Genomic DNA, 121,896 nt, shown 5'->3' with positions numbered 1-121,896 from the left:
CAGTGCCCTCTGCTGTTCACTGATAAACACCTGCAGGGCACTATAAACACAAAACCCAGAGTCATTTATATTAATCGTTAATACAAAATGCATTAAAATGTAACAATAACAGGGGATATGGTAGTAATATTACTTCCTGACATGAAGAGAAAGCTTTAGGGTAGATGGCCTGCAATAAATCTTAGCACAACAGTAGGGAATCTAATAGAAGTCAGCAAACTCTCTCATCATTTGGTTATAATTCAACAACTTTCTAGGCTTTTGTAAAAAAAATAACAATGATCCAAGCATTGGTGAAACAAGGGCACATGTCATGATTTTGAATAAATAACTTTAATGAGAGAAAATGAAAAGTATTAACAAATACAAATGCATAAAATCAACTAGAATTAAGAACAGTACACATTTGAAAACTGTTAAACAGTACATGTATTCCCATATGTAACATTTAATGGTTACTACAGCCAATAGTAAACCAGTAGGCTTTACAGATCACATACATTTTTATCTAAAAAAAGAAAACAAAGAAATATGTGTAAAAATGACCATACTAAAGTGCCTGATACATGAAAACACAGACCAACTATAAAGTGCGTGATTATAAAATGCAGAGAAGAAAATACTGGGGGTTAATTTAAAACAGATCTCCCTTTCATGACCTTTCTTAGTTATTTAGACGTTAGATCTATATATGCTGATGTTATTGACATATATATATAACTATGCTTGGATTCCACAGTGATGGTACTACATAACTACACTCTTTAAAAACACAAGGCAGTGGCACCTATATATATATTGCACCTGTTCAAAGCCATTGTTAATTTTCCTATCCAATAAAGATCATGTTTTTTTGTGAACTGTGACCTCTAGTGACAAAATGACAAAACTAACAAGATACACCTTAACAAATCAAAGCAGCAATAAAGCCACAGGAATCCGTCACCACAATCTAGGTGTAATTTCCCCTAAATTTATGCAGTGCATACAGTGATCGAAACCACTCAGTGAACAATCAAAGCATTTTTCAGACTTTTATTTTGAAATGTTAAATATTAACTTTTATTTTGAAATGTTAAATATTATTTTAATCTTATTAGCAATAGAAAACCACTGCCCTGCAGAGGTTATATTTATAATCTCCTATTCAGCATAAATCTGCATCTCAGGTCTGAGCTCTGTCTGATGAAACCCTGCATGGCCCACAGCAGTAGAGTAAAGTCTGTTATTATTATGAAGTGGCATGCAACCATAGTTCGGGAAAGCGCCAGATCCGGCTCGACTGGTCTTGGGGACCTTTGCGTGTACCGATACGTAACTTTCCGAGTAGTCGGAGCGAGATGGCACGTGCATGCTACGAGTCCTTGTCCGACTTTGGGAAGAAAATGACTGTCTGTGATCTCGCTCCAGACTGATTCTGGTTTGAGCAGGCGTATGGCGAGTTTTTACGCTTTGAGATCTCTTAGACTTTTGAGAATCCTTGGTCATGTACCGGTAGTCTTCTTTCAAAGAGTTTCTGAGGGTGTTATACACCAGTCTGTCCTGGTTTGGGTGTGTCAGTTTATAGCTTTCACTGGAACCGGTCTGTTTAAAATCCGGGCAGCTGTATTCCTTATGAAGGGTAAGGTTGCGGGGCAGTGCTGAGGAGTAGTTGTGCATGGACCGACTCTGCTTCATTATATAAGCCGATCTGGCTCCTTGCCCGCCACCGTAGCGGTCTGACTGATAAGGTGTAGGCATATCGGGATCAGAAAGGGTGTGCTCTGGGGAGTAATGAGACACCATGGTAACCCTGTATTTCCCATCAGCCCCTTCGGTGGAGATCAGCATCTCTTTTCCAGAGTTTGATCTGCTCCTAGTGTGCATTGTCTCCTGGCACTGCCGGCTGCTTCTTCCAACATGGGACTGAGGCAAAACTGGACCGAACGACCTCTCTTTGGCTGAGCTTTCCCGTCTAATGGACTGGCTAAAATGACGATCAGATAAACCAGAATTAAATGCCTCGTATAGAGGAGGATTCTTCGTTCTTGGCTGGAGATCTCTGGTCATAAAGTCAGACTCATTGTTCAGTGGCAGGTTGTGTTGAGGCTTGCGGTAGTTTTCAGTGCCGCCCATAACCTTTAATGGACGAGAAGGCAGTTTGCTTAAAGTGTAAGAGAGAGTATATCCTTGACTGTTTTCTCGGTGTTGATCCACTTTATTGTATCGAGCTTCCGAATAAGGGCTGTACCTGTAACGAACTTTCCCATCTTCGAAGTAAGGTCGGATGTCTGATGGTGGTGGCTTTGGGTAAGGTTTATACTGGCTGCCTTGACGCTGAAGGAAGTAAAACTTGTCCTCCGGGGGAGCGTGCATGGAGCGCACCCGGCGTATAGTCGGATATACGGAGGCTCCATCTAGTGGGGGATACCTTGGCCCTCCATGTTTATAGGGACCAACTGAAGAGTATTCTTCCCTTTGACCTTTATATTTAATAGACTGGTGCAGGGATCGTGGAGCGAGCGTATTGCAGTAGTTTCTTGAGAGAACTCTGGGATGGGGATGCCCATCTTCGGGCTGATAATAAGGCGTGCTTTGTCTTATTGAGCTTGACCAGTGTTGGGAGTGAGCAGACCTTGTGTCTTTTGGTTGGTACTGATAGACTAACTTGGATGGAGGAGAATCTGAAGCGTGCGGAAGAACTTCGTGCACCGAAGCAGGCACGACCGTTTCCGCCAAAATGGCTCGGAAGTTGGCGGCATTAGCCGCCTGTTTGTTGTGTAGCGCTTCAATGGCTGACTGACTGTCCAAAGACATTTGCTCGGAGAATCTCTCCGAAGGCTGCAAACGTTCATACACTTCTATCTTATCATCCTGGCTTGGACCACCTCCATCCGTACCAACTCCAACATGGCGGATGTTCTCTCTCATAGCTGTGTGGTCTTCTGGTACCAACTGTGTATCTGTATCTCTACGAGGAGAGAAACCTTGAGGGGGCCCATGCGTGCAAGCATCGCAGCCATCAGAGAAGCTGAGGCCGCTCTCGCTGCCGTGGCAGGCGCAGGTGCTACGCAGGCTGCCCGCATCGGTGTGGCTCTCGGTAGACATGGTGCTGGAAGGATCCGGGAAAGTCCTAGCTACATACTGTCCCTCTCTATCAGAAGATGCCTGAAGGGGATGTTGAGGAGGAAACTGAAGCGTGAACAGCGTGTTGTGATGGTGAACTGGAGAAACGGGTGTAGGGGGTTCAGAGCTACCACGTTTGCTTAGTCGAGTGGCCTGCTGGGCGGACTCGTGTAGCTCCAGAGCTAGCATACGAGCAGCGTTCTTTACCGCAGGCTGGGGTGTTATGAGAGAGACGGACCTCACCAAGCCGGGTGTGCATTCGAATGTCACTGTACCTAGATGGAAAAACACAAAGGAAGACGAAGGTAAAATACATGAACACAAATTGAAGGCAGAAGGGACATGAATAATTTGATTATTTTAAGGAACACAAAGCAGCTACTGACCTGACTCTGCTCTTCTGTGCTCCTTGACATTTGCCGATTTACTTTCTGCTTTGCAGAAGCTGGCAGATCGCTGATGTCCTCCGTCACTTTTTGAGGACACGCTAGGCTTTTTCGTAAGAGACGTCATGTCGGATGGACAGGACTTGGTTACAGTTTTAGCCACTGAACTCCTAGTGGTTCCTTCCTGGCCAGTCTTAGAGGTTCTCACCTCTGGGGCAGCTAGCACTTTAGAGGAGTTGTGATTTGTATCCTCCAAGCGCACTGGGATGAGATCAGGTGGCAGGGACGGACTGGTGACTTTCTCAAAAAGCTTGCTTTCAACAACGCTGCCTCCCGCCTTCTTGCGACTGCCTTTTTTCTTTCCATCAGATACGGTGGGATCAGTCGGTTGCATGCTGCACTTAAAGGCCAGTGGGTCTACATCTGAAGAAGCTATGCCTATAAACTCCAAATCCGCCGCAGGGTGGGGAGGAGATATGAGGGCAGGCATGCAAGAGGAAGAGGCATCAGTGTCCTTCTTGAGGTCTTTGAGGCTGAACCGCGAGTCCCCAGTCGCTCGGCTGTCCAGCAGCTCCTCATTAAATGAGATGGATAAAGCGTCACTGGTGGAAAGGGGTCGGCGTGGACGATACACATTCGATCCACCTGAGAGAGGACGACAGAGTTTAGGACCTTAATGGATACACAGCGTTAACTGGCTGTCACAGATAAAGGTGTGATTTCTCAGGACAACTAGGTTCTGTGATACCTATCAGGAGGGAAAGTCACTACAGGTGGTATTTACACAAAAAATGCACACCTGTAAAAAAAATAACAGCACTTGGTAATTGAAAAAGTGAAGTGTTGAAGATTTTACCCTCAAAGTTATGCGAAGAGGAAAGAGATTCTTCACTTTTAGCAGATCGTAGCGTTCCTGTGTCTCCTCTACCACCTGTGAAAGTGAACCACAGGTCAATGACTGTATATATATATATAGGCTACTGTATGATGCATAAAACTGCCGTCTTGGTAGGCAATTCAGTACATTACAATGTATACCTTGGATAAAAGCGTCTGCCAAAATGCAATAATGTATAACCCATGCATTGTATTCAAATCAATTATTTACATTTGAATAACTTTATTACATATGTCCAGAAATGGATTGCTTTAAAGAATAAATATTGAGTGAATAAACAGGAGGGTGAAAGCTGCACCTGGCAGAGGCGTGGTCTTCATTTCATTGGGCTCACTAGGATGTCTTTGTAGTTTGGGTTTGGAAGGAGCAGAGGACTTTCCCATATTAAAGAAAGAAAGCCAGTTTCCAACCGGAGACTTTTTGGACTTGGTTGAACCCTTCTTCCTAAATTTACCCAAAACAAATACCAGTTACCACTCCACAACTGCACTGCATAATTTTGGGTCAAATGCCACAATGCTAAAATCAGCACAAACCTCTCAGACGGAAAGTCTATGACCGTGTGAAACTTGCCCTGGAGGGCGGCAGGGCCCTCTCCCACATCAATATACTTGCTGTCAGGAGACACAGGAGAGTTGAGTTGGGCTTGGGTCCGAGCTTGGGCTTCCTCCAGTGAAAGCAGCTTGGTGGAAGGAGAGCTCACCAGCAGAGTCTTGGGCCGAGCTAAAGTAGCGTGGCCTGGCAATTAAATGAAAGTTATGTGATTTGTTAAGATCCTCATTAGTGGGGTTTCATCTAAAAATCGATTCTGGTAGGAGGAGAAGAAATACAGAGGTTAATTTCTCACCTGTGCTCTGGCGGATCAAAGTGCTGAGTTTGGGACTGAAGAGGGCATCTACGTGATTAAGGATGAACTCCACAACGACAGACTGAACGCGCACTTCCATGAAGGCGGAGGTTCCGCTGAAACACGCAGACTCGATCTGTTTAGATCTGAAGCAGTTGAGGAAGAGATAATCAATGAATAAATTATTTTGGACAGGATAAATAAACTTAAAGATATATCTGTCTGGAAGCAGAGACTTGAAACCCACCTGAGGAGATTTGGAGCCCAGACGATAGCAAGGTTTTTGTAGTGCATGTTGGTTACCTTGCTGTAAGTTCCCATACAGGATAAATGTCTCATGAGAAACTCAAGAGTCCTGCAAGCAAAAAAACACACACAAAAAACACGAAGACCAGAGACGGCCATTGATTATTACAGTAAAAATGAAACAGGCAGATGTGTGTCATATTTATTCAGCACTTCAATGCATAAAAATGATAATGCACTCCCAAGGTGGTAATGCGGCACAACACGAAGCGGAGTTACATCGCGTGTGTGCATTATTTTAAAATAGGACCGGAGTCAATTATTCCACTTACAACACGATTACCACAAACATTGCTCTGGTGCAATGTGACAAGTTGGGTGTGCGGTTATCGAAAAATAATGCATACCACTGGAACATTTCTCAACCAATCAGAATACAGCATTCAACAGACCCATGGTATAAATAAAATTAACCCTTTAAGAAATGTATTTAAATAGACATAAGTTACAAACGTAATTTTAATGTAATTTAGCTACTCATAAGCATAACCTAGATGCATACAATGTATGTAAAAAAATATTAACTTTTATTGTGGACACAATATAAACACATTAATTTTATTAAGATTAATAACATTAATCAGATGACAAATTTCATCCAATAACTTTTACTGAGAAGCAGGTAAGTGAGCATGAACTATAAATTATCATTTGCATTCATTGCCAAAGCAACACAAAATATAACCAGAATTGAAATTTAGCATAATTTGCTTCAGTTTAAAATGCTATAAAGGACTGGTTTGCCAGACAGGGCTTATAGTCCCAGACTAAAATGCATGTTTGAGATGGCTAAATTTAAAAACATCTTAACATATATCAGTGCCATTGTTCTGTCTCAAAAGGCACATCATATATTTTTGTAAGGTATGTTTGTAAAATATCTTAGATTAATCTAAACCCTGTCTGTAAAACGGCCCTGTTATCATTTTAAAAACCTTTATAAGCCACCTGGTCATTATATATATCATATAAAAAGATCAAACTTAATTTTGCTCAGTTCTGAATGAAATATAAATTTCTTCTCATACTGGCAATAATAATCATTTCAACTGCACTTCTGTTTTTGACCAGTAGAGGATGCTGTGCAGCATTCTATCTGCTGTTATATAGATCTCACCGATGCTAACCTGTAGTGTGGTGGAGGCAGCTGCTGTATGACATCATGCACTTTGATCAGCCTCTCCTCGTCAGTGGCTGCTGAAACAGCGTCCTGTGACAAAGATGGCAAAACATCACGTCTCTGTTATAACACTATTGAGTCACAGTACACTGGTGTGTCAATGTTTGCTGTCACCTACAGAGAATTTCTCATAGAGCTGGTAGGTAAGCAGTGGGTTGGGCAGCTCCCGAAAGTAGAGCTTACACAGCGATCCCACCGAATGAATGTCCTGGACATAAGTGTCCTTGGTGAGATCAGGAACATCCTCTGAATCAAACTCATGACTGCAGAGATGGGGTAGATACATGTGATTGTAATTATATTAGAATTAGGGTGCTTAAAGGTTTCATAGATTTGTAATAGGATAATGTCCAGTAGGTTAATTCTATTCATCCTATCCTCACCGCAGTTTCTGAATGTTGGAAGAAATCCCAGACAAGCGGTAAATCCCATCCACTACTCCATGTCTCTCAATGAACTCAGTGCAGCTTCTTATGACCTGTGGGACTGATGAACCAACAAATATTAAATCTGCTATTTTAATATGAACTTGTCATTGCTTATTTGCATATTTATAAGTTTCTAGAGCTTTGTTTAACATAAATATTCTTTCTCATGTTGTTTCAATCAAATGTTGAAATGCATAATTGATGAAATAAAACATTTTCTTTTTTTGCTCTCACCATCATGGCCTGAGTTAAGCAAGTGTTCTCCGAGGTCACATCCGAACACTCTCTCCTTCAGGATACCTCGCTGTTTCAGCTTCTGCTTGGTGGGACGCGATTTCATGAATGTGCGCAGGAATGTGATCAGCTTGCCGTGTTTCTTGGACACTGGAAGATTAAAACAATATTTTCAAAACACAAAAACAGCACTTTAAAATAAGCTTAGGTTGATGTAACGCAACAATGAATAACAAAGAGCATAGACAATAGGCTGTACCTGGCTTGGCCAATGAGTTGGTCACGTTTGATGGGATTTTCTCACTTATTAATTCCACACATTCAGAAGGGAAAAATCCCACCTGTGAAAAAGACAGAAGAGAAAGGCTAAAATTAAATACAATTTTAATAAAGGCAAAATGATTACAATTACTTACTTTAAACAGTTTCTTAAGATGCAATCTCTTAAGGATACGGCAATGAATATGTTTGTAAACTGCCTCGGTATATAAAATTTACAATCTTGCTGCAGGGGGATATAAATATATTATTTATAGACTCGCGTATCAGGAGAAACCACTTTACGGCACATTTATCACCACTAAGATTTCCCTCTTATCGGCAGTGTAGAAACACACAGACTTCGTGAGTTCATGTTTTGACTCACATATGACAAACATATCTCAAATGTACACTAAACCTAATTGTAAGGTGATGACAGTTTTATAACAAATATGGGCTTTTATTAAATGACAGGTGCAGTTGCATGTGCGGTCATTGAACAACAGGAAAATAAGGCGTCTTTAAAATTTAAATTAATTTAATTTAATTTATGAAGATAGTATACCATTTTCATTTTACCACACTATATTAAAAGCAAAATCCCTTTAAGGAAGTTACACCACTAGCCGGCCATGTCTCCCAGCAGTAATTTCAGACATGCAGATCTACCCAGCAAGCAATTTTGGCCAACAGACTTCTAACCATAGCCCAAGAATATACGATGCGTTTTGAACATGTAAAAGAAATTAAAGCAAACACCGTAGACACCTGTGGACTTTGCTTACATGATGACACTTTATGTTATTTTGGCAAAAACAGCATGTAACCAAATTCAAGGTTATTTAGGGTAGAAGTGGGTTACTTATAGCAGTGGTTCTCAAACTGGGGGCCGTAGCCCCCTGGAGGCCCTGAGATGGTGCCAGGGGGCCCAGTTTAATGAGATTTAAAAAAAACATTAATTTATCATAAATTCTGTGTAATTAAACTTAATGCTACTAATCAACAGCACTACATTGTATAATCTAATATGTTTTGTTTAATTCAAATTTTAAGCTTTGGAATATTTTATGTCATACAATTTCTTTGGGGGGGCCATGAAGGGATGCACCGTACACAAGGGGGGCCGCACGCCAAAAAAGTTTGAGAACCACTGACTTATAGGACTATATTGGGTCTATAGTTTTTTTTCTTTTTACTTTCTCGGTTTTTGCTTGCTGGGTAAAGTCCTATCTACTTGAATGGGGAAAGACAGTTATCTCTAAAATCATGTGTTAAAGGTGGGGAGCATGATTTTTAAAAAAACACTTTGGAAAAGGAAGTCGGGCTGACTACCAAAACACACTTGTAGCCAATCAGCAGTAAGGAGCAAGTTTACTAAAAAAAAAAAGGTAAATTTTTTTATCTGTACTTCTATAACAATATTATGAAGTGACGAGAACACTTTTGTGCGTAAAGAAAACAACGAAAAATTTAATTCAATAATTTATTCTTCTCCTTGGTCCTTCAGTGCGTTTTCATGAGCAGCCTATGGCGCATGTTGCTGACGTGACCTGCTGATGTCGTTGACAAAGTTTTAACACTTTTTATTTAAGCCATTATGCAAACATTGTAAACAACACTTAAACAGCCCGAATAAATGCACAAATTACTTCCCATGGTATTCTGTGTCTGTATGATGGCAACTATGTAACCAGGTGATGTCAGCAGCATGCGCCGTAGTCTGCACGTGAACACGCACTGAAGGACCAAGGAAGAAAACAAATTGTTGAATAAAATAATATGTTTTGTTTTCTTTGCGCACCAAAGTGTTGTCGTTGCTTTATAATATTATTATTAAACTACTGATGAAACATGGACCTTTTTGCAGATGTCATTCATTCTTTTCTGGACTTGATTGAGAATTTTTTTTACATTTTGGGGGTGAACTAACCCTTTAACTGATTGTTTCTTTTTAACTGAAAGGCGGGACTTCCAATGCCAGAGTGTGCATATTGAGCGTTGCATCGTCCCCCATTCATAGCAATAATCAATAATCTTGTTACACCTTTGATTAAACCCACCTGAAAACCATGTTTTCCCCTCCACCACCCTGTGTCATCTTTAGGAGGCATATCGATCACTGATACTATATCTCCAACCTTTCAAAAAGAGTGCTACAGTCACTACTAATCCCAAAACTGACAACAATAAATCTAGATTTAATATAGAAAAGCAACCGAATATTTAACATCACCTCAAAAGAGAGTTCATCTGGTGCTTGGGCAGTGTAGCGTTTTATTACGTGGGCCGCAGCTACAGCAGGAACATTAATAGATGATTCATCATGAACCAGCAGGTGGTTCCCTTTATTATCAATCTGGGAGAGCGAAGACAGACGCGTCAAAACATGAGACCACGTATGCATACGTGCAATTGTTAACCCTTAATTTTTAGTTGTTAAATCATATTTCTTGTAATATGACTGAGTGTAATGTGGCTCCCTTCATTAAGTGTGAATAAAGTAAGGTGTGATGATGGAAAAGAGCAACAGCCCGTGAGATAAAGCATGTTGGGACGAGTTAAGTCAGACATCTTTAATCCTTAATGACTAATATCATATAGTAAAGTAAATGTGAGTGGATGTATTATTTACAAAACGTTTTGTGTTGTGTTTTAAGAGGCATTTGGAACAAATTGTTGTTGTTAAACACAGTCAATTAATTATTGAAACATTTATAACAGGCAGGACTTTGGCAGGTATATACAAGATGTTTTAAGATAGAGTGCAAGTATGCCATGTTGGCTTTTCTTGTCATAATAAATATAAACATACTGTACACACAAACAAACACACACCTCCATCCATGTGAGTACTGGCCCACAGTTAATCTTATTATCAGCGATAGCTGAGAATCTGGAAATGTATGCGGTGAGCATCTGGAAAAGCGTCTGTGGATGAAGATAAAAAGTATGAAGAGAATACAGGCTATGTTTTATTGATTTACTAAGTAATCCGTGTTTCCATTTTCAATTCACGAAATATTTGAAATTTAATTTTATCCCCTTAATTCCTTTATTCCTAACGAAAAAGAAGAATGAGATTTAATTTCTGTAACACAACTCTAAAGCTTTAAAACCTAGTGAGCTGCCTCGCTGTCTATTCCCTACATCAGGTTTTCCTAAATTGGGAAACCCCTGGTGGTTCGTGGGAGAATTGCAAGGGGTTCGTGAGCTGATGAAAAATGAATTACAATTAAATCCTAAAATGTAAATAAATCATTTTAAAATAAAAAAATCTAAATAAAGATTGCTGAACAGTACAATATATTATAAAACTGAGAAATCATGCAAGGACAGATACGTTTTATGTAAGGGATAATGTAGGCAGATGGTTGTTATAGCAGAAATAAGCTCTGTCATATAACAAAGAAGGGGCTTATTTTTGAGAAAACAACCGCCTGGATATACATTATCCCGCATATTTTACAGCTTTTTTAAAGATAAGAAACATTAAGTATTAATTTGAAATATTTTATTTGCTCATTTTTAACGAATGTAGACCTTCTGCAAAGAAAACCCATTTATTTACTTAATTTAGTGGGGTACTTCAAGGGGGTTAGGCTGATGAAAAAGTCTGAACCCCTCTGCCGTACACAGACAGCATCCTAACGGAGATGAAACCTCATAAATGACAATTTTGGAGTTAATATGATGCAAATATTGGCTAATGTTCTTCCCACTTCTGTCCATATACTGTACAGTAGCTCAATGTATTCAGAAATTGCGTTAGTGTGGTACTGTATATACATACAGTAGTATACAGTATTTCTGATGCTATCAGAGCCATGTCTTCATTTAAAACAGAGCATGTTTTCATTGACTCCACACCATGCACATACTACAGAACATATAATGTAGCACCTACCTCGGCTTTGTCTTTCAGTACGTCTACGCGGGGCAGTTCAGGAAGCTGTGAGAAATTTCTGTCATAGATACAGAGATGGAGGTGCTTGTCAAGGACACGAAACTCTTCATATGAACGCTTCACTATCCACTTACGACCCTGAGACACGTGAACAGTAACAAGAGGGAATAAAGGAACCACAACATTTCAGTATGAAGCAACGAGAAAGAGAATAGAAACAAAACAACGGAAATACAGATACTGATTCATAAACACTTACAAAGATTTAAAAAGACCGAGTTCCTACTAAAATGATTATTAAAGGGATAGTTCACCCAAACTCTGTTATCATTTACTCAAATTTTCCTGATGTTGTTCCAAACCTATATAAATTTAGATAGCAGCACTGACTTTCAAAAAATACTATGGAAAACTATGGAAGTCAATGGTGCCCCAAAACTGTTTGGTTACAAAACATTGCACACACTTTCATTCTCTGTGTTCAGCAAAAAAGGGTGAGAAAATTATGACAGAAATTTTAATCGCAGTAACATCATGACTACTTTCCCTCTCGCTCAAACTTCTGAAGTCAGGAGTTACGGTGCATTCACACGGTCCGTCAGCGTTAACGCTTAACGGAAGGCTTGTCTGAAGCGTGGCCAACAGCCAATCACTGTGGCCGCAACACAAGCTCCGGTCTTCCCTAAACGTAATTGGCTGGCTGTGCCTAGGTTATTTGCATAAGGCGATATGATTGGCTGACGCACGCGTTGCCGCTTGAAAAGTTGAGAAATGTTCAACTTCTGCCGTGAGCAACGGCACTGACGCGGCGCCGAAGGATCCACAATTCAGTTCGCCAACGCTTGACGTCACCCATTAAAAGTGAATGGGAAGCGTCAACGCTTACGCCCCGTGTGAATGCGCCGTTATGATGTTATTACGCCTGAGGTCAAAGTACTGCAAACTAAGTGCTCTTCCGCCATACAACATAGTTCTCTTTTTTTATCTATTTAAAAAATCGCCACGTTTTATTTTGTGCCACCATACTTACTTGATTAACTACTCATGTAACAGTCTTTAAATAGGGAAAACATGGAAGTGTTTGGTGGCTTCTTAATTTATCCCTGTTTGGATCCAAAGGAATGAATGGGGCTAGGCTAAATGCTAACACATTCACAATGCGCTGTACAAAGATTAAGTGCACGCATTGAAAAAAGATAGGTTTGTATTAATTCATCTAAAATGAGGTAAGAACATAGTAAAATGTTGAAAAACTGTGGTGTTTTCCTTTAAGTAAACATGTGGTAGTGCCCTACTTCATTTTAACAGTGTACCTATATACAAATGCTTTAAATAATTTCTATTCTTGACTTGTTTGGTACATGTCACACCATTCATCATCATGTATGAACAACATGTAGCAGTCCTTCACACTTAGAGCCCTGTGGATTTATCTACCGTACTGTACAGTATATATACAGTACAGTACCATAAAGCAGCAGCACTATCTCTTCTTGACATTTCTATAATTGTTTATATACACCATTTTAACAGCCAGACCAAGGGTAGTCCAGTCTTCAGTTGTTTACTTAAGGAGGCTGGATTCAGTAATAGCTTGTATCTCTACTTAACAGATGGCAATCGATTAGTCAAAAAAAGATGATTTTCTATATAGCAGGTTTCTTCCAAATCTTTCCAGCGCTCACATGTGGCAACACAAAAACAGACTATAGATACATTTGTTAAGGTTTCTTTGACAGTAAGTGAGATGCATAATACCATCCCAAAACAAAACACAGACAGTTTGTTCAACACAGTAAAGAACAAAATAACACGGTTTCTCTTTTCAGCTGTGTTTTTTTTTCTTAAAATCCTGCCTTTCCAAAGCCTTGATACATAAAACAGATAAATTGCAATGCGGTTGGCCTTCCTGTTTGATCTGAACCTCTTAAAAGTTATTTTTATAACTTCTCTTTTTTTCCAAGCATGGCAGCAGGATTAGCTTTAGCTCTGTTGCCATAACAATTCACTGATCCAGGGATATATTTTTTCCTTTGTCGTGGACAGACAGAGCTACAGACGTGTTGCACTTTCACTCAATTGTCTGTGTTTGACTCACCTGGCAACAGATTTGAACCAGATACACCACCTCCTTTGAGTCGAAACCACTTTGTGTGAGGTCCTTCTGATCTTCAGCTAAAGACAACTGTGGGAAAAGAAAAAATAATCATTAAAATCCTTCAACAGTGAAAGGCTGGTTATTGCTGAAGTGGGTTAAGGTTTGTGTTCCTGTAAGGCTCAATTAATAGAGCATTGCATTAGCAATGTAAAGGTCATGGCTTCAATTCCCAGGGAACACACGTACTGATACAAATGTACTTTGGATAAAAGTGTCTGCCAAATACATGAATGTAAAGGTCTGTCTATAGTGATGTTCACTATAAACCGCATAAAGAAACAATAGGTGTGTTCCCATTTAGATAGCTCAATACTTTATGCATCTGTGTGTGTATAATCAAGCCAGTTCGGCATATACAAAATTAAACATATATACACACACAAAGAGTATTTTTTTTATTAGTTACTGCCAAAATCTGTTTTGTATCAGGTCAGTATTAAAAAGTTAATTCTTAATTTTACGCAAAATCCGATATCCGCCGTGTTATTCTGTCATCTTTTCTCCCTTTTTTCCAAACTGTGACAAACGCCAGTCCTCCTTCTCTGCAGAATGCAATAAATCCACTCAACCAATCACAGCGCACCATTCCACGCATTGTTAACAACAATGGCAGCGTGTTGAATACACACAGAATCCTAGTTTTCCTCATCTACTTTGTACTTCGTGATCAACAAACAAACAAAAACAAAATAGTAATTTTGATGGCAATGATAAACCTGTGGTGGTTTTCTGTGGCGGGGAAGAAACGTAAGCCATCAAAATCGAATAGTTTACGTGAAAGGCACTCGAGCAAGGAAAAATGCCGGCTGTTGCTTGTTCTCACAGGACAGCATCAAGCTTCTGTCATGCTAACACATTGACCCCATCAGATCTTATGGAAAAACTTTTTACTCGAAATCAATGAAAATCGAGCAGGAGCAGATCTGATCGCTGTCAAAAAAGGTCAGCGACGACGTACCAAGGATAACAGCAGCAATGACAGTGTTCTTAATATGACCAAGTAATTTTTTTTAATCAGTGTATATGACTAATCCACTAAATGAATATAAATAACATGGCAAATATGAATTCACATTTATATATTGATTCAATTCAATGTACTGCATTTTGCGGAAAAAAAATCTGTTTTTATAATAAATCTTCAAAAATCAAATTATTTTTATTTTTAAATTATCAGAAGATGCTATGTGAAATTTTGTAACAGGAAATAGTGGTATTCATCTTATCACTTTCTTGGTATACAAAACACGTTTTTACCCAAATTAGTCAAAATGGATTTATTGCATTTTGGAACCAAAGTCTTAAAGGAATATTCAACTTTCTTAAAAAAAAAATCCAGATAATTTACTCACCACCGTGTCATCCAAAATGTTGATGTCTTTCTTTGTTCAGTCGAGAAGAAATTATGTTTTTTTGAGGATTTTAATGGACTTTAATAGAGCCCAACATTTAATACTTAACTCAACACTTAACAGTTTTTTTCAACAGAGTTTCAAAGGACTCTAAATGATCCCAAACGAGGCATAAGGGTCTTATCTAGCAAAACGATTGTCATTTTTGATAAGAAAAATAAAAAATATGCACTTTTAAACCACAACTTCTCGTCTATCTCCGGTCCTGAAAAGCGGCAGTGTTGCCTAACGTAAATGCGTAGTGACGTAGAGAGGTCACGTGTTACATATATGAAACGCACATTTGCGGACGATTGTAAACAATAAACTTACACAAAGACATTAATTAGTATCATTCAACATACAACAATGTAGGAACGGTCCTCTTTCAACACACTTGTAAACACTGGGGCGTAGTTTCGCGTTTGTCCTCTGTGACCTCTTGACGTCATGACGTTTTGCGTGGGGTCACGCTGGCGCATCACGACCAAATCTAGACGAGAAGTTGTGGTTTAAAAAAGTGCATATGTTTTATTTTTATTGTCAAAAATGACAATCGTTTTGAGATAAGACCCTTATGCCTCGTTTGGGATCGTTTAGAGTCCTTTGAAACTCTGTTGAAAAAAACTGTTAAGTGTTGAGTTAAGTGTTAAGTGTTGGGCTCTATTAAAGTCCATTAAAATGAGAAAAATCCTGCAATGTTTTCCTCAAAAAACATAATTTCTTCTGGACTGAACAAAGAAAGACATCAACATTTTGGATGACATGGTGGTGAGTAAATTATCTGGATTTTTCTTTTAAGAAAATTGACTATTCCTTTAATAAATATATATGAAATAATAAATTCTTTTGTAAACCCCACACAGATAAAGTCTTAATAGTTGCTGTAATTGCATCTTAGTAATGCATTCAATAGACACAAACTCAACTTCTTCCCTTTAATTAATAGAAAATGCTGATCCAACACCAAGTCCCTTTCAAAGTGCATTAATCAAATGAAAGCATTGATTATTTATAAATAAAACTAATCTGACTTTCCAGAGGTTTAATGACCTACTTACAATAACCACTGCAGTTTAGTACGGTAATACACCAAATGCAGAATAAACAACAGATCCATGACCATCATTCACCCCAAAATCAACCAGAACTCCACTAAAATGATGTACAGATTTTCCTCTTGCTGAAACATCTGGTTAAATTAGATATAATTGTTGACCACTGATAATAGTTTATAGTACAACCTTACATTTTAAGTTGTATTAACATTCAAACACAATGCAATGCTAATGACTAACATGTAACAATGACATTACACAGCATATATCGCAAAAACTAATTGTGTAAGGTAAGCAATTAAAGGTACACTTTAGGTTAATAAAACCGTTCCGACATTGCCCCCATTTCTAAAAGGTACTGCATGCATACTCACTAAAAAGCTGTGTTCCTTCTCTTATCAACATGGCCAGGCCCATTCTGACAGACACAACCCGAGGGTTCCCTACAGTCCTCCACCTGAGCCTTTCCTTTTTCAGCCCTCTCTGCAGCCGTTCTGCATGTCTGCAGCACGCAGACGCAATACAGCCGTCGCACACGCCCCCCGCAGACCAGCAGCCCAGCTCATCAAAAACATACGGCCAGATTTACAGCCGAATGAAGATGCACTGCAGCGAAACATCGCATCTCTGATTCCTGTCTGAAACGTGGACGTTTTGCAGCCTCCATCTCTTGCCGTAAAGGGATGTGCATGCTGCTGTGTCTAATTACAACAGAGGAAAAGGACAAATATAGAAATGCTCCCCCCATCCCTCCTAGCCCCTCCCTGCTGAGCCCGTGCAGATGGAAGCTGCATTCGCAGACGCTGGGAAGTGCTGATCTCAGAACAGTGCTGGCAAAGGTAACTGGAGGGGCAGCACTAAATCAAAATCTTCTGGTAAATACACAGTAAGGGCTTAAAGGATTTTAAAGCAATTCCTGTATTCTTATATTTTTAATACCTTATGCGAGATACAATCGGAGTAAAAAAATCTATGCAGTGACATTTACAGTAAATGCCACTGTGTATTAAAGACTGCATTTTTTTATGTGTTTACATGTCTCTTACTGAAAAGGACATTGGGGTTGGATGCATTGCAGGGTTTGCACTTTTAACTATGCAAATCATTTTGTAACACCATTTTCTTCATGTGGTGATTGATTTTATCCAATAAGCTTGACTTGATTGTGAAGGGTGTGGTTTCTACACAACAGGCAGCTTATGGAGAGTAGGGGGCTTTATGCTAAGAGGGCTTAAAAGAAAAGTTGATGTAGGGTTTTTTTCCCTTTACCTTTCTAAAAAAATTCCACACCACAATGTGGTTAAAATGATCCCCGACTTTTTTAAGATGTCAAATAAATCTTTGGTGTCCCCAGAGTACATATGTAAAGTTTTAGCTCAAAATATCATATAGATAATATATTATATATCAAGTTAAAATTGTCACTTGTAGACGAAGAACCATACACACGCAGCTATGACACGCAGCTCCAGGAAATGTCTTAAGGATATATTTATATTGCTGTTTTTCAAACCTTTTCAGGTATTTTCATGATAATAAAGAATATGTATAACGATTATGTTTGACTAGTGTTGCTTTTTTAAATGCATTTTATAAACGACTCAAATTTCAGATCGATAAGGACTTACTGATCAAAAGCCGTAGTACATAAAATAGCTGTGAATAATATCAGCTGTGCGATTCAAAATAGTTATCGGCCACTTATTATTAGTGCATATCGGCATTTATTGGTGCACCCCTAGTCACTTTTTAGGTGTGTGCAAAAATGTGCCGTTTTGGGTGTCATTTACCATGCAAATGAGCTGATCTCTGCACTAAATGGCAGTGCTGTGGTTGGATAGTGCAGATTAACTGGCGGTATTATCCCCTTTTGACATCACAAGGGGAGCCAAATTTCAATGACATATTTTTTCACATGCTTGCAGAGAATGATTTACCAAAACTAAGTTACTGGGTTGCTCTTATTACATTTTCTATATTGATAAAAGCACTGGGGACCCACTTAAACATGAAAAAGTCAGATTTTCATGGTACAAACCCTTTAAAGAAAATAATGTATGTCTTTGTAATCTTTAGAGTAACATATTTCAATAGTGTTCAATATCAGCAGGAAGACAAATTCAGAAAGTTTTGCTTCAGGACATTTAGACATTTCCGAGGTAACTATCATGTTCAAATCGACAAATACACAACCATGCAAACCACCATTTGTTACTTGCTGCTATACTGGTGTAGCAGGAATTTGTGATCTGCCTGTGAAAACCCAGCTAAAATAATTTAATTAGTAATTTTCTGTTTTCTACACAAAATCATGCTACATAATATAAAGATAATTCTTTGAAAATGAGGACTGTCAAACGATTAATCTAATACAAAATAAAAGTTTGTGTTTGCATAATTTATGTGTGTGTGTTGCATGTAATTATAATGTATATATAAAATACACGCCTACATGTATAAATTAAATAAAAAACAAAAACTATTTATTTTAATCATTTGACAGCCCAAGATAACCTTGATATCTTTCATATTGACTGAGTAAGGTCATGTCAAACATGAAAATCAATGTGAATTCAATGACTGAGATCAAACCAAATCTCATTATTAGATTATGAGACTTTAGTTTGGATTTCAGAGATATGGTCACATTTCTGAGAGCACATTCTCATTCTAGAGGATGTATGACAATTAAATCTTACAATAATAATAAATAAAAAACACACACGCTAATTTCTTCAGAGTTATTTGCAAATGTGTAATTGTGATAAAACTGGGTAAAAATCAGACACCAGTGGTAACACCAGAACTAAACCGATTTATGTCATGCAAATTTGAGGAATAAAATTCAATTTCTGTAATAAACAGCATAAGACTTTTAGACAACAGCAGCAATAATCCACGAGGAAATTCCTTAAGTTATATAAAAGCTAACCCAGTGTCCATCTGACCTTTATTCCTCTCTGCCCTTGCAGGATGAAGTCAAGAGTCTTTCTACAGCGCCATAAATTACATGAGCTTTCTCAGAAATTCAATCATGTGTCCCGCAATTAACATTGGCAACAAAGAGGAACACCAGTCTTGCTGTTGTTACGTTTTTTTAAGATTTATAATTTTTAAGATTTATCAGGCAAACACATAATAAATCATATACGTTAATCCAGCGATTGACCATTTCATAACCACTGGATCTTGATCAGGGATCTCAAAAAACACATTACACGTATAGCCTATAAGACCCTTTTCTTGATTTTGCTAGAATTTTCAGTAATCCTAATGCATAAACAAAATATTGTCCACCTAGTGCACCATTTACTGAACCAGCTAAAACCTTAAGGTGCATCCTAATGAAACGATGGTGACTGAGGTCTGAATCTCTACATGCTGTCTAAGGATTTATAGTTGAGAAGACAGCAAGGTAATCAATGCCCCAAACAGTTGCTCAGATGGAGATGGAGGTGAGCAAATTAAGTGTCTGGTCTTAGATCAGTAAATGTTTACTTGTGCACCACAATACTGGCCCACTTATTCATCTCTGGCAGGGTGGTGGATATCAAAAGCTTTTCTGTAAACTTAAGATGAGGAATGTGGAATATTTATCTCTGGGAATGAGACTGCATAAAGATGCTACAGAATGGACTGTACCAAAATCTTACACAATGAGATGATTGGTACTAAAGGAGACATTTCACAAGACATTTTTAAGATGTCAAATAAATCTTTGGTGTCCCCAGAGTGTGCATGTGAGGTTCTAGCTCAAAATATCATATAGATAATTCATATAGCATGCTAAAATTGCCACTTTGTAGGTTAAAGCAAAAATGTTCTGTTTTGGGTGTCCTTTTAAATGCAAATGAGCTGATCTCTGTACTAAAAGGCAGTGCTGTGGTTGGATAGTGCAGAGTAAGGGGTGGTATTATTCCCTTCTGACATCACAAGGAGAGCCAAATTTTAATGACCTACTTTTTTACATGCTTGCAGAGAATGGTTTACCAAAACTACGTTTCTGGATTGTTCTTTATCATGTTTTCTAGGTTAAAAGAAGCACTGGGGACCCAAATATAGCACTTAAACATGGAAAAAATCAGATTTTTGTGATATGTCCCCTTTAAGATGTTTAAATGTCAACACATGGGGTTAAAAAATATCACACCTTAAGAGTGTGGATTAACTGTACAGGCTGGAGGTTTAGATAGTGAATTATTACTAGATAAAGTTAATAACTTGGGTAATAAAAGTTCATACTACAGCTGACTGAATAATTTGACAGAGAAACTGGGAAACTAAATCCTGTCATATACTGACAACTGAGTTTCTGTGTAGTCAAGTTTGAGAAAATGACCTGAGGGCAAAACTTACAGTTTTACAACATTTAACTGGTATGAATGTGTTCAATTTTACAAATAAATAGACAACTACACTATTTTTGCTTAAAGGGACACTCAAGCCAAATATCAAAATTACCCCATGATTTACTCACCCTCAAGCAATCTGAGATACGTCCATCATCTTTTAAATAAACACATTTGGAGTTATTTTAGTAAATGTTCTTGCTCTTCCAAGCTTATAATGGTAGAAAACAGAGATCAGGGAACAACTTCTAACTTTCAACCCCAAAAAAGTGCATTCATCCTTCACAAAAGTAATCCACACGGCTCCAATGGGTTAACAGAGGTCTAATTGGGTAATCGATGTGATTTTATAAGAAAAAATCCAGATGTAAAACTTACAGGTCACGTTCTTTCTGATCCCATTTTTTTAACCCTAGTTAGTGTGTAATGTTGTTATAATAGCATAAATAATACCTCTAAAATGATAAAGCTCAAAGTTCACTGCTAGGCGATATATTTTCTTAAACAGAATTCGCCTTTCAAAGCCTACAGCGACTACAGCCCTCTACTTCCTGCTTTAATGGCGTCAGTAAAACAGTTTTTTGACTAAACTCCACCCACAGGAATACGTCAGTCGCCAGCTAAGCTAACGGCAATCTAAGCTGCTGTCAAATCACAACACACTAAACAAACTACACAATCAGTTTTAGTGAACAATGTTATATTGTGCACTGTAAACACAATCAAAGCTTCAAAAACACAAAAAGAACGGGACCTTTAATAAACTATAATAACTAGCTTCCCGTTACGATGCGCAATCTTGAATCACGCGATTCACGAGAGTCACTGTGCAATGTACCTCTGGCAACCAACGCTTACTACGCTAAAACTCTCTGGTGAATCACGTGAATTATTATATTCACTATTATATAAGAGTAAAAATGACATTTTACTTACAATGAGACAAAAATACAGATATCCTGTGTAGTTTCTATAATCGAGCTCATATATTCACGTCTTCTACATACATCTAAGTCTCTGAGCTGCATTACATGGCCAAACTACACACAAAGTACCTCTTGAGTAACAGTATTTGCATTACAATGGGATCAGATGACATAAGTGCACATCACACAGACAAAAGGCCTTTCTGTTTGTCCATAGCTTTGAATTGCTGCTATTTAATAAGTCTTTATTAATACACTATTGTTTAGCTGGAATGTGCACATGAACTTTAAGAGCAACAAAAGAGAGCCAATAAAAAGGGCACTCCTTCAGAAACATTCAACTTCATGTGGTATTGTCATGTTTGGGATGGGAGACTAGCTGGTTGTCTGTAAGACAAAATGTGAATTTCTCTGTGTGACACTGAACAGGACACGTCTGCAAGGTCTCATCCAGGAAATTATGTGACCTTGAAAAACAGAGGATTATGGAAGCAGAGCACATAGCTGTACGACACACTTCCTGTTTCTTGGCTATGACATCACACTCCACTCGTGATACGCTGAAACCAACACACCTCTGCTATAGGGGGATCTGAGCCATTTAACAAGAATCAATATCTGCTGCTCTCTACTGGAACATTGACAGTATAGCACAAACCTACCTGAAAATAAAAAAGCTGACGTTGTTTAAATACAAATGTATACGTTTAAGTCAAATAAAATATACAATGGTCTATGTTCTATGCTCTCTTCCCAATAAATACATACCATTTTCTTTATTTATCATGGTTATTCAGCAACCCAAGATGTTTTTCATAGATGTTGTAGGATACCAATTAACCCGACAAGGCCTAATTGCTCTTCATTTAAAACCACAGCCCTACTGCTAGCCAGACCAACACCCCAGCCAATAACCAAATGAACACATTCCTTCAAAACGTGACTAATCCAGGCCTTCAAGCAGGTCTGAGTTTACCGCAAAAAACCTCACCTGCACAGAGCCAAAGTCAACATTCTCATAGTGAAAGTGAGCACATTCTGCCAGCCGTGGGAAATGGCCTTTGGTGAGGGCGAGTCTGTAAAATACAAAAAAACTTCTTAGTATTCTCCTCCATGTGATGATTTAAAAGACTCTGCAGAAAGCATCTCTGACATGTTTCCACTTACTTTTTCACGTTCTTGACCTTCATGCTGGCTGTGCTGGCACATGAGCGCAGAGAAGATTCTGCAGGCAGATCAGGCACCATCGACGCCCCTCGTGCCTGCAGATACACACACAAATGAATGCACAGCACTGTAAACATATAAAGCTATGGATTCTCAGAAAGATGGCACACAGACTCGCACCATAACAGCAATGGCGTCTTCCCAGCCTGCAGTCTCAGCTGGCTGAAAGCTCCTATCTTCCTCCCCCTCATCGTCTTCTGGGTGGGGCCTTAAAGAAGAGATGATAAGAAAGGGGTTATGTTGAAATAAGCTTATGAGGTAGCATACTGTACATACCTCTGCATCACTTCATTCGGCACAAAACAATATCAGTAAAATGAAAAAAAAAACTGAAGAAACATTCTCTTAAAGGGACGGTCACCCAAAAATGAAAAATTTGTAAATATTTTTTTTTAGCTTTTTGAAATGTTACATTTTATAAGTGGACCACAAATTGAGATACCCCCTATATACTGTTTTATTCCAATAAATAAAAATGCTATAGTGACAAAGCGTTGAGGGTATATTCACTCTCATGCCATCCCAGATGACTTCCTTTCTTCAGTTGAACACAGACAAATTATTTTATTTTAAAATGCAGTTATCATCTTATGTGGGAGCCTACATGTAAGAATAATGTAAAGTAATCCAAATAACTCCAATAAGTAATTATGAAAAGTTCAGATGCAAAGCCGCTAAAAGCAACCTCTGTCAAAAATGGGAAAATGACTGAATGGTCTAAATCTGTTGCATGGAAGACGGATAGACCCTTTTACTGTTTGTACGCAATGATGACGTGGCAGCGTATGAGCGCGCATATTGGCAACGGAATATGGCAAGAATCAGCAGTGAAGCAACACAGACAGAGAAAGTTATTTTAAAAAGTTGACTATCAACTTTTTCAACACAGCTACCAGATCCGTGTACTATAGTGGAGTGGATAGAAGACTAGGGATGCACCGCTAGGATTTTTTTGGGCTGATACCGATACCGATTTAAACAGACAACTTCTGGCCGATACCGATATTAAACACTTGTATACAATCCTATACAGTTGGTCTAGCTAGTTTATTTCTGAATCAAATAATTTTTACTGAACATGGATTTGATCTAATTAACATTCAACTGACCAACATAATAAGAGAGGTACAAATTAAGCTAAAACAAATATAAGACGACAGCATGACAACCTTCAAAGGTGGTTTTTGCTATACAGCATTTATTTTATTAACAACATTAACTCATTTTTTTTTACATATAATGGATTTCTTTATGCAGTTAATTAATAAACAATCGGTATCGGCCTTTCTGGTGCTATTGCCGATATGCCGATGGTTTCAAATTCATCAAAAAACGGCCGATAAATATCGGCGGCCGATACATCTGTGCATCACTATAGAAGACATTAGCAGATGGTAAAAATTAAAGTGGCCAGAAACATATATATGTATAATATTATATAAGTGCAACCAAAACGCAACAACCAGACATTTTGATGCTGGGAAACCGTTTAAATAAACTTTCCGTTAGAACCATTGGGGAATAACACCACTTCTGTTGCCGAAATGCGCGCACAGGCTATTTGATCACTTGAGCTGTAAAAGGGTCTATGTAAAACGATGCGGACCACATTCAAACTTGCGTCCCTTGTGAGTATTTAGACTTGATTACGACCCGAATGTGGCAGCCACATGCATTGCAGTGCCCTCTAATGTGTGGTTCAGTTTGTTCATTTTAACATTCTGACTTTGCATTTGCAATGTTTAACTGATTTTGCAACGGTTTACCCTGTCTCGTCCAAAGAAGTAGATTTCTTTTAGAAGAGGTTTTTGCCAGAAAGTTGGCATGCACTTAGAGGCTTTTGAAGTGAACGATGGTCAAATTTGTCCAAGAGACTCAATAATAATCTGTATTAGCCAGTTTGTAGTCAACATTGTATACATTATAGTACAAATTTTACACAGCAACGTTAGCTGAATGTTGTTTTATATACGCTTTAGCTATGAAATATGAACTAAGGTAATCTACTTGTTGTTTATTTTGCCTGTAATCAGAAATAAACTACTCTAAAAGGTAGGGGTGTCACGATTCTCAAAATCCTCGATTCGATTACATTTTCAATTCTAAGGCCACGATTCGATTCGATTCTCAATTTTTAGTCTTTTTTTTAAAGACGAAAATGCTATGCCGTTAATATTTATTATTATTATTATTATTATAGTTTCACATTAACATGCACATTGGATGCTTTTCGTCGCATGGGGGTTTGTGGGCTTCACTTTATACGTGAGAGAGCTTGTAGAGAGAGGATTCCTTCTTGCACACACATGAACTTAATGCGTGCGTCTTGGACTCCTAGCATCTGAAATAAATACGACGCGTCATAAGCAGCTGCGCTTCTCTCCGTCTCAAGTGCACGCGCTCTCGCATCTGTCCGAAGTCCAAACATAAACTAAATAGTAAACCTTACGTATTTGTTCAGTTTTATGCGTTTCATGCGAGCTGAGGCAAACCATCCCTTTTGTTTGAAATATAATCCGCTGCATCTTGGCGCCTCACTCTCGCGCACGTGCAGAAAGCTGCGCTCTGTCTGAGGGCAGATCACTAGGTAGTAATCCTGTTTATGATATGCATTCCAAGGAGTTGTAGTAGCAATACATCCCTCATGTTTAAAATATTAATATATGAGAGCTTTTTTTCCCGCTTGGCAAGCTGACCGGACGTGACATGGGGGCGTGGCAAAATCGACGATCCCATTTTTTAATTCGAAGTTCGAGGTTGTGACTTAATTTCGATCGATTTAAACTCGAAATCGTGACCCCCTTACTAAAAGGGCTTTGTTGTTATCGATTCTTAGCGGAGTTTACCAGAAGTTACGTGTGTTCCACGAAAGCCGTTTGTTTGTGTTGTTACTGCTGAAACTATCTATAAATGGGACAACAACACGCGTTTGTTTATTATGCACATGGATGCGCAACAGCACACAGCATGCCCATGGGAGCAAATTAATTTGCTATTTAAACAACGTGATGCTGGACATGAAAATGATAATGGCATCGGGCTAAAACTAGCAAAAACACTTGCATCTCCCTGCATTGTGCCACGTGTATGATAGGGCCCTATATCTAATTGTTTCTTGTGTCTAGTTGTCATATTTGTGACCCTGGACCACAAAATCAGCAAATTTTTTAAAATTAAATGCAAAAGTTGAATAAATAAGCTTTCCATTGATGTATTTGTAATCTGAGGGTGCAAAAAACATCAAAATATTGAGAAAACCGCCTTTAAAGTTGTCCAAGAGAAGTCCTTAGCAACACATATTATTAATAATATATATATATATTAAATATTTTCTATATATTTACCATTGGAAATTTAGAAAATACCTTCATGGGACATACATGATCAATATCCTAATGATATTTGGCATAAAACAATCAAAAATTTTGACCAATACAATGTATTGTTGGCTATTGCTACAAATATACCTGTGCGACTAATGACTGATTTTGTGGACCAGGGTCACATTTGAGATCCTCACAACACACAATAAGATTTGACTGATAAAGAACAACATACGGGCAATAAACAAACCAAACTGAGAGGTGTCATTCATTACACTGAACTCATGACCTGTAGGTGAGGCAATAACCAAACAGCCCCATTACAGCCTGACCAAGGCCAGGTTATGTCAATATTACTACACTCAAGTACAGCTTAACAAAGCACATGCTAGTCCAAATGCATTTTCAATGTGTTACACATTAAAATCTGAGTTTCCACAATGAATTTAGACTGTGTATTGAATATCCTTGCAATAAACCAAACATGACTTTACAAAAGTCATAAATTACACACAAAAAGTTTCACTTACTTCTCAAAGAAAAACATCTCTATATTTAAGCTTCTGTTAGAAACTCAACCCATTTCAGATAACCTCCAGAGCATTACCCGGTTTACACTGCAGCTGAGATCATACCCAAGAGGGTCGAAACAAGGGGACATTATAGACCATGTGATCAGCACTGCTAAAAAGCCTATTGTCTGTTTTGTGGCGAACAAGGATATCACTTGAATCATTTAGTCAGTCAAAAGCAAAACCACCCGAGATAACAAAGATGAGGGAGAAAGGGTAACTTGAAATGTAAGGCACTCCAGGGGTGAGGAAAGGTGAGCTGGAACAGCTTAAAGGATCGGGAAGCCTCACAGAATAGGAATGAAAGCTGGAATGAAAGGCAGGATACATTCACCAGACAAAAGACAGAGTAAGCGATTATCTTTTCCCAGATTAAACCAACATAAGATATAATGATAATGCCAGACTTCTGTCCCTTAAAGCAGAGGGTAAAAGTTTACTGCCATTTTCAAAGTAGACCAAAATAGTACATTAACAAGCAAGATAGGGAATTCCACATACTAAACAGTGTCTAATTCCTTAGGGCGGTAAAACCCATCACCCTTCATTGATGAATGTACTCCCCTTGTAATTATCTCTGTAGGGCACCAGTTGCGCAAGAATCACCCCTATAATCTGCTCCTCGGGGGACAAATTCACATTTGCTGTATACAGACAGCGCTGTTGAAATATGCTGTCTCAGAAATAAAATAAGGTGACCGGTCACATGATGCACAGAACGCTTGTGTGTGCAGAACCCACCACGGTTCACATGCACTGCAGCAATGATTCTGCAGAGATTCAGCCAACTGTAGTGCAAATGCCTCATCTAACCTTGCACAGTATACTGCATAACAAATGCTAATCTCACACTGCAGCCGGCGTCGAAGGAAACCGAGAGGTGTGGCAGAAGACTCAAAGCATGCAGGCTTTACTCACCCTTCACAGGGATTATGATCGCATGCGTCTCTCAGCGATGCTGGAGCTCTGTTGTACGTTGCTGCTACAGTCCCGCTGCATGCCTCCATGATACTGAATCACTGCAACAGCTGCCCGTCTGGAAGGGGAGGGAGGAGAGTGGGCTTCACTTTAAGATAAAACCTTGGCGAAGGGGTAAAGGCCTGTTAACCCACTCTCAGCTGTGGTGGTATGCATATGGGTGTCACAGTCATGGTTGACATTTATCAACAGGTCACCCAAAAAATAATTTTTTTGGCATTGTTTTACCCACCCTGACGTCACTCCAAAGTGCTATGACTTTATTTAAGTCATATTTAAAGGAGCAGTTTGTAAGAAATTTATATCAATTAATCGTAAAATGGCCCTGATATGTCACTAGACATTAAGAAATCATTTTCATTTCAAATGCTTATATCACTCACAACAGTGGTCTGGCCAGGATATTGTCATTTAAAAAGTGGAGTTGCAGCCCTCAACTGATGTTTATGTTGTCATTTTGTGTATTGGCCACTAGTTGGGTGATTGCAGTACCAGTTTTAGCCACAAGTTTTGTTATTGCAATACCAGTTTTGGCCACAATCCTACATACTGTTCCTTTAAATAGTAATAATGGAGGCACATTTCCATAAAATGGGGACTAATGTATTTACATTTTTGCATTTGCCAGATGCTTTTATCTAGCAAGGTATAGTTTTTTATCGGTATGTGTGATCAGTAAAATAATTATTCAAACCATTTATGTTAAAAAATCACCTGATTTCTGGGGCTTGAAAATAGCCTGGCTCCGCCCTCCTACGTGCTTCCGCTTAATTTTCATTTCGCTTCAGCAGTACGTCTGGGACTGCTCTGTAGAGTTTCGTTTTCTCCTGCAAAAAACTGCAGGACCAATCAGCGAACAGATGGGGGTGGCTAAGAACGATGACGTTGAGGTCGTGCGTCAGTTCGAGTTGTAGTTCAGTAATGGCAGCGGAGAAAGACGTGAGAAAAGCTATTCAGTCCGTTGTTGCAAAACTGCCGAATATACAGAAGTTAAAGCCGGAGCAAGAACCAGGTTTGCTAAGTTTTGTTTGTCTGATTATTCTGACTTGTTGCTTCCGTCCGGTTTCGGTGCATGATATACGACACGACCACACGTTAGCGATTGGCTTTGGCAGATCCTGAGTGACTCTGGGCAGATCCAAAAGTTTTAAACTTCAACAATGGACCCTCCTTAACGGAAGTAACGCTTTGCAATGGAGCGTGGCCAGACTCTCTGTACAAATGAAATGAATGTACGAGAGTCTGGTTGGACCAGGCTTGCTTGATCTCCATGTATTTAAAATGAAATTAAAATTAAAATTAACTTTTTCAGTGTGCGCTAAAAAAGACTAGTTTGTATGACACCCCCCTACACTTCAGCATCTCATCATTTTCTGCCCAATCAAATGCTCCTTAGATGCTGAAGCGTGTGTTTTTCACATCGTCCTCGCAAGTTTGCATTATTCGCCTCTTTGCATAAACTTTTCATGTAAACTACTTGCATATATCATTGAATTTGCATTTGGTGTGTATGCCCCATAGGTTTTGTAAAAGTGCGACTGTGCCATGCTGAAATGTTATTGGTTAGTTTAAAAAAGGGGGCGTGTCTTCTTCATAGTTCCTAATGTCACCAAATCAAATAATGCTGCACATTCCAAGGCACTTCAGTGGGCCTTTAACTGTATGGAAAAGAGCAACATTATACATGATTCAAAATTTATATATTTTTGTGTTTCACAGAATAATAGGTTTTATGGGTTTGGAGTGACATAAGTCTGTATTAAATTTAAGATAAAATCAGTTTACTAGATGCTGAATGTGAGCCTTAATCAGTTTGGAGATAAAAAGTCATTTGATTTGCCTTTATGTTGTTTGTATTTTGTTTAAATAACCCCAAAGATGCATGGCTGTGGTGAAAACAGGTCTTATGTAATGAGACCTAAACAAGCAATAACTGGCATACCCCAATCCATCAATAATTCAAGTGTAAAGTATAAACAAAGGAGCTCTGTAACGTTGAGCCACACCTTACAGACACAGCATAACCACTTGAAAGCAAGAAACCTCGTGACAAACATTAAAATTGGAAAAGAGGTTTCTTTAATACAAAGCATTTACAGTATTCGGTCTAATAGAGGTGAACAAAGTTTGCCCCAAAACATGATATTTCTGTCTCATACTGTCAAAAGTTTTTTTTCACAGAGAAGTTTGATGTTGACTTAGCCGAATGAAGCTACCCCAACAGGAAAGGCAGCTCCAAATATGCATGTAGACACCCGGGAGGAGTAGCTATACACCGATATCAGTAATCAATCCCAAATCATGTACAAATAAAACCTATATGACCATGGGTGTAAAGGTGCAGGAAGACTGTACCACATGTTTGAAACCCCACTAAAAAAATCTTTGACTCAAGTTTATTTAAATAAGCAAATTTGAGAAATAATTCACTTATAACTTTCAATATATTTGATCTCATATAATATAATCTGTAGTAAATTTTGTTAAAATGACGAATTTATTGAAATGCATAACAATTGTTTTAGCTAATGCTCTCTGACTTTTGGACATGATTATTTTTAAATAGGTGAACATTATTTAATAAATTTGTATGGATGCCGAATATATGTTGGGAAATGTATTCATTATTCTGAGTAATATTGTATGTGTGGGATTGTCGATTAAGCAGGTGTAGATGTACACCTAACATGACATATTGCTTTGATGACGTGATAAAGTTTGTTTGTTGTCATGTGCAACAACATGTAAGATCACAGCTTCCGGTTAGTAGTAGGCTCATTAACAAAGTTATTTATTAATGAATCTCTGCGTCTTTTATGAAATACAAATGTTTTATGGCGTTTATCTGCAACTGATGGAACCCTGGAAGGCAGTGTTTACTGTACGTAATCTATTTATAATAGCGGCATAGATAAGACCAAGTTTGTTTATATTTATTTAAGGAGGGGAAGTGATCATTTTAAACCAGCATGATTCTTTGAATCCATTTCATCCAACCCGTCAATATTTAACTTACTTAAATCTCCAGCAAATGAAGGAAATTACAGTAACCACTCACCTCTCTGCGATTATTTCAGCGTTACTCCCCACGTAAATCGAAATCCTTAAAGTTGTGTATGATCTAGAACCCATCAGTCAGCGTAGATGTGAAAAGGTAGGTCAAAAGAGTCTTGTCAAGAAAAAAAACGACATTTTGTGAAGAGTAAATGTGGAAACTCTGAACACGAACATGAATGAATGAACTCGTTAGTACTCTAGGCAAGACACGGAAAAAGTTCTCCTCACGCGTCGTCGTCAGTCACCTGTGTGCTTGGGGGCGTGGCCAGGACCAAGAAGGATTTTAACCGTCTCAACTTGGTCTCATCTTCTTCACCATTATCAAGGTAACTGTTAATTGTCAAATTATGTGTCCATTGTGGGTGTTGTCTGTCAGGACTTTGAACTCGTGTGGCTTATCGCCTCAACGTTAAGTCAATTACTTAAAAAAAGGGTGCGGGAGAGGGAGTTGTGCTGTTTTAAGACTTTACAACAGGATGGACATTTATTTTTCTCGATGACAGTCGTATAAGTCATGGTGGTAAAATATTTAACACCTTCCCTTTGAGGCTTTTCGGTTAATGTGTTGTGAAAAAACAGAAGTTAATGTCCTTTGTCACGTCTGTGTTAACACTACGCAACAGCGGTCTCTAGTGGTCAATTCGAGAATTTAGTCAAAAGATCACTCGCACAAAGTAAACACTCTTATTTTTTTATTATATCAAAATACAAAAAGTTTAACGGGGTTATTAAATGGACCAAAGCGTTGAAAATGTCAACCTAATAGCTTGCCAAAACGAGCAGATCTGGGCATCAGGTGATGTAAACAATGTAAATTGAATGGCTCCACTATACAGAACTACATATGGGCAGCACTTACACTTCATATGAGGAGTTCACATGCAAAACCCATCTCTCTTTCTTATGTTTAAGTTCTGTAATTTCACTTTAATGGCAATGAAAAGATTATGTCATACTTGAAATGCCTTATTTTCACAAACGTCACTTTAGTAATTTCTTAATTTGTATTTAAGTAATTTGACTGTCTCACACAGCAAAACCCTCTAAGTGCATGCAAACATTTCTAACAAAAATCCACATCTTTCCACAAATCCTACTGTAGGCCTAATTGGTGCAAAATTAGTAAAACATTAACAGTGCATTCAGTTAAAAATCAAATTTTTAGTCAGCATTTAGTGGCTTTTGCATCTGATGTCCTCATATGTATGATTTCTAGGTCTGGTATGTTCAGGTACAATTCATTTGTCAGGATAGCATATTTCTTTTTGATTGGGGTTTTATTTTACTTTGACTTGATGTAAAGAAAACTTAAATAATACAAAAATAATGAAAATAAAAATACAACTGGATTTTCCTTTAGACTTTAAAATGCCAGTTCTTAATGCAGGTTTGTCCCTTCAAATATCAAGATGCTGAATCAAGGTGTCCAACTTGTTATTGTGGAGGTCAATGTCACACTTCAGATGTTGGTTGTAGAGATAGGAAACATCATTAACATTTACTCCTAGCAGCATGAAGACACACCAGGCACCATATCTAAACATCTGAGCAGACACTGAATGTCCGTAAGGAGAGAGATAGAGGCAAACTGCACCGTGTTTCATAATCAGTTTTGTCTATTATAACAATTTCTTGGAGATTCTTTAGCAGTGGCAGATGAATCAAACAATACATCATAGTATTTTACATAAGGCTTTGGTACAGCACCATACTGTTGAAGAATAATACCTGAAACAAATCAGATTACTTAACAAAAATGCCTCCGATCAAGTCATTCAATCAAAAAAATGTGTCTCTTACACATTGCATTTAAGATGTCAAGATGAAAAACATGTTTGCCCAGAACACATCTTAAAATAACATAATCTGTAAACAATGTACAACACAATTTAAAAGCACAACAATGCAGTTTCCTATAAGCTCTAAGTATGAGGTTTAATGTTAAAACAGTCGTAAATTAGTGCATAATGCAGTATTACATTCTAAGTTTTCAGTGCTGGTTAATATGAACAGCAAAGAATAAAGAACACAAACTTCATCTAAACCAAGACAAACCGGTCCGAATGAGCCCAAACTCTCTTGTGTAAGGTTAGTTCTGTTCGATTGACAAAATAAAAGTAAAAAATGTTTCACAAAGCACCATACTGTAAGTACAGTAGTAAGCACAATAACTGAATACAGGCAATCAAAGAGATGATAAAATTCCTGCAAATGTCCCCATTTAGGGCCCATTCACACATGATGCGTTCTTGTGAGCGAGACACACAAGTTTAGCGCATGTTAACCTAGACAAACTATTAAAAACAGCGCAGATGTACACAAGAACGCATGCCGTGTGAAAGCCCCCCCTTGTCCATCACAAGCAAAAACGGGGCATGTCTACCTGTACAGTATCGTGTATATATATTTGTTGAATATATATATATATATATATATATATATATATATATATATATATATTTGTTGAATATATATATATATATATATATATATATATATATATATATATATATATATATATATATATATATATATATATATATATTATATTCAACAAATGAAATAATTCTCCATTCGGAGACCAGGGGAGCTGGATAAAATACAACAGCATCAGTCACCATCCGCAGATATACGGCAACACTTCACCTGCATCTTACTTATCAGATTGACAGATGTATGCAAGGATGCATCTCTCCAATTGTGTCAAAAAAAAAACCCACTATAAAACAAAAACTTGTGTCATAAGGTCCTTTCCATGCTAAATGAAAAATGTAATAATTAAAAATGAATTCATACCGTTGGGTACACTTTATAGATTATACATCGTCATCAAATTCATCTTTCTGTATGAATCTTTGCTTTTATTCATGATGACAGCGAACGATCATTTAATAACATATTTGAATGTCAAAGCTGAATATTACAGTACATAACCCCTTTCCCATTTCCATAGTGAGCGCACAGGACCGTTCCTGTGAGGGAGGTTTTATTGCTTGCAGTCCTACTCAACAAAGGAAACCACAACAGAGCTAGTTTAGTTAGTTAAAGACAGAGGAGTGTGCGTGAGTTTGTGTTAACCTCTGAACCACAGCACCACGAGTTCAAAAAGACATAGCACCAAGTCATAATGCGTACAATGTGCCTACATCTTTGCACGTTATTTCTAGATAATGTAAACATTATGTGGCTTTCGTAGGACTTATTCAGCAACGAGTTCTTCACAAAACGCATAGCAAAGTCTAGATTCAATACTGCTTTCCTGACAGCTAAAGGCAGGTACTGTAATCAAGAATATCTAAAAATAGCCACGGTCCTCTCCTCTAGGAGACTACAGCTTTAAAGCAGCCTTTCGAATTGGTACACACCTTATGGGGGTAAAAAGACTATAGCTGTTACATACATAGAAATAAGCCAGAGTTTAGTCTAATGATTAAACCGAGAATAGATCAAATAAGCATCATTTGAGTATTCTTTTTTAAAATGTTGTATGTAGTATTTAGTAAAATGGATACATAAAATGAAAGGAGGAAAGTATAAAGAGCCCTTTGGGCACTCAAGTCAAATCCTCTAAACTCAATGTGACCTTTTCGAAAATGGCTTTGTTGTAAATCTCGTTGCACTGAAATGAATCACCGTTATGTGTACCTCGCCTGATTCAAGTACTGTATGACATTTCATCCATTTCCAACACTGTACGTCATTATTAAACATAAACATTTGGAGAAGATTCATTTTGGAGTTATATGCACGGGTGCTTAAGGAGCTAAAATAGAGAGAAACATCACGTTAAAAATATTCAGATAATCTGATTTTCTAGGAGCAAACCTTACATTCACCATCGGTTAAACTTAATGCGGACGCTCAGTTAGCTTTTACTGTATAGGTAGCAGATCAGCAGCTGTTAGTGAAGTCTGGAGTCAATAAACATCCTTCCGAAAATACTAAACTCACCGTTAGTAATAACACAAACTTTGCTATGTCAGATGAGCTGTGATGGATGACAAATACTAAAGATTACAATACAATCTACTTGCAAATTGCTTTAAAAAGAACACAGTCGAGGTTCACTTGTGTAAGTAGAAAGTAACACCGATTATTTTCCCACCGATTAAAGTAAGGATTAATTCACTTTGCTATGTTAGACTGATATTTGTATTAGTCTGCACGATATCTACTGTACTTCCTTTTGTTTATGTCTAAAGCAACATGTCAAATTATTTATCCTCAAGGAAGTTACTGAAAGATTAATAATGCATTTCACCACTTCTAACTATACATTTGTGCAAGACAAGGACCAAATAATTCTACTTCGGTATAAATATTACATTTGTTATTGTTATCTTAACATTTGAAAAACGCATACTCATGATTTTTTTCTTTTAACGGGGCAAATATCATATTACCTCCAACCAATTTAGCTATCCTATTTTTTTGTTTTTTTTTGTTAAAAAGTGCCTTAAAGCTGTCCAAAATATAATAAATACGTAAATCATTTTGAAACAATAAATCAGTGTTTTCTCATCTACCTGCCTTTACTTAAAATTCAAAATCGGTTCGGCTGACATAAAAATATCAAACTTTATCATCTAGTTTCCCAGCCAGCTAGCTATTATCTATATATTCTGTGCTTTATATTTCATTTTAACTTTTCAAAGGAAAACATATTTTGAACTTTCTTAGCTTATATTAAACCCTCACGTTCTGGAATACTGTTAAAGCTCTGCCAAAAAAAGACGAATGTTAGCCTGCACAAAATATGGTAGAAGTGCTGAAATATGTGCCAGATTATTTAGCTATTTATTTTCTTTTTTTTTTGAGGTATATTTTGTAGAAGGAAGAAAAGAAACCCTGTATTAACTATCACGTCTTGAGAGATACATTTGTACAGAGTACTACACTCTTTATCCTTCACAATATACACAAATTTGACATTTAATACCGTTTAACGTAATCCGAAGTGGAGTTTTCCTAACATGTAATGGAATTCTGTTTATTTTTTTGTTTATTTTTTAATGAACCAAAAAGCTTTTCCTGTCCTTTTCTATGTTTTCTAAAAGAGCACCCCTGTAGCGTTTATCCTTTGTGTAAATTTACAGAAAATACAGATATGTGTAGGATATTGTGCCAAACGGAGAAGATAATAAATCGTATCTAGTTTAGACTGATTACAAAACAGTACTGAGAGCATGTCCATTGTACATTTGATCTAAATGGACAAGAAGATGAGCCACCCCAAGGCTTTCTCAAAGTAGAGAGCCATAGTTTGAAGGGACTGGGTCCATACTGGCCAGAAGTGATTTCCTGTCTTCTCTGTTGTGAAGCCAACGCAGCAGAGGGGACATATGGTGACATGGGGACTTTCTAAGTGGACGTTTCCACTTTTTCTTTGAGGGAGAGCTGAGATGTTCTCGTTGCTCGGAGGCCTGAGATGCATGCGGCTGCTGGGTCTGAGAGGAGGACACATCTAAAGACAGCAAAGCAAATGAGACACAGGGACAGTCTGCCATACTTAAATTTCAAAGAAAATGTGTGGTTCAAAGTGTTTGTTCAACCCCCATGAGTCTTTTGCTATAGTGATGCTAGCCTCAACAGATACCATTAACTAGATCACCAGTGGAGTCAATACAAAACAGCAAGATGTGGTATATCAATTAAGATGCGTTTTGGTTGATCAGATTACAAGTTGACAACAGAGACATGCATATTTACACCTGTCCACTTTCTACCACTTCTGTCCTCATTACTTTGAAAGGGTGGTCTAGGGCTGGACGATATGGCCAAAATTTCTAACGCTGATATACTTCTAAATATCGGTCGGTACTGTTTAAATTTGCTATGAATGTAAAAAAAAACTTGGGATAACCTGCAAAGAATGTCACTGCATGGTGACAATGATATAATCTGACATGAGAAACTAGGGATGTGACGAGATCTCGTGCGACGAGATCTCGCGAGATTAAATGTGTATCGCGAGATTAAGTGTGTCTCGCGAGATTTCTTGTGTAGGTTAAATTCTGGCCGTTTCTCAAAAAAAAGGCTGCATCCTTCGGAGGTCGCATTTTTAAACTGCATTTACTTCATAAAGACTGTCTTTTTAGAGACTAACAATTATAAAGTTTACTAATAATTTAGTTAATCGCAAATTGTTGTAATATGCTCACGACTTGCGAATGTAATGCTCAGTTAATGATCTGAAATAAACCTTAATGACGTATGCAGCCTGCATATGCGACCTCCGGAGGAGGCAGTTGCAGGCGCCTTATTTAAATGATATTCTATGGGCATGGAGCGTTTGCGCGCTGTTTATGCGCGCTGAGCGCCTTGCGGTTTTTGCCGGCGGCCGCAGCACGCGCCTTTGAAGGAACGCTGAGAGCGGAGAAGCGCCCGACGTCATTCGCGTCTTTCCATTGTCCACTCGAATGAGGGGAGATGCGGGCCTTACGTTGTGATGAGGGAAGTTTACAGTTGCTTTGAAGAACCGGACTCCACTCGCTCACTCTCTCCTGCGTGTTTGTGCACCTCTCACCCTCAAACAAGGTCAGATCAAGCATCCTCTTTTTAAAGTTTCTGCTAATATGACAGTCAACAGCAAAAGAGCGCACGCTTCAATATTTGATTGACAAGACAGCTGACTAGGTGGTTGCCTAGCAATATTAAAAGCCGCGTCGACACGCACTGCTCTTTTTTAAAAGGCAGTGCGTCGCGCCTTGCGTTTCCAAGCGTTTAAAGCGTGGTTGGTATAATTAGCCTCTTACAGTGCATGCATTATATTCTGTCTTTTACTGCATTTGCTTTTTTGTTTGGGTTTCCAATAATGTTCGTTTGGGAGCTCGTATGAAGTCTGAGACGTGTTGTGTTTTTCTGTAGATCAGTGTCAGATGTGAAGTCTCAGCAGATTAAACCATCACAGAGTTTACATGATTTAATGTCTGCATGTTCATTTCTATTGTAAAGAAATGGACGTATATTAAATATTCAAATGGATTTAAACATTGTTTGGCTAAAAAATAAGCGTTTTTTTTCCGTCTAAAGTGAAAGTGAAAGTGAAGATAGCATCCGAGACGAGTCTACTATCGCCCCCTGCAGGCATTTGTTATAATATATACATAATGCTATTTATTTATAGACCACAAATGTAATGTGTTTGTTAATGTAATGTTGTTTAATGTAACTTGGTTTTAATACTTTATTTGAACCAATTATTATTGCATCTTCGTTATTATGTAATTTTAAAGGCTACTGCTCACTTGGGTCTATTTTTATTACCCAAAAATAACAAATTACTTCATTATGAGTTAGTAAAATAATTGTTAGGGGCAGTCCTTGATTAGTTAAAACATTTAAAAATAACATGATTTCAGTTTCTTATTCATTTATTTTATCATCGAGGGTTTCTTAAAAAGTGTAAAAATATCGTCTCGTCTCGTTCTCGTGAACCCAATCTCGTGTCTCGTCTCGTCTCGTGGATTAAGTGTCTCGTCACACCCCTATGAGAAACAGATGAGCCGACCTGGAGAGTCCGCTCATGCTACAACCTTGACCCATGTTAAAGGGACACTCCACTTTTTTAAAAAATATGCTAATATTCCAGATCCCCTAGAGTTAAACATTTGATTTTTACCATTTTGGAATCCATTCAGCTGATCTCCGGGTTTGGCCCTAGCACTTTTGGCATAGCTTAGCATAATCCGTTGAATCTGATTAGACCATTTGTAACTTTCAATAACGGGGGACTATTTTCTGGCACTGCGTAATATCATTGCGACTCCTGCAGCCATGTTATGGCACGTTTTGCCACTCAACCGGGCGAGCTCTCGCGTGGTCACGTGGGAAAGTGGCGTCAATGCATAGCCTCTATAGTTCCTAGCCATATCTGCCCAGAAAATCCCAACTTTTAATTTTCCGACGGCCTTAGTACACGATGTAACTACAGAAGAGTCAATAATAATAAAAAAAAACACTTTTTGGTTATTTATGGGCATATTATGATGCTAATGGTCTAATCAGAATCAATGGATTATGCTAAGCTATGCTAAAAGTGGTAGCGCCAGACTAGGGTGGCCATTCGTGCCAGTTCCGCCGGACACATCCCGAATTTGTTTTCGGGTTCGTTCCCCGGAAGTCGCGTTAGTCGACCGCATAAGTCATCAAGGTTTAATATTTCGGGTTTAATTTCAGAAAAGCAACCGTTACATTTCAAGGTAAGAATGAAACTACAATGATTGTATGTCTAAAAAATAAAGAAATATTAATTTTCTAATGTATTTTTAACTGAAATGTGAGAACCTCGATGACGTATGCGGTCGAGCAACGACCGAAAACATGTTCGGGACGTGTCCGGCGGAACTGGCACGAATGGCCACCCTACGCCAGACCTGGAGATCTGCTGAATGTATTCCAAAACGGTAAAAATCTAATGTTTAACTCTAGGGGAGCTGGAAATTAGCATATTTTCAAAAAAAAGTGGAGTGTCTCTTTAAACGATTTTAGACATGACATGTAAAGGGCCACAGGATGCTGTATTATATATCGAAATATCAGACATATTTTTATAATTCATATCACCGTTATTAAAAAAAATATATATACACGAAATATATTGATATTGAATTATTGTCCAGCCCTAGGGTAATCAATGGACACGTTGTTAAAACATGAGTAGGAGAAATGACGGGTTTAAGTTAACGCACACTAATATAATGTCAGAGTACCGCTGCTTCTGTGGTTAGTAAACATGCTGCACAAAGTTTTGGACATGCTTATGTAAGGAGTTTCTCAAATATTTCAGATCAATGGATAAAATAAGCTCGCACAACTTTTATACGGTCACAAAATGTAACTCAAATGAAAAAGGCGTGTGTGGTCACGCTAAAAGTTAGGTCTAATGTAAAAACATTGTGCTCGTTTCATCACACATTAGGTCAGTAGGCGGAGAGTAGGCGGTCTTTTGTGTCTTCTTAAATACATTTGACCAAATGAGCGTCTACTTCACAAAAGCAATCCAGTCGAATGCGTTTTCAACTACCTTGGATTTTTTACACCGCATTTACACTTGTATTTAGTGTAAACCACTTGTAAACTGAACAACCAAAACAGGGGCTGTTTCCCACAGTAACATTATTAAACCATGTTGTCTAATTTGAACATGACAGGATTGCCAACACGTCTTTTTCTTAATATACCAGTGAAACGGACCTGTTCTTTTCTTGAATCTGGAGTTGTTGTTTTTGTTGGCTGTTGATTTCTTGGCTTTATTAATACAATAATAAATCAGTGCTTCAAAGCTCTCAGACCCTGCAGGGACTCTCACGGCACCTAGATGCTCCCTGTGAGAGACAAACATAATGACGCATTACTACAAACGGCCACTAGGGTGTGCTGACCTCCAACGGCCTGTTCAAACTGCCCAGATGCCAAGTACATAATAAATACCTTGGTGACAAAAGTTCAATTCATCAACATTTGCTGCGCAATTTAGCAATGAATCATGAATCAACTTTTGACGAGTTGCAAGAAAATTGACCAAGTAGTTGAGTATGTAATTGGTTGTTTGCCTTTTTTTTATTGGCAATCAGCAGGTAAATGACTCGTTCACTGAGAAATGAAAACTCGGTCATCGTTTACTCACCCTTGCTGTTCGAAACCTATTTGACTTCTGTGGACCACAAAGGAGATGTTAGGCAGGAGATTCAGGCCGCTCGTTGTATATCTTGACAGTGAATGTTGACCAATCATGTGAACCTTTATTGTCCTTTCTGGAGATTGACAGCTCTGATCTGTATCCACTCTCAAACAGCAGCTTGAACATCCTGCCTAACATTTGTTTTCCACTGAAGAAAGTCATACAGGTTTTGCAGAAATGTTTATGTTTGGGTGAACTAAACCTTTAAGATAAATATCAAATCATATTGATTGCTTAAATTACAAACTCTTCTTTGATTAGATACAGCATGGGTATTCTGCAAGGTAAAAGCACACCGTATTAGTTCAGTTAGTTTGGTAAGGAGAATGCGACATGAACCTAAATTAGCATGATAAAACCTTTTACCTCATGTTGCACACTGCAGCCATGCTGTCAGCACTGTCCAATCAAATTACAACTAGCCCAAATCTCCTGTTCCCCAGCTAATCGCACTGGGTTCACGTTCGTATTAAATTGACAACAGGATCAAGTTTCCTGTAAAGTGTTGTCTTTTATCGTATATGCCATTCCTTTAGCATGGCAGAGATCATGACACTCAAACGTCCATATTGAAGAGTCAGCCCACAACTCATGGGTTCACAAGGCACAGAAACACAAAGCGTTTATAGACAGTCTTCCCTGCTGCTGAGGCTGTGGAAAGAGAAAGTGAAAGTGATTAATAGAGGGGGGAGACATGACCGAGCACTACAGTCCGTCACATCAAACACACTCTGGTTACCATGAATACACTGTACAGTGGCTTCACCATGCTGACAGGAGAAGAGATGGCAGGGAGGGAAGAATGGCCGGTAAAGAACAGTCACGTAAAAGAAGGAAGGAACCAAACCACTAGGACGACAAGTGTGACAAGAAATTTTAGTTTGAGAACTGCTGTTACTGATCTGGCATCGAGGAAGAGTATTAAGAGAAGGCATGCATGATATTTTTGTACATGAAAACAATATTTTAAAGGGGAATATCCTTTTGGAAGGGCAAAATTGCTAAATTTTCTAGAAAAATTCTTAAATGTGTACTTTTATTGCAGAAATGATTTGAAAAGCATTTCTTTCTAAAAAGCAGCCAAAGTATGCCAACAAGTAAGCTATTATGATATTTGTTTAAATCTGTCATTCCCCTTTAAATAAGAATGATTTAAGACCCGGCCTGCAAACCCCTCCCCTTTCAGACATGGATTCGACCCTTACCTATTGTGGTGTAGAGGACCTGGTCACAACAATGCTGCCCAGATAGCTGAGATCAATCAAAAACAAAGAGAGTAAGACTACCAGAGCCTCCAGAGAATAAAACGCCGTCTCTACTCTAGATGAGGATGAGCGTTGCAAGAGATGAGTGCACACTCATCCCTGGCAACAAAGGCCGCCTAAGAAGGCCACCGTGATGGTCAAAGCCCTGAGTTAGAGGAAGTGAGAGAGATGGAAGAAATGAGCTGGAAAGGGTGAGTGATGTGGTCAGCCCACAAAAGTGGAAAAAGAAGTAGGAGCCATGGGATCATCATGGATGCACTAGAAAATCCTTAACCATTAGAGACGTTATACTACCATCAATTCCTACATAAGATTACACTGCTTAAAGGTTAGAAGAATGGTTTTTAAAAGTATGGCAATTTATCCTGTGAACCCTGAAGAGTTATACTGGAGGACATGGACAATTGTGCATATGTAAATAGTCTAAGATGTACATGTAAAAAAAGTTTAATCAAAAACGCAAAAGCATGAAAGCATTGCTTTTGCGGCACAATGATGAATAACAATCTCCTTTGTCATTTTGGAGCCTCCAATGGTATGGTTCACCTACCCTGGAGAGGGTTCTGAGGGGAGCATCTCCTCATCTGTCCTTCTCTGAGATGGCATCTGGCCGAAAGCATCACTGCTCTCCGTGGGGGGTGAAGGGGACTGGGAGGGGTAGCTGGCCGCTGCTGTGGCAAAGGCCATGTGGGCGCGATAGCTGAGGCTGGGCCGTTGGCCACTCTGGCCTTGGGTGGGTGAAGTGGCGGGGGAAGAGGAAAGAGACCTCCGGGAGAAGGAGACACTGACGGGATGACGGGCACTCTCGGGCATCTCTTGAGAGCGGGAAGACCGCAGGATGGGACGGGGAGGAGGGCGTACGAGGATGTCCGGAGAGCCGGCGTGTGAGCTGGGAGGGGTCTGAGTGAGAGGGGAGAGCCGCGACGGCTGCAGGACCACCTGTTGCAGGCCGAGTTCCATCCTTCGTGCCGCCCTGGGGCTGAGCCAAGGCTGGGCCTCGGACCTCCAGCCGTCGGAGCTCTCACTGTGCAGTGTGCTTGGGCTTCCCATGCGGGCCGTGGCGCCTGAGTAAGGCAACACTGGTACGCCCATACCGTGGGCAGTGTGTCTCAACTGCCCCAGAGTCTGGGCCTGTTGCATAGTTACATGCTTGACTGAAGGGCCCTGAGGCGGGAACCTGCCAGAAGATCTGCTTAGGTGGGCTCTAGGGGCCTCCAGCTGGAGGAAAGCAGAGCTTGAAGGGAGCTGAGAAGTGGTGCTAAGAGTGCGACTATGGGAGGGGTATGGTGGGGGCTCAGGGAGGTCCCGGTGGAGATATGAGGAATGACGTGGTGGAAGTGTGAGACGGGGACCCTCCTGACCTAGAAAGGGAAAGTCAGGAGGCTGCCAGGTCTCGGTTGAGCGAGAGGAGGGAGGGCTATGCACCAGTGGGAGGGCGTGGCCAGAAGCACCGTACTGATGAATCCTCAGCTCCTCCCTCTCCTCTGGGATGGTGGGATGACGGAACTGCCCCTCGGGGGGGTATGAAGGTGACGAGGACATGGCAGAGCTACGTGGGCTAACATCAGGCATGTAAAACGGAGGGTGAAGCTCCACCTCAGCACCACTACCTAGATAGCCGTAGAAGGGCCCTGGAGGGAAGACCCTGTGAAAATGGGAGACCCGGCTCTGCCCTGTGGCCTGAAGCCCACTACCCTCCGAGATGCTCATACCTTCCATAGGCCTCTGGAACCGAGGACTGTAGGCTGGGGGCTGCATGTAGGACTCCTGGCTGGAGGACACAGGGGATATCTGGGGCCTGAGGGTGGCCATGACTGGGGGTAGGGGACCTGGGTCATCGTTCTCCTCGTCTGACTGGCGGAACTCAGGATACAAGTCTGATTCCTCCACAAAGGGAAAACCCTCAATACGCCGGGGCTTGAGGGACGTGTCAGTGTCATTGGGGTCCATGATGAATCGGCCATCGGGTCCGCGACTTATCAGCTCGATGGGTGTGGTGACCTCGGCCTCATGTTTGGATACACTGTACTTCTTACTGGTTATTGCTCTCTTGGTTTTCTTATAGAGTGAAAGCTCCTTCTCTTTCCTGGGGCTTGGCAACTTCTTCACATAAAGGCCAGGGCCGCCTACGCTGGCCAGAGATGGGGGACGGGAAGAGGTGATGCTCTCAGGACTGATCTTCCCAGAGGACAGCCTATCAATCAAAAAAGACATGAGGCTTAGGGAAAAATCATGGGGAATGCAGGATCTGACAATTTACACTATCAAAACAAGAACAAGGAAGTTGCATGACATTGCATATGTACTCTATATAACTATGTAAATGTCATAAAATGTATAGTAATTAGCATTTAGGCATGGCTCATTTCATAACAGTGATTACATTAAACATTTGACCTTCATTTAAATGTCATCTTGAGTAAGTAAATGAAAGATGGTGTCAGGGTGAGACAAAATGGAGTACAACAGAATGAGAACCAGACACAAAACATATAAGTCATACAGGCAGCGGTGGGCTAGAACAAAAATCAGCTAAACATTGTGAGTTACACAACAGTTACCAAATTCTTTAGTAAAAATCATAAAGAGTAAGGAGCAGCTAACAATACAGACTAAGGAGGAGCTAACTATAAAGAGTAAGGAGCAGCTAAGTGCTGAGGTTCTTTATTCCCCCAAAGAAGCTTTTTGCTCCGCACCATTAACTGAAAGCATGCAGCTAAGGTAGACAGGCGCATGTTAGCGCCTGCCACTGAGAAAGGTGCAGGTGCAGGCACTCACTGAGGGCTGGTAGATGGGGGCCTGTAGCTGCTCCTGTCTGGCTCTTCCCAGTAGGGCTCAATGCCAGGCAAGGGAGTAAGAGGAGGCCTGCGGTGAAAAACAAAATAGAAACGGGGCAGAGTCGGCCGTCAACCAGACTATGGTTCCACAATGGTATGTGGAAATGAGTGGGATGGGAGCATGAGACTGCAGCTCTATGGAGACCAAAATGAAATCGGATAAGAGCGTGAATACCAGTTAGGACTGGGTTGTAGGTGCTTCCCCTAATATTCTCCTTACCCTAAGTCCTAGTTAAATATGAAAGTGACATGCTGCCATGCCTGCACTGATTGATTTGGAGGAGCTTGGGGGGGGGTTCATGTTGATACTGTATTATTGTGCTATTGAAAGATTCTACGACAATCTGCCTGAACGGCAAAAAAGGAAAAGCTTGAGAAGATTGTTTGTAATGGCAAATCAATGCATCTCAGTGCTGGAAAGCAGAGGTAAGCACAGATGCATTTATAGCAGCCACTTTAGTGACCACTCAAATCCTCCTCCATGCAGCCCTCACCATAACACAGCAGCTGCTGGGGTCAGCCATTTCCCTAGTGAACATGCTCTCTCTCACTTTTTCTTTCACTCTCTCAAGCCATGTGTTGAAGGGATCATCCTAGGTGTCAACAGTTTTGCAAGAGTGCAAAGTATGATGGATGTTACCATGCACTAGTACTTACGGAGATTCAATGCTTTTCCTTGTGTGCGTAATCGATAGTGGAGGGTCTATGGACAAATACAACACAATGCCACATCAGCATGACAGTATCAGGTCTTTATCATACTGTAACTACTGCTTTTAAGATACAAGATTAACACAGACATTAAGGGTGGGAGTAAGAAGGGATCTTGCAATTCAGTATTTATGCAATAATGTATGAAAGGCTGATTTGAATATAGAGTGGATACCACCTTAAAGGGACACTAATTTTCCAGCTCCCCTAAAGTTAAACATTTGATTTTTACCGTTTTGGAATCCATTCAGCCAATCTCCGGGTCTGGCAGTACCACTTTTAGTATAGCTTAGCGCAATCTATTGAATCTGATTAGACCATTTAGCATCGCGCTGAAAAATCACCAAAGAGTTTCGATATTTTTCCTATTTAAAACTGGGCTCTTCTGTAGTTACATCTTCTGTTGTTACATCGTATACTAAGACCGACAGAAAATTTAAAAGTCACGATTTATTAGGCAGATATGGCTAGGAACTATACACTTATTCTGGCGTAATAATCAAGGACTTTGCTGCCGTAACATGGCAGTGATATTACGCAGTGCCTGAAAATAGTCCCAAGCTATTAAAAGTTACAAAGGGGACTATTTTCGGCTGCTGAATAATATCATTGCCATGTTACGCCAGCAAAGTCCTTGATTATTACGCCAGAATGAGAGTATAGTTCCCAGCCATATCTGCCTAGAAAATCTTTTTTCTTAGTACACTTGAAGAATCAAGATTTAAATAGGAAAAATATCAAAACTTTGGTTATTTTTGAGCGCAATGCTAAATGGTCTAATCAGATTCAATGGATTGTGCTAAGCTATGCTAAAAGTACTAGCGCCAGACCCGGAGATTGTCTCAAAAAAGTGGAGTGTCCCTTTAAAGTTTTTATATAGACTGAAAATTATTTTATTTTATTTGGCCTTAAAACGATACTAAAACATTACAGATAACATAAGCTTTAACATGAGAAGTATACTTTTTCATGTCACACAATATCCTTGTAATATTTTACAATAAGGTTGTATTTGTTTACATTCGTTAATGCATTAACTAAAATTAACGAACACAGCTAACATAATCAATTGTATTGGCATTAACTAACATTTACAAAGGTTAACAAATGCTTTAAAACTAGCATTTATTTAACATTAATTGAACTTAAAACTTTATAAAGATTGATCTAAAATATGCATTTTTTGATCATCTTTAAAGGCGCTCTAAGCGAATTGAGCGTTTTGGACCATAAAACATTTTTTGTTACATACAGCAAACATCTCCTCACTATCTGCTTGCTGCCTGTCCGCTGATCAAACTGTAAAAAAAACGCGATCTCTGTAGATAGCCCAGGCTTCACAAACGGCAATAACAACATAGTGGCCAAACCTAGCACCACAAAACAAAACAAAGTGTTCCAGCCAATAAACGACAAAAAGGATTTGGGGGTAGGGGTTGGGCGCGTTCATGAAAGCACGGAAGGGAGGAGTTAGCTTCGCTCTGTCTGTTTGAAAACAATTCAAACGTCAACAAAAACTAACGTCTCGCAGATTCGCTTAGAACGCCTTTAATTCTTTATAATAGTCACAAATAAAGGTGTTATTATTACAATGTTATTTTACATTTAGGGTATAGTTTTCTTTTACTTACTTGTTTCTTGTGTGTTTTCTGTTGAAACATAAAATATGCTGGTGTTGCCACCAAGCTTAAACTTCCTTGCTTAACCAGCGACAGTCAACAGAAAGAAATTATGTTCTTTGCTTTTTCTAAGCAAGTTTGGATTTCGGTCAAACCGACACAACCAGTATGCTCTATCATGAAAAACGTATTCCCGGCATGGCAATATCAATACAAGTAGCAATGATGTACAATACAGCAATACTTTGAAATATACCATTTTCCCCCGCCACTACAGGGCATGCGTTTTTCGGAAGTACCTACCTCGCTTGCGTTTGAGCTTGCGGCGATGCTGCTTGTTGACGAAACACGCAGCGAGCGTGCTGAAGAGGATGGCCGCGGCCAAGAAACAGATGGTGGCTACGATTCCGGCCACCACTGGCCTGGCCAGCCCTTCGTCTGAGATCTCTGTGGGAGGGAACGGGTCTGAGAGAGGAGACATACTCAACATGAAAAAAAGATGGAATGCAGCAAGCGTGTATTTACAAAGCAGCATTTAATGTGATTTAATAAGCAGACTATAGCATTGGCTGTAGTTATGACAGCACCATCATCAGAAGCGTCATTCATTTTTCTTTTTTTGGAGCCAAGTGGATTTTGAAAGCAAAAAACACACACACTGGTCATTTTGATACATAATGTGTGTTAACATATTACAAATATACATGCCTTTCATTTGTGACCCTGTCTGTGAAAGCCAGGCTGAAGTCTCATGAGATTATATGAGCATCCAAGTTTGATTTCAGTCAATCTTTGACATGACCTTTCTCAGTCAATATCAAAGATATCAAAGTTGTATTTTCACAGAATGTTCTTTACATTATGTAGGGGGATCTGCCAACTCGCATAAAATGACTTTAGCTGGGTTTTCAAAGACTGTGTCATGTTTAAGTAATAAGCTACTAGGTTGATCAAAGTGCAGAAAGAAGCAGAACTGCCACTGATGCCCCCTCACAAAAAGGAGGTGCATGACGCTTCTGTATCAATCAACATGGCAACAAAAAAGCATAAAGACACTAACTCTATTGACCAGCAGGGGGCAGTGAAGCTCTAGACGGCTAAAGCAATGAATCAGTGGATTTGAGCGACGCCCCTTATTCTCACCTGTACTTGACACTCCCACCACATTACTGCTCTCACTGACAAGATCATCCATTACAGCCAGTGCTCGAAATTCATACCAAGAGTCCTGGGAGAGAAAGAAACAGGTCAGTGGGTCATGCATCCTCTGAGGCCAACAGGTGCAGGTGTCAGATCTAGCAATTTATAACAAGAACATTTGTCACAGACTCTGCTGTATGTATGTCAGACTGAATTAAAATGATATCCTCTGAGTTTTACAGCAGAAAATGTATTCCCTCACCCCAGAGTTATTTTTCTGCCATGAAACAGACATTACTGATTTATATTTCCTGTAATCACAAATCCAAACTTTTCTGAAATGCTTTGACTGACTATAATTAACAGTCCAATAACATGCAAGTGTAACAGCTGAATGCTCTCCTGTTTTTAAAATATATTGCATTCAATTCATAGCACTTAAAGGAATAGTCCATTTTCTTAAAAAAAATCCAGATAATTTACTCACCACCATGTCATCAAAAATGTTGATGTCTTTCTTTGTTCAGTCGAGAAGAAATTATGTTTTTTGAGGAAAACATTGCAGAATTTTTCTCATTTTAATGGACTTTAATAGAGCCCAACATTTAATACTTAACTCAACACTTAACAGTTTTTTTCAATGGCGTTTTAAAGGACTATAAACAATCCCAAACTAGGCATAAGGGTCTTATCTAGCAAAACAATTGTCATTTTTGACAATAAAAATACAAATATGCACTTTAAAACCACAACTTCTCGTCTAGGTCTGGTCCTGTGATGCGCCAGCGCTACCTCACGCAATACGTCATCACGTCAAGAGGTCACAGAGGACGAACGCGAAACTACGCCCCAGTGTTTACAAGTGTGGAGAAAGAGGAGCGTTCCGACGTTGTTGAATGTGGAATGATACTAATTAATGTCTTTGTGTCAGTTTATTGTTTACAATGGTCCGCAAATGTGTGTTTCATATATGTAACACGTGACCTTTCTACATCACTACGCATTTACGTGAGGTCGCGCTGGCGCTTTTCAGGACCGGACCTGGACGAGAAGTTGTGGTTTAAAAGTGCATATTTTTCTTGTCAAAAATGACAATTGTTTCGCTACATAAGACCCTTATACCTCGTTTGGGATCGTTTAGAGTCCTTTGAAACTCCGTTGAAAAAAACTGTTAAGTGTTGAGTTAAGTATTAAGTGTTGGGCTCTATTAAAGTCCATTAAAATGAGAAAAACCCCGCAATGTTTTCCTCAAAAAACATAATTTCATCTCGACTGAACAAAGAAAGACATCAACATTTTGGATGACATGGTGGTGAGTAAATTATATGGATTTTTTTAAGAAAATGGACTAATTCTTTAAAAGCCTTGCAGTACATTTTTTTTGCAAAATTGGACATGCCTGCATTTGCAAAGAGTCATCTACCCACATCATTTGGAGTAAGTTGATAAAAATTGTATTTTACAGAAAACTTTTTTTTTTATTGATGATGCAGTTTTGGACCCACTAGTGGGTCCGCAGAGTTGAAGGAGTTAAAGCTATAATACGTCTTTTTTGTTAAATCAGTTACTGAATATGCACTTTTGCAGTGTCAATTCGATGTCAATTGACTTCAACCCACATAAATGTAAATACGTAAAGTAACCTGCAATTTTATGTTTCAAACAGAGATGGTGATATAGAACCAAAACATACAGATTGCACCTTTCAATGTATTTCCCTTTCAATTTTTTGTTATTCCTTTTCTACCAAACCTTTAAATTAGCATCACCTGACAAAATAATCCTCATAAAAAATGTAGTTGAATTATTTACACCGTAAGTTCATACTTATGGATTATGATATGGCACTAATCGGATCCAGACAGGATGTTAGCGATACCTCTACCAGAGGCAACCTTAATATTGTGCAACAGGGGAATTTATAACTTGCAACGCTTATATCATACTTTCTGTTGATATTAGCAGGAAGACTATAAGAGCAAGAGTTACCTGAATGAGGTCTCTTGCTATGATCTCAGTCTCAGTTGCGGGAATCAAATCATCCAGAACCTCCCACCTTTCTCCCAGTCGAAATTCGATGATGTAACGGTCAATAGGCGAAGAGTGATTGGCTGGGGGAAGCCATGTCAACAATACACCCTGCTGCGTCCGGTTGGCTGTGAGGCATCGTGGTGGAGTTAGAAGCACCAGTGGTTCTGGGGTACTTATAGGATACCCTGAAAGATACATTAAATATAGGATCTGATATAAAAGCTGATTTAGAGGTCAGTTATGCTACACAGAGGGGTAAACGTTTCATGTACCTCCTGTAGTCACAGTGACTACCTCACTGAAGGGGCCGGTGCCCAGCTTGTTCTGGGCCAACACACTAAATTGATAGGCAGTCTTTGGCTCCAACCCCTGCACCACCAACCACGTCTGAGAGCCAGGCACAGGAATGGACAGCCAATCATGAGGCCCTAAATCGTTTTTTATCTTCCTGTTGGATGATGACAAAGTTACATTAAAACAATGACATTTGTAAATTGAATTTTACTATTGAGTTTACAAGTTTCATCGGATTCAAGCCATCTATTTTCTGTATAACTATCTTAGGACCTCTTCTCGCACACAGATTTCAGAAAATACACAGATAATGTGACTGCGATCCAAGGATCGTTTGATTTTGGTTCATTCGCACTGCCGGTGAATCTGTGCGTTCACATATTTGGGTACATATTTATTATTTTATTTTTTTCTTCACAAGCATTTAATTTTTTCTTCACTTTATCGAGGTTTGCTATTTTTTGTAAATATTTTGTTACCAAAATTTGAAACCTTAATACAGTTTAAGAGACCTTTCTACCAGTAAACAAAATTAAATAGAAACAATGTGTACAATAAGGACTCCTTAAGATAGCTCTCATATGTAAAATCTCTGAAGCTGGGGAAACAACAGGCTTTGTTTCCTGTTATTTACTACCACATGTTTAAAGAAAAAATCATATATTATGTAAGGATGTAATGATTGAATGAGATTTAATAAGTGATTCACTGTGGCTTCATGTCATTGGTTTCCAACAGAAACCTCATGAGAATGATAAGTGACCACATTACGTTGACTAGATGTTTAAATTTGATCACTTTGGCATGGCGCGCACACCATACTGACATTATTCACAGCACTTCACCGAAGCCATTTACTGCAGCGTCAGCTTGAGCTAATAGCAATATAACCAAATAACATCTTTTGCAAACAAGAAAGGCTCTTGAACATCACATATTCTGAAATTCAGTAAAATGTAAATGAAATGACTTTGAACACTCCCATTGATTTATTTACCATCCAGCATCCAGAAGCAAAGACTGGTGTGCTGTAAGAAAAACTCTTTAACACATCGGGAGGAAATAGACTCAAGTGTGTCACGAGTAGATTCAGGAAAAAAAGGCGTGGATGAAACTATTTTTGACTTACACCGGGCCGTACCAGACGGAAAACGTCTGTTCGAAGCCTCCGTCATATCCAGGTTCCCAGGAAACGTTCGCAGAGCTTGTGGACGCTGACACGTGGACATTAGTTGGCGCATGTGGACTAGTGCCTGAAACGCAGAGTATACCAGTTGTGTTTTTTTATTAATGGTGTTTTTGCAAAGCATCACTATTAGTGCCTTGCTTTGACCAAAGTTTCAAAACAAAGTTGTTGGCATCAAACATGTTTATACAAAAACCCAATTCAAAATCAGAGCTATAAAATTATGTGGATGTTAAAAGGAATAATTTGATCACCCTTACGCATTTCAAAACCTGCATGACTTTCTTTTTCTGTAGTAGGGGTGCGCGGGGCAAAAACTAATGTGGGGTTAGTTGTAACACGGACTGTTTACATTGTTGCACAAGGTTGATGGTTTTGTAAATTTTTTCATCATATGTTTTTTCGGTTTCTAAGTTGGGTATGTAAGATACCAAATCCAATGCTATGTCATATTAATCAGTGTCTTGTTGACTAAAACATAGCATCGTTTTAAAATATGTCTGCAGCTCTTAGTTACTTTTTTGCTGGGCTTGAAAAAATTTTGACACATCGGGGTTAATTGTAACGCCGTGTTACAACTAACCCCTTAGAACCCACTTACGATATGAAAACAGCTAACATTAGCGTAATTCTTGTCGTTGTTTTAAATAGGCTACACATGAATGATGGTGAAGCTCCTGTGTAAAACCATGAAGTGCTATCTAGAACCATATGTGGTGCTATATGGACCCTACACGGTTCTACACAGGTGCTTCACCGGTGCTATATGGCACTAAAAATGGTTCTTCTATGATTACGAGCAAGTGTGTCTATTATAGACAGATATATAAACAATATCCACTTCAAGTATATAGACAAAATAGTATTGAAATATTTGCCTGCAAACTTAATTTTTAGCAAGTGTTACAACTAACCCCCTGCCTGTTACAATTAACCCCCCTATGGGGTAAGTTGTAACGTTTGCACTTCTATCACGTTTGGTGTAATTGTCCAAGAATGGTAAGTACTAGAAACAAACTTCAAATGTTCATTTGTAGCAGAGATGTGTGTGCTGCTTGTGTAAAAATATAATGAATCAAACTCAAATATTTTTTTCATGATTGAGCCAAAACCAAAAAGCATTAGGTTGTGCCCCACTCTCCCCTACACAAAGTTATTTTACTGTTCAACAAAATTTCCGAACTGCTTGTGTTAGTACAAAAAAAATAAAAAAAAATAAAAAAAAATCCTAGTCATATAATTATTTAAAAAAGTTTAATATTTGGTTTCATTGAGATGACAGTCATGCAGGTTTATAAAGGAAAAACATACCGCAATTTGATTAAATGACAGAACTTTGTGGAAAAATATCCCTTTAGTTACTGAACAGTAGTCATTACCTTCCAAGCAATTTGTCTGTTTACCTGTTTTTGTACCTAAATGAACTTAAGACTTGATATTTATGGGAAACTGAACAGGATATCCATTTGTGTCACCTCACCATATTCTCACGTTTTCTGACCAGACAGTAAACAAGCACTAAGTCCCGACTGACCCAGTCTGATAAGAGCAGGAGAGTGTTGGACGATAGATGCTTAAGCAGTCTCAAGTTGTAACCCATCTCTTATCAGCACCCAACAGCTGCAGAGGATCTGTTAATTACTCCCTCATTAAACAAAATCTTTGGACTGTCATGACACCGGTGTATGGCTAAACAAATAGTGTGGGCTTCTGCGCAAGCTGACACATAACTTGTCATCCGAGGGGCAAACTCACAGACGTGACAGCTGAGCTAGAGCCACCGCAAGCTACAGGCCATTGAGAAATCACATTTTGTGTGCTAAAAAAAAAATGTCTGCCAGTGCAAAAATAAAATACTGCAGTTCATTTTTCGTGATACTTGAACAGACATTACAGTATATAATACCATAGGTCACTACTTAATTGTTTTAAAATGTAAGCACAGAAATGTCTAAAGGTCTGGGACCTGTAATTCAAAATGTAATTTAAATAGGAAAATAAACAAATTGTAGTATTTTTACATTTTTATGAGAAATATTGAGAAATTCAACTTTATCTGTTGATAACATTTATATGTAAACATTTGGCAGATTATTTTATCTAAAGCAACTTACAGTACATTCAAGCTAAACATGTGAACCAAACCTACAACCTTTGTGATTAACCAATTAATACAAAAATCTAATTTGAACTCAGAAAATGCAAAACACCCCTTACATCCTAAAAAACCCAAAAAGTTTATACAGTACAATACACTTTTTTCGACATTTATTGCTAAGGATGCTATAGATAACAGGTCAGTGTTTCTCATGTGTCTTCTTTTAAGTACAAAATTTGCATGCAGAACATGATTTACCTATTACAAAAAGGCGTGTGTTGGCAGTGATGCTTGTTACTACATTGGTGGCGACACATTCCCACTCCCCGTGATCTTCTTTGCTCAGAGACACAAACTGTAAGCTACCACTGGGCAAGATGTTATGTTTGCTTCTGCTGGGCTTCCCAACCTCGATGAAACAGAATAAACAGATTGCTCATATGAAACAATCACCTACAGTATGCAGAAGAGATAAACATTCGTTTTAAAGTCCTGGTGGGTCTACCTTTCTCCATACAATGGTTGGGATCTCAGGATCCCCAGAAGCGGCGCAGGGAATGACCAGCTCTCTCCCTGCCTCCTGACGATACTCCCCACCGGGCCTCACGTTGAAGTAAGGGGGGTCCTATGGTCAAATGAATATTTGAAATATATTTCATCAACCACATACCTTAACCCACAAATATTACTTGCACGAAGTCAATATTATGCCATTTTTAAAAATGTTTTAAGTTCTGAAAGTAAGGATATGTTTTTATAGTTTATCAAGCAAATGATTGCACCCACTTAGGAAAGTAAACATACTGTTGCTGCAAGCAATTTTGAGTTTAAAAGATGCCTAATAGTTGTCCAAGCATACCCCAGATGTCTAGCCTAAAACGAGGCAAAATTTGGGCTCAGTGAGAATTTAAAGTCCCCCTGTAGTCAATAATTGTATTACCTAAAACGTATCTCTGAGCATCATAAAAGCATATGAAAAAGTTTTTTTTTTCCTGTGACAATAATTTCTTCATGCTTCAAGAATTTAACTCTACACCCTTGCCTCATTTAGTATAAGCAGAATATGCAAATTAGTCTACTCTTTCGCTCAACCTCGGACCATAGATACAACACTCCAGTGTGGCGGAGGGGTTCAGCCTTCAGAATGATATTAAAACTTCCCCAAGAAGTCGACATTCTGAGGAAAAGGCTAGGGTTTGGCACCCTGTGCAGACCCGGAGATTAAATCCTGAAGGCACCCCTGCATGTGAGCATCACATAGCTGAAGCGCATCAGTCCTGCAAACCTTTCAGCGCAGAAAGGTTTCAAGCATCTATACATATTTTTGGCTCGAACTACTGTTGATGTGATTGGTTAAGTGTATGTGATGTAGGAGACTGAGGCGATCAAACCATAGTTTTGATACTGATTCCAATTTTACAGAGAAAATACTAGCAATGGTTTTGAATGATGAATTTGCACATAATTTGTCTTAGAGCTTAAACTCTGTGTATGTTTTGATAATCGTTCTAAATCTGATCTCTAACAACATTTCTTCACCAAAATGCAATTATTTCAGCTTTTTGGTAAAAAAAATGTGTATTTTTATGCAAGAGTTTTTTATAAGCAGAGTAAAAAATATAGATTTTGTTTGTTTATTGTTTTTTTAAAGCAGAGGGTCTACTCTTTCATTTGATATTTGTATGTTTATATATTTTTAGAAGAATATTTTCCTGGAAGGCATTTTGTGAAACTTTTTTGAAAATCACAAAAAATGCTGGCGGGCATCTTTTTCAAAAATGGCCGGCGGGGAATGAGTTAATAAAGCAATAAACCCCAAGAAGCAGTGGGTTACCACTCCGCTTCGCATCGTGCCTAACAACGCCCCTTAGCTGTTATAAAATGCACTGGTAACCCAACACTTCGAGGGGTTTATTGCGTTTATAAAATGGTTACTTCATATGCATAACGTTAGCGGGATTTTATAAAATAAAACACAAATAAGTTGTAATTATATTAGTATAAATATTACTCTTCCGCCAAACAAAGTAGTTCCTCAGAATCAAGTGTGACTGAAACAGAGCGCAGTTCCCAACCAACAGAGATGCAGCAAAGACACAATGAAAATATGATTTAAGACTGTGGTGTTTATTTTATAATCACCATTCATCTAATTTATACATTAACATTTATATCGTGCAACTGTTGAAGTGATAATCAAATATGCTTGGAAGCATGCTGAACTCTTTCCCTGTCAGCGTTTTTTTTTTTTTAAGTTGCCACCCAGTTTTAGTTTAATGCCTTGCAGAAAAATCATCTTCTTTAAATAAACATAAAATATCAAATGAAAGAACAGACCATCCGCTTTCAAACAAAAACAAACAAAAAACCGTCTCATCCTAACTTAATTTGTTCTCTTATCACCTCTCAAATTTTCAGCTAAAAGCGGAGATAATTCCATTTTTGTGAAGAACTTTAGTAAGAGATCAGAATCAGAGCCATCAAAACGTACACGCTGTGTTTTCAGTGTTGAGTGAATGCCTCAGTGTTTAAGTTGGGTAAGATCGCCACCCAGTGGATAATAGCGGACGTATGAACTTGAGTTATAAACTCCTCAGGGAACGTTTTCTCTTTATCGACGAGATGACTCAACAATATTTAATGACATTAATCTGGATATCGCCATTAATTGTGCAATTGTAGACAAATTAAAAATATGATTTAAGACTGTGGTGTTTATTTTCATAAATCAGTACGCAGCAACAGTGGCGCAGTGATACTTATGTAATGTGGTCTGAACCGTGAGGTTACCGGTGTATTTTATCACGGCTTAGAACGCGTTTCAACCAATCAGAATGAAGAACCAGAACTGCCCGTTTTATAATATAAGTCTAACCACAGCTCAAAAAATAAATAAATGAAAACAAACACCTTGTAATCACGTTGACTTTGAATACATCTCTCAAGTTATTTTGGCAAAAACGATGTAAACAAATTCAAGTCTAGTTTTTGACTAGAAGTGATTTACTCATAGTTGGACAAAATCGGGTCTATAGTTAACCTAGACAGAGAAATGACTGCTATTGCTTGCCCCAGCATATATATACTACAATGACTGACCTTTAGCACCAGAGTGGCCGGAGGGGACTGTCCCATGGTACCTAGGACATTGTAAGGCACACAGGTGTAAGTGCCAAGGGAGTCTTCAGTGACCTCTGCCACCCGAATGCTTCCATCTGCCATTTGGCTCCATCCAGGATACTATGACAAAAGCAGAAGAACACAATCAGTGATGTGTAGTGCTTCAAAGGGATAGTTTACCCCAAAATGAAAAAATTTGTCATCATTTTCTCATCCTCATGTTGTTCTAAACCTGTATGAATTTTTTTTCTGATGAACACAAAAGAAGATATTTTGAGAAATGATGGTAAGCACACAGCTAATTGTAACCATTGACTTCCATAGTAGGAAAAACGAATGTTTCTTCATCATTTATCACAATACTTGATATTTGTTTTCCTACTATGGAAGTTAGTGGTTACAATCAGCAAAAAGAAATTCATACAGGTTTAGAACAACATGAGGATGACAAAATTATGACAGAATTTTATTTTTTGGGTGAACTATCCCTTAAAAACAGAGCTTGTATTGACAGACAAGGGTCCTGACATTTCCGATGTAAGAAGTGAATAGATAACTGACCTTTTCGATTCTTAAGGGGTATCCATCTTTCTCCCATCTGACTGATGTAACTGGAGGGTTGGCATCCACTGGGCAGCGAATGATTCCGGGCAATTTTCTTGGGGCGTAGATGACGGGTGGCATGTTCAGAACACGGGCAGGGTCTGTGAAGAGCGAAAAAAAGAAACATGAGAAACACTATAAGATTTAAAGTCGAAATATTTTGCGTTAGAGCAAATGATGTAAGTTAGGTCATACAAGTGTAAATGTTATTTAAAGCTCTTTCCTGTGATGTTTTATCACCTGTAGCAGCCTTGGGGTGTCGCTGACTGATGAAGCACAAACCCAGAGGTGCAGACACACAAGCTGCTAATGAGCCATCTCTTCTGCATAAGACTGAATATAACCTAGCTTCTTAAACCTAATCTTTATATTTTCAGACGTATGGACATCATCCCTTATTTAATTCATTAAGACCCTCTGCCACCCCTTGATCTCTTTTCTGTTATGATGATGTGGTGGATCACAGAGACATGTTGACAGAATCTATGTAGTTCCTATAGGCCATGTGTTTGACTCTTTACATTACAAACGAATACATAGATGTTCATATTTCTGCTATTCTTTAACCTGTCCATTCTTGCGCTTTTTACATTTTTTAGTGTTGGGACTATACATTGCAGAATCATGGCAATGTTTGGCTGTCACTTATCGTGGTGATGGCAGGATGTAAGATTTGTCTTTTCAGATCTTAGCATAGACAGACAGACACAGATTGACAAACAAATGGCTGTAAAGGCAGCTTAGACTCGTGGCTTATCCGCCACATCCTGCAGCACCATCCCTTGTGCAGATGGAAGCGAACGCTCAAAAGCTCCAGAGAGAGAGAGAGAGACGGCAACTCGAATATCTCGGATGCCTGGCAGCCACCACGGCATCTCATAAGGGTGTAAATAGCTCCGTCCCTGTACGTGACAGACACCAATTACCCGCTCTAATGGCAGCATACTTAACCTAAACCACTTCCAAGACAAGTGGACAGGTTGAGATTTCAGGCTGGTGCTGCAGGCTGTTGTTTAACTCACATTGCACGGTCAGGTACGCTGAAGCTGAGGGGGAGATGCCCAGACTGTTACTGGGACTGCAGGTGTATTTCCCAGCATCCTCTGGCTTCACTCGGTAGATGATGAGGGTTCCATCCACAAAGATGCGTACACGGAGCTTCAGATCACTGCAGGGAAGTGAAGATTGATGATTTGTTTGAGAAATATTATCAAATATGATTATAGGAAGAAGAAGAATTGGAGTACAATCTTTGCGTAGTTACACAATATTGAAGAAAACGTGATATGCGATAACTTACTAAATAATGTAATATTCAATGTGATACAGTAATGCTTTAAAGGGGACATTTCACAAGACTTTTTAAAGATGTAAAATAAATCTTTGGTGTCTCCAGAGTACGTATGTGAAGTTTTAGCTCAAAATACCCCATATGGATAATTTATTATAGCATGTTAAAATTGCCACTGTGTAGGTGTGAGCAAAAATGTTGTTTTGGGTATATCCTTTAAAATGCAAATGAGATGATTTCTGCACTAAATGGCAGTGCCGTGGTTGGATAGGGCAGATTAAGGGGCGGTATTATCCCCTTCTGACATCAAAGGGGGAGCCAAATTTCAATGACCTATTTTTTCACATGCTTGCAGAAAAAAGTTTACTAAAACTAAGTTACTGGGTTGATCTTTTTCACATTTTCTAGGTTGATAGAAGCACTGGGGACCCAATTATAGCACTTAAACATGAAAAAAGTCAGATTTTCATCATATGTCCCCTTTAAGTTTGTAAAATCCATTTAAACTTATACTTGAAAACATAAAACTTATATAACCAACATACATGTTTTACAATCTTTCCGATCACTGATCTTCCACACGTTAGAGCACATGCAGACACTAAAATTTATGTGCCAGTCTCTCTGATTTGATCGAAAACTTTGACTATACATAACTTTAGAAGATGTAAGAACTTCTTAAAAACTTAGAACTAAGAAGATGTTTGGATAAATGATGTAACCACACAGCTGACGGTACCCACTGACTTCCATGGTAGGAAAAACAAAATGTGGGCCAGTAAATTATTTCTGGGTGAACTATCCCTTTAATGGTAGCTAACCCTATCTGCAAATTTGTGAAAAATATTTGACAAGAAAACTTGCACATCCAGGTGGAAAAATAATTTTTAGATAAACCAGTCCTCCTTTAATACCCATTAAACCAAAGCAGTCTCATTGAACATAGACTGTTTTGATTCTTTTGTTAATGTGATGTCACACAAACAAAACCCAGCCCATGGCCATTGGCTGACTAGTTAATTTCTCCTAAAAGCTTTTCTAAATGTGTTTGTTAGCGTATTGTATAGGGGTGGCACGGTTCACAAAACCCTCGGTTCGGTTCGTATCACGGTTCTATGGTCACGGTTCTCGGTTCAGTACGGTTCTTGTTGTTATTTTTTTCTTTTAATTTTTAACACTTTAGAAATGTGTTATCTTATTAATGTATTAATTATCCATAATTTAGGATACAGTACTAAAAAAAAGTTATATCATGTAATCAAGCACAAACTGAATTTGACTTTAAGCACATTATTGGGACCATCTCTGAGGAAAGCCAGATGAGATTTTGATAGAGCAAGAGGGAAGACATTGATGATTTCAACATGCTTTTCATTTATTTGGCAAAAAAGAGAATGTGTATTGCCATCTACATGAATTTTATGTGCATTTTTAGCACACAAAGATAACTTGCATTTATTAAAATGCCAACTTCAGTGTAGCTCTTAGATTTATCACTGAGAGGCTGCTTATACTGCAGAGAGTATATGTGGACGAGAGAGAAACATAACTTTAACAACTGTAATATTTAAATCCTTCTCTTTTGTCCACTTTTGACTACTTCTGTCCTGATTACTTTGAGGGGCAATTTCTGAAATAAGATCGCGCAACTTTCACACGCTAGCAAAATGAAACTACGCGGAAATCAGCCGCTTTCGTTTTATCAATGAAAGGCTAAAAATAGTGCTGAATACGAAAAGACGTAAAACATTGTTGTCAGTACCTCAGATTAGATAAATGGTCGGAGAGAAGGCGATCTCCTGTGGCTGTTCGAACACATTCAACCCATAGACTGCAGTTCAATCTATTGTTTTATTTCCGCTGTCATCATAGGTAACATGAAATAAAAATGTTTCCACACACCAAACTTATACGACGCTGGCGCATCCTCCAACTGCGGGCAGACTTCCTTTTCTCTCCTTCACTTGCCATTTCTACACGTAACATAACCTGCAGTACTCCAAACCAGCACCTCTTCTTTCGCGTGAAAGAGAAAACACGCTATCTGAGGTCACATACAGGGCATGAGGCTTGCGCATGCCATGAACCGTTGAACCGTGCGACACACACGCGCTCCAAACCGAGACAAGCGAACCGAACGGTTCGGATTTTTTTCATGAACCGTGCCACCCCTAGTATTGTAGCACTAACGTGGCTTAAGATACCATTGCCTCAGACTGCATTCACATCCGATCTTTTTTTAACCAAATGCATGAGCTCATTTGCATTTAAGGGTATCCACAACTTTTTGGCTCTCGCCCAAATAGAGTCCAGCAGTATGTTGGCCGGAAGTCTAAATGTTCCTGTGAATATCCTTCCGCTGAATAGTACAGGAAGCTGTATTTCGAAACACTTATCTGGACTGTGTCCATAGACTGGGAACAGACCATAATCCTGCGTATAGAGGCTTAATACGGCCACACTTCAGAGCAGCTCCTGGCTCAGCTTCAGATGATCAGCATGTTTTTTTAGGCATGTGATGACACAAGCACAGTGTCACAAGATGTTCCCATCCCGGCATAAAAACCTGCTGTGTGTGCCTCCGCGTCACTACGCTATCATCCGCCCTAACGCAGCTGTAGAGGGCCTGAGATTCAGGGATTCTGGCTCTAAAAATATATGCAGCTCTAATCTGAACTACAGAGTGTGCAAGACACACACACACACACACACACACACACACACACACACACACACACACACACACACACACACACTCTGGTTTCCATGTTTTGTGGGGACATTCCATAGACGTAATGCATTGTATACCATACAAACTGTATATTCTATTCCCCTTACCTGCACAATTTCCTAACCCCAACCATCACAAAAACCTTTCTTGTACCTTAGATTTTCAAGAAACATCATCTTGTTTGATTTATAAGCTTGTTTCCTCATGGGGACATCAAATGTCCCCACAAGGTCACAAAAACACTGGTATTCCTATCTTTGTGGGGACAATTGGTCCCCACAACGTGATAATTACCAGGTACACACACACACACACACACACACACACACGACAACAATATCTGTTTTTTGAGACTTTGACACAATAGTGAACTCGATCATAACTTTACTTCTTGAAGTAGACGTTGTCCTCCTCCCAGAACCAGGTGTAGGTCAGGTTGCCAGGATACGCCTCTGCTTGGCACGTGAATTGGGCATTCTGGGATATGTTGACAGTGATGTTCTCAGGTGGTGATACGATGTACGGAGGACCTGGGGGAGACAGAATTTTGCATTATATATATAGCTGCTTATATGTGAGCCTGTCTGGGAAGTCTAATAATAAAATCAGGATATTAGTTTGATTTCAATCATTAATTTCACTTTGACCTTACTCAGTTAATATTAAAGATATCAGGGTTATATTTTCACAAAATGTTCTTTACATTATGTAGAATGATTTTATGTAGAAAACAGTAAATCTCTAAAAATGAATTGAGAACCTTAAAATGAGAACCTAGTGTAGACAGGTTTTTATTGTAGACAGATGGTTAATTCAGGTTATTTTAGCCTAATATGTACCACATCAATGACAAGCTGTTTACCAGATTTACTTCTTTTTCTGGTCATGAATTGAAAGATTAGAGATTACTTTGCACAGGCAGGGATGTTAACTCTTTCCGTGCCAGCTGTTTTTTAAAGTTGCCAACCAGCACCAGCATTTTGTATGATTCCAGTGTACCGTGGGAGGGACACTGCATTATTTGACAGAAAACTTCATCAAATTCAACAACTTAAAAACAAAAGCATTAAACATGTCTTTGGAAAGCTGAAATTCTTGTGATTTGAATAATGTAAACCGTTTTAAGTTTCAATCAACACAGCAGGTATAGTATTTGTGTCCTTTTTAGGCATTTTTAGCCTATTTTAGAAATGCTAAGGGGTTAAATACATAAACATCATTAAAAAAAAAAAAAAATTATCCTATGTTCATTTGTTCTCTTTTTATCACCCCTCATCTATGGGTAGGTTTCTTTAAGAATACAACATTTTGAGATAATTGCATTTTTGTAAAGGACTTTTGTTATAGATCAGATTCAGAACAAAGATCAAACACAGAGTATTTATCGCTTTTGTATCCATATATGCAATAGTGTTTTATAAGTTGGGTAACAGTGTTTTATAAGTAGCGCCACCATAGCTAAACTATGGATTGCCATAAAAACATGTCTTTGGCAGGGAAGCGTTTTCTCTTAATTGACAAGATAACTCGTAAATTGTGGGGAAAGAATTAAGCAACTTTATTGTGCTGTTCTCACACGCTTATATCCCAGCATGTAATGTATAAGTATTATGACTATGATATTTTTGTTGCATATTTTAAAGAGTACCTCAACTATGAAAACTTGCATTAATACTTTATATTTATCTTGTACTATAAAAATGTGGCTGTGAAGTTAAGGGTGGGCAATAAACCGGTAGAAATTTGTCCACCGGTAGAGATTTTGAACTATCGTCTCTATCAAGGTTATGCACCAACATCACAAAAACTTAAACGTTTGTACATGTATTTAAGCACATCAGTCTTAAAACAAACAATAGTGCTATATGCACTGTTCATTAATCTCGTGAGCATTTTTTTTCGCTTTATTGGCCTTAAATACACACATGCGTCAAAATTCCAGTCTTTGCAAGTATCCCCATAAACACGATCATTTAGGTCTTAGGAGAAAGTGAACAGCTAAAAGAGAAAACGCAACAGTATATTGGATCAGGACATTGGTCTTAAAGGGGAAGTTAACTAATTTTGCTCCTGTCTGTTAGTCCTGTTTTTGTAAAATCATTCACTGCCCTTGACTAAATCACTTTTCTAACTTTAATAAGATATATAATGTACATCATTCTTTCATCACTGACTTTTTATTTTCAGTAAGCTTCAGTTTTGTTTGTTTTTATCTTCTTTTATACTTATAAGTTTTGTGTGAGCATTATGAAAATTCTATGGCATTAATTATTTAAATGACATAAAAAAACGTATATTAAAGACAAAAAACTCTACCGTGATACATATCGTTATCATGATATAAAATGAATCCTATCGTGATATAAAATTTTGGTCATATCACCCACCACTACTATGAAGGCAACCATTATGTTTTGCGCATAGTGCATTCTGCGTCAATGACGTGTAATGGTTATTACGGTATCTAGCATAGTTTTTCATGTGAGAATGTTTTATTCCCCATTCCCACCTTCTTAGATCTCTTTATCTTTATAAATTTGTATTTATTTTAATCATCTTTCATTTGTATGTTTTCTGTATTTTTCATTATGTTTCTTTTCGGTTCATATCAGGGCTAAATAAAAGAAGCTGATGTTTTTGTCTTTTTAATGTTATGCAGGTGTCAATACCACATACCACCACCCACTCTAAAAAAACAAACGGTGCTATATAGCATCAAAACTGTTGATTTGAATCGTAACCATAGAAGAACCGTTTTTAGTGCCATATAGCACCGGTGAAGAACCGGTGAAGCACCTGTGTAGAACCATATAGGGGCCATATAGCACCACATTTGGTTCTACATAGCACTATATGGTTCTACACAGGTGCTTCACCGGTGCTATATGGCACTAAAAACGGTTCTTCTATGGTTACGAGCAAAGAACCACTTTTGGTAGCCTGGTTAGCCAGACCTACATCAAGATGTAAGGTCTGGCAACTCTTCACACAAACGGCTCAATGCAAGGGGCGGGATATAAGGTTGTCCCTCAAAATGCCTCTGCACGCAATAGGATAGCGCTATGAACAAACAGAGCAACGAAGAAGGTGACGTAGTTACCGTAACCAGTCGGCAAAACTCCAAACACATCTTTCTTGCTTAAAAAGGACTTCAGTAGGGTTATTTGCTCTTCTCTCAAAGAAAAACATAAGTCTAAAGTCGCGGCCAAAGCCGCTTCAAAAGAAAGCTGTTCGCCAGCAGCAGCAGCCATTCTTTGTTTTCAAGTAGGAACCGTTGCAGCTCTGTCGTCATCATGTTAAGCCCGCCCCACAGACGCTACACACGATGTGATTGGCCTGACCAAATTTTGGTTTTTGGAGCTGTTAAGTGTATTGTGAGTGCCTAGACTAAACCCTGGCAGCAAATATATTTTGCGGCCGCTAGGGTGCGTCTAGATTAGGCTACACTTTTGGTGCTATATAGCACCGTTTGTTTTTAGAGTGATACTGTCTGTGTGCATTTATACATTTATAAATATATAATCTTCTGTTTACATCATTTTACAGTCTACTACTTGAAGACTTTGTTTAGCATATTTACCTCGCTGTAGCATTAATAGGACATGTTTTGATTACAACCATTTGACCTCATGTATTGTGAACAAAATGGCGGCATCTGAGTGAAAAGATTTTTTATTAAAACTATGACTATTGTTTTTAATTTCACATTCATACACTCTCAGAAATAAAGGTACACAAGTTGTCACTGGGACAGTACCCTGTCAAAAAGGTACACATTTGTACCCAAAGAATGCATATTAATACTTCAAAGGTACATATTGGCAGTTCAAAGATACATATTTGTCCCTAAATGGTACATATTAGGACCTTTTTTAAAGGGTACTGCCCTAGATACAGCTTTGTACCTTTATTTTTGACAGTGTATAGCCAATCCAAGTATTAATCTGTTAAGCAATGTGTTTATAATAGGGGTATCCTTTAAACATTTATTTACAAACACTGTTTCCTGGCTGCTTAGCTTCCGATCCATTCTGTTTATTCCACATTTCCCCATGCACAGAGGAGGTGTGGATTACCTCCAATTATCCCAGTTCTTCTCTGTGTATATAAACTTGTCCACTAAAGGCCAAGACCCACTGAGAATATCATCCTACCCATATGAGACCATCACTAAAATTACCAATAGACTCTTAATGAGACGTGCGGGTAGACAGGTGTACCGGCCTGACACTGTGACCGGTGTGAGATTTGCAGGTGCTCTGCAGAAAGATATATCCCGGTAGCATAACAAACCCTGTGACTGGAATATCTGGAAAACTCATAGTGTAGTCCACACATTAAAGTGAAAATATATGTTCCTAATGTGCAGTAAATGACGCTGCATACGAAGGGCCTAATGAGAGCAACGCGGCATTGCTTATTAAAATTATATCACGAAAGGCACTGCTTAAAAGCGTCTAAAAATATCCACAGCGCTGGTGTTATTGAAGCAGGTTCTAACTGGAGTGTCTCTCCAGTGGCTTCGTGAGAATATTGCTTTTTGTAAAAACAATATTGCTAGTTTACTAAACAAAACAGCCCGTGGCCAAGGCAATTTTGGCTCGGCGAAGCTCATATGCTTCTCCATCTGACTCGTTGGTGCACAGACAACAGCAGATTGTGAATCACTTCGACTGAAGCTCTATATACCAGGTAGGAAAGAGAAATATCTTATTCTATTTAAATATATATACCTGTTGATGTTTTTGCTCTGAAAAGGCTTGAAAAGATGTAAGCAAGTTTGGCTTTCTTTTTAAAGACCCCGAATTTGCTTTATTATGCAAACAAGAAATTTGGGTGGGAGCTCATCCCATATTTTTTAATACTAATAGTATGTTTTAGTTACATCACATGTTACATAACAATAGTAAAATGATCACAAATATATAATTCAATACTTAGTGCAGCACAAAGCCTTAATTTAGTTCCTGTAGCTCAGTTTGTAGAGCATTGCATTCGCAGCGCAAAAGGTCATGGGTTCAATTCAAAGGGAACATAATGCATTGTAGGTTATGTGATGTAAATGTATAATGTAATTTCAAATAAGCCGGTTTTCCTGTAAAGGCAGAATGTGTGACCTGTAATCGCACGTGTCCTCTAAACACACGGTGTCTGCCAGTAAAGGCTGCAGGTTAGCGCACTGTGTTATGTATTCACGGCCACGCTCCAGTGCCATAAATCTGACTGCAGTGAAAGCCACAAAGCCAGCAACACGCAGCTTCCTCATGTTTGCTGTCATCCTGTAAACGGTCCACGAATAATAAACTGAACCACTTCATCATTTGATACTAATGCTAAGGCCATGTGAGGAGAGACTGGTACTGGAGCCACATTTTCCGATTCACAGCGAATGAGGATTATTCTGTTTCCACATGAAACTGACACGCATACACACGTCAAACTGATTTCTGTCACGCCAGTCAAACTATACAGGACAGGTCCGATATTTGTTTTGTCAGATCAGCAGCATTGGATATTGATACTAAATGCTGCTGAAGAACCAGTGTAGCTGGCCATCTCAAGGTCAAGTATTCTGACAGTCAATTTCTTGATTTCTCTGTGCTTCGAAAATCTCAAGAGAAAATTTGCATTTCAGCACTTCGCAGACGCTTTTATTCAAAGCGACTTACAGTGCATTACAAGGTATAATTTTTTTATCAATGTTCCCTGGGTTTGAACCCATGATCTTTTGCGCTACTAACGCAATGCTCTACCACTGAACTATTTTATACAGGAAAAAATAAATATTAAGTATTATTAAATATGAAGTAATATTATAAAAATATTATATTAAGAGAAATAAAAAATAAAATCAAACAAGATGATGACATCTGCCGATAATGATATGAAGAGTTTGGTTCCAAAACGCAATAAACGCCATTTTTGAAAAAAATGAGTTACTGCCAAAATCAGTATTATATCAGGTCAGTTTTTAAAAGTAAATTCTTAATTTTACTTAATTTTTTCCGATATCCGCTGTGTTATTCTGTCATCTTTTCTCCCTTTTTTCCCAAAACGCAATAAACGCCACTCCTCCTTTTCTGCATAATGCAATAAATCCGCTCCACATATTACAGCACACCATTTCACGCAATGTAAACAAACAATGGTGGCGCGTTGAGTACACAGAGTCCTAGTTTTCCTCATCTACTTTGTACTTCGTGATCAACAAACAAACAAAAACAAAATAATACTTTAATAGAATTGATAAACCTGTGGTGGCTTTCTGTGACGGGAAAGAAACATAAGCCATCAACATCTAATAATTTACGCGAGAGGCACTCGTGAGACGATCGCTTGTTCTTTCCATAATTTTACTCAAAGTCAACGAGAATCACAGCTGATCGCTGTGAAAAATGTTAAGCGACGACGTCAAGTATAACCCCAGCAATGACAGTGTTCCTAATATGACAAAGTAAGTGTTTTGATTAATGCCATTATTGTTTATTTTTTAATCAGTGTGTACAACTGTTCAACTAAACACACATACATTGATTGAATAGATTCATAGAATTTTGAAAAAAGTCATGTATTTATTGCATTTTGTGGAAAAAATAATTCGTTTTTATAATAAATCTTTGAAAATCAAGTTATGGATTTGAATTTTTTATGTTTTTACATTTAAACTGCACTTCTGTTGTCATTGTCACCCAATTCAAAATAACCACACAGCATCAGTTCTGGTGCCCTTTTACTACAGACTGTAAAAAAATATGGACGCCGTGTCCTTGACGTCCCCCATAGGTTTGTGAAGAGCTTTTTCAAAGCCAATAGTTGTCGAAGTCTGTCGTCGCCATCTTTGGCATGTGCATTACTTGCAGATAACCAAAAATGGGTAAAGATATAGAACGTGGGTGAAGCTGAGGTGGGTGGTTGCTGAAACCAACCCCGCCTATCTTGACTGTAGTGACAGCAGTGGCAGTTCACCCGTCAATGTGGTCACGCGCTTAATTATGCAGAACTTTAAAGCTTAATATAATTTAAATAGATAAGTTGCAAAAAAAAAATCACCCCCCTCACAGTTGTCATGAAGGGAGAAATTAGCTAGTATATAGACCAAAAGTATCAGGCTGTAAACATATTATCTGCTAAAAAGTTGGTCATTTTAACATAGTGGTCTATGGGAATTGACTCCCTTTTGGAGCCAGCCTCTAGTGGCCAGTCAATGAATTGTAGTTTAAGTCACTTCTGCGTTGGCTTCATCAGAGAAATCGGAAGATTGCCCCTTGGTTTTTACGCCACTTTTGATTGACAGGAAATAATCTGACTTGATCATCGGCTGTTTTAAACAATCAGCCAATGTCTGATAGGGGAAAAATTGCTTTTATTTGCAAATATCGATTATAGGCTCATATGTCAGTGCATCCAATTTTAGAATCTTGGAAAAAATAAAGTACAGTTTGTTATGTTCTTAAAGTCACAATGAAACGGAAGTAGCGATTGCCTTATTTTTCCCATCATGACGTATATCCGAGTGAAACGGCTTCTGAAATGCGAATAAAGGTAGGGTGGTGTGGGGTTACTGGGGGCCTATAGCATGAAGCCAGTTTAGTTGGTTGCCAGGTAAGTTTAGGATTAGTTTGTGCAAATCCTGGGTTGGGTACCATGAAAATAGCCTGTACCTACAAGGCCTGGTCACATTGGCTTGGTTTTGTCAACTTGAAACTAATCCTGTAACCCTGAGTTTGATTAACCATTTTTATGGTACAGGCCCCAGGGTATTTGATCACAGCTTAGAATGCATTTCAACCAATCAGAATGAAGGACTGCCCGTTTTATAAACAATGTTTTAGTCAGGCATATAGACAATATATACGTAGATGCCTCATAGACTGAAGATGCCTATTGGAGCTGACGTTTAAGCGCGGTCGCCATATTGGATGGGTCTTCAGTGCGCCCCCCTGCATTATTTTATACTGAGGAAGGTGTATGCCCAACTATAATAGTCATAACTCCCTGAATTTGTACCAGAATTTTACAGGGTTGGTTCCACGTAAGTAACGTTAGTTACGATGACATAATATTATTAAATGGTAAAATAACCAAAAATATTGTTCAATCTTACTTGTGAAAGTATCTAGTATCAATACGGCGCCAGTTATAAGCTGCACAAAATACAGCCATAGTTGCTAGACCTCGGTTGCCTCTGATTGACTCTGGTGCTAGTGTTAAGTGAGGAGACCCATCCAAAATGGTAGCGACGCTGGATTACATTCCAGCACGTCATGAGGCATCTACATATATGATGTCTATGGTCAGGCACGTGTGCTCCATGTCACGTGACGACAGCGAAATGGCACAATGATTGACGGTACATTCACACGGGACGAAAGCGTTAACGCCAAGAGCCAATCACAGTGGCCGCAACACATGCCCTGGTCTTCCATATACATTATTGTCTGGCTCTGCCTAGGTTATTTGCATAAGGCAATCTGATCGGCTGACGCACGCGTTGCTGCTTGAAAAGTTGAGAAATGTTTAACTTCTGCCGCGAGCAACGGCACTGACGCGGACAGACGGATCCACAATTCTGTTCGGCAACGCATAACGTCACCCATTAAAAGTGAATGGGACTGCATTAACACTTACGCCCCATGTGAATGTACCGTAACAGGATGATCATAAAAAAGCACAAAAGAATAATTTGTTCTCTATATAAGCGAGTTGGTTACCATTTTATTCTTGCTGTGTTTTCATTAAACATAATAATGAACCACAAACTAAGCATTTGTTCGAGGGAACAAATTTCCCAAGGGAAATAGATTTGTGGTCAAACCGCCAAGTCTTACTGGCCAGCATGGACGTATATGCTGGTCTAAATTGATCTTTTTAGTAGAGTTGTCAAATAGCACTGCAGACAAGAAATAAGATATAAAAGATCCTTATATGACCTACAAGTGAGATTACATTAAAAATTTGCTCCCAAGGTGAAGGAGTGTGTATTAGACATGAGCGGTAACCGTAAACCTGCAGTATATAACCTCCCTCACTCTGAGCACAGGCTGTAAACAGCTTCTACTGGAAGTCTCCATTAGTGTCTGAGTGACAGGAAGTGATCTATGCAGATGAAGAGGACTGAGCGTATTGACGTGCTTAGAGTGACAAGACGTAAAGGCCAGACTTTGACAACACTGATGTGTCCGTACGCAGAGACTAATTAACCAAAGAGCGATGAAGGCTCAGAGTCTTTACACAAAGTGTCAACATTAGTGAGGAAAAACAACAAACATTGACCGTAAAAGATATTCGCTAGCTTTTCTGACTGTCAGTTCTGCAAGGTTTCTTTTTATAACATGACTGTTCTCTAATGGATATTCCTAGTACAATCCAATGAATGTCTGTTTTACAAAGTTTTTTTTTTATACATTATCCACAATGGCTGTTTCTAATGCACATCACTAGTACACAATGTTGGGGGTAATGCATTACAAGTAGGCATGGGCCAGTATGTGATTCTGGCGGTATGATAACCTAAGCAAAAATACCACGGTTTTGCGGTATTGTCATTATAACACTAAAATGTGTTTTTTCAAATGTCTGCGTATGAAAATATCAACTTTTCAACTGGACACAATACATTTTATTTTTAAGCAACATACAGCGTTTATGCCAGGTAAAAATAACGCCTTTAAATGATAATATTTTTTCAAAAATATGTAATTGAAATGTAAACATGAATTCAATAATTACAAGTAACGTGCATTACGTAATAATATTACTTTTCTGTAACGCATTACTTTATAAAATGTACAAATTAATATTTGAGTTACTTTTTTAAAAAAGTAATGCGAGTTACTTTTCAGTTTTAATTAATTTGATAAAAAAAGTAATGTAGTGAATTAAACTGAATGTAGTCATGAAGAATTACGCTCTGTGCATGCGCACCTGAGCGGGAACAGTTTGAGTCAGAAACGAAGATGGCAGGCCAGAGCTTGACATTTTTGCAATAGAAATATGGAATTATTTGAATGCAGAGGTTTTCAGTCATAACAAACACCTCCAAGGTCTGAAACAGATCAAGTCTTAATGGGGGTCGCATACAGGACGCGCAGCTCAATGCCGTGCAGCGCCGCGCCGTTCTAAAAAACTCGAACACATTGCTTTCTATGAGTATACGCACACCGGCGCCGACAGCTACGACCCAGGAAGTTGCTCAAATCCCTGCCACTCACACAGTTTAACATTAAATAACATCATATTTGTCCCAAATCATTAATGATTAACATTGGCTCTTACCGTATATTTTGCATTTTGAACTAGACGCTATCTGACGAAGCTCATTTGCCCAACACTTCTAGTACAATTCAATGGATGTGAGTTTCGTTTATACATGCGGTATTATACACATAAATAGACTGTTTTTAAATGCATATTTGTGTAGTAGAAATAAAAAGATGTTTGCTAGCAAAACACATAATACAATTAGTGATAAACACTATTTCTTTTATATAAATATAAAATATTAATAGTATAGTATAAATTTTGTGCAAAATAATCATTCACTGAATTGAACTGGATGTTAACTATTTACAGTATATACTTATGTATAGTTTGACATAATATACTTAAAACTTAGCTTGTGCATCCACCAAGCTCATCTCACCTTGCACCAGCAGACGGGTGGTGTGTATCGCCTCACCCTGGTCACTGTAGGCGCGACAGCTGTAAGCTCCCCGGTCATCTCGTGCAATGGCCTGCACCGTCAGACTACCATCACTCACCTAAAGAAATAGCACAAAACAACCTTAAATTAAATAAAACAACAAACCAATGCCCTTAATAACTGCTACTACTGTAAAACCTGATGACAAAATTAAAGTGAATAAACTACACTACTGAAACCCTTAATTCAGTAATTCAATAAAACAATAATCTGACAATTCACACCGATAGACACAAATGTGGTTTAGATCCAGAATTTTAAAGTGAACAAAAACTAAAGAAATTTAGGATCAGGTGCACTCTAAAAATGCAAGGTTGTTCTAACCCATGATTAGGTAAAATATAGACATTTTCTAGGTTAAGGTAACACAACCATGGGTTGCCAAACAAGGACTGATCGTTAGTAAAAGCTATCAAATTAAAAGTCCCATTCATCTCAATGGCGGTTGCTGGTTGTTCGAAGTACTGTACAACACTGGTTCCTTCTGGGTTTAAAGTTGTACGCCTTAAAAACACACAACGTGATGGATATAACAGGCTGATTTTAAAGCGGAGTGGGTTGAGATTTCTCCTCTGAACGTCAAAAGCTATAGCCTTGTTGTTCTTCCCACACAATATTCCAAGTTGTGTCAACTCCCCCTGGATGGTCGACACATGATGGACACATTATACCAATGACCCAGGTAATAAACTGTCTGAAACGCTGTGTGTGTGCCGAGAGCTTTATTTAAACACGCTCTGCTGTAAATATAGGCTGGGTGAGAAACAATCCCGGCACATCGTGACCAAACATCTGCGCCTTTTGCACTTTAGCCTTCGTATTCCTCCATTGCATTCCTGCTTTTTTCCAGCTTCTAGCCATGGCAGCAGGGAACAAAAATGGAGGACCACCAACCTTCTCACCACTGTTCTTAAAGGTGAGGTCATGACATGGTGCTTTTGAGTAAATATCTGTGGGTTTGGCTTGGGTAGCAGGGGGAGCAGCTTAATAAAGAGCTAAGAATGAAGTAGTGGATGGTTGTCAGAAGAAGTTATGAAATGTATTTTTGATACAATCTGCATTAAGATTAATAGCATATGGCACAATCTGGCAAAAATCAAGTGGGAATGTGTGGACTACTGTTTACAAGCTGAATGCAAATGTATGACATTAATTTTGCGATGTTCAGTAAAAAAAACAAAAGATATTTAGGGCCGATTTTCCGACTTACAGCAGTGTCAATGAATTTTCGATGCTTTTGATGTTGATTTTTCAACAGTACTACATTTCCCATAATTCTTTGTGGTTGCACGAGAAGAAAAATAAATAGATATGAATGAATGAATAACACATCTAATGCTTTGCTATTTGTTTTTTGCATTAGCACTAAAAGCTTTCTGTCTCTGAATAAACCTTCATTTTACAACACTTCATCATTGCAACATTTAATCTTGTAAGAAGTTTCCAAAAGGATTCAAATGCAACATATGCAAATGTGGGAGTTCACAGACTTTTATATCCATGGATCCACCACCAAACAGCTTGTGAGACATCGTGAATGAGCCATTTTTGAAAGCGCTCCAGCACCGCAGAGCATAGTAGCATAAGAAAGGCCACGAGGTTAGAGAGTAACCTTGCTAAAAAGCGGTCATGAAGAAAAAACGGCAGTCAGCCATCACGTCCTGTTTATCACTTGCTGTGAGTAACAGCGGCAGCAACACGCTTTAAAACACGATGCCATAGACAAACCATTTTTGGCTGTATGGTTTCATTAAAAACATTTAAAGGGATAATAAAAATGAACCAAAAATGGGACCCCAAAAATTTAATTCTCTCATCATTTACTCGCTCTCATGTTGTTACAAACCTGTATACTTTTCTTTGTTCTGATGACCACAAAGGAAGATATTTTGATGAATCTTCATAGTTAAACCGATCATGAGCCCCATTTGCTTCCATAGTATTTTTTTTCTTTCTATGGAAGTGGGGCTTACCAACGGTTTGGTTACAAACATTCCTCAAAATATCTTCCTTCGTGGTCATCAGAACAAAGAAATGTACACAGATTTGTAACAACGTGAGAGTAAGTAAAACCCATTTGAATAACCTTTTCGTTTCAAAAAAGGTTTTTAGATTATAAAAAATGGTTCTTTTAAGAGCCTTTGACTGAAAGATCACTGGCATCGCTGTAAAGAACCTTTTAAATGGATTATAGCCATGACCGACTGCATGCTGGGAAACGTAGAACAAGTGGCTCACTGCTAACGACGGTGGTGCAGGTGGCTAGTCAAAAAATGAATCAAAGCGAATGTTCGCCCGTGAGACACCGATGCGGCTACACAGCCTCCTCCGTCTTTTATTTGTCTGTTTCCTCAGGGGTAGAGTCTCTGATGTGCTGAGAGGCAATGCCTGCTGGAGCCAGACTGACTGCCTGTTCTGTCAAATCCTGCCTCGCCTCCTCCCTCGCAAACTGCATTCAGCGCAAGGTGGAAACACGCTTGTCAGTTTTTCTCCGTTTTCACTGCCGGCGTATGTTCTTCATCTGTCAGGCCCCCGACGCGGGCTTGGACTGACAGAGCGTTTTCCTACAGATGGGTTGTGATGATTCATGCTTCCATTTCCAGAAGAAAAAGGAGACAGTAGGAGTCACTGGGGACCAAATTCATGCTATGTTTGGAAACGAAAGTACATCATCAATTTTATACATTTCCAAGGCGGGCACTAACTTAAAGTAATGCTAAATCATCGGGAGCTGTGCAGTACTGTGCAGTAAGAAAATCACTGGTGTATAAACACTGCAAAAAATATTTTTCTTAAAGGAGTAGTTCACCTAAAAAAATATTTTTATTAGAATGCCATCATGTTATTAGAACTCAAAATGGCAAAACCATAGACTGTAAACAAATATGGACGTAGTGTCCATGACTTCACCCATAGGTTTGTGAAGAGCTTATCCTGAAGCCATAAGTGGGCGGAGCCTGCCGTCGCCATCTTGGCCGCACATCACTCGCGGAAAATCGGAAATGGTTAAAAAGGCAGGACGTGGGTGAAGCTGAGGCGGCTGGTTGCTGGAACCACACCCGCCTAGCTGGATGGTAGTGACAGCAGTGGCTGTTCACCCGTCACTCAAGTGGCCACGCCCTTAATTATGCATAATTAGGCTTAATATAATTTAAATCTACCCACCTCACAGTTGTCATGAAGTGCAAAATAGCTATACAGACTTAAAAAGATTTTTGTACCAGGCTGTAAACATTTTGGGGTGGTTTCCCAAACAGGGAACCAGGACTAAGCCTTAGTTAAATTAGGATATTAAAGTACTTTTTAAAAACATATTTTATAAATAAACATTACGGGTGTGCATCTTAAAGGGATAGTTCACCCAAAAAGAAAAAATTCTGTCATCATTTACTCACCCTTATGTTGTTACAAACCTGTATAAATTTCTTTGTTCTGATGAACACAAAGGAAGATATTTTGAGAAATGTTTGTAACCAAACCATTCGTGGACCCCATTTACTTCTATAGTATTCGTTTTTCATACGGGGTCCACTAACAGTTTGGTTACAAACATTCTTCAAAATATCTTCCTCTTTTTTCATCAGAACAAATAAATTTATGTGAGTTTTTAACAACATAAGAGTGAGTAAATGATGACAGAATTTTCAATTTTGGGTGAACTATCCCTTTAAGACACAACACTGGCACTGATATATTATAAGATATGTCAGAGCAAGTTGGTTTCGATCAAGACAACACTAACATTTAAGTTAGTCTGGGTCTAGCCTTGAGCCATGTCTGGGAAACCGCCCCATTATATACTGCTGTAAAGTTGGCCATTTTAACCTGAGGGGTCTATAGGAATTTTGTAGCCAACCTCTAGTGGCCAGTCGATGAATTGCAGTTTAAGTCACTTCCGTATTGGCTTCATCAGAGAAATCGGATGTTGCCCCTCGGACAAAACCCATACATTTATCATTAGTGTAATGACCACCATGGGTTAATAATGTCTTCATAGACTGTCAAAGACTTCCATTGTAAATATTAAAAATGGTCTTTGATAGCTAGAGTCTGTAGTGATTATGAGGTGGAGCCATAGGTTCACAGCCCCGCCCATTTCCTGTTTGACTTAAACACACAAATGTTATCACACCTCTTTTTATTAGCCAAATTAAACCAAACCTATTAGAAAAACAAAAGTGCATCAGCATGATAAGAAATAACTTACATAACAAAAAAACATAATTGGGAAAATTTTATTTGAAATTAAAGGAATAGTCCATTTTCTTAAAAGAAAATCCAGATAATTTACTCAGCACCATGTCATCCAAAATGTTGATGTCTTTCTTTGTTCAGTCGAGAAGAAATTATGTTTTTTGAGGAAAACATTGCAGGATTTTTCTCATTTTAATGGACTTTAATAGAGGCCAACATTTAATACTTAACTCAACACTTAACAGTTTTTTTCAACGGAGTTTCAAAGGACTCTAAACGATCCCAAACGAGGCATAAGGGTCTTATCTAGCGAAACGATTGTCATTTTTGACAAGAAAAAAAAAATATCTTCGGCCGGATCTAGACGAGAAGTTGTGGTTTAAAAGTGCATATTTTTTATTTTTCTTGTCAAAAATGAAAATCGTTTCTCTAGATAAGACCCTTATGCCTTGTTTGGGATCGTTTATAGTTCTTTGAAAACTACGATGAAAAAAACTGTTAAGTGTTGAGTTAAGTATTAAATGTTGGGCTCTATTAAAGTCCATTAAAATGAGAAAAATCCTGCAAAAAACATAATTTCTTCTCGACTGAACAAAGAAAGACATCAACATTTTGGATGACAAGGTGGTGAGTAAATTATCTGGATTTTTCTTTTAAGAAAATTGAATATTCCTTTAAGTTTGGCTCACATCCCATTAGTCTACTTAGAGAGGGCGGGGCTTATAACCTACACTGCAGCCAGCCACCAGAGGTGATCAAAATGGCAAAACGATACATTTGTAAGAGACAATCATTAATATTTTGAGTTGATTTAGCGATTGTGTCTTATTATAAACATACAAATCAATGCAGTAAGTAACAAAAATGGCGGCACATTGACAGAATCTCTGGTTATGAAAGAATTTTGTCTTTTCAGCAAAAATATCTAAACCTCATTAACACAAAATAAATTCATTTGGCAAGCAAAAGGGTGTTAATAATAATTGTAAAAATATGTCTTGGAATACGGTCTGTTTTCTCACTCAGGCTATATCCACACAAAGCCGGTGCATTCCCTATCCGATCATTTTTTTTCCTTGCTCTAAAAAAATAATCCGTAAACACGAAACCACTGAAACCGACTGAAAGCGGTGTAGTATATATGCCGGACCAGTATGGGGCGCTGTAATTCTGCCACAGATATACACTATACACGGAGAAGAAGACTTTGAGCATGCGCATAGCCAACGTATGGTGTTGTCCATTATCGCTTGTTGGTCACCATAATTGCATCAAAGCAATAGATTTTGCTGTAATAAAGCTAGTAGGATTTAGTAGCTTCTGTAGCACGAACACAATCACGTAATCCGCCGTTATTGTTGTTGCTGTTACGTGTGACGCTTCCGACACGTGATGTGATGACGTTTTCGCTTCACAAAATATACGGATTGGCTGTACAGACGAAACCGCAAGGGTGTCGGTTTCAGATTTATCCACTTTAGGACCAGGTTTCAAAAAATAGCGGTTTCACTCTCTGAAATCGCCGGATCCGTGTGGATGAAACGCCAATACGATAACAAATTTATGCGTATACAGTGATTCGCGTCTCCGTGTGGACAGCCCCTCAATGTTAGTATATTTGTGCCTAAAACAACTTGCCAATGGGGTAAAAACAATATACTGTTCAGTACATGTTGTATACAATATATTCAATAGGTTGTAGACACCAAAACAACACACCCGTATATGTGTGATGATGATCTAATTTCAAACTGCTTATATTAATAGGATGATCCCTAACAGCTTCCACTTGTCTCTGAGGGCTTTTCACTATACGTTGGATCATGTCTGTGGGGATTTGCCCCCATTCAGACACAAAAGCATCAGTGAGGTCCTGCACTGATGTAGGGCAATGAGTCCTGGCTCACAGTCAGCATTCCAACTCATTCAAACGTGTTAATTTGGGATCACTGCAGTAAATAATTTCTCTATAGACCTCACTTTGTGCGCACTGTCATGCTGGCCCTTCCCAAACTGTTGCCACTAAGTTGGCAGCACACGATTCTGTCGAATGTCATTATATGTCGTAGCATTAACATTTGTCTTTACTTGAGGTTAGGGGGTTTTACAAATCCATTACTCGGTAGGGTTACGCACCTACTTTTGACCATGTAGTGTACTTTATCTCTTTAAAAACTATATGAAAACATGGTTACCGTATATTTCCTGTTGCTGGTCAGCAGATCTCCCTCTCTCAGCCAGGTGACCACGGGCTTGGGGTTTCCTAAGGCAGTGCATGTCAGAGTGATGCTGCCACCCTCCCTCGCCTCCACGTACTGCGGTGGCGTGTCCATGAACGTAGGGGGCGCTGAGACAGAAACAAAATACAGACAAGTTGAGTCTTTCATTTTTAATACTCTCACACGCTTGAGAATCCACGGAGAGCTTGTAAGACGCGCTGTAAAGTGGTGCAGTCATAGAGAACAAGACCTACCAGCATCTCTGCACCACAAGGACTGCAGTCTCGCAGCATCCAAGTGAAATAAGTCAATGAGTCCACACTTGAGAATATCACCATAGTAACAGAGAGCGTTTAAGAGCAGAGTACTTTAAAGTTAAAAGCAAAGTACATGACATCTGCCCACTTCTTCACCCATTTTATATTGATTTTGTGATGGGGGTTGCAGACCTCAGTGGAATGGATTTAAATGTGGTAACGTGTTAAACAGAGCAGAGACATTATATTATTTTTGGAAATTAAGTGTATTTTTAGACTGGCTTTGATGTTTAATCAATAATCATGCCAGGGGTAAAGGGTCTGTAAAACTTTGTAAATGATAGGCAGGAAAATTTTGCAGCTATCAAGCTCTAACTTCAAATATTTTATTAAAGCTTAACTCAGCTTTGAGAAGAATTTGAAACGGCTTGGCAAAAAAAAAAAAACAGTTTATAAAAATATGGTGCAACACATACAATTGTAGTCAATCTATACTTTACTCCCTATGAGCTTTTCACTTTTTTATGCACTTTTTGTATATTGTATACCAAATATAACCCAGATTTCCAAGTACGCTCTTATTTGTATTTTTTCAAAATTTAGGTTGCCGAACATTTTTTCCAATAAATTTCTTAAAAGTTTTGTGTTTTGTCCATGTTGTACCTGAGGAGGTCAATAAAAGCACATCACTTTTTGCCACTACTGTTCATCTTACTCCCATTGCTGGTTTGTTTATTAGCAATATTTTGGCTTTTAGGCCCAAATTAAAGACCAGCAATCTCATCTTTCAACCACATTTAAATCTCTTGTACATTTTCACAAATTTTCCAATTAGAATCAGTGCAGAAATATGCAAAAAAAAGATTTCCTAGTACGCTGTCGTTAGCCTTTTTTTTAAATTAGTTTTTCCAATTAATTTCTTTAAAGTTTGGCCATGTTGTACCCGATGGGGTCAATAAAAGCATATCACTTTTGGCCACTACTGTTCATCTTCCACTCGTTTGTTTATTAGCAATATTTTGGCTAATTTGACTCTTTTAGGCCCACATTAAAGAGCAGCAATCTCATCTTTCAACCACATTTAAATACCTTGTACATTTTCACAAATTTTCCCATTAGAATCAGTTCAGAAAACTCATATATAAATTAGGAATGACCCGAAAGAAAAATTATTGGCTGAAGCGAAATAAAATAAAACACTAAGCCGAAGGCTGAATACCGAACAACCAAACATTTTTTTTATTATTATTATTATTTTTCTCAATATTGCACAAGTTACATTTACATGTTTTCAAATCTTTCTCGGACACTTTAAAGTAGGGATGCACCGAATCCAGGATTCGGATTCGGCCGAATACTGGGCTTTTTGATGGGGTTCGGGTTCGGCCGAATCTTAGATTTTTTTCCACCGAACCCTAAGCTTGCGCTACGCTGGTCGACGTCACGCGGCCGTTGATTACACACATCAGGTGCTGACGTAAAGATAAGTGTTTTTTTTTTCCGGTGAGCCGTTTCACATTTCGTGGACCCACCTGGAAAAACTTACGCATCGCACCGCATTGCTTTCATTGTGCTTTGCAGTCGGGCTATCAAAATGCATCCCCGCCCTGTCTGTCAAGCTATCTTGACTTATAGGGAGGAAAAAATATATTTAAATGCTTATGTATCCTCTCACAGATTTGGATGGGTAATTGTGGTGCATGAAATTCAGGTATTGGGTATTTAAATTGCGTTTGAGCGCGCGCTCGAGTTTTACTTTCACTTTCGCTATCGGGCGAAGCCGCAGTACAGGAAGCAATCCGTATTGATTTGTCATGGATTTTTGTGCAAATTCTCCAACTTCGTCCTGTCAGTCATTACTATCCTCACGTAAGAAAATTAAATCTCTCGCAGCAAGCTTTAAAGTGTTATAGATTGTACGGGCAGTGAAGAGAGTGACTCTGTGTGCAGAATCGCTCTTAAAGCGACAGTAGCCCCTGTGTTTCTGATCGAAAAAATGATCCAATCTCTAACTGGATGATCCAAACTGTGAGTTTTGTGAACCACTGAACCACTTTTAAATGGTGGGTATATCTGGTGTGGGGATGAGCAGAAACAGTTGGTTTACATGGAAATCTAGTTTTTTTTGTTTGTTAAAAAACCAACAGCATCAAAACAATAACAAGAATAGCAGATTATACATTGTGGTTAGAGGCCCTATTGGCTTTGTATTGGCAAAATTTCGGGCTACCAAAAACGGAAGAGTTCCTGCCCGAAGGGCTACCAGGGATTTTGAAATTTTGCGAGCCCTGTAATGGAATAAGGATGCGAGTAGGATTCGGTTTCGGATTCGGCCGAATCTTAAAGGGTGGATTCGGTATTCGGCCAAACCCAAAAAATCTGGATTCGGTGCATCCCTACTTTAAAGTGCTTTCATCAACATGTTTGCTGCATTTGCTCTCACTCTGTGCTGGTTGCTATTCGGCCACATCATCAAATACCTCATTGTTCTGTAAAATTTATTTGGTCTTTTCACTTGTTCGGCCAGGGTTTCCCGCAACACTTTGCAGTTTGGGCGGCCCGCCTAAGCTGGGAAATCCCACCACCTTAACAAGGTCGTCCAAAAAATTTATTTAGTTGCACAAAAGGCCGTCAAGTGCATCTCGGAGAATAGCGCGGATGCGCTTCACACTGCGTGTGGGCATGCGCGCCACATGGCCGAAATGAGAGAAAGACGTGGTCCGTCATGTCTGGAGGATAGCCAGTTGATAAAATGCGTGTCCGTGAGAACGGTAAGTGCTCTTATGTTTTGGGTTTATTAAAGTCTGTTATTGTATTAGTCTATAGTTCTTGCAAATTTAAATCATTTAAGCAAATGATTTTGTTGCTTGAACAACCTGCTAGCTACTGTAGGTTTCATGTGCCTGTTGATTAGATATAATTGTTAAGCGCTCTTGCTCACATTATTTATGTGCATTATTTACATGCTACAGTAGTTACACTCCTTTAAGATAATGTAATTAATAGTGGGAAATAATCTGTTTTTACAATCTATCATCTATCTATCTATCGCTATCTATCATCGTTCGTCAGACGTTCTACAACATCTGCTTTATTAACCCTTTAGTTTCACTTCATCACGCAGCTATTCCCGTTAGAGGTATCTGTTAAAACATTTAATTTATTATAGTGATGCACCGATGTATCGGCCGCCGATATTTATCGGCCGATTTTTGATGAATTTGAAACCATAGGCATATCGGCAATAGCACGAGAAAGGCCGATACCGATCGTTTATTAATTAACTGCATAAAGAAATCCATTATATGTAAAAAATGAGTTAATGTTGTTAATAAAATAAATGCTGAATAGCAAAAACCACCTTTGAAGGTTGTCATGCTGTCTTATTATATTTGTTTTAGCTTAATTTGTGCCTCTCTTATTATGTTGGTCAGTTGAATGTTAATTAGATCAAATCCATGTGCAGAAAAAATAATTTGATGCAGAAATAAACTAGCTAATAGACCAACTGTATAGTATTGTATACAAGTGTTTAATATCGGTTTCGGTCAGACGTTGTCTGCTTAAATCGGTATCGGCCCAAAAAAATCCTATCGGTGCATCCATAATTCATTAATAATCTAGTATGTGTTCATTTTCTGTCAGAGTTTCTTCAAAATTAAGTTTTATTTGAGTGTTTTAAATAAAGAAAAAATATTTTCATCATGACACGTATGCCCCGCCCCTTTGATTGCCACGTCCCAGTCCCGCCCACCCGGCAAACCCTCCCATTTGACCCCCAAAGGCTGGTTCTTTTGACCAGTCTGATCGCTGCGTACCAAGCCCAGACGCGGTTTGGTTAATCGCGCCCTGGCCGGCTTGCTGGAGAGAGGTTCACTTAGGCTCAGGTGCAGAAGGCGCAGTGTGATCGCTACTCGCACCAGAGCGCGTTTCAAAAGGAGAGGCGTCCATTGTGTGACCACTCACCTTCATCTGCCTTCGTTAAAACCTTCTAATGCGCGCAGCAGGGTTACGTGAATGTCTGAGCTGCTCACGCGACAGATCAACTAAGCAAGATGATTAGAGGTCGACCGATTAATTAGCCGATTTTTGGCATATTTAAAAAAATCGGCTTTGGCCGATTTTGCTTCAAAATTAGGCCGATTAATAGGCAGGCGCATCTGCAGGCACCTAAGCGTTGTTGTAGAACTTGTGACTCTGCCTCTTGCTGCAAGCAGATCGCTCCCGTCCCGTGTGTGTGCAGCCATGCCTTGTTCACAAACAGCTTTAGTAAACGATGGCGAGATTGCGCGAATTAAGCAGCCAGTACAACAGCGCGACGGGCTTATGTCTCGCGGTGCACTGTCCGTGCAAAGATTAGGCTCATTTCATGTGATTAATGAGTGATGATGAGTTTTGTTTGCGTGAAAGGAAGAGCAGAGCCGCGCACGCACGCTTTCTGTCTTTAAACTGTCTCCCTGCTTTTATTACTCAAAACAAAACTGACTCGATGGCGAGAGGTCGGAAGACCAAATCATATCCACCGAGGAAATGTTTTACGTGTTGTTACAGTAACACTTTGTTTACAGTTTTGCGCTGCTCAGCCTGGATTAGAACACAGCGCGTCCGATTCGCGAACTGACTCCTTTGAACGGATTCGTTTGAATAAACGGTTGAAACAACAGATCTGTCCCAACACTAAACTCACAAGACGTCACTGTCAGCACAATCAGTCACTTATAGCGCCTCAGAAATGAGAATGTAAATGTGTTTAAAAAGATTTGCCCTAAATAACAGTCTCAACTAAAAACATAGACATTTACTATGTTAACTTTATGATGAATAAATAATTTATCAGGTCTACCAAATAAGGATTTTATCCTACAAAGCAATAAAAGCCATGGTAAAAAAAACTGATCAAAGATGATGACAGCAGAGTGTCAGGTAATATCTGTGTCTGATAAATGCATGGTGCAGAGGAGGTTGTAAAACTCTTCAGAAAGACCAGTCATAATTTTTTTAAATACTTAAATAGTGACATTTTTACATTTAAAATATCTGCTAATGATGAGAACATTTGGATTATTATGTACATATAGAAAATCGGCCAAACATATCGGCCATCGGCTGCCCTGATTTCTAAAAATCGGCATCGGCCAGAGAAAAAGCCATATCGGTCGAACTCTAAAGATGATGAGGCATGTGAGAGGGCTGTGTGTCATCGTGCACCAAACGACTCTGAATAAAAAAACACAGACTTAACATTACGATGGGTTCCAGTGTTAAGAGAGTGTCTTACTTCCTGCTTTGTTCAAAACAATCGCATCCTAAAGACGATAACGCGTCTGGGCTCGGATCAATAAAAGTACAGTGTGAGTGCATGCATCTGGGGGAGTAGGGAAGGGGGACAATCGCTCTGGGTCACGGTTTAGTTTGGTTTGGATAGTGTGTGTGCACCCTAGAATAAGCTTTTGCTTTAAACAGCAACCACATCTGGTGCAAAACAAAGCAAGCAATTCATACTTCTAAACATCTGTCCATCTGTGCTTACAAGGAGGTTTATTCATCCACACTGCAATCTGTTGCCACCAAGACACAAGGGAAAACATTTCATAGTCCAAAACATCTTGCTACGGTCAGCTTTAAATCTTCAATAAATGAATATGCATTAAAACTGAAAAGCATTTAGATTTCAGAAGATCTGCTCTTTGGTAAACACTTGAAGGTGCTTTAAGGGACAAACAAACTTCATCACACACCTGCCCTACTTTCCACTCATCTCACCGTGTTGTTTGGGAATCGTGGGCTCACACTGCGAGTGATAGCACACCGGCATATTTCGATTTCTGAAGGCCTTTCCACATGAACAGATGGTCTGGATAGAGCTCAGTGACTGGACTATCAATAAAATACCTCAAGTTTTCTCTTTGCTCACTCCAGGATTTTACGTCTGTAATCAGTCGTGTCCTAAACTCAAAGCAGTTTCCATCTGTGATTTTAATTGTAGGATGTCTTTGGCTGTTATCACATCCGTGTATTCCTGTTTCTTGTGTGATGAACGTCAGAATTTTTACAACGGCGTGTCACATTGAAAAGTTAGTATAAGACAAACGTGTGCTTGTGATTTATTCAGCTGCACACAAAGTTAAGAGATCCTGCAGTTTCCTGCTATTGCTCAAGTGGAAGGGGAGTTTACCCTAAAAACACATCAGTTTACATTTTTATACAGTTTTTAATTCTACATACATATTTCCGGTATTTTCTGGATGTATTCTATTAAAGAGACAATAGTTATGTAGCCAAAGTTATGATTACAACTTTAAAGATCCGATACCAGTGTAAATCAGACTACTATAAGACTACTTCACAGCTAGTTAAATCGACCCCCAATATCAGAAGCTAGTGATCTTTGCCCACAATAAGGGTTGGGCAGGATGTACTGAAGGACAAATGTGACTTCAGTCGTAATAAAGGGGAGACTGTGTAGTGACCTGAGTGTCAGTACTGTTCTTTAAGCGGGTACATCTGCCCGGCTGACACCTGCTGTGCCCACATGGGCAGCCCATCGCCACCCTCTCACCCCATCTGGCAGGAAGAACAGTCACTGCCCACATAAGATCCATACACAAGTGGATGCTAATATCGCCGGCTACAGGAAACCAGTGCTGTCAGTGTTTTCTGCCCTTGTGAGACCAGACAGCACCTGCCCCAACAAAGTAGCCTTTGGATAAGAGGGGCAGTCTACATACCAATGAGACACCAACATGATAAGCAAGATTGTGCAGTTGTGAATGAACTGTGAATGAGAGTTTGTATCTGGGATTTAACTATTATAAGTGGTGCTTGCAAAGCATCTTTGTTATCTTCATATATTTAACTATTGCTAAAAGACTTCCTAACAAAAATTGGGTGCATTACTCATTTTGTGCAGTTTATACAATGTAAAAAAATGGTCTGACCACATTTATGTACAGATATGTATACATTCGGTACCAATATGTACCTTTAGGGTATTAATATACACTCTTTGGTGTTAATATGTACTTTTTTAAAGGGTATACCTTAGTGACAGCTAGGGACCATTTACTGAACATTTTTTGGACCTGTCAAACAAATGCATGTTAATAGGTCGGCATAACTATTAACTTCATTGAGTTTTTTATGGTGGAAGAAACAAAGTTCTTGCCATGTCTAAGCACCAGAATATGATACAGTCAGGGGTGCTGTGTTTTTTTAATAAGTACACTGAAGCGCACTACATATTGTGGCTTTAAAATATGAAAAAAAAAATAGGTTGAGCTCTTTTAACCCAAAAGCCATGGTAATATGGCATTTCTTGGGAAAAACTGTAACCACAGTAGAGTATTTGAGAAAAAATTTGACAGGGAGAGAGAGAGACCAAATTATTATCCCAAAGAGAGCAGATAAAAACACGATTCCAATTTTGCAAAGGTTTTAAAGTGATTCAAAAATGGCTTTCAAATGTCAACAAAAAGCATTTTATCACCAGCTAACCAAGTCAGCTACAGTAATAAGTCCTAAGAGATGCTTAAACGTTAGACTGAAACACCAGTTATAGCCTATAAAGACCACATGCCAAAATCACTTGGGAGGAGGAATATCTACATCATTTTACCTTTATTTTAGTCAATGGCTCTGTACTGTGGCTCCAGTCACTAACACGCCTGCGATCAAATCAAATGTACTGAATTTCAAGCAAGTCATTTAGGTCCAAAGCTGCACTGCTTGCAGATCCGACTATGAGCCATTATGCCAAAGGCTATTACATACTGTAGGTTTTATTGTAAAACGCTCTGATGACATCTAAAAACCACACACCATATACACAACACAATTCACTAATACTGAGGGAACGTGACTGAGTGAACCTAAATCTGTGCAGTATGGACGATGAGGTAGAGGTGACACAAAATTTCAATGGTTTCTGATAAAAGAGCTTGTTTAAGAATCACAACATCTTCAAAATGCAGCAATATCACAGGAAATCGTGGAAATTTTCAGTTTGTTGAGGGTTTGTTATGCATTAAGAAGAAGTAAATGGATGTAATGTTACTCTGGACACTTTTGAATGATGACAAGACAATACTCAAATCTTTGGTAAACGTTAACTCTTTCGCCGCCATTGACGAGATATCTCGTGAATCAAGAGAAAACGCTTCCCTGCCAATGACGAGTATTTCCGGATTTCTGCAATACCGCTATTATCCACCAGGTGGCGCCCTTCCGCAACCTTAATTAAACCCGGAAGTATTGCCGTATGGCAAGTGGCTGCATGTCCGTGTCTGTTTTAAAGATCGCTCTGAATGGGATCTCTATGAAAAGTCCGTCACAAAAATGGAATTATCTCAGCTTTTTGCTCAAAAAGTGGTGTTTTTGCAGAAACCTACCCATATTCAAAAGCTGATTACAAAAGAACTACTGAAGGTAGGATGAAACGGGGTTTTTTTGGTTTGAAAGCAGAGGGTCTGTTCTTTCATTTGGTATATTGTATGTTTATATATTTAAAGGAAAACATTTTCTGGAAGGCATTAAACTTTTGTGAAAATCATGAAAAACGCTGGCGCTGGCTTTTTTTTTAATCGTTGGCGGCGAAAGAGTTAATCAACATCTAACTCAGGGCCGAAATTTAATAAAGTGTTTACAATCTTCAGTCCATGACTAACACATGCATGAAAGGAGAAAAACTATCCACTCTTTTAATAGCTATTATCTGACAACTATTGATAGCCAACATTACCATACAGTAATTTAATGGTGTAAATGTTACGCGTTTAGATGACCATGAATTAACTCTCATTTGCAAAGTCGTTTATATAAAAAGCTTCTTTCTTGCATATAATACAAGCAGTGTCTAAGAATGAAAATAGGCTTTTATTTGATTATTATAGAAAGATTATCATGTAGCCTATTAAGACAGCCAACCAAAGTGGAGAAGATCTGAACTGAACATCAACATCACGGACATGCATTACCTCACAGAAGTTTAAAATCCTATACAATAAAATCTTGAACGTAGATATAAAAATGAACCCAGTATTTGCGTGCTGTTTGAAGACTTGAGATGCAGCTAAACGTATAAACGTATATTTAACACGTATAAATGATAAACTTCCATGATGATGTACTGGCCTGTGTGTGCAAGTGAGAGTTTGGCAACTGTCCAAGCCCTCCTTGAAGTAAAGCACACACGTAAAGAATCTATTTATGGATTTCCAGAATCAATATCAGTATTTTGTTAAAATCTGAGAATCAATATTTTTTACCCAGCCCTACTCCAAGTATATTTTAAAGCACTGGGGTATGTAAAAAAAAAAAAAAATTTATTTAAAAAATTACAGCTCCCCACGTTCGCTTCTCTGTGATGCAGTCTTGCCCTGGCCAATATGGCAGCATTGCTGATATTTTGCAGCAACGGGCCAAATAGCTCAATGAAGTGTTAATAGTTGCGGCGGTAGCAAGGAAATAGGAAGCAACGAAATAAACCCCCACAGATGTTCACACTTGCTCTGCCCGCCACAACTGCACAGGTGACATTTCTCCGGCAGAAAAAAGATGAGGCAGACACTGAACTCATTCACCCTGGGCCAAAAACACACACAAATACCCGCACAGAACAATACACCATTTACTAGTGCTCCTCCCTCTCTCTTTCTCGACTGAAATGGAGAAACGGCTACTGCGCACTTTCCGAATAAGTCAGTGATTTTTGCGAGGGACTTTTAGCATTCATGCGAGGTGCGGCAGTCGGTTACCCTTGCTGCTGTCATTGTTTGAGCTTTGGAATATGCATGAGTTTCACCTCACAAGCATATGTTAAACGAACAAATATTAAGCACTAACTGAGTGCTGACAGCGCTGTGACGTTCCTGTGGATCACACCTCAGTGTCTGACAGCGACCAAATAAAATATCAGCTGCTGCTTTATTTCACAAAGAATAATTAACAGAACCAAATCCAAAGAAAAAACATATATCTGATTTGTACTGAAAAACTACTGTACAACAGCATTTTAAAACAAACTTTTCTTACCCCGGATTTCCACCGACTGCGGAACGGCTGCGGATCCGTTGCGGAATGGCGGCGGAGTCAATCGGTTTCCATTCAAGTCAATGTGTGTATCTCCACTGACTGCGCTCCGAATCCGTCACAGCTCCGGCCATCCGCAGCCCTCCGGCACAAATACGCAGAGCTTCTATTTTTGACGGATGCCGGACAGCTCCGCAGGGCGGAGCCATGACTTTATCGCGTGATCATACCTGAATTCACGAGAACTCATGTTTTTTTTTATTAAATCTTTGCAATACACAAATAAAGTCATTAATACTGAAACAACAAATAATAGACAGGAACAGAGCCAGAGGGAGTTTCAAATAAATACATTAAAGATAGAGCATAAATAAATTTTTTAGCAGCCTTCTTATTTTTTGAATTTTGGATGGATTTGATGTACTGCTCTGTCTACGCGAGATCTCGTGTTGTGATCTGGGCTGGTTTGTAAAAACGTCATAATTCAACGGCATAATGGGCAGAGACAGAACTAGGTATAGCGCGATCATCACGTGAATTTGCGAGACCTCATGAGTCCTCGTCACTTCAGCACGCAGCCGCTCTGCAACAAAAACGGAACTGGTGGGTATTGACGGACGGCAGAGTGCGGAGACGTAACGCAGCGGAGCAGATCTGCAGCCGCTCCGCAGTCGGTGGAAATCCGGGGTTAGATGAAAACCTGCCTGGTTATTGGATGGGTACGTATAAACTTTGCCCAATCTGCTGCATTCCTCAATTTATTCAAAGAAAGACATCTTTTCTTAAAATTCACATTATTAAAAAATAAATACCTTCTCTTTTCTATTCTCTATCTTCTTGGTAAGTATTGCCTCTAAAATTTGTTGAAACTTTGTAACTTTGTATTGCAGTTCTGCATATTATTCCCTAACTGTGCGTTCACACCGCCGCTGACAAGAGAGATTAAAACAATGCTGTCGAGAAAATTCGTTGATGCTCTGACGATTGAATGCTTGGTCTCGTAAACTTTATTTTAACTATTTCCCTGCCATTGACTAGATAACTGGTCAGTTAAGAGAAAATGCTTCCCTGCCAATGACGAGAATTTACGGCTTTCCGCAATACCGCTATTATCCACTTCCGCAACTTATACAACCCGGAAGTAACACCCCACGTGAAAGAGAAAGAACTCTGTTAAAGTTCACTCCGCATCGGATCTCAAACAAAAGTCCTTAACAAAAATGAAATTATCTCAGCTTTTTGCTCAAAATTTGGTGTTTTTGAAGAAACCTACCCATATTTGAGAGGTGATAAAAAGAACTAATGAAGGTAGGATGAAACGTTTTTTTTTTCTTTTTTTGAAAGCAGAGAGTCTGTTCTTTCATTTGATATATTGTTTGTTTATATATTTAAAGAAGAAAATTTTTCTGGAAGGCATTTAACTTTTGTGAAAATTATGAAAAATGCTGCCATTGACTGGCAACTTTTTTTTAAAACGCTGGCGATAAAGAGTTAAGGGGCCGCAATGCAAACAAGCATGTTGATCTTGTGCAGACGGACCACAGGTAGTGTCTAATGCCGCTTTTCCATTGAATAGTACCCCACGGGTCAGGTCGGGTCAGCTCCCTTCACTTTGGCTTGGTTAGTTTTTCCATTGAGTTTAGTATCACTTCAGAGTGGGAGGGATTATAGGCGTGTCGTCGACTGATCTATATAAATGACTGGATTGTTCATGACGTCACAACTGTTAAGCCACCGCGCCGCCATGTTGGTATACCCAAACTTTCTCAGTTTAATCAGTTGTCTACAGTGTTTTCACGTCATGTTTTGGAGTAAAAAAAAAATTTATAATCTCATGCCTAATCAGAGTTTACTGCTGAGGAAGTGTCTTGTGTGTATTTTGTGAGCGTGAGCGTCTCTTTTATCATAAACGGTTTTTGACGTGTCTGCAGCAGGCACATATTTTGACAAAATACGTGATGCACATGGTTCACATGACGCAATAAACACATCTTTTGAAAACGCAAGCAACACACATGACACTCCGAAAACATATTTTTAATTTGCGCCCCTCGGATGAACAGTCACAAGCCGCCAATAGTTTACAGGACCATATTCTCTGGAATTCTCTCAAGCGGAGGACTTCTAGATTCCCAGTGGTTGCTGCCAAATCACTTCATAGCTCGTTATCATAAAGTTGATGTGACATTGGCTGTTTCTCAATTCCAAGAACGCAAAGAACGGACTTGCCAGGCGACCTCCGAAGAACGAACTCAGAAGGTCGCGAGAACACAGAACGCGCTTGTGAGAATTGAGATGTGTGCGATCTTCCTGTTGGTCACCTGACCTCTGCCATTGTTTTGCCGCAATGACTTCTGGGACGTGAAGTGATTCCAGCGCGCAAGTCTGCACTCAATGCATCCTCGATATCAAGAACACATCCGGGTATTTTCACGCGTCCTCTGTATTTGCATTCTTGAGAATTGGAATGAACTTCGACTGTTAACTCTTTCACCGCCAGCGTTTTTAAAAAAAGTTGCCAGCCAGCGCCAGCGTTTTTCATGATTTTCACCAAAGTTTAATGCCCTCCAGAAAATGTTCTTCTTTAAATATATAAACATACAATATACCAAATGAAAGAACAGACCCTCTGCTTTCAAACAAAAAAAAAACGTTTCATCCTACCTTTAGTGGTTCTTTTGCAATCAGCTTTTGAATATGGGTAGGTTTTTGAAAAAACACCATATTTTGAGCAAAAAGCAGAGATAATTCCATTTTTATGACGGAATTTTCATAGAGATCCCATTCAGAGCGATCTTTAAAACAGACACGGACATGCAGCAGCTTGCCATAGGGCAATACTTCCGGGTTTAAAAAGTTGCGGAAGGGCGCCACCTGGTGGATAATAGCGGTATTGCGGAAAGACGGAAAATCTCGTCATTGGCGGGGAAGCGTTTTCTCTTAATTGACGAGATATCTCGTCAATGGCGGGGAAAGAGTTAATGATGACGTAGAGCGAGAACACGAGGACGCAAGATCGCTGAAGAACGCATATTGAGAAACAGCCATTAACTCTCCTTGATGCCCACAACATCCAAGATAAAAATAAAAAAATGGCTTCAAAATGCATTAAAATGCCTTACGGCCATTTTGGCGCTCTCACAGGCGGCGGTGTGAACGTACAGCAAGATTAATGTTTTTACTGTTTTCTTCACTGTAGTAAAAAAGGTCAAAATGCGCAAAATTTTTATGTTAACAAAAGTGTTTTAGAACAGTGGTTCTCAAATTGGGGGCCTCAGTTTATATAATTTTATACATTTTACATTAATTTATCATATATTCTGTGTAATTAAACCTCAGAAAAATAAGGCTACTAACCATAATACCACTGCGCTGTATAATTAAATATGTTTAAAGTAAAATTTTAAGTTTTAGAATGTTTTCTTTGGGGGGCCCACGAAAGGATGCACCAAGAAACACCGAAAAATGTTTAGAACCACTGTTTTAGAAACATCACAAGGAGAAAACCCCAAGTATCTCAGGACCAAAAATCAAAAGTCTATTTGCATTTACAATATGAGCTATTGCCAAATTTTATCTAAATAACAGGCCCCAAAATGATTGATTGAAAAGAACTTTGCATGTTAAAATAAAGTGCTCATTTTTCTTGCCTTTGACATGACATCCTCTATCTCATAAAATCACTGTCGTTACGGATTAGTCATACATGTATGTGTGCAAATATATCCAGTTTCAAATGATTCATTGTTTATTAGCAGTATTTAATGTCCTGTTTCATACGGATAATGTCCATTCAACTCAACTCCACATTCAACATTTACATTTATGCAGACACTTTTATCCCAAAGAACAGTGCATTCCAGTTTTATCAGTGCTCCCAGGGGAATCAAACCCATGACCTTTGCACTGCTAACGCAATGAACTACAGGAACACCACGTTCAAGCACTTCATATCAGACACTGGTGCCCTATATATTAAGCATACAGGATATATTAGAGGTAACTAAACAACTTTTTACCCTTGCTTAAGTAGTTTATCAGAGATGTACCTCCGCTGAATCTCTCCTAATGCACCTCTCTTTCAGCAGAACGTCCCGTTCCTCCTCTGCGATTTCAATCAAAGCCAGTACGTAATTGACTGCGCACTTTCATCGCTTCCGCTACGCCTCACTTAGGGCGGTAATTCAATAAATGGACACCATAAAGGGCTAACAAAGTTGCATAACGTATCACCTACCCGTATCAACATGCCAAGCGCTAACGCACACACAAGCCCTTAATGTTGACCATAATTATCTTTAATAATCCTTCTCCCACTGCAGCTCGTATACATACAGTCATTTACGGTCATCATCGGTATGCAATGCACTGCGTAAACAAAAGGCACCGCATCAGCACTCGCTTTGAGCCTATGGCGGCTTTGTGATACAATTAATATGCCACCCAGGCCATTTTAGATATTGACCCCCAGGCAATGATTACTGAGCTGTGAATCATGATAGTTTACATACTGTCTTAATGGATCGTATTAAATTCATCATCTAATAAAATGCAAACACTCACCGTGGAGAGGATAATATATTTCCAAGCCCATAAATAATAAATCGGGCAAAATGTGGTGTTCAGGGGGAATACGAGTGAGGATTATTACATGACCAAAGCCTTGAGCTTGCCCAAATCTGCCTCTGTAGTTTGGCACCGTGGAAGACATCTCCATTAGTGTAATAAATACTACGTGTGCTCTGCCTTGTGAAATATTACTCGGTTTATTAGACTCAATGGCATGCAGATTTCATACCGGCCGAGGTATGAACGTCGGCTCGTATCCAAAGGGTGATAATGGTACGTTTTTAATACTTCGATTGACACGTTCCCCTATGAACCACAAGTCAAATCGAGCTTATTATTGTACAGTCAAGTGTACACAAGCAATAATAAAATACAGTCCCGCTGGAACTGTCGTGCAGTTTGTTATGAGACAAATGGCAATAGCATTTTCTTATGGAGATCTGTGATGCAGCTGCAGGATAAGTGTTAGTTTTGTTGGGTCTATCACATGTATTACTCACTGTCGTGCAGACAGTGACTCGTGAGTGGTAAGACAGTCACCTCCTACTTCGCTCCTCACAGGTCTGATTTACAGATCATTAAAAATAAATATGAATCAAGCCAGGATTAGTCCTACAAAACCCCCAAATGCAGACATTGAATACACATGAGGGCGAGAGATGTAGGAAAGCGAGAGAAGCAGAAATGAAGAAATGAACATCAGCCCCCACAGGCAATATATGCAGGGTCTCAAGAGAAACCATACACGTCTGAAGATGTAAGCAAAGCCTTATACTGAAAAGCTGTGTCCTGCATCTACAGTACAGTGTATGTACAACAATGAATCTGCTCAGTTCATACTGTACTGAATAGGGATGCACCGAAATGAAAATTCTTGGCCGAAACCGAAAACCGGAAAAGAGGAAACCAAGGCCGAAAACTAAAACACCGCAAAAAATTATTATGCCAATTATTTGTATAAATGCATTTATGGCTATGACTGTGTACTAACTTTACTAGGGGTGTGTGGCGGATCGCAAAACTCTTGGTTCGGATCACATTACAGTTTTTGAGGCACGGATCAGATTATTTTTCGGATCAGCAAAAAGGGGTGGGAAAAATCGAATTACAAATAAAGAAATTGCAAACATTTATAAAAAACTAACAAAGTAGTACATTAATAAGGTCTGAAATTAGCATTAGATACAGAAATCAAATTAAATGAATCATAACACTGTCTTTATTGTATAAATTAAATATAATTATTAATATTTTTAGAGCTACAGAAGTGATTTTCTCTTTGTCTTTGATTGTTTGATTAACATTAAGGACACAGAATTAAAGGATTAGTCCATTTTCTTAAAAGAAAAATCCAGATAATTTACTCACCACCATGTCATCCAAAATGTTGATGTCTTTTTTTGTTCAGTCGAGAAGAAATTATGTTTTTTGAGGAAAACATTCCAGTTTTTTCTCATTTTAATGGACTTTAATGGAACCCAACACTTAACATTTAACTCAACACTTAACAGTTTTATTCAACAGAGTTTCAAAGGGCTCTAAACGATCCCAAACGAGGCATAAGGGTCTTATCTAGCAAAACGATTGTCATTTTTGACAAGAAAAATAAAAAATATGCACTTTTAAACCACAACATCTCATCTATCTCCAGTCCTCTGATGCGCCAGCGGGACCTAACGTAATTGCATAGTGACGTAGAGAGGTCACGTGTTACATATATGAAACGCACATTTGCGGACCATTGTAAACAATAAACTGACACAAAGACATTAATTAGTATCATTCCACATACAACAACGTAGGAACGGTCCTCTTTCTCCACACTTGTAAACACTGGGGCGTAGTTTCGCATTCGTCCTCTGTGACCTCTAGACGTGATGACGTATTGCGTGAGGTCGCGCTGACGTGTCACAGGACCAGAGATAGACGAGAAGTTGTGGTTTAAAAGTGCATATTTTTCTTGTCAAAAATGACAATCGTTTCGCTAGATAAGACCTTTATGCCTCGTTTGGGATTGTTTAGAGTCATTTGAAACAAAAAAAACTGTGTGTTGGGGTCTAGGGCTGTTAACTTTAGTCGTTTAGTCGACTTATCGGTCGATGCCGTCTTGGTCGACTGACATTTTCATTGGTCGACCAGTTGCATAATTAATTTATTTTCCCCAATAAAGAAATTTTCATTGATTTACTCCTTGATATTTATTTCTTTATAAGCAATTAAATATTACTGTATTCTAAATATAATTAGCCCATGTTTTATCCCCAACTTTAAATGCTTTAATTTAGGCTATTTTGTAACAGCGCCACAGTTTAGCGCACCACGTAGAACACTCTGGAACCGCACCTGTGGCTGGCTGCAGTGCTACTTCGCTCAGAAAGGAATATAGGTAGTTCTGCTGTATTCATTCAGTTCAAACACTACCTGTTTTGGCTTTAGTCAGCAAAATGTCCAAGAAATCTAAATCTTTTGTCTGGCTGCATTTTACAAAAAAAGGTCACGGAGTTTGAGTTCGCCTGCTCACAAGGTTTGCGTAAAGTAAATGGTACAGTCTATTTTTTTCTAAATTCTTTCATTCGAATAGTTAATAAAATACAGCAATAAAATAATTCAAATGAAAGTCTCTCCTGATTGTGTTCCAAATTATTAACATTTACGTATTTTAGGCTATAAGTAAATTGCAGATAAAGTTTTGTTTTTGTAAATCCTCAGACATTATTTTTACCACTTAATTAAGTTTTGCTTTATAGAAAGCATTTCTTTAAAGTGAATTTCGTTTTGTATAAATTGTTTCTTTATTTTAATAAATGTTTCATCAACCAACTGCATGTATTTAATAAATAAAAAGCAAATATAGCAGACAATATAATAACCGCGCATGGAGGCGCCGGCACGGCGCGTTCACTTGCATTGCATTGTTAACTAGAACGCACATCATCATAAATTAATAAAACTCAGCGTATGCCTATATATGCCTCATACATTAGAATAAAATATCTTTGCTGTATTCGTTCTAGAAGATGACAAGGGCTTTCTCACACACAGTGAGTTAGACCCGCCTTGGCCGGTGCGTCTTTTTACGCATTCTTAAGGTGCCTATTGTATCCATTAGTTTTATCGTGATGCAGTCTATTCGGCAACATTCCGCATACAACGGGCTTAGATTTGGAAATATATTACATCTACATTTCAGTGGTAACAGATACGGTGACCATCTTCTTACTTTATTGTAGCACTACCTCAAACTAAAGCGGAGTCTCTTCGCAGCTGTCATTTTCTGTAATGAGCTGCGGCAATGTTTCAAATGAGCTTCTAACGCTAGACAAACGCCTTTATTTTCAACACGATCACCTCGTACCCAAACCATTTTGAAACTAAGGAGCCATTTGTCCTCCGATTCGGCGTTTGCTGGACTTATGTTTTTGTTTTTATTTGTACAGTTGACCCGTTTGAAAATAGCCTAAATAATGTAACAAAACGAAAATAAACCTTAGTCCATCCTGCTATACAGCCTATTATTATTAGGATTGTTTTAGGCTATTTTTGTGTGTGTTTGTGTGTGTGTTTGTTTTAAAACGCCTAGATCGGCTGGACAAAAGTCAACCCATAGGTTTAAATTAAAGAAGAATATACAGCCTGTATAAACGAGAGCTTTTAGGAGTTTTCATTATTTGGGAGTTTTAGCAGTTATATTTTTTGTAGCGTGCGGGTGTGGTCAGGTGCGCGATTGTGACTGTCATATAGACCTAGTACAGAGCTCCTCACTTTGCAGTTAAAAAAATCACTTAATTTTTAAAGATTTGTGTTATTATTATAGTTTTATGTATTATTATTGATGTTTTTTGTTGTTGTTTTGTAAATTCTCTATGACAATTGTTTAATAAATGTTCAATCAAAATGCAAAACATTGCGTCTTTTTTTAGTCGACTAATCGATGCGCATGACAGGACTTTGGTCGACTAAGCATTTCTTTGGTTGACTAAGCCCTATTGGGGTCCATTAAAGTCTATAAAAAAAAGAAAAACCCTGGAATGTTTTCCTGGGTTTCTTCTCGACTGAACAAAGAAAGACATCAACATTTTGGATGACATGGTGGTGAGTAAATTATCTGGACTAATCCTTTAAGTAGTTTCATTGAGGTTACTGTCTCTTTAAGACCAAATAAGCAGAGACTGGTTTCAGACTGTAATCTATACATACACTTAAGACATAAACAAATGTTTTTATTAGAAAAAGAATACTGTGAGATCATTTTGTTTATATGTACCCTGTCAATAACAGAAAGATTTTATGTCCGCTTGTTTTTTAAATGCGTCTCTCTCGTGTGTGCACTATTGAGGGCACTTAAACGCACGTGCCGTGCACACAGAGACCGAAGGTGAATCCGAAACAGTCGCTCCACATAAAAATGTAACGTTGTTTTTCATTGCTTTATTCGCCAAATGTATGTAAATGGACTACAGTATGAGACACAGCGCGACTCTCTCTAAAGTTTACACATCAAGAGTTCTGATCTTTGAAGGACATACTGTGAGGATCATGTCTGGACCTGACAAATTCAAACGCATGTGCCTCTGTGCATACAGAAAGCTGCTCACTTTAGCGCCTTTTTGTGGTTAAATACATCCACACTGCAGACATGTTGCTTCAGACAAGCACATGCAGGTCGCGGTTTCTGTTTGCTTCATCACAACATTTCGGCCGTATTGTTTCGTGATTAAAGTCTTTCGGTTTCCCAATATTCATGCATCCCTAGTACTGAAGAATGATCAACAATTGAACAATGTTACAAACGTATAAAAGCTGGAATACTGCATACAAAAACAAGGATAAACATCCCCGTCAGTGTGTCTTGTAAGCATTATTCACTTATAGTCTATATCTGTACTACTGAAGCTCAACTGGTAGAGCGTTAACGGCGCAAAGGTTGTCGGTTCCAGTCCTAGGAATCACACATACTGATAAAATGTATGTGCTTAAATTCCCTGCATGTCGCTTTGGATATAAGCGTCTGCCAAATGCAAACATGTGCAAATATATGCACATACTTAGTTTGTATGTAAAAAATACGCCTCCTTTAATGTAAATTTAGTCTGTTATAGATTGTGTCTCATTTAATATTCCTATAGAAATTAATATTCTGCTATAGATGCCCACAGAAAGCACAATGGTTCTTTGCAATAAAGAAATAGCAAAATAACAGGAAACAGTTACTGAGCACAGCCCAGGCCAGGCGTGGACACTTTAAGCTTTTTAAATTCCTGGACTGCAGGGTGAAGTGATACTGTACTGCCCTACAAAGGCAAAAGACTTTAACTCGCTAGAGTGTGAAACTGAGAAAAATTACTTTAAAGTCTAGACTTATAGTGAGTTTTAGTTGTCAGTTTTAGTTGTCTTCTTTATTTTTATTTTCTCGAAAAAACATAAAATTGACTCAAGATACTAATGCAAATAATAAAGGAGGTCTTGAATGTCTCAAAAATATCAATAAGTAATTTTTGACCAAAAACGAAGTTACCGCCTTTTGCCTTTCTAGGGCAGTGAACATCTCTAGTGAAGTACTGTGTGACATATCAAACCAGTCAGCAATTACAAAAAATGTACTTTTGTGATATAAATCAGAAATCAAAGTTTTGTAAGTTTGAGCCAGATTCAGAGTCTTTGACACAAAGTCCTTTCAATAATAAAAAGCTCACGCGTTTTGTAGAAGGGAAAGGGTGTACTCACCATTGACTGTAAGATGAACCCAGCTGCCGTTGTGGAAGGTGTCGTACTGCTGCTCCAGCATGAGGACCCTGCACTCGTACCAGCCCTGATCATCTGAGCGCACCTGCTCGATCTGTAGAGATGCTTTGCCATGCAGAGTGGCTCTACCTGAAACATCATATCAGCATGTGTGACTGCAGATAAAGAGACAAAGACTTCTACTGAAGAATAAATACAAAGCAGTCCAGGCAATGTATTGTATGTAATGTAATGCATGTTGCAGACACTAAACTTGAGGAAGTTCACATTTGGAGGGATGCAGCTTTCATTGCATTTCTCACTACTGAGCACCTTACACCACATTTCTATGCAGTTAAGTACAGGGCTCCAGACTGCCACCAAAATTTGAGAGTGTGCTACTGAATTTTGCATCCAGTCGCACATGTGCGACCAGAAAATTTGACCTTTATTTTCTGATGTGACACTGAATTTGAAACAGCACATTGTACTTTCTGCATATATCATCAAAGTATGTATTAGTAATACAGTGGAAATTTGTAGAAATGTGATTATTTGGTTAGCATGTTGATTTACAGTACGGTGTGTGCCCCTAAATTTTTTGGTTGCGCCCCTAAAATTTTCAGTTGGGGGCCACTGTGCTCCTAGTAAAAAAAGTTAGTCTGGAGCCCTGAAGTAACATAAGGACCACAAGAGCATAACTTAAGCGGGATTGCACAAGTGTGTTTAGGCATTCCACCTTCGGCCAAACCGCTTTCTCAGTGAAAACATCAGGGTTGTGGAATAGCATCCCTGTTAGTATTAGACAAAGCGCTACACTCACCACCTTTAAATTAGGCCTTAAAGGAATAGTCTACTCATTTTCAATATTAAAATATGTTATTACCTTAACTAAGAACTGTTGAATCATCCCTCTATCATCTGTGTGTGTGCACGTAAGCGCTGGAGCGCGCTGCGACGCTACGATAGCATTTAGCTTAGCCCCATTCATTCAATGCTGCCATTTAGAGATAAAGTTAGAAGTGACCAAACACATCAACGTTTTTCCTATTTAAGACGAGTAGTTATACGAGCAAGTTTGGTGGTACAAAATAAAACGTAGCGCTTTTCTAAGCGGATTTAAAAGAGGAACTATATTTTATGGCGTAATAGCACTTTTGGGAGTACTTCGACTCGCCTGAAAAATCCGCTCCCCTTCTCCCTCTCATAATGGGAGAGTGTTACTGCGCCAAGTCGAAGTACTCCCAAAAGTGCTATTACGCCATAAAATATAGTTACTCTTTTAAATCCGCTTAGAAAAGCGCTATGTTTTATTTTGTACCACCAAACTTGCTCGTATAACTACTCGTCTTAAATAGGAAAAACGTTGATGTGTTTGGTCACTTCTAACTTTATCTCTAAATGGTACCATTGAATGAATGGGGCTAAGCTAAATGCTATCGTAGCGTCGCAGCGCGCTCCAGCGCTTACGTGCACACACACAGATGATAGAGGGATGATTCAACAGTTCTTAGTTAAGGTAATAACATATTTTAATATTGAAAATGAGTAGACTATTCCTTTAAGAAATGGTTGAAAGCAAACCAGCATTGTGAACATTTCTAGTCATTGATTCTTGTCTCTGTGTTTATTTGTGTAATTTTTATTTATTTTATTTTATTAATTATTTTGTTTGTTTAATTGTATTGCTATTATTATTATTTTTTACCTTTTATTTTTGACTCATAACATCAACTCCTGTCCAGGGACAACAGATGTAAATTAGCCTTGTGGCTATAATCTGGTCCAATTACACATTGTGCATTTTCCCTGTCAAATAAACGTAAATAAATAGATAAATAAATAAATAAATAAATAAAATTGAATGTGAACTATTTTACATAATATTTGTTGGTAATTCTGACATGTTTTCTTGTAACTGAGCATTTTTTTTATCAGGCTCTTGTGTTTAGGTTCAGTCATTTGAATTTAATGGCGATTTAAAGGTTATTCAGTCATTTAAATGCATTATTTTTACAAATGTCAATTTAATAATTTCATTGGTATTACAAATTTGACTGCCTTTTACTGCAAAACCCTTAAGTGCATGCAAAGGTTTGGGGAAAATCCTCCCCTCCAAAAAATCTACTAATTTGGACAAAACAAAAGTTGTCACCATGGTTATTTTGTGGTAACCATGGTTTTACTACAGTAACCATGTTTTTTTAGTTGGTCATTTAAGAAAAAAGGCTTCCCTGCCAATGACAAGTATTTCCGGCTTTCCGCAATATCGCTATTATTCACCAGGTGGCTCTTTCGCAACTTATTAAACCCGGAAGTTTCGCCCTATGGCAAACAGCCGCAAGTTTTGATGATCGCTCTGAATCTGATCTCTATCAAAAGTCCTTCACAAAAATGAAATTATCTCAGCTTTTTGCTCAAAATGTGGTATTTTTTTAACAAACCTACCCAAACCTACCCATAGAGGTGATAAAAAGAAAACTAATGAAGGTAGAATGAAACTCTTTTTTTTTAAAGCAGAGGGTCTTTTCTTTCATTTAATATATTGTCTGTTTATACATTTTCTGGAAGGCATTTAACTTTTGTGAAAATCATGAAAATGCTGCCACTGCCTGGCAACTTTTTTTAAAAGAAAGAGTTAACTGTAGTAAAACCAGGGTTAATTTTTGTAAGGGTTAAAGGATTTTGCCAATGTATTCAAAGGTCCTTCTGAATGAAAATGGATTTGAAGCAAAATTCGATAAACATATAATAAGTGCCAAGAGCTTTTGGTTATTATTATTTTCTCATTTTTTGACAGATGTGGCATTTAGCGACTTTTGCATCTGATCTCTTTAAATGATTCAATGCTAAGCTAGCAAGCTAGCACATGGAGCAAAGTGTAACATCACTAAGAAAGCAATCATTCCCTGATTTCAGCACTCCTACACTGTATCAAATGAATGTGTACTGTACTTAAAATAGAAAAGAACAACGTATCACAGTTCACATCTGATTATTACATTTTCTGTAGCAAGAGGATTAGCAATATTGACTAAACAAACTGTCACAGAAACTGAGAGAAAAGAATGCAGTCAAGCGTCTCTCGAACTGAACTTAATCATTCCTGAGCCTGACGTGGGCAAATAACAGACCAGATCCAATCCTCATTTTATATATTTTAAACTTTTGAAAGTTTGGGGAGTTATTGAGGCATGTGCAAAATTGTCTCTCTTACGTTTGCCAAGTGGTTCATGTTCTCAGGGCAACATTATGTTAAGCCTGGCACAACATTTTAATCAACCAATCAAATTTCATAAAGAAGTTAATCATTTCCCTCTAATATTAGGGTTAAGTTACAGTGGCGGCTGGTGACTGCTCTTCCGGGGGGCACAAATTCAAAATATGCGTTTAGAGTGTCATGTGTGTTGCTTGTGTTTTCAAAATATGGGTTTGTTGTGTCATGTGAACCATGTGCATCATGCGTTTTGTAAAAATAAGTGCCTGCTGCACACGAGTCAAAAAAGTTTATGATAAAAGTGACGCTCACGTTCACAAAATACATGCCACACTCCCTTAACACTAAACTCTGATTACACATGAGATTATGCGAGTATCTGGCAAACGCAAGCGTCTCTTTTATCATAAACCCTTTAGACGCGTCTGCAGCAGGCACTTATTTTGACAAGACACGTGATGCACATAGGTTCACTCGACGCAAAGAACACATATTATGAAATTACGAACCACACACATGTGGGCTACATACATGTTGTGACGAACTTCACATGAGCGCCCTCGAAAAAAGAAGTCACCGGCCGAAACTGCTGTAAACTTTGGTTCGAATTTTATAGAGTGCTTCAGATTGTTCTATTCCGTAAACAAGTGGGCGTGGCAAACTCACCACTCCTACATGTTAGACTCGCATTTATTTCATTGACACGGGTGCAGCGTTGCTCATAGTACAAACATCTTTGATCAGAAAGACGAGAAAGAAACGCAACGGTTAAGGTTTAATAGAAAGTAAAGAGCGTCAAGTCCTTAAAACAGACTCCATGGTCATCACATCATAGCACCTGTCATATTTCTAATATCTATATCTAGAGATCTGTCTCTCATATACAGGTTTATCATGCCTGTAGGTTTGAGTCTGTTCATTTTACATATTGCCTATTTTTAATGTACTGTATGCATAAATACAAAATACAATGCAGACTATATCTTTAATTGTCTATAAAATGAATAACTGATTTAAAAACAAGATTTTGTCTATCAAGACTTAATCTTCTGGGCATTTTTACTCTAACACTAACACAAACTTGCAGTGAGCATTTAGTTAAAAGCTACAGTAAGTGGCAAATTTCAGCCAATTTTATTTTCCAAAAACAATTTAAAGTGAAAAAAACATATACCGTGAAATATACCGTTACTGTAATAAAATTAATAATTCCGTGAAATGGATTTTTGGTCATCCCACCCACCCCTAAGAAAGCATTAATATATCTATGTATATACTATTAGATCAACATAAACACACACACACATGATCCAGTCTGTGAAAACAGAGATTTTTCTGTGGTTAACTGTTTTCTACATAAAATCATCCTAAATAATGTAAAGAACATTCAGTGACAAAATAAACCTTGATATGTAATATTGACTGAGTAGGGCCATGTAAATTAGTGAAATCAAACACTGATGCTCCTTTTCTCATAATTTGGTTAGGATTTTAGCCTGGATTTTACAGAAAGGGTCACAAATGTGTGTGTACATGTCTAATAGTAAATAGAAAATATATATATACTAGTTGACCTCACTAATCGACTTGTCGATTGCTGGAGAGCTAGGTGGCCATTGCGACCCATTCCCTGATGTTTATTGAGCCAACATTGCCTGAGTGTCTCACGTATTTACGTTCTGGCTGGCCTTCATACTTCATATCACTGTGTACCGAGCAGTAGATATCATAGCCCTGGGATCACAACCACACCTGAGAGAGGAAACGGCAGGTTTCCAGAGCTGAAAATCAATACGGCACGGAGCAGAAGAGGCTGCAGTCTTGCAGTAAAAAAATAAGACCTTCAAAATCACAGCTATTTTCGTGTGAGGTGATAAAGTGCTGATGTGATCAGGCGATGCCATCAAAGATAGACAGCATCTTCACGCTGAATGAAACTGCAAATACGGCGTTTGCAGATATCTTGCAAACAGTAGCCGCAGTAGTATTCCCTTTTCCACTAAAATGCAGAATTCTCCGCACTGAACACGATGAACTTCACTGTAACACTGGCTCACGAGGGGTTTACCTCTAAAGATCGCTGTGTAATCGCAGCTCACCATGCTCGAAGTGCACAGAGCCGTTCGTAAGAAAACTTGTTAGGTGCTTAATTACCAAAATCCCACTGCAGGCCTCTTGCCAGCAACGACCGGGGATGCATTTGTGCACTGCATTTATGGGCCCGTAAACAGGGTCCTGAATACAAACAATCTGCCTCTAGCTCAAAATCACTTTAGGAGAGTCGGTGTAAATCACTTCTAAACTGCAGCAATGATTGCCGCATAGATTGTCAGTCTGCAAGACAATGAGAGCTCTAAAACGGCAAATTGGTGGAGGAATCAGACCCTGAAGCTCTGACAGTAGAAACAGTGAGAGTTTGGGAATTCTGTGGCAGAAAATTGCATTGCGAGTTACAGTAATAGCCTTTTGGAGTTCAATGGTAATTGTGTGCGAGTCCAGCCAAAGTGTGAGACTGTAGCCTCGTGGCGGAGGGGAACAATACAAATTGAGCTGCCATGGAGACGATATAGTACCCACAGGAGACGGTGATGTACAGTCCCACCACTGGAACTACATCAGATCTCATTTCTAATGTAAAATCTGATGAGGCCACAACCAAATAGAGGAATGATAATTCACTCCCCCTTCTCTTTCTCTTGCCAAAATCAATTATTTCCTTAACGGGAGAGGAGGATTTATGAGAATTTGCAATATGATGATGCAAATAAGTCAATTTTGTTTTAGACTGTGGGCCTCCTTTTGAGCGCCGACCTCGCACCTTCATACTCACAACTGTAGTAATAAGCCATCATAGTGACTATGGGTTTGCATAGATAGCGTGGTTGGCAAATTTTCAAATCGTGTACTGTGACAGTGTGTACTAAATTAAATATAGATTAGAAGTATGCTTTATCATTTAAAAAATGTGTTATATATATATACACAGTAGTATGTGTGAGTGTAGTATAAATACATTTTTGACTGTACTGCATCCACCATGCATCCGCAATAACCATAATTTATGTGTACATTGTTTACCAGTACAAATAAGCCATGAGGAATGCATTTCTTGGTACCTTAAAGATAGATTTCTGGTATTTTTATTATATTCACCTTTTGGAGTTTGGCGCCTCCTCTGGTCGCATGGTCTTGTTCACGGGATAGTGAAGTATTATCCATTAAATGCATACTTAAAAAGCTACCCGGAAGTAGTGGGTGATCCGGGTACTTTTTTGTCTACTGTTTTTGAATACTATGAATTTGACTTTACTATGATTTGTGCCTACTACATAGTATGGAAGTAGGTGATTTTGTATGCAGCGACTGGCATTTATCATTCAAAAACAGCTAAACTAGCCTGATCTCACGTAAAGTACCTTTTCACACTCTGGGCTCTATCATACACCTGGCGCAATGCAGCGCAATACGCAACGCAAGTGTCTTTTGCTAGTTTCAACCCGGCGCAATTATAATTTTCACGTTTAGCGCCACGTTGTTTAAATAGCAAATGCATTTGCGCCCCCTTTTGCGCCCATGGGCGTTCTGGTCTGAAAACGAGGTGTGTTCAGGTTCATTGTTGGCACGTTGCTATTTTGAGGCAACTAAAATATGTTTTTTATTATTTAAAGAGCGCATTAGTAATATGAGCCTATAAACGGGACGACAACGCGGGTTTGCTTATCACATACATGAATGCGCAGCAGCACAAAATTGCTTTTAAATATGAAAGATTAAAGGATCGAATGTAAAAGATTATTATTGAGTCTCTTGGACATAAATGAGGACCGATTATGATGAGACATTAGAAGATAAAAAGAGCTGCTTCACCTGTAGCCTGGTAAGTAAATAAATGCTTTGCTTTAAACAAATGCATCTATTTTCAAATGTGTTTTAAATGCTACCCAGCATGGATTTAATGTATATGATGACTCTGTACCTGTGTTTATGGTGAGATGAGAAACATTTGAAGTAATGCTTTTTAAAAATCCCATGCCGCTGTCCAAGTGCTGAAACGTCACGTTTGTAAATTCTTTCTCTCTTGTTTGTATTTTTAGAGCACAAACCTTTTCTTGCATATTTTCTTATGAGATTATTTTATGAGATTACAATGATTATGTAGGATATCAATACATTTACAGCAATTAAAAGCCTGCTATTTGTACTTCTATGACTGAAAGAAAACAGCTTTTAAAGGTTTTAATACAAAAAATGTAAGTTTCAATAGAAATGAAAACATTATTTTTTAACATTAATCTTAAACGGGGGTCTTCTTTCTCTGCTTAGTTTTTCAGTTTACAAGGTCCGTCATCTAAATAGGGATTAGACATAGCACCAGCGCAACTGGCTTTTAAAGGGGATGAGAGATAAGACTCTGATTGGTTTATTGACCGTTACGTCCAAAACACACCCATTACTCATTATGAGAATAGGACCAACCCTTTTCGACCGTTTTGTGTGTGTTTTCCCCCAATTAGTGGCATCACTTATGAACTTGACCATTAAAGAGTTATAATCATAGAATTTTTGTAAATAGTATCTTGATCAGTACTGAGGTTTATTAACAGATTTATGTTTAAAAAAAATTAATTTTTTTTATCTGATACATTTGTACAGCAGTTTAATTAAGTTGATGTTTTCATCCACGAAAAACCCGAAAGGGTACCCATACAACCCATAAGGGTTAAAACAAATTTGTTTTAGGATAGTTAACAATTTTAAGATTTATAATCTTGTGATTTTCCAGAGAAAACTTGTGGCACTGACCATTTTAACTCCAGTATAGCAAAGGCAAATTTTCTTGCAAAATTTAAACATGAAAGAATTTTCACCAAGTAGTCTCTTATTTTTAAAAGGTGCAATATGTACTTTCCATACTATAGTCAGTCCTGGAGTGCCGACGTCCTGCAGATTTAAGTTCCAACCCTTATAAAACCTTGCCTACCTGTAGTTATCAGGTGACTCTTCAGACCTTGATTAGTTGTTCAGGTGTGCTTGATTAGAGCTGGAGCTAAACTCTGCAGGACATCGGCACTCCAGGACCGCCGTTGCCTACCCCTGCTATAGACTTATGCAAATGAGGATTTAACCCTGGACTTGGAAATAATCCTTGTGCTTACCAGCGTACTCAGGGTCCACATGAGGAGGGTAGAAGCGGAAGTTGATGAAAAAGGGGATAGGCACACCGAATTTGAACCACTCCACGACATAGGGAGTCTGCTGGCCGTTTAGAGGGTGGCTCACGTCACATCCCAGAACAACGCTCTCTCCTGCACGGGCCGTGACAAACTGGGGCTCCTCTCTCACTCCGTGGGCACCTGGACCACAAAACACAACAAAGAAATCAGCCCAGGATCATAAAATATACCAATTGTACAGTATAATTAGCATTTTCATAGGGTGGTAAAGTATAGGACGACAGCATTTAATGTCATTCATCATCAGTTTCAATCTAATGGACCCATGTATGTGAGACCACGCCCACTTATTTACATACCGCAGTATACAAGAAATAGAAAAATCAACACCCAAAGCTAATTATTACTTCAAATGAAGGGCCAAGCAGGTGAATAGTCCCGTCTAGCATTAATGATATGACTTGGACAGACTTTGCAATAGAGGGACCAGTGTTTTAGCGATCAATGCCTTAGCACGTCACATGCCTACGGGTGACCTATCGAAACGCTAAAGGTCGTTGTACCTGCCTCAGCAGAAAATATATTGGGGAAATAGATTTTCTTCAGCGAGCTCCATAGCACCCATTGAGCAGTCTCCTCTCTATCAGAGTTAGCACGACTTCAGCGTCTCAATGAAGGGGAAAATCACCTACGGGATCAAACGACCAGCTGACGCTGCATTCTTTACCATTGACACAATGTATGGAAAACTAAGTGATTCAGTACCAGTATGAATTTAGGGTAAACTGGGTGGGTTATAAAAGCATCTTTCGTTTCTTTCTTTTACAACTGTGCAACTATATATGTAATCATCTTACAAAACTGAGCATCATTAAAAAAATGTTCAGTATGTAACAAAAATAAAAAAAATACAGATTTGAGGAACCATTCTTGACTTTCAACCAAACTCATATGTACCAGTTATTTTGTTTACCAGTTTAATCAGCTTTATCCAAAAAAAAAAGAAAAAAGGAGTTAATCCACTTTATTTGATTCAGCCAGCACGGCTTTCGGACTAAAACAGGGCAGATTTAATCAAATGACTCTTTTCCTAAAGTATAGCTCGAATCTCCAGTCACAGAATCCTATCTACTGTTGTGTAAAGCAGCACAAAGTACAGCTTAATGAGAGGCCAACAGGGTGCATGTAAACTCATAAACTCACTGCACATGACCAGCCCAAAGCAGATTCACAGCATTACAGCAGCGCTTAAATGTGGGTCAGGGAGCCCTGCGTTTAGCCTTGTGAGGATAGACTAAATGTCATCGTGTAGCACATCCGCACTGTTGAACGCTTATTAAAAAATGATGAACGATCAAGAACTGAACATTGCAATTTCACATAATTAACACATTAAGTCGGCTAACCAGAAATATGAATGCATTTGATTTCCATCTTAACTTGTATTACCTGCTTTAGTAATTGCACATCACTTGCCGTGTGGAAATGCATTAAAGAAATATTTCACCAGCAAATGAAAATTCTCTCTCTCTTTTTCTTTTTTTCTGCTAAAGACAAAGTTTTTGACTTAATGTTAGGGATGCACCAATATATCAGCCTATATGGTCTCAGTACCTTCCACTTTCTTCCATCAGCTAATTGTAAGCTCTGCACTACTTTGATTTTATGACATAATAATTTGAAAGGAGTAAAAAGCAAAACTTTCGGTATGTATTGTATTGGTCGACATTAATCTTAGTAAATATCAGCATATATATATATATATATATATATATATATATATATATATATATATATATATATATATATATATATATATATATATATATATATATATATATATATATATATATATATATATATATATATATATATATATAACCAACATTTTGGAACATACATTTTTTTAAGTAAAAAATATGTAAAGTAGGGATGCACTGATACAACATGTGTGTGTTGATGCTGATATTTACTCAGAATGATGTCTACCAATACAATACATACCGATAGTTTTGCTTTTTACTCCTTTCAAATTATTATATATATATGCAAATTTTATGTTAAAGTATTGGATGAACGTATAGCACGTGTCAAGAGCTTTTGGTTACAATCATTATCTCATTTTTGACAGAGGTTGTGAGGTTAAGTTTTTGCTTCTGAACTCTTTAAATAGTGTACACCCGTACCAACTGCACGCTGATTTTCATCAAAGTCACTCCAGTCACTCAAGATCCAGTCACTATTAAAATCTCAGCGAAGAACAACGTCACCAACGCAGTGGTGCCTGGTGACTTCACTTCTGAGGGGCACGAATTCAAAATATGTGTTTGTTGCGTCATGTTGTGTGCATCATGCGTCATTTCAAAATACGTGCTTGCTGCAGCTGCGTCGAAAGGGTTTCAGTCCCTACAGAAAAACGCGATTATGCGATCCATGATTGAATGCATAATCAGCCAAAGCCTACATATTTATGTGGGAGCCGCATTTTTTAAAATACGCCGCACTTTCGCAGCAAAAATTGCAGATTTCCATGCGCAAAATATGCGGGGCTTGGATGATTTCATAATCCCTGCATTTTCGTAGCAAAAATCACATATATCTTAACAGAAAGTTGAAAAATGTTGCATTTACTTCACACATGCGCAGCCATGTCCCCTGTTGTCATGGGAACGTTATAAAGTGACGTGGATATGTGACGTGAACATCAGTGAAAAGTTGCAAACAGTTTTTGAAAGTTCGCACAATTTGCAAGTTCCCGCAATTTCATGGCATAAAATTGCATAAATATCCCTCATATTCCATCGCATTTTTTTAGAAAACGTGCCGCAAGATCAAGGATTTTTGCCTGCAACAATCACAAAAAAACTCCACATTTTTCTGGAAGGACTGGGGTTTATAATAAAAGAGATGCTCACGTTCACAAAATACCAGACACTAACTTAACACTAAACTTTGATTACACATGAGATTAGACGAGTATCTGGCAAACGCGAGCGTCTCTTTTATCATAAACCCCTTCGAAGCATCTGTAGCAGGCACTTATTTTGACAATACACATAATGCACATAAGTTTACGTGACACTCCGTTCATATATTTTGAAATGACGAGCCACACACACGACGGGTTAAATATATGTTAAGATGAGCTTTGCATCGTGCACCCTCGAAAAGAAGTCACCGCCCGCCACTGGTCACAGGCCAAAACCTCCAGTTAAACACAAAATATAAAGTTGTTGTGAGCATCAGGTCCTTGTACTGGCTCAACTTCCGTGACTGCTCAGCCCTTAATCTACTTGTGCCTATTTCACCTCCCAAAAGAACAACATTACTTTTTCAAAACCTATATCACTCACTTCACACATCGAGACTGCATTACACATGCAGTGATCCATACAACCTGGATACTTCATTTATGTACAGTATCTTTCCTTGACTGTTCACATATAACTTCACTTCTGTGTGTTTTTTTATAAATGAATGATGACCTTGAGGAGCTAAACATATCTGATAAGTTGAACTGCCATCCAGACTCTCCAGTTTACATCCTTTATGAGGTCATAACAAGTGGTCTGGTCAGATCCACTGCTGTTTTCATTTCCTTAATGGAACTGTAACACTGACCTGGCACAGTTTATTAGAAGAAGCGAAGAAGCTAGAAACATACGGGGAGACCAAGCATGTAAACATTAAAGCTGTAGCTACATTTCTGACTCATGCGAAGCACAGACGAGGTTGAATTAAGATATCATCTAAAATCTTTGTTGCCTTTTTTAATATAACAGTGCCAAAAACTGAACTACACAAAATGTTCACCCAGTCAGTTACTGTACAAGCTTATTAAAGTCTTACCAGGAAATCAAGGATGCAGCTCCCGGGGATCTTATTCAAATGAGGGGAATACAGCACATCGCTGGTAAATTATTCATTGTTGGAAAATGCAACATTTTGTAGGGAAGACGCTCTAATTACATACATTTTTTACCAGGATAAACTTATTCTCATACAAAAGAGAGAGTGAAAGTGTTATAGGAGGATTATTATTATTATATTATATATTAAATAGCACTTTGCACTGTTTTGGTTCATCCCTGTTATACCTTGTAAAGAAAATTTACTTATTTAAAATGTATATTTTTTGGCGTGGGGGGACTGACTACAGGGGTGTGTCCACTGTCCACACTTTTGTCATTATTTGCATATCCTGATGAATCAAACCACTCACCATGGCATTGTTAGCACCATGCTCTACCAATTGAGCTACAGGAAAGCCATAATATCAATCTTGTTTTTTAAAACCCAACCTGTTGGGTTGTACTTTAACCTATGCTGGGTTGTTTTAACCCATTACTGGGTCAAATATAAAAATATTCAAGGTTAATTTAAACCAAAGTCCTGTCCATTGCACCTGTCACTGACTAATAGCATTTTTTGAGTATTATTCATGTTTACCTTTCAGCATATTTTTTTCATTTACGCCCCAACCCTTTAACAGAAAACATCTTTTCAGCAAACACTTAATCTACAAAAAATATTGATCAATATATTACATAATCGACCTCAAACCATTCCAAACCATGAATGAGTCGATTCAGTGGTGTGACTCCCTCTGATTTAAAAAGCCGGCCCGTGCACCAACAGTTGAAATGATCCATTATAAGGATGAATAAACACGTCTTCTTTCAGCATGTTGGCATTCATTTGTTTACATTCATCATAATTACATGCAGTTACACAGATTTAATCATTCTGTATACAGTCTTTCATGCTTGCTAATGGCATAAACTAATACTACATAATAGTAATCAGCGTCCATTACCGGGATGGAGTGAAATCTTTGCACGAGAGGCACCGGTAGTCACCCTGCCAAAAGGGGCATTGGGACACATCATGAATAGGCAATCAAATAGAGAACACAGCAGAGGTGAGATCTCAAGGACACTGACCCATTCAGCTGCATAGACCACTGACAAACCTGTCATTGAATGTAAGCCTGTTCCCGATCAAGGTCACTTAAAGAGACAGACGTGTGTCAAAGATATGAACAGACTGGCAAAAATATGTGTACACCCCTTTAAAAAAACTAAACGGATTTTAATATTTCAGGTGCACCCATTATTAACACCTGCAAAAATAAAAAAATTACAATTATAACTGTATAATTTCCGCTTATTTCTGCATTATAATCTTCTGTACACTATACCGGTCGCGACAAGATCTGCTGACTCTGTAGAAGTCTTTAATAATCGGCTAAAAATCCATCTCTTCCGCCAACACATCACTTGCTAATATTTTCTCTTCTCTATCCTTATCTTTACACTAAGGCTGCGTCCTAAAACTCTAAATTGCTGCCTTATGAGGCATCCAAGGCAGAAAGCATCAAGGCATGTCCGAATCCAATGTTAGGTTTACTTCCTGACTCCTGAGATCTTGTCCCACAATTCTATGTGTGTGCACATGGGGAATGTAATTGGTCGAGCCTGGTCGAGTTCGAAAAAATAAAATGGCGGCCAAGAAAGCGGCTGGAGCACAAATTTAGTGTAAATAAATTTATATTTTCACTCTTTACACATTTTAACTGCCTTTCTAGCAAGAAATTAGTATTGTAGTTTTCAAATATGTGATTAGTTATATATATTAGTTTATATTTCAAACATGCTGCCTTTGAAGTGTGTCTGAAAACGTTTCTCTTAGCTGCCTTCGAAGTCATTGCCTCATGAGGCAGCGAGGCAACAAGTCAGCTGCCTAAGTTTTCAAACGCAGCCTAAAAGTAAATGTAAAACGCATCATGCACACTATTGCAGCAACAATATTAATTCACATCATTAAAACGTCATGTATAGCAGTAAAACAGTGACAAGGACCTTAAATTTGATTTAACTACAGTTATAATCGTTTATTTTAAAATACGCAGACTTCACAGGCGCGTACTGAATCTTTGGATAGCCGAGGCCGTGAATGATCCATCTATAGTTTCTTGGTTTCAGGGGAAACAAAGGCCTTATTTGGAAGCTGCAGGTGATGGAGCCTTCGAAATGGGACAGCTTTTGTCGCGGCTTGGTGACGTCATTAAAGGACGCAGCCCCTGAATTGGGATGCACCCCATGTTAGACCGAAGCAAATATTCTCAAGTATAGACCGAAGCAAATATTCTCAAGTATTACACGATAAAAGTAACAGTGCCCTCTCTGTGACTCATAAAAAGCAAAAAAGAAAAAGTTAGCAGATGAAATAAGAGACCTCTGGGACACCAGATGGCTGCTTTGCTCAATGGAAACACAAGATGCCATCACTATAGCAGGGCCGTAGGTGTCCATCTGATGGCGTGCATGGCATACTCATCACTATGGCCCATCTGGAGGCTGGTGTCTCTGAACTTACTGATCTGTTCTGAGTCTGAACATGAGGAATTTGATGGCGCCGTATCACCAACTAGACACTGGTTTAAAAATACTTGAGCTTGAGTAGACAAAATCAAATGAAGGAGGCACTGTAGTAAAGACTTAGAAGTAAGGATTTCTTTCTCCTGGCCCAATTTGTTCAGCAGTTATTTTTTTATTGTGGCCCTACTGCAATAGTTGCATTTCTCGTCATATTTTTATATGTACCTGTACCAAATATTTATATAAGATTAAAGGTGCAATGTGGGACTTATAGAAGAATCTCTTGATAGAAATGCAATATAATATACATAATTAACTATATCATCAGTGGTGTATAAAGACCTTACATAATGAACTGTAAAGTTTTTATTACCTTAGAATGAGCCAATTTTATCTACATACACCGTGGGTCTCCTTACATGGAAGTCACCACCATGTTTCTACAGTAGCCCTAAATGGACAAACTGCCCTGTAGATCGTGTTTTGTTACTATGTTGTCTCACAGTGCGTTCACAACAGACGCAAATAAAGCGTTAGGCGCAAGTGATTTATATGTTAAGTTGATGAAAAGACACGACAGACATCCTGCGGCGCCATTTGCATGAGTGACGAGGCACAAATTGAGCATTTCGAGCATTTGAAGCACATAGAGCAAGAGTTGAAAAATCTGAACTTTGGCGGATATTCACGGTGCCTTAAACATATCGCGATATGTACGTGATAATTAATGCGAAATTGCCCTGATTGTCAGTGAACTACAGCTTTGTGTAGTAAATGTCACTTCATCTGAATGCAGCTGATGGCGATTTACTACTAATCACGGAACCGGCTTCACTGACGAGATGCGCAATGACAATCACACGCGCATCCCTAACAAGTAACAAGTAATTCCATTTTTATGACGGACTTTTCATAGAGATCCCATTCAGAGCGATCTTTAAAACAGACACGGACATGCAGCAGCTTGCCATAGGGCAATACATCCCGGTTTAAAAAGTTGCGTAATTGCGGAAAGACGGAAAATCTCGTCATTGGCGGGGAAGCATTTTCTCTTAATTGACGAGATATCTCGTCAATGGCGGGGAAAGAGTTAAATAACCCCAAAACACAAGTCCACTTACAGTTCTCACGGACACGCGTTTTATCAACTGGCTATCCTTCAGACATGGGCCACGTCTTTATCTCATTTTTGCCGTGTGGCGCGTGTGCACCATCGCGGTGTGAAGCGTGCCTACGCTATTCTACGAGATGTATTCTACGAGATGTAGATGTGGCTAGTTAGTTATCCTCCAGACAGTGACGGTCCGGACCACATCTTTCTCATTTCGGCCGAGATGCAATTGACGGCCTTTTGTGCAGCGAAATTATTATTAGTTTTTGGACGACCTAGTTAAGGCGGTAGGGTTTCCAAGCTTAGGCGGGCCGCCTGAACTGAAATGTGCTGCGGGAAACCCTGCAATACACAGTCTCACCTCTAGATGCTCCTAAAAGTCCCACATTGCACCTTTACAGCATTGGCCCTTTAGGGTCATAAGTGACATTTTCCAAATCTCTCACAATGAGCCGGGACTGTCCTTCCTTACTGTTGAACTCTGTAGTTGTACAAAGTATAATCTCAGTAAATCAGAGCTAATAAGCAGCTCAAATATAGAAAGAACACAAACAGAGGCAGGAACGCAAAGTTCACTGCAATAGATGTGAAGATGCCTGAAATCTTGAACTGGCATCTGATCACGGACGGTACGGTTAAAACTGATGACAGGTAAGAAAGAAATGCACATTCTCAGCAGGAAATCCCATATTGAGGAAAAACAAAAGCAAAGCATCAGCATCTTTTCCACATTACACTTAGCCACGATAAGATCAGAGGGGATGACGACACATTCGCCAGGCAGAACAATGTAAGGGATCTTCTTAATAAGACGTCATCTAACATATGATGAATAATGAAGCCGGCAAACCTGCACTACAAAACAGCGTCTCCGCTGTGCAGCGGCTATTGGTTAATGTATAGTAGCTACGCCTGGGGGAAGGAAGTGGAAGACTGTAAAGTATCCCTGGGGAGGAACACGAAGCACACAGAGTTATGCCTGCTATCCTTAAGCACAAAAACGCCAGTGTAATATTTCACAGGAACAAGGCAAAAAGATATGCGGCGACAAATTAACTGAATGCAAATTGTGTGTGGCACACAATGCACCAGCATCGGTTTACTGTACGCAAGCTTATTTTAATAAGTACAGTCTCCGGCAGTACACAGTCAACTGCACAGGGCGCACCTATAGTGTATTGCATTGTCCAGTACGTCTGAAAAGACTGCTGAATATTTTATGGCAGTGAGGGAAACGGCACGAGCCAAACCCGACGGAGACCCAGCTTATGGAGGCCTGGAGACAGTCTGTAAGGTGAGACTGGAAGAGGATGTAGGCAGCGCTGTGGCAGTCTGCCCAAATCTCAACTGGCCTTACACGCTGCTACATCTCACCCCAGTCTTACAACCGCTGACAGCAGCACTGTGCTTTACTGACTGACTGGTCCAGGCTGAAATACATCAAGCTCACCAAGAAAAAATGTGTTGCATTTACAGTTTCAAGTAAAGGTGCACAGAGTCTTTTTTTCCTCATCGATAACACATGCATTTTGCAATGACAGGGTTATCTCATGGTCTTTCTACTAATACTACAAACATTATACAGGTAAACCCAACGCATTTTTGCACATCTTTCTACAATGGCATCAGAAGCTTCAAAGTTGACCATTAATTCAGACAACAGATAACTGTCACTTTACTTTTGGCTCTTCATATAATCTCATTGCATTCTGGTAGCCTTTTGAATAGGGTCCTGGACGCATTTTCCCTCATGTGTTATTTTAGGAGAAAGTTAAATAAATAGGACACCAAACACTGACCCTTGGGTCATTGCAATCCACGCTGTCAAAGATCACACTAGTGTATTACTGTGTTATGAGCCACATCCCAGTAAGGCGTTAGTTTTCACTCTTTGCGGATCGGGACAAGCACTGTTATATGCACCCAGCGGTCAGAGGGCTGCAGGTCAGACAAATACTGCTTGGCAAGGTAGGGGGAGGGAATTTTGCCAGAGGTGTCCATTACCGCCAATCTGCAGACAGTGCCACGAGCTTCTCCTCACAGCTTTATAAAGATCGAGACTGTCCCTACTTATTGCAATGCTCTGTGACACCAATGCAGAAAATTATGCTGGCCGTCAGGCTCGGGAAAACATGCTACTGGTCACTTTAACATCTACTGTCAGAAAAAATAGTTGACAAGAAATTATCCGTAGCTGGGCAGAACCATTTAAAAAGGTCCCCTTTATATGTACCATTCCGATACGTGTGAAGTACTAATATGAAAACTTTATGTGCAAAGGTGTACCCCCCCTGTCAAAGCTATAGTTATAGATTCTATACCCATTATTTCTTGTTGGCCTATATCTACTACTAGTCTAAATGTATCAATTCCTTTCTCTACATGATGCCAAAGAAGCATAAGTTCCAGTTTGGTTTAATACATGTCTGAAGGTTTTATGTTAATAAGTCATGAATAAATCAAATCTACTCACTGGAGTTTTTATCAGCACTCCGGTGATAAAAATGTAGCACCTAGGTTGTAAATACAGGCTCTTTGTCAAGTTACCAAGACATTTTTCTGTGTTTTATCCAGGTAATGTTCATTTAATCTAAATATTTACATTAAATAGTACTTACATGTCTATTATGAATGACATTTCACTATATATTTCATTGGTTCGCTGCAGTACGTAATCTCCTCCAACATCTAATAAAGCTGTAATGCGCTTCTCATCATCTCAAATAAACTGCTGTCTTTTTGCAATGCTTAAATATAAAACAGCTGACTTTTACTAACAAACCGCTTGACAGACCCAAGCAACTCAGCCACAATTTTGTCAATCAGTAAAACTCAAAGCAGTAAGTGCTTCTGCTCTCAAGCCCCAATTTATGCCACTTGTGCGCCAACATTGTCTCATTACAACATGCTTGATGCTCCCAGATGACAGCTTCACAATGGCTGCTGTTGAATTTGCAAAAATGGAATTGTGACCGTTATTAACACAGATTAAATAAAATAGTGCCAAAATCAAATCACTCAAACATGCATGTTTGGGTTTTTAATATGTTGCACCAATTTAAAGGGCACATTACACAAGACTTTTTTAAGATGTCAAATAAGTATTTGGTGTCCCCAGAGTACATATGTAAAGCTTTAGCTCAAAATACCAAGTAGATAATTTAACTATATGTTAAACATGTTAAAATTGCCACTTTGTAGGTGCGAGCAAAATTGTGCCATTTTTGAGTGAGTCCTTTTAAATGCAAATGAGGGACGGTATTATTATCCCTTTCTGACATCACAAGGGGAGCCAAATTTCAATAACCTATTTTTTCACATGCTTGCAGAGAATAGTTTACCAAAACTAAGTTACCGGGTTGCTTTTTTCACATTTTCTAAGTTGCTAGAAGCACTGGGGACCAAATTATAGCACTTAAACATGGAAGAAGTCAGACTTTTGTGATATGCCGCTTTAATTAAATGCAGTTTCCAAACCATCTGTATATTTTTGTTAAACTGAGTGGTTTAATGCAAGTATAAGAAACAAGCTGCAGGCCAGTGTGCCAATATTTTATATGCCAGTCACAAGCTTAATGGTTGATTCAAAATTAAAGGCAAGTACATGACTCAAATTACACTAGGTTTAATTAGACAATTACTATATATGTGTGATTCACACAGCCTCCCCTGCAATTAAAGGAGGAAACAGCGCCTCTCACTGGACAGAGATGAGAATGTAAGGTTAAGCCAGTCCATTCGACAACAAATATCTACCGTTTTAAATACATGTATGACATGAGAAAGGATAACAATTCAATGCATGGGCACAGAAAATAACAACGAAAATATCATGCATACTGTTTTTTTCTTCAATTGCATGCATGCATGCACACATTGTGATTAAGCAATGGCTGTAATAAGCAATATAATACGCAAAACTGAAAATAAATGAAAACGCCTGCGGTGTGTCTGTGCGTAAACAGGCTGTAGTAGCCCAGACAAACGCAGCATGTCTCCATTCAGCATTGCACGCCCCTTTTTAACACTAACTGCAATTCTGGACAGTATTTCATCTATGATATTGTCGTTTATTTCTGTATTTCCGTCTCAACCCGTCCAAATCGTATGATTGAAGGATGCACCGCGATCGGTTGTGTTTTTATAGAGAACAAAAACACAATTTATCATCAAAGCAGCCATCAATCGATTGGACACATTGTAACGGGCAAAGCGACCAATACACGCCTTCAATTGTCTGGCTCGTGCCCTAATATGACACGACGTACAAAAAACCACCTAGAAATCGCGCGAGCTCGAATAACCCGCTGTGAACTTTTATCCTACTTATTTACAAAAATACGAAAATGAAAGAAATGCATTGATCTGTGCATTCACAGCAGTGTCACGTGCAGCATCATTTCACACAGACAATGCGATGCTTAAGGTGTCTTAACCAAAACGCAACATCAAAATCCCGCACTTCAACTCACCTTGAGCTGCCGTTCCTCGGGTGCTAAAAACACTTGCTATCAAAGTGGCCACATACCAAATCATAGTACTATTGCCAACCAGGAGTAATAGCTCAAAGTGCCCCTTTCAATAAATCTCTCATGCTCAGTTTCCTCGCACCGCACCGTTTCCAATCGGATACCCTGCTTATCATATCCTGTGCTCTCCTATCTCAGCGTTTTCCTTCATTCTTTCCCCTGCCCGTCCTTCCTATGGCATCCTCCCCCGGAGACACAGAGCACCTGCACCAGCGCCTTTATGGAAGACGGAGATATTGCGAAGTGAAACCAAGTGTGGGAATTTAGCCTGCGAGCCCGCCCCCGTCGCGCTCTGATTGGCTAATCTCGTGCAGCTTTGGGGCGTGTATTGGTTAATCATCCGCCCCCTGGTAGTAAAATGGCATGATTTTATTCAAGGTGAGTTGGAGTGTGCTGCTGGTGTAGTACAACTGCTGCAGTATCATGCGCATTAACAGAAACCAAAGTCTGCACCTCTTGGGATCTTCTCCATTGTGCACTTTTTTTTTTTTTTTTTTTTTGAATGGCACATATGTTGGATGTACATTTATGGACAAGACTGCAGTGCTCGTCCGTGCAGATTTTAATTGACACTGCAGTTCCTGTAAACTTCAGTTGTGCATCCACGTATCTTCTGGGCATGACATTTCTGATGGAAAGAGTGCATGAAGATAACACACACACACTAAAGCAATGGGTGTGGCTGAAGACAAGCGTTATATGCTCTGTATTTATCTTACACACCAGTCCCACTGCAGACATCTCCAGGTCGGATTCGCTCCTGGAGTCGTCTGCGGTCTGGGATGGATGTCAACCTTTTTGACTTCAAGGCCTCCCCATTCTCCACAACACCTGAAGCCCAACAAACACTCCCCAAAAAAACTATTTTAGAAGCTTAGCATAACTGAAAGGTTTTATATTCATTATAAAATAACCAAACGCTAAATTATAATAATTTTTTAACATCATTTTCAGTGTTTCTTCTTACAGTAATGTTTGTTTTGCCTTGAAAGTTTGCTACAGTCCTAGTGGACCCCTTACTAAGTTCAGGAGGAGCATGGTCATGTAATTCAACCAATCATCATGTAGAGGTCTCTATATATGGCCGTCCCTCACCTCTGTCCCGTGACCTCCATCCCATCACTTCACTCTCTGCTGATACATCTATCCCATTTAAAGAGGGGGAGTACTCTGGGTTCAGGCTGAAGCCCAAGTTATAGTCGTGCATACGCCGTAAGTTATCCGTAGCCTGTACATAGCCTTGCATAACCTGACGTGCACCTCGCCAAAATTTTAACGGTGCGTCTGTTCTACACAGACCGCAAGCGCAGTGATTGGTCCACCAGAACCCCTCCCATCAGGTTAAAAAACTGCTTAATAGGTTTTTCATTTGCATCGGTGAGAACAAAATGGGCCAAGCTGAGGAGTGATTTAACGCAAACTGTGTGGGGGACGTACATACAACTATAATGAGCCCTTAATATTCCAAGCTAGTAGCCCTCCCTTTGGACAACACACCAAATATGCTTTATCTCATTTAGCTATTGATTACATGTTACTTTGAACTCATAAAATGCCAATTTAGATACATATATGTATACATTTGTTACCAATATGTACATCTGAGGTACTATTATCAACTCTTTGGATATAAAGATATATTTTTCGAAAGTGTACTGCTGCAGTGACAGCTAGGACCATTTCTTGACCATTTTTTCTGACAACATGTGTAATAAGATAATGTACATGAGCTGACTGATATTAGTAGCCAATGATATTTTACTTTGAGATCTTATAGACTGCAGTAATATCCTTCCTTGTCATGGTTTCTATTGTATGGGTGCCATGACAGCAGGCAGAGAGTTAGCAACCCACTTTTTTTCTAGGACTTTCTGTACAGACTGTAAAGCTTTATGTTCCCAGATAGCTGTCCTTTGTGAACTGCTCAACCCACAAGGAAACAAAACTGTCCCACGAGAAAGCAATTATCTAGGATAATGAATGCTTTGAACCAGATAATGCAGACTATAAAGTGCATTTTGACAATCATTCTGCTTGGAGGCACCACACGTATCTACATGCAACTCTAACGCATCAGATTTATCACTTTTAATTGGTGAGGTTTTTTATGAAGATTACAGCTGACAAGAGGGTAACATTTCGGTAGGACGTCTCAATCACAACATCTATCACTGATTCTTGAGATAAGGGACAAAACATGTTTAAGAACTCAATTTTAACCTTTTGGATAGCACAGGCCCGAGAACATGTACTTTGTTACTACAAAGCTTATTTTTGACAAATGTAATTATAATTATGAAAGAGATATATAAATATTTTCATGGTTATACACAGATCCTATTAAAGTGGAGTTGTCTTATGAGCAGGACACCTGAGTTTATTTCAATATTTTGCATGTAAATTTTAATCTATCACGACAAACTTTCATTGGAAAAGCCTGTAGAATACATATTTCAACATGCATATAAAATAAATTATGTAGGGAGAGTGTGTGCCTTAAAACATTTATATCCTGCTAAATGTCACTGTCCCGCCAGCGAGACGCCTACATTTACTTCAGTGTTTTGCATGTGAATTCCAATCCAATCATAACAAACTATA

General features: G+C 38.8%; 2 protein-coding genes across 14 annotated transcripts; both read right to left on the bottom strand.

Annotated features, from left to right (window-relative positions):
• Window positions 1-314: 314 nt before the first annotated feature.
• Window positions 315-33,022, bottom strand: arhgap32a (Rho GTPase activating protein 32a). Of its 4 annotated transcripts, XM_065281365.1 has the most exons (22): window positions 30,590-33,022; window positions 27,472-27,589; window positions 22,779-22,866; window positions 22,599-22,693; window positions 22,423-22,507; window positions 13,648-13,734; window positions 11,550-11,687; window positions 10,481-10,573; window positions 9,879-10,001; window positions 9,706-9,783; window positions 7,644-7,725; window positions 7,385-7,534; window positions 7,106-7,208; window positions 6,841-6,985; window positions 6,670-6,752; window positions 5,484-5,591; window positions 5,237-5,382; window positions 4,926-5,127; window positions 4,688-4,833; window positions 4,348-4,422; window positions 3,492-4,136; window positions 315-3,380 (listed from the first exon to the last, which is right to left on the bottom strand). In XM_065281365.1, the coding sequence occupies exons 2-22, from the start codon at window positions 27,558-27,560 to the stop codon at window positions 1,144-1,146; spliced, it is 4,998 nt and encodes a 1,665-aa protein (XP_065137437.1). In that variant the 5' UTR covers window positions 27,561-27,589; window positions 30,590-33,022; the 3' UTR covers window positions 315-1,143. The 4 variants fall into 4 exon arrangements, with proteins under 4 accessions (XP_065137437.1, XP_065137438.1, XP_065137439.1 ...); XM_065281366.1 differs by lacking the exon at window positions 9,706-9,783; XM_065281367.1 differs by lacking the exons at window positions 9,706-9,783; window positions 9,879-10,001.
• Window positions 33,023-33,113: 91 nt separating this feature from the next.
• Window positions 33,114-119,538, bottom strand: igsf9ba (immunoglobulin superfamily, member 9Ba). 10 transcript variants are annotated; one of them, XM_065281358.1, is made up of 21 exons: window positions 119,239-119,538; window positions 107,258-107,455; window positions 98,888-99,034; window positions 78,288-78,439; window positions 71,839-71,956; window positions 61,585-61,726; window positions 58,197-58,342; window positions 57,133-57,275; window positions 56,551-56,691; window positions 53,957-54,076; window positions 53,710-53,860; window positions 51,297-51,420; window positions 50,146-50,321; window positions 49,832-50,058; window positions 47,846-47,930; window positions 47,006-47,167; window positions 45,030-45,075; window positions 44,314-44,400; window positions 42,086-43,729; window positions 39,784-39,914; window positions 33,114-36,052 (listed from the first exon to the last, which is right to left on the bottom strand). In XM_065281358.1, the coding sequence occupies exons 1-21, from the start codon at window positions 119,300-119,302 to the stop codon at window positions 35,832-35,834; spliced, it is 4,425 nt and encodes a 1,474-aa protein (XP_065137430.1). In that variant the 5' UTR covers window positions 119,303-119,538; the 3' UTR covers window positions 33,114-35,831. The 10 variants fall into 10 exon arrangements, 8 of the variants coding, with proteins under 8 accessions (XP_065137430.1, XP_065137431.1, XP_065137432.1 ...); XM_065281359.1 differs by having other exon boundaries at window positions 47,006-47,149; XM_065281362.1 differs by lacking the exon at window positions 33,114-36,052 and adding an exon at window positions 41,476-41,521.
• Window positions 119,539-121,896: the final 2,358 nt, after the last annotated feature.

Source organism: Paramisgurnus dabryanus, chromosome 8 (genome assembly GCF_030506205.2).
Source record: "Paramisgurnus dabryanus chromosome 8, PD_genome_1.1, whole genome shotgun sequence".
Lineage (NCBI taxonomy): Eukaryota > Metazoa > Chordata > Actinopteri > Cypriniformes > Cobitidae > Paramisgurnus > Paramisgurnus dabryanus.
Note: the sequence above shows the minus strand (reverse complement) of the source record. Positions and strands in the feature narration are given on the sequence as shown.

Excerpts from the sequence above, each read along its gene's own strand:
- arhgap32a (XM_065281365.1), bottom strand. The coding sequence starts at position 27,560 with ATGGAGGCATGCAGCGGGACTGTAGCAGCAACGTACAACAGAGCTCCA. Across the intron at positions 4,137-4,347 it reads CTCTTCGCATAACTTTGAGG|GTGGATCGAATGTGTATCGT; the intron begins GTAAAATCTTCA and ends GTCCTCTCTCAG. Across the intron at positions 3,381-3,491 it reads GCACAGAAGAGCAGAGTCAG|GTACAGTGACATTCGAATGC; the intron begins GTCAGTAGCTGC and ends TTTTCCATCTAG.
- igsf9ba (XM_065281358.1), bottom strand. The coding sequence starts at position 119,302 with ATGATTTGGTATGTGGCCACTTTGATAGCAAGTGTTTTTAGCACCCGA. Across the intron at positions 107,456-119,238 it reads CCGAGGAACGGCAGCTCAAG|GTGCCCACGGAGTGAGAGAG; the intron begins GTGAGTTGAAGT and ends TTTGTGGTCCAG. Across the intron at positions 44,401-45,029 it reads AGGAAAAGCATTGAATCTCC|GCCTCCTCTTACTCCCTTGC; the intron begins GTAAGTACTAGT and ends TTTTCACCGCAG.